At 31.3% G+C, this 115,115-nt stretch overlaps 10 protein-coding genes and 2 long non-coding RNA genes across 16 annotated transcripts; 7 read left to right on the forward strand and 5 right to left on the reverse strand.

Annotated features, from left to right (window-relative positions):
- The first annotated feature begins 1,397 nt into the window (after positions 1-1,397).
- Positions 1,398-2,179, forward strand: LOC110636620 (zinc finger protein ZAT11). The gene has a single exon (XM_021786406.2). It carries the CDS (start codon positions 1,532-1,534, stop codon positions 2,099-2,101), a length of 570 nt encoding a protein of 189 aa, XP_021642098.1. The 5' UTR covers positions 1,398-1,531; the 3' UTR covers positions 2,102-2,179.
- Positions 2,180-6,890: 4,711 nt separating this feature from the next.
- LOC110636613 (uncharacterized) lies at positions 6,891-25,645 on the forward strand. 2 transcript variants are annotated; one of them, XM_058133546.1, is made up of 7 exons: positions 6,891-7,048; positions 7,314-7,547; positions 23,254-24,334; positions 24,443-24,678; positions 24,773-24,841; positions 24,919-25,117; positions 25,220-25,645. In XM_058133546.1, the coding sequence occupies exons 2-7, from the start codon at positions 7,545-7,547 to the stop codon at positions 25,288-25,290; spliced, it is 1,659 nt and encodes a 552-aa protein (XP_057989529.1). In that variant the 5' UTR covers positions 6,891-7,048; positions 7,314-7,544; the 3' UTR covers positions 25,291-25,645. The 2 variants fall into 2 exon arrangements, with proteins under 2 accessions (XP_057989529.1, XP_057989528.1); XM_058133545.1 differs by having other exon boundaries at positions 23,254-24,678.
- A 2,880-nt stretch (positions 25,646-28,525) lies between these two features.
- LOC110636623 (WAT1-related protein At2g39510-like) lies at positions 28,526-30,817 on the reverse strand. Its single transcript, XM_021786412.2, has 7 exons — positions 30,545-30,817; positions 30,383-30,445; positions 30,182-30,298; positions 29,859-30,099; positions 29,605-29,766; positions 29,361-29,512; positions 28,526-28,798 (listed from the first exon to the last, which is right to left on the reverse strand). Exons 1-7 carry the CDS (start codon positions 30,736-30,738, stop codon positions 28,612-28,614), a joined length of 1,116 nt encoding a protein of 371 aa, XP_021642104.2. The 5' UTR covers positions 30,739-30,817; the 3' UTR covers positions 28,526-28,611.
- An 8,010-nt stretch (positions 30,818-38,827) lies between these two features.
- LOC110636616 (uncharacterized) lies at positions 38,828-48,462 on the reverse strand. The gene is made up of 8 exons (XM_021786404.2): positions 46,830-48,462; positions 46,452-46,678; positions 46,037-46,369; positions 40,081-40,327; positions 39,842-39,970; positions 39,533-39,748; positions 39,303-39,426; positions 38,828-39,189 (listed from the first exon to the last, which is right to left on the reverse strand). Exons 1-8 carry the CDS (start codon positions 48,378-48,380, stop codon positions 38,951-38,953), a joined length of 3,066 nt encoding a protein of 1,021 aa, XP_021642096.2. The 5' UTR covers positions 48,381-48,462; the 3' UTR covers positions 38,828-38,950.
- A 1,455-nt stretch (positions 48,463-49,917) lies between these two features.
- On the reverse strand, positions 49,918-55,713 carry LOC110636615 (uncharacterized). Its single transcript, XM_021786403.2, has 9 exons — positions 55,560-55,713; positions 53,343-54,998; positions 52,869-53,095; positions 52,449-52,781; positions 51,937-52,183; positions 51,327-51,455; positions 51,019-51,234; positions 50,780-50,903; positions 49,918-50,450 (listed from the first exon to the last, which is right to left on the reverse strand). Exons 2-9 carry the CDS (start codon positions 54,891-54,893, stop codon positions 50,212-50,214), a joined length of 3,066 nt encoding a protein of 1,021 aa, XP_021642095.2. The 5' UTR covers positions 54,894-54,998; positions 55,560-55,713; the 3' UTR covers positions 49,918-50,211.
- A 4,369-nt stretch (positions 55,714-60,082) lies between these two features.
- LOC110636612 (ras-related protein RABE1c) lies at positions 60,083-65,164 on the forward strand. 3 transcript variants are annotated; one of them, XM_021786394.2, is made up of 9 exons: positions 60,083-60,231; positions 60,299-60,441; positions 62,695-62,767; positions 63,231-63,331; positions 63,822-63,887; positions 64,159-64,256; positions 64,406-64,468; positions 64,554-64,646; positions 64,814-65,164. In XM_021786394.2, exons 2-9 carry the CDS (start codon positions 60,369-60,371, stop codon positions 64,895-64,897), a joined length of 651 nt encoding a protein of 216 aa, XP_021642086.1. In that variant the 5' UTR covers positions 60,083-60,231; positions 60,299-60,368; the 3' UTR covers positions 64,898-65,164. The 3 variants fall into 3 exon arrangements, with proteins under 3 accessions (XP_021642086.1, XP_021642087.1, XP_021642085.1); XM_021786395.2 differs by having other exon boundaries at positions 60,093-60,231; positions 60,324-60,441; XM_021786393.2 differs by having other exon boundaries at positions 60,219-60,441.
- A 2,846-nt stretch (positions 65,165-68,010) lies between these two features.
- Positions 68,011-69,138, forward strand: LOC110636595 (uncharacterized). The gene is made up of 2 exons (XR_002491371.2): positions 68,011-68,420; positions 68,885-69,138. It is a non-coding gene; the product is annotated as an uncharacterized LOC110636595 (long non-coding RNA).
- A 1,563-nt stretch (positions 69,139-70,701) lies between these two features.
- Positions 70,702-73,632, reverse strand: LOC110636589 (40S ribosomal protein S15a-1-like). The gene is made up of 4 exons (XM_058133550.1): positions 73,537-73,632; positions 71,576-71,713; positions 71,313-71,473; positions 70,702-71,001 (listed from the first exon to the last, which is right to left on the reverse strand). The coding sequence occupies exons 2-4, from the start codon at positions 71,706-71,708 to the stop codon at positions 70,903-70,905; spliced, it is 393 nt and encodes a 130-aa protein (XP_057989533.1). The 5' UTR covers positions 71,709-71,713; positions 73,537-73,632; the 3' UTR covers positions 70,702-70,902.
- A 12,704-nt stretch (positions 73,633-86,336) lies between these two features.
- On the reverse strand, positions 86,337-88,000 carry LOC110636609 (pectinesterase inhibitor 7). Its single transcript, XM_021786390.2, has 2 exons — positions 87,654-88,000; positions 86,337-87,523 (listed from the first exon to the last, which is right to left on the reverse strand). Exon 2 carries the CDS (start codon positions 87,017-87,019, stop codon positions 86,411-86,413), a length of 609 nt encoding a protein of 202 aa, XP_021642082.2. The 5' UTR covers positions 87,020-87,523; positions 87,654-88,000; the 3' UTR covers positions 86,337-86,410.
- Positions 88,001-88,316: 316 nt separating this feature from the next.
- LOC110636610 (actin-depolymerizing factor 2) lies at positions 88,317-90,688 on the forward strand. The gene is made up of 3 exons (XM_021786391.2): positions 88,317-88,483; positions 90,004-90,269; positions 90,369-90,688. Exons 1-3 carry the CDS (start codon positions 88,481-88,483, stop codon positions 90,517-90,519), a joined length of 420 nt encoding a protein of 139 aa, XP_021642083.1. The 5' UTR covers positions 88,317-88,480; the 3' UTR covers positions 90,520-90,688.
- Positions 90,689-101,575: 10,887 nt separating this feature from the next.
- On the forward strand, positions 101,576-103,670 carry LOC110636602 (uncharacterized). 2 transcript variants are annotated; one of them, XR_009143508.1, is made up of 3 exons: positions 101,576-103,000; positions 103,086-103,259; positions 103,398-103,670. It is a non-coding gene; the product is annotated as an uncharacterized LOC110636602 (long non-coding RNA). The 2 variants fall into 2 exon arrangements; XR_009143509.1 differs by having other exon boundaries at positions 101,576-102,906.
- A 4,763-nt stretch (positions 103,671-108,433) lies between these two features.
- On the forward strand, positions 108,434-110,055 carry LOC110636634 (B3 domain-containing protein At3g18960). The gene is made up of 4 exons (XM_021786431.2): positions 108,434-108,723; positions 108,908-109,280; positions 109,364-109,515; positions 109,676-110,055. The coding sequence occupies exons 1-4, from the start codon at positions 108,616-108,618 to the stop codon at positions 109,916-109,918; spliced, it is 876 nt and encodes a 291-aa protein (XP_021642123.1). The 5' UTR covers positions 108,434-108,615; the 3' UTR covers positions 109,919-110,055.
- Positions 110,056-115,115: the final 5,060 nt, after the last annotated feature.

Consider the following 115,115-nt stretch of genomic DNA (forward strand, 5'->3'; position numbering starts at 1 on the left):
AAAGGGAATACAACCCTTCAAGTACTTTCAAGATAAATCTAACTTCTTCACTATTAAGTTATATTATAAAACCTTCCTAGATAGGCACCTTTTACTACTTTGCTCCTCAAAATTGAACGAAAGCTCAATTTTGACTCTAAACTTTTGATCTAATTGAGTTTAAATAAATTTATTTTTAATTTTTTGCTCCATTTAACCCATATTATGGTGATTCTCACGTTGAAAAATTATAATAAATTAAAAGATAATATAAGTAAAGGAAATTAAATCTAATTGACTTACACAATTTTAATGAAAGCAATCATGAACTTAACAATCAAACTATACTGACAGTATTTAGCACTCTTTGGATTAAAAGCAAATTTCACATAGTATTAGAGTAAATTACAATTAGAGACAAAAAAAAAAATTGATGGGCAGTGCCGCAACGAGCCATGGATATATAGACTAGTAAAAACAATTAGACCTGTAGAACTATTCCATAAAGAAGAGTCCTTAGTATGGAGCACCTTTAAAAACTTGAGAGGGAGCGTTTTGCCCCCATTACATGAGCCTACCCGACGAGAATATGAATTAGTCGGGCCAATGAGATTTGGATACCGAGTGATTTCTACTAAAAAAAAGAAAAGAGTCAAAACTTAGATAGACCACCGCATGTAATTGTATTTAAGAAAAGAAAAAAACTTAAATTTTGTCTTGTTACATTTGAAGAGGAGTCTTAGAACCCCACATTGCAAAGTTAGAACAAGTTAAAAAATAGTATAAGCAAAGCGAAATCAAACTTAATTGGTTTAAGCTATTTTGATGGAAATAATTCCAAGTTTAACAATTAAACTATGCCAATAGTTTTTGGCAATCTTCGGGTCGAGGAGGAAATTTCACAAAATAATACTAATCAAATAATTAATTAAATGCTACACGAGGAGAAATAAAATTTGTTAAAAGAATGTGATTTTGGTATATTCAAGAATCAAAATCTTTGTGTTGGTCCAAGAAATGCAGTCCACAATTTAAACTAATAATCGCCGAGACAACAAAGAAACTAGCAAGAATCTTCTGGAAAGACTTGGTAAAACACTCACGAGTTACGTAGGACCACTCGGTTCCAGACTCGTTTCCGCGTCGGCTCAGGTCAGCTCATCTGCAAGGTCATGCTGACGTGTTCTCATATCTACAACTACGACTTTCATTTTTCATTTTTCACAACCTCAATTATTTTATTCCCAAAAAAATCCCCATCCATCTTACTTATCCAACAAGAAACAGGGGCAATAACGTCATTCTATGAAGGTCAACTGTAAAAGTCCACACTTTTAGTTGCATGCTCAACAAGCTAATTAACCACAACTATTTATAAATAAGACCAAAACTATATATATATATACCTTAACCCTTACTCCCAAACATAGTCTTTATTCCCTTCATTTTCTCTCTGCAGGAAAAAAAAAATCATCCCTTTTCATATTAGAAAGATTATAGCAAAACCCAGAAATTGAAAAATCTTGTTCACATTTCTTTGATTAATATTACCATGAAGAGAAGTTTTTATGAAGCAGAGGTTGATAGCATAACCATGGCGAATTGCTTGATGCTTCTATCCCAAGGGAGGGAAACTCAATTTCCTTCCTTTGAAGCTTTGAAAAATAGTGATGTTATTAATTCTCCTAGTCGTGTTTTTGAGTGCAAGACATGTAACAGGCAGTTTCCTTCCTTTCAAGCCCTAGGCGGTCACCGTGCCAGCCACAAGAAGCCTAGGTTGATGAGCAGCGGTGGAGATGGAAGCTCAGAGACTCAGTCATCTTCCCCGGCGGCTAAACCTAAGACCCATGAATGCTCTATTTGTGGGCTAGAGTTTGCTATAGGGCAAGCCTTGGGAGGTCACATGAGGAGGCATAGAGCTGCCTTGAATGATCAAAGCTTGCAGCAGGTTCTTGATGATCATCCTACGACGAGTAGTACTGCACAAGTTGCGGTGCCTCCTATTGTGAGCAGAAGGGCTTTGTGCTTGGATTTGAACTTGACTCCTTATGAGAATGATTTGGAGTTGTTTAGGCATGGCAAGGCACCTCCTAATCCTAAGGTTATTGACTGTTTCTTTTAGATTATCATCTCTTAATTACATGTAAATTAATCTCAGAAATACATCTTAATTATAGCTAGCTGGAGGTTTAATTTTCAATTTCCTTTTCATACCCTTTTGATTTAGGATTGAAATCTTGTATTTATGATATTTATTCATTTTATTTACACAATATATGATTTTTTTTTAAAATTTGTAGAATTAATAATTAAAATAATTTCTTTATTGCATACTCATGACACAAGCATGATGTCATTCTATAATTTTCTCAGAGCAGTTACTTAATTGATAAGAATTAAATCATTTTAATCACAAGAGATCAATCAGTATTTAGGGTTTACAATCATTAGACTAATAATCTAGTAGTTGACTGTTATGAATTACTCAAATCTTGATTATCTTATCCTTTAAAAGAATAATTTTTTCCCTATTATTGTTAATAAAAGAGAACCTTAAAATTTTTGCTGTCAAGAAATTAATTAGGTATGATAAGAAAGGTAATGAATGATGTATGGTAATTGCTAATTCTTCGATTTTTTTTTTCAATAATTAATGAGGTATTTCTAATTAATCTCTTATTAGCTCTCCCAAGGACCGGGAATTTTAAGGGGTAATTATGAGTATTTTTATAAAAGTTATTAAATTTTATTTATTTTTATAAAACTCACTTAATTTCAATTTGATTTCATAAAAGTTATTGTAATTAGAAATTAAAATTTTTCAGGTTAATCGGCTATTGACTTATCAATTATTTTCTAAATAAAATTACCTAGTTAATGGTTATTAGTATAGAAGAAATGGACAAAGTGGAGGAGTTTGATAATGAGAGGGATAGCTAGATGCTTTTTATGCATCATATTTCTTTTTTTTTAATAATAAAATAAAATAATTTTATTTGTATAATAGTTAATAGGTCAATAAATTAACTCTTAAACATTTAATTTATAATCACAATAACTGAAATTAAATTAAAATTTAATGAATTTTATAAAAAAAATAAAATTTAATAACTTTTATGAAAATAATCATAAATTTAAGCGATTATAAGTAATATTTAGCCAGAATTTTAGGGATGAATATGAATGGAGTTTAATTATGTTTCAATGTCAATTTTCACTCACCAATCATCCCAATCTCTATCTCCTTGATGTGCATAAAATCATCATAAAACTAAAAAGCACACATTATGGCTCCATTTGAGATAATAATAAAAAATATTTTTTTATAAAAAATAATATAAAAATTATTTAAGAGTTCTTATTATCAAATTTAATTTAATTTTTTTTAATTTGACTCTAATTATAAAAGTTGAATTTAAAAATTTGTAGAGATGACTTAAATATTACTGAGTTAAAATTCATTATATTTTAAATTAATTTTTAATACTTTTTAAATAATATATTTAAGAAATTTCTTTTTTTAATAGTAATACTAAATACACTCTATATAGCCTGGTTTAACTTAATTCAGTTATTAAAAGCATATTACCTACTTGATAAATGCTAAATTTGAATTCTTATTCTCTCAATCCCTTACTAAAAGATCACACCCTATAGATTGTAATTAATCAATTAATTATACAAGTTATTCTTATCCAATAATACACTATTAAAATATATTTTGTGATAATTTTCATATAAAAATTTTCTTCTTATCCAATATTTTCCTTCCATATAAAGTAAATGACTTTTGATATGAACATACATTCAAAATTCAATTATTCAATATTACTGATTTGTTGAAAATTAAATTGAAATAGAAAATATCCCAGAGGATTTCAACTTAAAAAACTAGGTTTAACTTTGTTTCCATTACAAGATTTAATTAATTAATTGAGTCATTAACTACAAAACCTTCCATTTCATCAATTCTAAAAATAATTTATGCTATGAAATTCAAGTTGATAATTTTTAATCTAAAATTATATTATTTTTTTTCCATTAGATATTATATTTCAAAAAAAAAAAAACAATGTATATGATAACCTCAAAATTCTAGTTGGTGGTAGGCAGGAAATCATCAATAATTGTGGCATATTACATAAAATTAAAAATTGAAAAAGGGGAAAAAATTAAATAAAAAGATTGAAAATGTGATATCAATTTGCAAAATGAATAAAATCTATTGGTAAAATTGAATTTATATTTTTATGAGTGGTCAATGAGAAATAAGATCATGGGCTCAGTCCTCATCAGATTTGTTTGAAGTGGGCTCAGATGAAAGCCAGTGGGCCGGGTTTTGACTAAACAACCTTGGTCAGCCCCGAGCCCAATGAACATATCTAGGTAACAGTAATAATTATAATTATTATAATAACACTATTAATTAATTATAATTTATGTAATTAAATGTTTTAATTATACTTTTAGTTTATTTATAATTTTATTATTTTATATATATAATGAAATTATATATAACTATTGACTTATAAACAAATAATTTATGAACCTATAAATAAATTTATAATTACTCGATTTTTAAGTTTAGACAAATTGAATAATAATAAATTTAAAATTCATAATAGTATTTAGTGTCTTTAGGTGTATTTTTATTCTAAGATAATTTAAATTTAAATATACAAATATTTATTTTTTTATTTTTGTTTTATAAATTAACAACATAAATTCAACAAATAAAAATGTTTTTTTAATTAATATTTTCAATAAGATAAAAAAATGATATTCTACTGAGTTTAATTATTGATTTAAATATCAAAGAAATTATCCAAGACAATCCACTCTTGTCTTATTGTTATTTTTGTGGCTGAAATTTTGAATATATTTTTTTATAGATTCGAATTGTGACCCGACTCGAAAGTTTTCGTATTGCGACTCGATTTAGATAAAAAAGTGAGATTAGTGGTAGGCTTCTGGCCTCAGGGGAATTGTAATATTCTACCATTTGTGATAGAGTTGTGAGATATTCAGGAAACACACTGGAGTTAGTATTTGAGAATTCTGATTGATTGTATCTTGCTCTTTCATCATAGTGAAACTTTTCTCTTATCTTGTCCATGGACGTAGACTTTATTGTTGAATCACGTTAAATTCTAGGCTATTCTTCTTCTATTTTCAATACTGTGTGATTGTGCGATTTGTATATATAATTTAAATTTGCGTACTTGTTAAATTTTAAAAACCTAAGAAGCCAAGCTCCCAAGAATAATAACATTTATATATATATATATATATATATATATATATATATATTTTTTTTTTTTTTTTTATGAACACTCTCTTTACTTTTTAAGATAAATAGAAAGAAATTAAATATGCATATCCACTAAATATTTTACAAGGTTATTTATATAATTATATTTGAAACTTTGTTAACTAAGCTTTTTAAGGATAAATACAAGAAGTAATCCTTGTATAGATTTTGTTTTCAATTATCCCAATCCTCAGCTCCTCTCTAGTTGGCAAGTAATTAAATATAATTAACCAGCTTAGTTGCTAAGAGAGAAATTTAATTTTATTTTTACTTGTGCCCACAGATTTTTCTAATAATTATCTCTAAAATTTTAATAAAAAATAATTCTCTAGTTATAACATAATGTATATTTCTGCAATTATTATTATCATTAAATTATTTGACTAATTACATATCTGTATATAAAATAGGAAAGAATTTTGATTATGCTGTCATGTGGTATTTTATTTCGTAGTATTATTACATGGCATTATTTATTATATTGTCACGTGATTTTCTCTATTAATTTTTTTTATTTTTAATTAATTAATTATTTTAAATTGTAACTAAATTATTAATTTTTCAATTGTATATATAATTTATAAATTATTTAATAATTACTCTCTTAATACTATAATAAATAGTCATTATTATAAGATAAGTTATAATATATTAATATATATTAATTATAGGTATTTACATATTTATACTTAATTATATATATATATATATATTATTTATAGATAGATTTTATTTATTTCTATTGTGAATTCTTTATTAAAAAATTTAAAAGATGCAAATAATAAAAATAAAATATATAATAATTAACAAAAATTTAAAATATTATATTATTTTTATATATTAAAATTTTAAAAAATATATAAAATAAAATTATTAATAGTTACGTATATTAGTATAGATAATTCTTAATATGAAAATGAATGAATTTGGTAATTAATTTACATTTGTCTATAATATGTATCTTTTAGATTTTCTAGACTATAAGCACACTAAGCATTAAACCCACCAAAAGTTGCAAGCATAAAAAATATTAAAAAAAATTAAATATTGTTAAAAAATTTGAAAAATATTTTAATATTGAATGTTTTATAAGTAAAATATATTAAATTTAATTTTAAATTAATTTTTAAGATTACTTAATTAATATATTTAATAAAATATTTTTCAAGAATCTAAGTAGAAGACATTAAATATATGTTCAAAATAAATTTTATTATTTTTAATTAATTATAGATTTTTAAAATGACAATTACAACAAAAAGGGAAAAAAAAAACCATAGTGCGTTCTATGGACCTCACCCGCTAGATCACCCCTCTTAATTCAGAAGGCAAAAATGGAAACCAATGAAAAATCACCACGTGGTAATAATTGTTACGCTGTGCTGTACTTGCCTTGTACAGAGAGTGGAAGTGGAAAGACTTTTGTCTCCTTGACATTACCATAAAAAGAACGCTCCAAATTCGGTAACCTCTTTGACGGTCCAAAATTATTCTCAAGAATATCAACGGACAAACAGAGCACCACGTAGCCACGTGAACGCTCTAATGTGAGACACCTTGGAAATCAATAGGCGCGAGTAGCACAGTGTAACTCTCTTCTCAGTTAAAATGCCAAAACCCAGACTCTCCCCATATCTGATAAATTAAATTAAATTACCTTTAAAACAGATGTCATTTTCTGTTAATTTTCAATTTTTTTTAAACACACTCTCACTGTTTCCGTCGCCGGATATTTCTTCGGCGATCTCTCCGGCGTAGGTAGCTCCGCTAAAACCTATCTCCAACGCTTCAATTTCTCTGTTTTCCCTCCATTGCTATTGTATAATTTTTATGCGAATATGTATGTATTTCATTTTTCTAATCTTTGGAAGCTCTCACTTTCGCTCTATAAGTGTATAATCTTTTATCTTCAGATCGTTTGCTGCATGCTGTGTATGATCGAAGCTTGATTTTATCATTCGAAGCTTGATTTTATCATTCGTTTATTTAATTCATTAGGTTTTGGTGTTTGTTTTTTGTGCAGGTAATTTGAGTAGAAGAAAGCTTTGGAGCGTGTGTGGTTTTGCATGGCTGTAGCTCGATCTTTAACAATTGCCTCTGTGAGTAAAACTGCGTTGTAAGGAATACAGTTGGTTCCTGAGGTATAACAGTTCGAGCTTTGGAGTGTGAATAACACTCCTGTGTAGAAGGGAAGCGAGTTAAGTGAGTTGGTGTGGTCGACTCAGTGAGTTTGTGGAATTGGATAGCAACGAAAATGGTAGGCTTGGAACTCTTTATTGAAGCTTTTTGGGTGCAAAAGCTGTTCTAAACTTTGTGGCTAGTCATTAACTATGGTGTTGAGTGTTCTGTTTTTATTTGGATGCTGTTTGGCAATTTAGACGGATATTAATTTGTGGTTATATTTCTCTCATTAAAGTTTGATTCTTAGTTATAATGTGAAATATTTTACTATCTTATCTATTGGTTGGATTATTTGGTGCATTGGAATGATGTTTTGAGTTTTAATTATAGGAATGATGATGATAAGTGGTCCATTAATCCATTATTCCATCATCTAAATTCTTTAGAATAAGTGAATAGCTAGAACTGATGGTTGATATTACAATTTTCTTTATGTTTAATTTCTGTAAATGTTGATGTCCTGTTTGATTTAGTAGTATAAATGAGAGTTGCAACTGCAATCGATTTATGTTGAGCTAAGGCCGGAGCAATTAATGGCTGTCCTGCTGTTATATATGATTTATCTGGGGAAGTCTTTAGAGATTCAGAAATCCTGATCTTTAGAGGACTAAGACGATGCTCTTTATAGTCATCTTCTCTCAGTAATTAATTAGATGTGCATAACGCCGTTACTGTTGAAGGATTCTTAGTGGTTCAGTGAACCAGAAATTTATTCTGGAGTGATTTAAAGAAAAGTAGTAAATTTTTTATTTTAAGGCAGGAAAATCTGATGAAGAGATCTGCTTTTTTCACATTGAATATTTTGAACTTGTCTTTTGACATAAAAGATTCATATCTCCAAAGAGAGTAAAGATGGTCCATAGGTGGAATCATTTTTACCAATTCATGCTTTCATCAATTTTCTTAGTGTGCTAGGTTTAGGCCTGTTTGGATCACAGTTGTAGTTAGTTGTTAGCGGCTGGGGGTTAGATATTGGCAATTGACTGACAGTTTGGTGGACCAAACTGCTAACAGTTAAAAATTTCAACGATTATTTTGTTAAAGTATTGAATCTGGATTTTAAAACATTACTCTAGTTGCTATGCGCTGAGATGAACAGTTGGGCTCTTTAATGTTGTTGGCTCCCAATTACTTATACTTCCACCTCTTAACAAATGCCAATGGCTATGTTTACTTTCTTCCACAAGTTTTAGAATCTCTTCAAGTTTATGTGTGCCAGTAAAGGTGGACATTTCTGTGTTTTGCTATAAAGTCATCAAATTTGATTTTCAACATTTACAAATACGGACAAACATCAGTATTCTTCAAAATGCAAGGATGAACCTTCTGAAGTATCCCTTTGAAGAGCTAAATGTCATACTACAGCTCAACTGATGGAAAAAGTTGAACGGCAATACTAAGCTAAAGTGGAAACTATAAGAAGAGGTCTAACGAGAGCAATTACACATTTCCTGGATGAATTAAATTAGCGCAAACAACACCAACTATATAGTTTATCAACTCTTTATGGTAAGAGCAAATGTTGAAAGGAGCTTGGAGTATGCATTGGTTCAGGCAAGAAGGCTCAACATTGGTAGGATCAAATAGAACAGTAATATAGGCCCAACCTCAGTAGGATTGAATTTATTAAGGAGTTAGCGAACGTTTAGCTACTTAATATCTTCAAAATTAATGTTATGTTGAGGGTGATCATGATACATTTATTCACTCACCTCCTATTTGACCCTTGTAAATTTAATGTACTCTAATGTCTCATTTCTCTTATTGGATTTGATTATTTTCTATTTATATTGAATCCGAGAACATATTTAATAAACATGCTGCTACTAGTGGTGGTAGCTTTTGGCAGCATGCTTCCACTGTCCCACTTGTCAGCAATGTAGGCCTCATGGCTTCATCTTGAACCAGGGAGGCATTGTGGTGGGAAATGCCAACTACTATTAGTGCAAGCATACTTGGCATTAACAAATGATGAAATTCATGTCAATAGACTTTGCCTAGTACATGAGGCATATTAGAGAGCACAAAAAGAGGGAGACAAAAAATTGAACCTACAATAACATCAATTGGTCTTAGAAAAGATCCACGGCATAGTCAAAAGTGGAAAATAAAGGCTTTCTTGTAAACAAAGTAATAAAAACATTCCTATAAAATCCTAGCATAATCTCTACACTCTGATGTCTTTTCCATCTAAATCTCTAACTTCTTTCCATTGCCTTTAATAGTCAATATGCTTCTAATGTATTATGCTTTTCTATTGCCAATTAATATGATGTAATGAGTGTTGAAACCGTAAAGAAAATATGAATTGTATTCCTCGAGCATTCATTCAATAAACAAGGTGATGCAGTGTCTTGTTGTTTCTACACTTATAGCGCCCTCATATACATAACTATTTCATCATGACGATCTCCCTAATGAGAATACTGAAATGGATCGTCATTATTGCAAAGCTAGAAACTTGAGGAGAAACCTAACTTGTCATACATTCTATTGTGGGGCACCCCTATCAAGGGTGTAATGGAAGAATTCTCGTAGCTTTTTTGCTAGTAAGTCTCTGAACAACCTAACTACTAATATATTTTCGTTTAAGTATGAAAAAAGGGCATCAAGAGACTATGCTACCCACTCTTGTTGCTAGGATCTTTACTATTGCGCATCCATGTCATATATTTTGCAAAACTCATTGTTTCAATGGAGTAAAAGTTTGCAGTTGCATCTCTGGCTTGGGTTCCTTTTCACATTTCAAATAGCACTTTCATGTGTTTCCCACCCTATATTCTTATGCATTTAAAAGTGTACAATTGCTTCTATTTTTCTCCATAAACTACAAAATTTCTTCCTACCTATATAACAATGAGTGTTCTACTTGTTTGATGACATGGCATTCCTTTTTTCTCTCTTTCCTCCAACTGTACCTATATCAAATATCAATGCTTCTTGGATCTTCTCGACTAAATATTGTATATTCCTAAAACATACCTAGAACTTTAATGCGTTTAGCATTGAGATTGAAACTTGAAACTTTTTTTTTTTAAAAAAAAATCCTTTTAGATGTTACGAAAAAGTAGTTTGAAAATATTATTTAGTTATTTAGGTTTTTATGACCAATATATCAAATCTATCTTAATAACAATTTTTAGTTTCCTTATAAAAGATAGTGCTATTCTCAACAATAACTACAACGATAAAGGCAACCAAACCCTAAAGCAAAAGTTTTTGGTTTAAAGTTGTTTTGGTATTTCTTAGATGATTTTGAACAATATTAGATACATGCATAGTTATTAAAGGCGCACCTCAAGCTTAAGGCTCACCAGGTTCCAATCCTAGCGCCTTATGCTCCTAGATGTGTGCCTTTGTTTGAGGCACAAGGCTCTGGAAATGCACGTCTTCTTTGTTTTCACCTTTAGCGAGCACTTCCATTGGCAAAAAATAGTACCACTTAAACTTGATAGTTGTCGATCTATTGGAATCTTATATTGACGCATTAGAAAGTTTTCAAAATTAGCATCGCTGATGATAACTAGTAATCAAAATCTCATCAAATCAAAACTTTCAATAGTTTATTTTTATTTTATTTGGATTGCAAAATTATTATTACTTGATTGGTTATTTGTTATTATTGTTTTTTAATTTCATGTTATTTGAAGTTTGATGGAATATTAACATTTATTTGACTTTTGTGGATTTTTTTTAACTTTTGCGCCTCACCTTGCTCAGGCGCACGCCTTCGCCTTGTGCTTGTGCCTAGGCTTTAGGACCCCTTCACGATTTAGTGTCCCTTGAGCCTTTAATAACTATGGATACATGATATATTAAAATATGTGTTTCCCAGTCATACACAATAGATAATAAATCATTCATTTTCATCAAATACATTATATATTAGTTCTATGTTTCGAAGAAAGCATTTTCTATTTAAAATCTCACATCTTTGCAATTGATAATGGATATAATCCTATCTCAAGTTGCTTTCCATGAAAAAATACCTTAGAGCGTGTTGTTAAAGTTGCATGAGGCATAAGCCTTAACACCTTCAACAGCAAAAGGCGGGTGACCTTACCTGAGCGGATGCCTCACACCTAGGCACAATGAGCGCCAAGGCACTCCAAATCCCAAGGACTAGCAATAGATTGTCAGTAGTCCATAAGCAGATTCCTAATAGATTTGTTGGTTTTGGAGAGAGAACAAAATATGTTGATTTGTGCCTCATCTCTTTCTGGCGTGTTCTTGCGCCTTGTGTTTTTGCCCTAGGACCCCTTGGCACCTTAATGTGCTTTGCGCTTTTAATAACAATGTCTTAAATGGACCCTAACTCTTTCAAATTCTTTTTTATGGAAAATTAAGGTTCCCACCAAATTTGGAGCTGTTTAACTTCCAATAAAATGCTTTACACATTAAAATTATTTTTTAACAATTGTTTGGCCAACATTGTGCTTTTTCTTGTGCTCGTTAGAACTTACAAAATATTAGAGATAGAATTAGGCTCCCAAGTCCTATGTTGAAAATAATAGATTTTGTATGTTAGGCAACATTTTTATTTATACGGTTGAACCATGAACTGACAAAAGTATCTTTATCAGTTTATTTTAAGCCAACAAAAGAGGCTTGAGAATTGGGTTGTAATAGAGAATTATTGCATGAATTGTCATATTGAAAGAAAACTGCTTCATTAATCCTTGCCTTAAAAACAGCAAAGGAGAAATAGATTTGCTCACCCTCTGTAAATGTTTATCATTATTTCATTGATTTACTATGATTATTTTATCCAAAGGAGGTTTTCCCAAAGAAGGAAAGAAATTGTTTTCCCAACCCCCTCACACGAATTAGGCTACATGATCACGCCCTTCTTACTTAGTCATATCAAACTCCTCTTTTGTACCATCCTTTTTAATTTGTTCTTTAGATATTGAATCAATGAACTTGGAAGGACAAAAGGGACATACAATAAAGCAAAATGTTAGAGGTTTCCCTTAACAAAAAAAAGTCTCTTCCCCTAAAGAGATAATGCCTCCATCGCATTAACCTTGTCACAAGCTTCTCCTTGATAGTATCCAAAATGGATTTAGCCTTGACATAAACTCTCCAGGGAAGACCTAAATAAGTCAAAGGCAAGAATCCTGCATTAAAATTTAAATAAATTCCCTTCAGAATCTTTATTATTGTAACTTGTTTTTCCCCTAATCACTTCAAGCCCATACAGCTCAAAGTAAAGCAAAACATACCTTAATAAAGAATTTATTAGACAACTCAAACCCCCTTACAACAAAATATGATAATGCCACAGTAAAAATAATTTCAAGACATTTTGATTGCTTTATTCTCCTTATTTGCCTTAAGATTTCTCAATAGCCTTTTTTCTTCACCATCTTCCATTTTTTTTTAGGACCTCATTGCTTGACACCCTCATTTTTTCTTTCTTTCTTTCCTTCGTAATAGATCTCAGAATTCCGACCTTGGTCAATTATAACGTTCTTTCGTAACTTTTTTATTCAATTTACAACTAATTTCCTTTTCTTCATTAATTTTATTTAAAAATTGTAGAGGTCCATTTAAGGTTGGGATTTTTGTTTCATCAGTTGTTCTTGATGGGATAAGATTTGTTGCACTTGAGGAGACATATTAATGCTCTATCACTTGATGTTTATGTTGGGTATTCTGCCAGTAGTTAAACTTACTCTTGTTTGCATTGCTTTCTTTCTTGGCCAATTTGGAATCTATTTTTTGGTTGGTTTAAGGAATAATTTCTCCTCTTAAGCTTGGAAGATATGCTGAAATTGATGTTTAAGTGTTTGGTAAGAAGGGGATGTAGAGGTTAATGTTGTTGTTTTATTTCGGTGTATTGGTGAATTTGGTTGGAAAATAGGATTTTTAGATATCTAGTTTTGCTTGTGTAGTTGTTATGGGAATTTCCTTTCCCTTCTAAATTTGAATATGGGTTTATTCTAAAATAAGGTTAGGAAAAGTAGATTTCCAAATACATATAAATCCAATTGCATCATAGATTTCTAAAAGGCTCATTCTAGACACACAAGGAAATCCTAACATTCAGTTTTATAAGCCTTCTCTAGGGGTGAGCACTGAATGGTTTAAACCGAAAAACTAAACCAACTTGATATAATTTGGGTTTCGGTTTGATTTTTCGGTAAATCAGTTTGGTTTCGGTTATTGATTTTCAAATTTTCAATTATTTGGTTTGGTTTGGTTAATTTAGTATAAAAACCAAATTTGTCTATAGAGAATAAAAACCAAATTTGACACAACCAAATTTGCCCTTCTCCCTCTATGGCTGGCTAGTCACGTGACTGTTCCACAGGCCTCGCCTTCATGTTGCCTTTGCTTTTATGATTGTCTCACCATATGACTTGTGTTTGTATTGTAAATCGTTGATTTGTGATTTGTCAATTGTTTTTGTATCTATAATTTGTTGATTTGTTTCCTAAATTGCCTGGATTTGCAGATATGTTGTATGTTGTAAATATTGTGTTTGTATTTATGATTTTAATAATTTATTGCAGAGTTATTCTTTTAATTTTTATTCTATATATATAATGGTTTTAAATTGTGGATGCGGTTACGGTCGAGTAATGAAAATGAGTCTATGACGGCCGTAATGTAAATGGTAACTACCTATTGCTACATAAATTTTTTTGAAGAATTTGCAAAGTTCATGAATGAATAAATATTAAAAAAAATATAATTAAAACTAACATATATAATTAAATAATAAGCATAAATATATAAAATATAATTAAAACTAATATATAATTAAATAATAAGCATAAATATATAAAATATAATTAAAACTAACATATATAATTAAATAATAAGCATAAATATATTAAGTAAAAATATTAAATCCACCATTCTTATGCATAATTAGTAGTAATCAATTTAAAACCAAAATAACTAAGCAGATAGTAAATAATTAACTTTGTTACCATGCTTAAAATTAAAAAAAAAAAAACACTATTTTATTACCTCCAAAATGAGTGTCTAGGAGGTTCTTGATTATCTTAACTTTGATCCTGTGAGTGGGACTGATATTGGTTGCTTTGAACATTAGCTTAGACTATATGCTTACTTACTATGTAATTAGGTTGTAAACTTAATTAATATGTAATTCATGAAAATTAATTCAAGAGTTAATTTTGTGATTATTTTTTTTTTTTAATTTTATCTTGCCAAAGCTTAAATTTATACTTAGTGCATATTGTTAAAGTCTAAAACTTTCTTTGATATTGATTTCTAATTGTTTATATATTTATCTAAAAATGATTCAAAAAATGGCTAAAAATTAGAGAAAAAAAAAACCTTTGCTGCTTCACTTAAAAACCATCTTGTATATTTGATGATCTATGCTCTTGAACTCAAAATTTTGAAGAGAAATAAAGGATTTTATTTGAGTTGGTTGAGCGGAAAATTGAGAAAAGGTTGAGAGAAAATAGTTTGAGTGCCTAGAGAGCAAATGAAAATGTGCTAAATGAATGAGCCAATTTTTTGCCCAAAGAAAGTTCTCTTTGCTACATTTCATGTGAAAGAGGTTAAAAAAAAGGTTCTTAGCTGGAAAAGTAAACAGTCGTAACGGTCGTTACCTTTAAATAATGACCATAACAGCCTTTACAGCTACAAATTTAAAAATCCATTAAATAATTGTGGTAATGGTAATCGAAAGCCAAAAAACCTTTAAATAACGGTCGTTACTTAATGTAACGGCCGTTATTTAAAACCATGATATTTATAACTATTTTGTGATTGTGTTTGTAGTGGGAATTGAGGATTCTAGGGAAGTTTTGCTATGGATATAAGGGGGATTTTTTTGGCTTTGTAATGGTGAAATGGAGAAGTGTCTTAGAACTGATCGACCGAACCAAATTTTTTTTTTGTTCAATTGGATTCGGTTTTCCTTATAGTTTGGTTTGGTTCGGTTCACAAAAATATGATTTTTAGTTCTTCCGTTTTTTTGGGGACCGATTGCACACCCTTAGCCTTCTCCATATAAAGTTTAGAAATCAACCTTTTTTTCCTATTCCTAAAACTTCTCCAGCAACCAATGCACCACATTCATGCTTTATCTCCTTTCCATAAGAGCACAACCTTTTAAAACTTGCAACTTGTGTAGAATTTATTACCTCCAGGATCTTTTTTTAGTGAATCGTTATTGTCAACACTAAGAGGACTATGAAACTTTATGAGTAACTATTGTGTTCAAATGAAATCAATTGAATAGAGGAGATTGTGATATTGCTCAGGAATTCTCGGTGGAATATGAAAAGTTGTTTTGAGCTATGAATGGAAAATTCTTACACATTTGCATTATACTTTTTAATTAAGAAGAAGATGGGAAAGTCAGTTGCTTGAAATAGTTGGGAAGTGGTTCCTATAGTTTGGATCCAATATTTCATTGCCAGCTTCACATTTATAATTCATGAAAAATTTTTATCCATATGAGAATTAAGCATGGTTTTAAATGATGGTTGTCACATTACGTATCGGCCGTTATTTAAAGGTTTTTTGGGCTTATTGTTATCGTGATCATTACTACTGTTATTTAACAAATTTTTAAATTTGTTACTATAAAGGTCATTATTTAAAGATAACGGCCATTATCGACCGTTAAATAATGGTCGTAATGGCCATTACTTTTCGAACTAAGAATTCTTGGCTTTTTTTTTTTTTTTTTTTAATACCTATTCCATGTGAAATGCAGTAGAGGGAAGCTTTTTTTGGGCAAAAAACTATCTTAGCTCATTCATTTTGGCACCTTTTCATTTTCTCTCTTGGCACCTAAGCCATTTTCTCTCAACTCTCTCAATTTTCTCTGCGACAAACTCAAGTGAAATCAGTCATTCAACTCTCTCAATTTTCTCTGCGACAAACTCAAGTGAATCAGTCATTTCTCTACAATTTTTTTTGCTTAAGAGCATAGATCGTCAAATAAATAAGGTAGTTTTGAAATGGAATAGATTAAAGAGTGAGTTATTGTTGGAATGCTACTAAATTGTAAATCTCTAAATTAAAGGGATTGTAGATTGTAAATCCCTAAATTAAAGGGATTATATTGTATTGTATTTCTTCTTTCTTTCTTGTAGTATCTTCCTATTTTGTATTCAGGACTGTTGTATATAAATTAGAAGAGTGAACAAGGCAAATATACATAGCAATAAAAAACTCTTTTCTCCAAGAATCTTTCTCAACATGGTATTAGAGCACCGCCAACCTTCTTTGGCGCGTTTCCATTACTGACAGTGTTAGGGTTTAGAGTTGGGCAAGCGTCTAGGCAACATTTCAAGGAAGGGTTGACTTACACCGTTGCACAAGAAGAAATTACGGTCGCTGATCGGTCCTTTGCCAAAAAGCGCCACCGTTTGGTGCTGGGCGTGTGCACACGCGCTGATACAATTTTCTGGCCGTTTCCCACGCATCGGCACGTGGAGCTTCCTCAGGTATTTTTTCCGTTCGCTTCTGTTTCCGACGGTCTCCTTGGAGAGTTGCGCCTCCACTCAGCTAGTTCCCACACCTTGGTTTGCACTTCCTTTCTTTGGTTCTGCTTTACTGCTCTACTGTCTACTTTTCCTTTTTTCTTGCATTTTTTGGTTACTAGATTTTGTGCCTTGATTGATCAATATGGTTGGGGAAAAAAAAGGAAATTTCAGAAATCAAGGTGGGTATTATGACTAACAACCCTTCTTTACAAATCAGTCCCGTAAAGCTTGATGTTACTAACTATCTTGCATGGTCAAGATCTTATTTATTGTTCATTCAGGCTAGAGAACTGCAAGGATATGTCTCTGAAGATAAAACAAAATTGGAAGCTGAGAGTACTACTTATAGTCAGTGGGAATCAGAGAATTCTCTTGTGATGTCTTGGCTTATAAATTCGATGCAGCCTCAGAGAGCCCGTGGATATTTGCTGTTGAGCAGTGCAACAACTATTTGGAATGTAGTCTCCCAAACTTATTCTCAGATGGGCAATGATGCACAGATCTACGAGCTTCGAAACAAAGTTCATAATATGAAACAAGGAGAGATGACCATTGCTTAATACTTTGCTGAACTGAGTGGTTTGTGGCAAAAACTAGACTATTACCAAGACTTTCAAGCCACCTGTATTGCTGATGCTGTTAAATTCCAAAAATAATTGAGAAAGAATGGATCTATGACTTCATTGCTGGTTAAATATGGACTATGATCAAATTCGGGTCCAAGTGCTTGGTGGGGATCCCATGCCTTTCCTAAGGCAAACTTAATCATATGTAAAGTTGGAGAAAAGCAGGAGAAGTGTCATGATCCACTCCTTACCTACTGACAAGGCAGGGTTAGTAGCTACATCCTCTCGAGAACAGTCATATGTCCCTCTTAATTGTCCATCAGATAAGGATCGTTTACATTGTGATAATTGTGAAAAATCTCGGCATACAAAAGAATATTGCTGGAAGCTAAATGGTCGCCCATCCAAAGGGCCTGGAGTTAAACGGATGAGCTCAGCAAGACAACAAGCAAATGTTTCTGAGACAATGGATTTTTCTGAAAACAATGCTCCTACTGCCATAACTGGAATCCTCTCAAATGGAGAAGTACAATCCTTGAAGCGTTTACTATCATAGCTGGAATCTCAAACTATTACAGTTGCCTCTTCTAACTTTGTTAAATCAGGTAATGCCTTTTTGCTAATCTTGAAAAATCTCCTTGGGTTATAGATTCTGGAGCAAACAAGCACATGACAAGCTCTTCAAATAAATTTACAACCTATTCCCCATGTTCAAGAAGAGAAAAAATCCACACAGGGGACTATCCTTAGCCAATATCCTTGGAACAGGTTCTGTTGAATGCACTCCTACTATAAATCTTGCTTAAGTTTTGCATGTGCCCAGTTTTCCTATTAATCTCTTATCTGTTAACTCCATAATTAAAGCCCTTAATTTAAAAGTTGAATTTTTTCCTACCCATTGTGTGTTTCAAGAACTGAAAGCAGGGAGAATGATTGGCAGTGATAGATTGAAAGATGGCTTGTATTTGCTAGATGACGGTAATAATTTCTCAAACCCCAAAGCTTTGGTAGGAAATTCAATAAGAGCTGGTCAAGAGATTATTCAATGGCATAGGAGATTTCCTACATCCTTCTTTTTCAACCTTAGAAAGGTTATATTCCATTTTGTTTAGATAATGCAAATCAGTGTTAGTTTGTGATACTTGTGAACTTGCTAAACACTCAAGGAATTTTTATCATTCAATAAATAATAAAGATTTAGTTCCTTTTATGACTATTCATTCTGATGTATGAAGTCTTGCTCAAACAACCTCTTTATCTGGTTAAAGATGGTTTGTCACTTTTATTTACTGTTGCACTAGGTTGACTTAGGTTTATTTGATGAGATCTAAACATGAAGTTTTTTCTTGTTTTCAGCAATTTCATAAAATGATTTGTATCCAGTTTAATGCACAGGTCAAAATTCTAAAAACTAACAATGGGATAGAGTATATGAACAAAGTCTTTCAGTCTTATTTAGAGTCTCATGGAATCCTACATCAAACTAGTTGTGTGAATACAAGTGCACAAAATAGAGTATCTAAAAGGAAAAATAGGCATTTACTTGTAGTGGCTCGATTACTCATGTTACCTTTAGAGAAAATGAGCCTTATTTTCAGCCACCTCTTCAGGGGGGGCATAATAAGGAAGATGTGTCTATTTTATCTTTTTAGGAGAAGATTTTTTTGAACGCAATCATAGCATTGAGGTTAAGGACACTGAGGATAAGGACCAACCATCACCATCAGTTCCCCAACCCCAATCTCAAACCATAGGAAGATTGAATAGATTGGATTTAAGAGCCTAAATTCGTCGGAATAAGACAGATACAACCATTGAGTATAATATGATTGATCAGTCAGTACCTCTAGATTCAGCTCTTGAACATTCTAAGCTTGAAGAATTATGTGGTGAGTCTCCTTCTTTTGATACTCCTTCTAATACTTTTGTTGATGACCTTGATGTACCCTTTGCTCTCAGAAAAGGAGTTAGGACTTGCACTAAACATCCTATATCCAAGTTTGTTTTCTATGATTCTTTATCTCCTTCCTATAGAGCTTTTGTCTTATTTGTTTTTTCTGTTTTAATCCCACAAGATTGGAAGGAAGCATACATTGATCCAATTGGAAGGCAGCTATGGTAGAAGAGATAAAGACTTTGGCAAAAAATGAGACATGGGATCTTGTTACTCTTCCTTTAGGGAAGAAACTGGTTGGATGCAAATGGGTGCTCACTGTAAAGCATAAAGCAGATGGTTCCATTGAAAGATATAAGGCCAAGTTAGTGGCAAAAGGATTTACTTAGACATATGGGGCGGATTATTAATAGGCTTTTGCACCTGTTGCTAAAATGAATACAATCAGGATATTGCTGTCATGTGCTGCAAACCTTGAATGGGACTTATAGCAGTTTGATGTGAAGAATGCTTTTCTGCATGGAGATTTAGAACAAGAAGAAGAAGTATATATGGAGATCCCTCCAGGGTTTGAGGGTGAAAAGATCAAAGGAAAAGCCTGTAGATTGACAAAGACACTATATGGCTTGAAGCAGTCATCAAGAGCATGGTTTGATAGATTTAGGAAGGCCATGATTTCCTTTGGATTCTATCAAAGCAATGCCAATCATAACCTATTCATGAAACATCGTAGAGGTAAATATCATACTGCTCATTGTTTATGTTTACGATTTAGTGGTGTCAGGAGATGACAAGGAAGAGATTGCTCATCTAAAGGAGCGATTGGCTCAAGAATTTGATATTAAGTACTTGGGTAGAGTAAGGTACTTTCTTGAAATAGAAGTTGTCAGATCAAACAAAAGGATTTTTATTTCTCAAAGGAAATACATATTAGACCTTTTAGATGAGTCAGGCATGTTGGGTTGTAAACCTGCAGAATCTCCTATTGAAGCTAATCACAAGTTGCAAACTGGAATTGGGGAGGCAGTTGACATAGGAAGATATCAGAGGTTAGTCGGGAGATTGATTTATGTCTCTCATACTAGATCAAACTAGGCTATGTTGTAAATCTGGTAAGCCAGTATATGCATGATCCTAAAAAAAATCACTTAGAAGTTGCCTTTCATATTTTGAGATATTTAAAATCTACACCTGGAAAGGGATTTCTTTTTTCAAAGCATGGTCATCTCAGATAAAAGTCTTTACAAATGCAGATTGGGCTGGATCTCTCGATAATAGGAGATCGACATTAGGTTATTGCACCTTTGTTGGTGGCAATTTAGTCACTTTGAAAAGTAAGAAGTAGAATGTAACAGCAAGATCTAGTGCAAATATAGAATATAGAGCCATGGCATAGGGTATATGTGAGCTATTGTGGTTGCAAAAATTGATGAAGGAAATGCGATTATTAGAAACAAATAATTTGTCCTTATTCTGCGACAACAAAACTGCTATCAGTATGGTTCATAAACCGGTTCAACATGATCGGACGAAACATATAGAGATTGATCAACACTTTATAAAGGAGAAAATAGTTGAAGGGTCTTTAAGCGTCTCTTATGTGACTCCCAAAGAACAAGTGGCTGATGTATTTACTAAAGGTTGAAACAACAAGATATTTCATACTCTAGTTTACAAGTTGGGCATTGTAACATACATGAACCAACTTGAGAGAGAGTGTTGAAATCTTACTAGATTGTAAATCCCTAAATTAAAGGGATTGTAGATTGTAAATCCCTAAATTAAAGGGATTGTATTGAATTGTATTTCTTTTTTCCTTATTGTAGGTATCTTACTCTTGTATTCAAGATTGTTGTATATGAATAGGAAGAGTGTGCAAGGCAAATATATATAGAAATAAAAAACTCTTTTCTCCAAGAATCCTTCTCAACAGTTATCATTTGTTTTTTCTAATTTTTAGCTAATTTTGAATCATTTTTACGTAAATACATGAATAATTAGTAAACGATATGAAAGAAAGTTTTTAGCTATAATAATATTTGCTAAAAGAATTTGGGTGAAAAATAAATAATCATGAAATTAACTCTTGAAATTGATTTTCATAAATTGTAAATTAAATAGTAACCAAGTTTAACCTAATTACTTTCTACTTAGTAAGTTTACAACCTAAGCTAATGATAAAAGCTCCCAATCTCAGTTCTAGGATCAAACTCAACATAATCAAGAATATTTTAGACACTCATTTTGGGAGTAACAAGATTAGTTATGTACCATCTTCTTAGTTATTTTGGTTTTAAATTGATAAATACTTAGGACTTGTTATCTTGGTTTAAATTGATTAATACTAATAATATATTAGAATGGTGGATCTAATATCTTTATTTGATATATTTCTACTTATTATTTAGTTGTATATCTTAGTATCAATTATATCTTTGAATATTCATTCATTTCATGAACTTTGCAAATTTTTCAAATTGCCTAGCGATAGACTGTTACCGTTATGTATGGTCATTACAGGCTCATTTCCGTTATGACCGCAACCTCAATTTAAAACCTTGGAATTAAGTATATTGTTTTGTTGTTTTCATTGAGTTGATAAGCTTTATAGTTTTGTTTTCTCTTTTGGATGTTGAACCAAATCTAAGTCAAGGGTGTCTCTTTGATTTCTACTAGTTTGACTCTGCTGGTACTGGTAGTGCAATGAGTTAGGGGCAGTAATACATGGAAAGTCATTTCTATTCGAGGAAACAAAGGAAAATCTTTTGTTAGGTGCTAATCAGACAGTTTCAAAATGAATGTAAAGTTTGCACCCAGCAAAAAAAATTATTCGTAAAGAATACCATCCATACACCATAAAACTTTTAAAATGAAGAATCTTAATCATTAGGTAAATCTAATCCTTAATGGATTTAATAATTTAGATATGATGAATAATTATCCTGAATATAGCCTTCAACTTCTTCTCAATAGGATCCCATAAGTGTGGTCATACAGTGGTAGTCATATTAAAAGATATGTTATAAAAGCACAAACATTCTCATGCAATATTTTTATCATGTCCGGAATTTTTGTGGTTGCCACATACAACACACTGTACCAGAGTCAAAACATGAACTTGTGTCTGCTTCTGGTATACATGGTGAAGGTTGAAACTAATGTCTTCGTAATGAATAATTAATAAGCTTTTCACAAACTTGCATATTGATGCTTTTAGGTAAATGTGCATGTATGTGTATTCCATAATAATGATTTTAAATTATTGCACTTTTTATGAAGTTGGACTTTAAAAGTGGAATCTGATTTTAGGTGGATCTACTAGTGTAGTGTTCTTGTTGTGTCAAGTTTTGGCATGCTGCTTACACGCTTAGTTCCTAACTATGAGGAAAATTTTTGTTTTGATGGTTATGTTTATGTGGCAGAGGATGTTTTCCAGTATCTTTATAAACATTATGGTGAGAAACATGATCATATTTGGTATTTTATCTTTTAATAGTGACATGAGAGATTAATAATATTGCTAATAAAAGCATAGAATTGGCAAACTTTATCCTACATAGGTTAGTCACAGAGAAAATTTGTGGATTTAAAATCTGTTGCCTTCTAAAATTGCAAAGAAAAATAGGTGCTTCTAGTTAGTGAATTTCCTTGAGGTGATTATGGTCCATTATTATGTTAACAAATGAAGCATGAATCAGATCGTTTCGTATTTTTCCCATTATATCTCCCCTGTTTGTATTGATCTTTGAAATTTTGATTCTCAGTTTCTGTTTTTAGCCAGTTTTGCTGATTTAAACTTGCCACTTGTGTGACATAATCAAAGACTTGTTTATGTAGTCTTTCCAGCACAAAAGCTTTTGGATGTCAAGAGATGCAGGGTGTCTAACCGATGGAGAGATAGGTTATGATAATTCCTCAAGAATTGAACCAAAGCGTGGACATCAGTGGTTCATGGATACCACTGAACCAGAATTATTCAGCAACAAACGGCAAGCAGTTGAAGCCGATGGTAACAGGCCAGTTTTGGGAGCTTCTCACATGAACATTTCTCCATGGCATAATGCTTCCAGTTTTCAGTCAGTTTCAGGGCAATTCAGTGACCGCCTATTTGGGTCAGAGGCTGTGCGGACCAACAATATGGTCGATAGAAATGTTCCTTCTGCTGGGGGTGGAAATATGAACATAAATATGGGAAGAAAGGAATTCAATGATCAATATGGTAGCAATTCCTCTATGAGTTTGTCTATGTCTCATAACATTGAGGATCCCTCAGGATGTATCAATTTTGGTGGACTCAGAAAAGTTAAAATCAATCAAGTTAGGGGCTCCAGCAATGCCATTTCTGCATCCATGGGGAACTCCACTAGCCGATCAGATAGCAATGCGATTTCAATGGGTACTACCTATAGTAAGAATGAAAGCAATGCCATATCTTTGGGTCCAACTTATAATAATGCGGCAGAGAATACCATCTCAATTGGCCCCAACTTCAGTAAGGCAGATGGCAATTTCATTACAATGGGCCATACCTTCAACAAGGGAGATGAAAATTTCATATCGATGGGACACAATTATAACAAGGGAGATGACGGTATCTTATCAATGGGGCAGCCCTTTGACAAGGCGGATGCCAACTTTATAACAATGGGCCCATCATATGAAAAGGATGACAGCAATGTCATTTCAATGGCTCATTCCTTTAGCGAGGGACATGAAAGTTTTGTTTCAATGGGCCCCACCTATGATAAAGCAAATGAGAATTTCATTTCTATGGGTCCCTCCTATAGCAAGGGAAATGATAGTATCACATCTATTGGTGCCAGCTATGACAAGGCAGATTCCAACATGACTTCCGTCTGTTCTGCCCAAGATAAAGAAGATCCCAATATTCTATCCATGGGTAACAACTATAATAAAGGTGAGAGTAATACCATATCTTTTGGAGGCTTTCATGATGAATTGGATGCAAATTCTTCTGGCACTATTATTAGTGGATATGATGTGTTAATTGGCAATCAAAACTCAGCTCAAACTTCAGGAGTACCTGGCCCAAAAGATTTTGTTCAGTCAAATGCAGATCCAAGTCCAACTGTAAATAATGCCCCAAAAGCTAATACAAAAACTGATGCAGCCCCCAAGAATAAAGATGCCAAGGCATCTAAGAAGGCTCATCCAAACAACTTTCCTTCAAATGTTAAAAGTTTGTTATCAACTGGCATGCTTGATGGGGTTCCAGTGAAATATGTTTCATGGTCAAGGGAGGTGAGAATTGAGATTCATATGTCATGTGTCAAACATTCTTGATTGTTTAGAGGAATAAGTTTCTTTTGAAATGTTTAACCTTCTTGCTTGGCAGAAAAATCTTAAAGGAATTATAAAGGGGACTGGGTATTTATGTGGCTGCCAGGAATGCAACTTCTCTAAGGTAATTAATTCACAATAGTTATAGGTTCCCTAATTAAAACTAAAATATGCTCAAAATATGACACTTCCATCATGCAGGCTCTGAATGCTTATGAATTTGAGCGTCATGCTAACTGCAAGACCAAGCACCCCAACAATCATATTTTCTTTGAGAATGGAAAGACCATTTATGCAGTTGTTCAGGAGCTGAAGAACTCTCCTCAGGACATGCTGTTTGATGCAATCCAAAATGTGACTGGGTCTCCTATTAATCAGAAGAATTTCCGCAGCTGGAAAGGTAATCCATTTATAGGTATTTTGTGAATTGCTCAGCACAAATGTGAAAGAGAAATATGCTGTATTCTCTTACAAAATTTTCTTTCCTCCCCTTCTTTAACAGCATCATATCAAGCAGCCACCCGTGAACTTCAGCGTATCTATGGAAGGGACCAATTTGTCGTGCCATCTTGAGTTGAAGATCCTAGTTCTGGAATATGTGAGGCTGTATGTTCTGTGCATAGCAGCATATATATTTGGTAAATTATCAACTTGCTTTGGGATTTTAAGAATTTTGAGGAGCTTATTTAGATTTTTATCTTTTTCTTAAAAAAATAAATAAAATATAAGTTTTAATTTCAGACAATTAAATCTTTAAAAGAGTTAAATTTTGTATGCATCTATGATCGGCCCTAGAGGTACCTTCTCCACGTTAGTTGAGGGGACAAAGCTGTTCCATTTTCTGGGGACAGAAGGGGCTCGATGGAAATCATGGGACATGTCCATGATTGAATTACACAGTTGATAGAGTGAATGAATTTTGTGGCAATATCTGGGACCTCTCAGTTGCAGGATTGGTCTTGCTGTAGGGCAACCATATGAATGTCATGGTACCTAATAGTGGGAATGCTAGTTCTAGTGTATAGTGTGGTTTGCTAGTTCTTCAGTTTGTTCCAGATTATCCAGTTTGCGTTTCTTTTTAAAAATCTCAAATTGTAGGATGAGGCACAAATATTAACCATAATTCAATTTTTTTTCAAAGAAAAGAAACTAAAACATTCACGGTCGTGCTAGCATGCAAAGAAATTTTTCCGTGGTGTATTACGTAAACGACACGTGAATACAGGATAAGTCTCCTTTGGCACTTTCCCCATTGGTATTTGGCTTAAAGTTCAATTTCGTCCCGTATTTATTAGGGAGGTGTAATTTAGTTATTTTTAATTTTTTGTTTAAATTAGCTCAAAAGATTCAATTTAAAATTAATTTAACTCAAAATAAATAAAAAAACTTGAGTTTTTTAATTTTTGAGTTTAAATTAACAAATTAAAAAATTTAACTTAAAATTAAGAAATTTAAATAAAAAAATTTAGTTCATAAATTTTTAGATTAAATTGAGTTTAAATTAAAAATTTTAAATTAATTTTAAAAAAAATAAAAAATGAATTAAATTGAATTTTCCATTAATTACATGGGTGGAATTGATAGTTTGCTAATGTTATTTGTTTCTTCAAATAAAGCATCCATTGGTTCATTTATCTTGCTTGCAAACTCGGCTTATGTTTAGCTAGTTTGAGCTAAACTCATTAAGCTTAATTAGATGCTCATTAAATTTAATTAGTTAAATTATTTAAAAAAATTAATTTTATTAATTATTACCTAAAATTTAGTGAATGACAGACTCAGTAACTCATAATAACACTATTTATTAAAAAATGGCTCTATTTAATTATTCTTTTAATTTTTTAACTATTCTACAGAATAATATATTTCTAATTATTATTTGACATTATTATATAATTAAATTATTTAAAATATATTTATAAATAAAATTTTTTTGTTTAGGTTATCATAAATTATTCAAATTTTATTAGTGTCCTAAGTTAATGAGCCTATAAATGAATTAGTTCACAAGCTTGTTCAATAAGCTTATTTTTTAGTCTGTTTAATTAGTCAAATCACGAGCTTGTAAATAAGTTAGTTTGTGTGTCTTAATGAGCTCATTTTTTATTTTGTTCAATCACTCAAATCATGAGCTTGTAAATGAATTAGCTTGTGAGCCTTAATGAGTTAAGTACCGATGATATCGAGTTTAGCTCATATTTTAAATGAGTTCAAAAATTAAGTTTGAATTCAAACTGAGTTAAACTTTTACCAAGTCAAACTTCAAGATTTTGGGAGCGAATCGGTTCATTTACACCCTACTCGTGTGACAAATATTTCACTACATGATACTAGAATTCAGCTAAGTAGGGATGTAATTACATCCAAGGTCTCTTTCTTCTATGACGCTACAAAATTTCTTGCTTGTGGCATAGCACTAGAGGGCACCATTTTGTGGTCGTACCCAATACTCAATGCCCACAATATTCAAATTAGCATTTGGAACTGCAATTCTTTAGTTATTGATTTATTTCAATTATATTTAATGGATTTGAGACGTGTCCAAGTGCAATTCGTGATTTAATGTTAGAAATGTACTGTATACATGAATAAATACTATTTATCTGAATTTTGTCTCACTTTAAAATCACTGTATGGATTTCAAAAATCATTTAAATCAAATTGATGGATGAAAATTTTGCAAAATGTCATCGTTTGGTGGCTCTATAGTTTAAGTGAGTATTACTTGATTGAAGTTAATCAAGTTATGCTTGTATGTTCGTTGTTGTAGGCTCCTTGACCCAGGGCCTCTAGGAGATAATGGACTGAGCTTGATTTGTCAAAAATGGCAAAACTTTGGTTTCCATGTATAGCTTTGACTTTGGTTCGTCCATTAATTTGGACTTATCACTTTCAACATGAATCACGAGCTTTTTAGTTTTTTTATTCCTCCCTTCTAATTTTATTTGGGCTTTTTAGTCCACATAGCAACTTCCTTCCTATGGGCTTTTTTTCATTCTTAGGCCTTAGGTCCATCATCTTTGTTCACCTGGGCTTCTTCTCCTTGAACCACACCTTCGCCACCTTCCCGAGCCTTTATTCACCTGGGCTTTCTTTCTCCTTGAGCCTCAGGCCTTAACTGTCGTCCTGGAACTTCCTTCGGGGCTGGCTTAGGCTTCAGGACAACTTGGTATAGATTGAAGTATGCAAGTCCAGTCCACCAGGGATTTAGTTGGACTCAGGATATTCTTAGGCTGTTATGCCATTTGGGCTCTAACACCATTTATTGGCTTCTTCACTGTATGCCTCTGGGAGAGAATGGACTGATTGATTATATTGTCATTGGCGATGTTGTGTCCAGCTAGATTTGTCAAAATATGGCTAAGAAATTTTTATATGGCCTTGACTTGGGTTCTTCCAACAGTTTTATTATCCTAACAGGATAATTGCGTGAAGCTTTATTTTAGAGTAGTACATTTCTTTAGTTTTCTTTTCTTGGTAGAAAACCTGGTGGCTTTGATTATTTAATTTGTATTTTTTTTTGTTTATATCTAATTTATTACAGATATAAGATACAATATATATGATGGAATTATCTATTAAATACATAAGTTTTAGATTCACCTATTAAATGCATTAATCTCATATGTTTGTGTTTTAAATTATAATAAACTTGATTTAGCTAAGAATTTCTTATAGCAAAACCTCAATTACCTCTGTTAATTAACATCTAAATACAGAGTAATTAAGACCGCTAAAGAATGATAGAGACTTGGAAGTAAAACCAACTTGATGATGAAGTTTCTTTTTTAGTTTGCATTATTGGACATAAAAAAAAAAAAAAGAAGAAGACAAAATCATAATTAATTCCATGCAATTATTATTCATTACTTTTGAAACTGAAGTAGAATTCCTTCAAACAGATTCTTGAGTGGGTCTCACTTTGGTGACTTCAATGGCAACGTATTCTTGGTTTGGAGTATCCATTTCAGAAGTAATATCAGCTACCTTATCATTGCTAGAAGTCAATGGAGATTGATCCTTGCGCTTACCCCACAACACTAGATATAGGCCAATGACAATGGCTAGTGCTCCAATGACCCTACAAGAAAACATCAATTACCTAAGTTTTAGTCCATACAAGCAAAATTCTCAAATTCCATGGTCAAAATACTTTGAAGTTTTATGAATAAATCCAACGTATTTTGAAATTTTAAAGAACAAAATATAATTTTGCTATTGGAATAATGCTTAATTTTATTTATGTACTTATTGGAAGTGTTCAATTTCGCACATTTTCAATTTTTTATCCAAATTTGTCTAAAAGTCTCTATTTAACTCAATTAAGCTCAAAAATTAAGAAAATCAAGAAATTAAACTTCTTAATTTTTGGGTTAAATCAAGAAATTTAATCTTAAATTAAGAAATTAAACTTCTTATTTTATAGTCTAAATCAAGAAATTTAGATCATAAATCTTAATTTTTGGGCAAAATTGAATTTAAATTGAAAATATTTGATTAATTTAGAAAAAAAATAAAAAAAAATGCTAAATTGAACATCTAAATAAGTATAGGGATGAAATCGAACATTTAGCCTTTTACTATTAAACTATTAGTAGCTAAGACTTGTAAGCAAGTAGGCAGAGGATGGGAGAGACCCTTACCTTCCTAAGTACACAATCTCTGATAACACAAAGGAGCCCAAAATTGTAACAATAACCATGCTTAAAGGACTGAAAGCAGTCACAAAAACAGGACCTTTGCTCTTCATTACTACACCTTGTATATAATAAGCAACTCCTGAACAAATTACTCCCTGCATTTAATATTATCAAATGGATAAATCTTTAGAAAGAAAAATCACTATAAATTCCAAGCAGCAATGCCTTGCGAGTATTGATTACTTACACTGTAAACAGCAGCCAATAACCTAGAATCAAAGTGTATAGACCAGGCAGAGGGATTTCCCCTTTCCATTATAACAGCAAATACAGAGCCTTCAATTGTGCCCATCAAGCAAATTAAAGCTGTTAGGGAGAGCTCAGCTGGGTATGTTTTTAGTGTTATTGCCTATAAGCCAATCATTAAATAATCAGAAAATATTGACCTTTAAATGTAAGGTGATTAGAAACAGGGATGTATGTAATTAATTTATTAATCACCTGAAGGATTATGAAACCAGACCAGCACAAGCAGCCTACACCAATCATAATAGCTCCCTTAATGGTATCCTCATGTGTGGTTAGTGCACTGGTAGATCCATGAAGATCATATCCTTTTGTCCATGGAAAATTCAGCTTTGGTCCATTAATTAAAGTCATTAACATTGCTCCTCCCACTGTTACTAGAGTCCCCAATATCTTTGCCTGGCTATGCAATTTCCTCAAGTTTACCTTCTCAAGCCTGCATAAAAACCCATGACAAAAATCAAATTCACTATCCAACAAATATGTGTATTTTTGGGTGATAGAGAATTTTTTATTACCTTAAGACCCAAGCCATAAGAAATGCAAAAGCAGGAAGAATGTTGCACATGGTAGAAGCAAAAGTTGCTGTGGTGTACTTCATACCAGTATAATACAAGTTCTGGTCAATAGTTGGCCTACAAAATATTAATTAAGTTTAATACTGACAAACATGAAATAAAAATAATATTTGAAGCACATTAAGGAGTCAAGATTCTTACTCCAACAAGCCTAGCAACAGTATCTTAGCAAAGATGGAGATGGTCATCTTTGGCCTCACCTTCCTGTGAAAGAAAATTAATGTGCTTGATAAGAATATTGCATGAAACCCACAAATAAATACTTTATATGAGAGAGAGAGAGAGAGAGAGAGAGAGAGAGACCTATCAAAAATAATGGCAAAGGGGGCAATGACGATGGTGGCCACAAGATGCCTATAGACCACTAATACATGTTGGCTCATCCCTTTATTTAGAGCAAACTTTGAAATTATGGACATGCCTGCATACCCAAACTGCAGAAAAATCACAGCCAAAAATGGCATAGCCTTTTCATAAAACTTAGCCCAAGAATCCATAATCTTGTTATAGTCTTCCAACTCTAGCTATCTTTCTTCCAACTCTAGCTATCTTTCTCAATCTCTCTTCAGAAGCTTATTCTGTAACTAACTATATATAGGTATGTGCAGGTCAAGAGAGTTTAATTTTCATGCAAAATACAATACCAACACGTCTTGGTTTGGAGTCTAGGGACTCCACTAGCTAAACCAAACTTGAGAGAGAGGATGAGAAAACCAGGAGGAGCACTTACTTTTCACATAATAAAAATATTAAACACCATTATTTTTCTGACTAATGATCGTATAGGCTGATTGCACCAAGCAAAAATGTTGTCTACGAAAGCGGTGGCCTCAGTGTTGAGTGGGCATTTCTTAAACGTAACCTTATATACATTTTTTGTGTATAGGAAGTTATGGGATGGGACTTAATTTGAAGCATTGATGATTATTCTTTTTCTTTCTTTCTTTCTTTCTTGCTTGCTTACCCATTAATGTGAAATTATTTCGCCATCTAAAAAAGGGAGTGCAGGATAATGAAAATTTTTGTCCAGACCAGGTCCATCATAAATATATGAAATTCATATATTTAATTAATAAAAAATTTTTGAATTCACAGTGGATTGAGTACTTGTTTGACATTAAATTGGAGGATAAAAATTGCTTTTCAAGAAAAAAAAAACATAATTTTAAATGCTGATGAAAATTTTGTTTTTGATATTTTATTATTTTTATAATTAAAATTTATAAAATTAATTTTAAATTATTTTTTAATACTCTTTAATTAATATATTTTAAAAAATATTTTTATCAATAATAGCAATTTCAACAACAAAAATATCTATAAAAGATATTACTATTCTTTTTGAGAAAATATTAAGTAAACTTAGTTTCTCACCTTATTTAGAACTTGCATTAATAATATCATGCCATGTTAGGATAGTGATAAATAAACTTGCAGTTATTTACAATTATTATTAATAAATAGTGAATGATATGAAAGAATATCATTGGATTGATTCTACAGCCATAGTCCTTAATTGTTTGTCTTGGCCAGGGGGGAAGCCAGGATTTTAATTAAGGGTAAATTTTTAACTTCTTTTTTTATAAAAATAAAAGGACTTATAGTGTAAAAAAAATTAATAAAATAATTATTTAATATTAAGTATCTTTAATCTCAATAAAATAATTAGTTAATTTTTTTTAAAAAAATAAAATAATACTTTTAATATCTTTTACATTAATATAAAATAAAAAAAATTTACATAATAATTTTATTATCAATTTTATTAAAAATATCTTTATGATTAAACAATTGATTGTCTATTTATTCATAATTTTAATAGCAGAAAATAACTTTTTAATGCATGTAGCTGCAACAGATAAACTAGAGCCAAAGTTATAAATTTATAAACTAACCAATACAAAATATATTTCTTTGTTTTTGTTATTTTCTCAATAAGATTACTAATTCCAATCATATTTGAAAAATCACAATGAGACTTCATATTAATAAAATATATTTCTCATTGATTATAAGAGCAATAAATTAAAAGGAGTGAGGTTCTTTAAATTTTTTTTTTTTAAAGGATAAGGGGACAAATCCTTTAAAAAATAAATTAAAGGAGAAAGGAGGCAAAGATGGAGTTTAAATTGTAAGATCTAAAAAAAATAAAAGAATTTTTTGTAAATAAAAAAGAGAAGGGAAATTGCCCCTCCCCTTCCACCATTGTCTTGGTCTGTTTTCTTACTGAGTACTTCTTTAAATTTTTTTCATTCAGCATGTTTCATTTTAAGTTGAATGTTTTAAGGGAGGTGTGATTATGGGATTTTAGATGAATAATACATGCTAACTATTTCCTAAATATTATCATTAATAAAACTTATTTACTTATAATTTAAAAAAAAAAAAATCTATAAGCATGCATATGGTAGATTAAGTCTACGCAAATATTTCTCATTAAATACTAAAAGAAGGTAGAGGCCAATTAATTACTTGAACTTGAGAAGTTAAGAGGTGCATTTAGTATGAGGATAGAATAGAGTAGGAAGAATTATTTGCCGATTCAGTAATGCTATTTCATACGATAATCTTAATTGCTACTAACTGTTTTGCTCATAAAGCAAAGAAAATATGAAGTATACATAGAAATTCTTGTGCTGTATACGTCTTTAAGATTATCTAAAAATAGGACATAGAAATTTAGTGTTTAATTTAATTTAATTTAGTCTTTGAGTTTACTATAAAGTTTTTAATTCAAAATTTTTGAAGATAGTAAGAAATGTAATTAGCTTAAGTGTCATTTCTTGAAAAATAAATAAATATGCACTAAGATGCTTATTACACCTTATACTTTTATTCAACTATTTGCCTTAAATTATTTTTCCTTTAATGGGGTTTGTAAATATTAATGTAAAAATACATGTAGTTGAGAAAATGAGAAGTCAGTTTGTTGTGATGGGATAAAGAGTTTGAGTTATATATAAGATTTTGTTAAATCTCTTCTCTTTGAGTTGGTTTTTATGATGAAATTAGGCCTATTTCATCTTCTATGCACAACTCACTCATCATTTTCTTGAAATTTCTTTATATATTTACATATTTATATGTATTGGTCCCTCATAAATTTAGTTATTAAACTCTCTTTTTTTTTATAAAATTTAAAATAGGTATAGATAAAAAAAAATGCCATGTATTCAAAAATTTATATATACTTTTAAAATTTTAATGTAACTTTTAAATATATTAAAACAAAATAATATAATTGTATATGTGATAAATTGATAAATGACTTAATTACAGAGAAATATGTATTTGATAGTTTAATAATTTTTTACTGTTTTAAGGATATTAGGTTTTATTGAATCTAATTATAAGACATTAATATTATATTTTTAATTTTATATAATATTTCATTATTTATTTCTTATACATGGACCTCAAAAAAAATTCTAATTCCTCCACTGTATGCAAATGTGCACACAGGGAAATTGATTTATGTGACAATGACTAGAAATCGCAATGGGTCGAAATGGGTTGGGTTTGATAATTTGTAATCGGATTAGGTTTAGGTTTAAAGAATAATATCTACGAAGGGTTTGAGTTTTGCATATTGAATGTCTTTTATCTAAATTTGTTTATATAAATAATTAATTAAATATAAAATAAATATTTTTATAATAATATTTATAAATTTTCATATATTATATTTTAAATAAATGGAGTTTAATATTTTATAGAATTATTAAATTAGTGTGAGCCCACAGTTAGAATTCAATTCCTTAATTTTCATAAATCTATTCACAAATTTGTATTAAAATTTGCCAATAGACAATATTTTCTTAAAAGGATCTCATTCATGGTTTCAAATGTGGATTTTGCGCTGACAAAATTAATTAATTAATTAATTAACTAGTGACTCTAAATCAAAGCAACTTTTAGGGCACTTGCCTTTCTCATGTTGATGACCACACATTAATTAAATAATTAAATAATTAATCCCACTGTCATAATTGCAATCCTTCTCATACTCTAATACCTTTTCATGGGTTTGTCATGATGTGTTTTATGTTTTCTATTCTCCACATCCAAACACTTTTAAAGTCATTATGCATTGTATGGCACTAAAAGTCTGTGTACTCGCCCATTGTTAGGGCATTTAATCAGAAACAATTAGGATTCTTGTCACATAGCATTTGTTAATAGTCTTAATTATAATATTCATCTCATTCTTCTTCATTAGTCTTCAATAGCTAGTCGTCCGTAGGGCTGAGCAGAATTCGGTTTAAATTAAAAAATCGAATTGAACCTAGTCAATTCGATTCAATCCGTTCGGTTTTAAAATTAAATCAGTTTGGTTCGATTTTACATTATAAAAATTTCGATTATTTCGGTTCGGTTCGGTTTTGAAGAGAAAAAAATCGGTTAAACCGAACCGAACCGAATAGTGATTATATAGTCAAATCAAACTAAATCGAACCGAATTGATTTTTGAATTAATTTATTTTTATGGAAAATTTATGAATTATATTTAATTATATATATATATTAATTGTTTAATTTCATTGATTAATGGTTATTAGGTTCAAACCAAAGTTAAAATTAGACCAAATAACTTGAAAATCAAGTCTAAATTAAAAAATCAATAAAAAATCAATAAAAAATCAAATCGATCTGTTTAAACCGAACCGAACCGAAATAGAGAGATTCAGTTCGATTCGGTTTTTCACCCATTTTCGGTTCGGTTCGGTTTCTAAAATTTACGATTCGATTTTTATAATTTAATTCGGTTCAGTTCGATTCGGTTCGGTTTGAACCGAATGTTCATCCCGAGTTGTCGGTGAGTTGTTCAATAATGTATCTCACAAAGTATTATTTAAGTCATTTTTTATGAAATTAAGAATGTTAATTGATAATTCTGAAACTCAAACTTAAGAAGGTTAAACTTAAGAAGGTTATGACCGTCATATTTGGAAAACCTTCATTTTCTATTAGTAAAAAAAAAAATTCTTTTAATAATTACTTTAATTATTAAATTATAATTGAATATTATCCTCTATATTGTAGACTCGAAGCATGCTACACTTGAACTAGAAACTTCTAATAACCAAGGTTTTAATTTAAGCTAATTTTTTAATAAAAAATAGTGTACAAATAAGTTTACCACACATCTGATAGAAAATATTGAGTCTTTCATATTAACAGGCATTTGAAAACACTCTTGCTGCATCTATGTCAAAGCAAAAGCTTAAAATACTTCCATAGATGGGATTGATATACCATCACACCAAGAGGCCAATGACAGAATTCAAACTTGAAATTTCTTAGGCTAAATGAATCTCATTTCTTCTATTGAATTGAGTGTAGCATGGTTTATTGATGTGTTGTATTGCATTATATAGTATGATTTTTTATTATTAACATATTTTTATTCTACAGTACATGATAGTTTAATAAATTTTTTCTTATTTAGTTAAATGGTATGAAATGATAAAATATATATAAAAATTACTAAAATACTATTTATTACTGTTTTAAATATATAAATACCTTAAACATATTTATTTAAATAAAATATTACTTTATAAATATTATAATAATAATTAAAGACACATTTTATTTTTTTTAATTAATCACTAAATATGTCTCATAAATATATAACATTGAAACTATATAATTAAAATTTTATATATTGTGTTAGGATAAATTGAGAAAATAAAACAAAACCATCAATTTAGTGGTTTTGAAAATTATTGGAAAAGGATGTTTAAGAAACCATTATTTTACAACCCCAAACTATTATTTTTAAAAAATAATATTTCTAAACAGGTTGAAAAATCATATCATACAATATAAAATAAGTCATAAATGGCATTTAATTGGTAATTAAATGCTAAAACGAGTCAGTTTTTAGGCTATATTATTTTTTTTTCCTTCTATAATATGATTTTAATTTTAAGATTTAATTAAAAAAATCGTGATCAATAAAATCAAATACTAACAAATTAATTAAGTATTTTCTAAAATATATATTTAAAATGTGTATGATAAAAAATAAAAAAATCAAGAGGTTAAATATTACTCTCGTAACATTTAACTTTAAAGGGGGTAATTATTAATTTAGTCTCTAGGATTAACATTTAATCCTCAAAAAGGCATAATGAGATGAAAAGTTAATTTAATATTTTTAAGTATTCGAATAACATTAATAAAGGTTAAAAGTTATAAAGGTAAAAATTATTCCTTGTTAACCTCAGTACCAAATGCCTCCTTAAAATCATAACTAATGCAATTGAGTATAAACGATTATATATATATATATATATATATACATTTAGATTTCATTTGTTTTATGAAAAATAACTTATATATGAAAAATATTTTTATAAAAAAAATTATAAAAATATTTCTATTATTTGGTTGCAATGTTAAACTAATAGTATGTGTTTATATCATGTCACATTTTAATAAGATTATCAAAGTTTTAAAAGTGAAAAATGATATATTTTTTTTTATATAAATGACTTAGTTTTCCCTTTCATCAAGAAAATATTTTTCATTGATCTATTTTTCTGAATACTCTAAAAATTAAAAAATATAAAAATAAAATATTTTCCATTAAACAAACGAAGACATGGTTGATAAAGAGTTTATTTAGTGAATCCTATTTATGAATTGCACTCAAAAAATTTCTCTAAACATAATTCATTATAAATTTTATTTATCTAAATTTATTATAAATTTAAAATATAAATATATATTATATATACATCTCACATTTTAAATATTAATCTCATTATATGTTTTATATTGTAAATTCACGTTAAATTGAAAGAATTTATGATTTATAAGAGAAAGCCAAGTGCATTGCGTGAAGCATATCTCAGAATTTGTGATAATTGAAAATGATTTTGTATATATAATAATGAGGTGTCAAAAATAAATGTGATATATTTCTTGTACGTATAGGATTGAAGGCTCAATAATTGAATACTATATTAAGCATATCCAAACAATCATACATAACAGATAGCTATGATTCAAATTTTTTTTAGAATGAATTCCCATGGCCATTGTTGTGGGAATTCATTTCTGGTTTTTGAATAATTAAATTAATTTAATTCATTTTCTTGAATGCATGTTAATTATACATTCAACTATTACTTACTAAATGGTCATTATGAAAATCATACCAAAATTTTCACATGCTAATTATAAAAAATGTTTTATATAAATTATCTTATTCTTAAAAAAATATGTCAGGCATAATTCAACCCTAAAAATTAATTTAAAGAGGGAACGTCCAAGTTCATATAAAGGGTATGTTACCTTTATTCTAAACCAATATAAAATATTAACACACTCCAACACGCTTAGAATCAAATTTAAAGACGTGAAACACTTATGGAAAACCCAAACATTGGTTGAGAAGACTCTGATACCATCTTAAGAAAATGGACAGAACCTAGCTCGCAAAAGCTAGTTCAAAGGAAGAGAAGTGCTCAAGACTATCATATAAGGACACATTATTCCTATATCAAAATAATGTGGGACATTAACATATTCCTCTTGCACTCAGTATCAAATACTTAGAGCGTGAAACACTTAAGAGAGGCTTTGATACCATTTTAAGAAAATAAACACAATAATTATTCACATTTATAGTAAAAAAAAAATAACTGTCTCTCGATGTATAACTCATCGATTACACCTACCTATAATACATTCATTGAATTAAAAAAAAAATAATGAATTCTACTCTCTCAAAATTAGAAATATGCCAATTATGAATTAAAAGAAATTAAAATATTCTCGTCAATATTATTAGATTCACGAGAAATGAATTACCTCTGACGAATAAAATGTTTTAAGACCTACAATTTACTCATTTACTTATTTTTAAATTATTTTTGAGATATCCAAATTTTAGAATTTTTATTTGAATGAGCCTCTCAAAATCATGGTACATGTCGAGAACACGAGCTATTCAGAACAATCAATGGGCTTTGAAGAAGAAGCTGTAGGGCTCAAATAAATTGACTCAGGCCTAAAATGGTTAATATTTTTAAAACTTAAATTAATTTTAAATTCTATTAAAATTTATTTTTAAATATTTTAATTTATTTTAATCTTAATTATTATTATTCAAAAAATACTCACAAATATTTAATTTTATATATTTTAATTAATAATTTACATAAAAATATTTTTATTAATAATTTATAGTTTAAATATTTAATGTTTTCATAAAATATTTAAACTCTATTTTATTTAAAATAAATTAAATAAAAATTTATGAATATTATTATTAATATATATATATATTATATTTAATTAAGCATTTATATAAATGGGTTCCGGTAATAGATATTCAACATATAAAATCCAAATCCAATTCGAATCAATCATAGATATTATTTATCAAACTCAAACATGTTCCAAATCTGATTATATATTACTCAAATTTGTCATACTAGAATTCAGTCAAATTGAATATACGCAAAAACTCAACCGATGACTGTCCTAAACTCAACAATAAAAACTATATTCAAGAGAATGATGAATTAAATCTAATTTACTGGGTAATAAGTAAAATAAGTCTTATTAAACTTTAAAACTCCAATCAAAATCATAAATTAATCATAAGTAAACTATGCAAAGAATTCGGGATAATATAAGATCTTGAGTGGGACATTATTTTTTTTTTAAATTTAAGGTCGATTTTAAATGGAATTAATAGGGATATTTGATAGGTTCAGGCTGCATAGCTAGCTGAACAAGCTTAATCTGTTCGTCTTTGTGATTTGAATAAAAGCCAGTGGCCGTGGAAGCAGATGGAGCTCGGCCAACGTATTTGACGTCCTCAAAAGATCCTCTTCCCATGGTTCTCATGGTTGTGTAAAGACGAGGTGCAATGTAACTGTAGGCACCCATATTCATTGGCTCTTCCTGGCACCAAACTATCTCAGCATCTGTAATAATCAAACATGGAGTCAAATGCACATCAGCTCTAAGATCACTGTGCGAGACACTGAACCCATAAAAAAAAATCTATTGCAAGCATGTGTGAACGGTGAAAATATACTTGGATAACGCTTAAGTTCGCGCTGGACGAGGTCATATGGGAAGGGACAGAGCTGTTCCACCCTACAAATTGCAACATCTTTCTCACTTAACCTGTTTCGTTCTTCTTCAAGCTCATAATAAACCTGCAGTCCAGCACAGATATATATAACATAAATGAACAAAATTTCTTTGCATTGTCAGGTAGAAATGCAGGCCCACACAAAAGAATCATAACTTAACAAATACTACCTTTCCAGAGCAAAGAACCAGTCGCCTGATGCCCTCCTCAAGATCAGAGTGATCATTCTGATCCCTTATAAGTCGCTTGAATCTGGTGCCCTGTTTGTCAAAACCAGGGTGGCCTTGGACATCATCAAATTCACAAAGATTTGACTTGCAGGACTTGTGACGAAGCAGGTTCTTTGGAGACATCACTACCAGAGGTTTACGGAAATCCCTGTGTATCTGGAGGAAAGAAGAGTCAAGTATGAGAAGAAAGCTGGAAAAGTTGTCTGAAATTCTGAATGGGATTCAGAACCTGAGTCTTTGTGTCCACACCTGACGCCGCAAAACGTGGAAGTAATTAGCAGGAGTGGTAACATTCACAACCTGCCAATTGCATCCCTGGATTTGCTTTCGGAGTGATGAATCCATCTCAGGCACAACGTAGGGATCACTATCATTCATCTGCCATTAGATATAGAACCATTAACAGTAGTAAAAAAAACAAATGGAATGCTGATTGTTGATTCAAGCTTCTGTATATATTCTAGCTAGGACCCTGTTATTGGCAGTACCTGAAGGAAACGCTCCAATCTTGCGCTTGAATGTTCAGGACCCTGGCCATCATAACCATGAGGAAGCAACACAACTAGTCCACTTTGGCGTAGCCACTTTGACTCCCCACCACTCAGAAATTGATCGAACATCACTTGAGCTCCATTAGAAAAATCACCAAATTGAGCTTCCCACATAACTAAAGCATTTGGATTTTCCATTGAGTATCCCAATTCAAACCCAAGTACACCAAATTCTGAAAGAGAGCTGCATACAAGAGCATGCTTACTCACACATGAGAACATTCAAAGTAATAGTTGTTGTTTACAAATTAAAAAATAAAAAATAAAAATCCCTAACATTCTTCTATAGTATGTAAGAAAGGGTAACTCTGCTATAGATTTCATCAGAGCCCCAGAATATCCAGAAGGTGCAGAAGTGGTATTTTCTGTCTCAGTATAAAATCTATTCAATTACCAATCACATTTCATTTTAGGGAAAAAAAAATTTGCAAATGCTGTTAAGTTAGAATTATAAGAAATCCTTCCGACTTTCAAAATGGCATACACCTTAACAGGAGTTGAACCCGAAGATGTATGGGCTTTTTAAGCTTAATATACCTTTTGATTTCTTATAGAACGCAGCAGGGCAAATTGCAAAAGCAAGTACGATGTTTCAGCCTCTAGAACTTGCACTAATAGACCAGAATACTACATTTTTCTTAGATATCTGCAATTATATATTTTCAATGTCTATATTATTGAAGGAAAACTTTTTTTTTTTCTCATTAATTTCAATTGACAATACATAGGTATTTATATACAAAGAATACTACATTAGATAGGAGATATATACTAGTTAGGAATCTTTATAGACTAGGAAACCTTCTATATACAAAACTCTTTACAAGGTAGACTTCTATAACACTGCCCCTCAAGTTGGAGTATAGATATTAATCATGTCCAACTTGCTGCAAATGTAATCAACCCAAACTCCATCCAGAGCTCTTGTAAACATATCTCCTAATTACTCCCCTGTTTTGACATGTCCTATTGAGATGATTTTTTATTGCATTTTTTTCACGAACAAAGTAACAATCAATCTCAATTGTTTGGTCCGCTAATCAAACACAAGATTAGAGGCAATATGGAGAGTAACTAGATCATCACACCATAACCATACGGGCAAAGAGACCTTAAGGCCCACTTCTTCTAATAATTGAAGTATTCACATTATTTCACACATTGATTGTGCCATAGCTCTGTATTCTAATTCAGTATTAGATAAGAGACTACACTCTGCTTCTTACTTCTCCGTGATACCAAGTTACCTCCCACAAATGCAAATACCCAGTAGTTGACCTTCTATCAACCTTAGAGCCTACCCAGTCTGCATCTAAAAAACATTCGACATTTAAATGCCCATGATTACTATATAACAAGCCTCATCCTGAAGTTTCCTTCAAATAGCACAAAATTTATCCCAAAGCTTCCCAATGAACAACAGTTGGAGAAGTCATAAACTGATTCACCGTCCAAACTGAGTATGCAATATCAAGACGAATTACTGTAAGGCAGTTCAATTTACCCATTCGTCTCTTATACTTTTATGGATCATCAAACAATTCACCATCCTCTGCTACAAGTTGCAAATTTGAAGTCATTGATACATTACAAGGCATAGCAGCCATTTTCCCTATTTCTACCAATAGACTCAAAACATACCTTCTCCGAGGCAAGAAAATACATTTTTTGCTTCTCATAACCTTAATACTCAAGAAATACTTTAATAAACCCAAGTCTTTCATCTGAAATTGAGTTTGAAGGAAGGATTTGAGGGATGAAATACTTGCAGAATCACTTTCCATGATAACAATATCATCCACATAAACTACTAACAAAATTAAACCAGTTTCAGACTGCTTATAGAAAACTAAGTGATCACACTTACACTTCTTTAGACCATACTCTTATACCACTTCACTAAATCTCCCAAACTAAGCCCGAGGACTTTGTTTTAGGCCATAAAAAGATCTTCGAAACCCGTAAACTTTATACTCTCCCTGGGTAGCAAACCCAGTAAATTGCTCCATATACACCTCCTCCTAAAGATCACCATGACAAAGGCAAGTTTAGCTATAGGAGAAAAAGTATCAGAGTAACCAACTCTATATACCTGAGCATATATTTTGGTTACAAGACGAACTTTTAATTTTGCTACAGAACCATTAGGATTTACCTTTACTGTAAACACCCATTTGCAACCAATTGCTTCCTTACCAGTAGGCAAAGTCACCAGTTCCCTTATACTATTAGTATTTAAAGCTTTCATTTTACTCTTTCATTACAGCACGCCAGCCAGGATGAGCTAATGCCTCAAAAACAGTTTTAGGAATAGTAACAGAGTCTAAAGAGCTAACAAAACATCGAGAAAAAGAAGACGGATGATCATAAAAAAACAAAAGAAAAGATAGGGTAAATGCATATACGTTTACCTTTACGAAGAGCAATAGAAAGATCTAAGTTAGATGCATGATCAGTGGTGGGAACCGGATCTTCCGATGAAGAAGTTACTAGAAGATTTGAGTCAGGTACCTTTAGTCTTCTGGAATAAACATGAATAATAGAAGGTCGAACTGTTGGTGGAGCAGGAGCAGGAGCAGGAGCAGTAGACTGGGAAGAGCTAGATATTGGCTGAATAGTATATATTAAAAGATCATCCTCCTCCCCCTAATTTTCATACATAGAAAAAATGTGAAAAGAATGGAGTAGACTAAAAAAATGTAACATCTACAGACACAACAAAATGATTAAGGGTTGGAGAGAAACATCTATAGCCTTTTTGGAGCCAAGAATACCCAAGAAAGACACACTTAAGAGACTTCGAATCTAGTTTGGTAACTTGTGTATGGACATCACGCACAAAACAAGTACATCCAAAAATATGAGTTTCAATAGGAAACAAGATTTAGAGGGAAACAAGACAGTATAAGGAATATCCCTATCAAGAACCAAAGATGGCATACGATTGATAAAAAAACATGTTGTAGTAACTGTATCAGCCAAAAACTGTTTAGGAACATTCATTTGGAAAATAAGGGCTCTAGCTACCTCAAGGAGATGTCGACTTTTTCTTTCGGTAACACCATTTCGGATGGTGCATCAACATAGGAGGATTGATGGAGAAAGTCATTTTGTGTCATATAATACTGAAAACTCTTTGAAAAATATTCTTTGGCATTATCACCTTTCAACATGCGTATAGAAACATTAAATTGAGTTTTAATTTCAACACAGAAAGCACAGAATATAGAAAATAACTCAGAATGATTTTTCATTAAATATAACCAAAGAACACGAGAGTAATAGTCAACAAAAGTAACAAAATATCTAAATTCAGTTTTAGAAGTAATAGAACAAGGACCTCAAATATCAGAATGAACTAACTCAAATGAGGACAAAGTTTGTTTATTGACTCTAGATATAGAAGGGAAACGATGATATTTAGGAAACTGACATGGCTCATATTCTAAGACTAACAAAGACTGAAACTGAGGACATAACTTCTTCAAGGTAGCCAAAGATGGATGGCTCAATTGATAGTGGACTGCAAGAGGAGTTAAGGTACTAGGGCAAACAAGTGTTCGCGATACATGATTATCCTGGATGTAGAGGCCACCAGACTTATGTCCCTTACCAATAATCTGCTTCGTCGAAAGATCCTGAAACAGACAATAACTGGGAAAAAAGGAAACAGAACAATATAAGGTGCGAGTAAGTTTACTAACAGAAAGCAAATTAAAAGAAAATTTAGGTACACATAAAACAGATGATTAAGAAATAGATGAAATTGGGTTTGCGTTGCCTAAATCCAAGAGAAAAGAGTTAGAACCATCAACTAAAGTAACAGTAGAGGGGGTGGAATGTGACCGTAAAGCAGATAAATGACTAGAATTTCCTGTCATATGATCTATAGCACCATAATCTATGACCCATTTGGATGAAGAAGATACTAGGTATGTGGTGGATTTACGTAACTCAACGATGGCAGTGACAGTGGTACTGAAAGACTTTAAAGATGCCTGATACTGGGAAAACTATGCATACTCCTCTACAGCTATCGAGACAGTTTTTTCAAGGGATGAAAAATTATCACCTATTGCCATATTTGCCATTTGAGATTGCTGATTATTTCTTTAAAGCTTTAAACAATTATATTTTGTATGACCAGGCTCATGGTAGTAATAACAAATTATTCCCTTTGATTCTTGATTAGAATTCACCTCCTCATTACGCTGATTATTTCTATTGCCTACACCCCCTCTTCTAGTTCCTCCCCTATTACCCTGTTGTCCATTTGTATTGCGGCTAATAAGAGCACCATTGGCAGGTTGTTGTGAAAACTGAGTACTTTCTGTACGAAAGATGGTGAATGTATCATGTATGGAGGAAATCTCAGAACTGGATAGAATCTGAGATTCAGCAGTTTCATACTTTGAAGGAAGGCCTATAAGAAAACTCATAATAGCCATTTACTCTCGTTATGCCTGCTAAACTTTTACATTAGAGCTAAAAGGTGATAAAATATTAAACTCTTCATATGCCTGCTTAAAATCCATAAAATAGGTCATGAGAGACTTATCTTGCTTCTCAGCATGATAGAATACCTTACACACATCATAAATACGAGAAATATTTCATTTACCATAATACAAAAAATTTAAGTAATCCATCAATTCTTTAATAAATTGTAGTGATTAATTAGACTGATTATCTCACTGTGAATCGAATTTCGAAATTGCAAAAACAATCGAGCATTCTTTCTGGGCCAAGCTTGTAATGTATTATCAGTGGGTGGATACTTAGTAAGGCAATCATCCTTATCAATGCTTTGGAAATAAACCCTGACAGTCTTACTCTATTCCAAATAATTTAAATATTTAAGTTTGTGTTTCATAATCTTAGTTATCACCGGAATCACATCAGACACAATAGTCTTATTGTCTGCCATTAGATAAAATAATAAAACTCTATCCCAATTTTCAACAAAGTAGACTTAATAAGTATTAACAAAACAAGTACCAACACTACCCAATCAAGAAATAAACACACTAAAACTTGGTAACAAAGGGATTCCATGAAACAGAACCTAAAGTTGTTCAAAAAATAGAACTGCTTGAAAGATCTCGAACCTTAGAGATCCAAAAAATACCCCAAACTAAACAATCACCCATGGGAATGGAATCATCAAGTCTAGGCGATGCTAGGAAACAAAGCGTGGCTACCGAACGTTGCCGGAGGACAGCATACACGCAGTGACATGCTGGCGTATGGAATGGGGGCCAGAAAGCAAAAGTGGTGGGTGAAGGCCACTCGCTCCAAGTTCGGTCACTGAACTTTCAAGGATAGCCAATCGGCACTTGGGTCTCCTTCTGAAGCTAGCGGAAAGACACTGTAGTAACCCTAGTGGGTTCTCTTAGGGTACAGTAGTTTCGGAGAAAAACAGGGGAAGAAAAAAAAAACATTTAGGAGCAATTGTTTAAGCTGCGGGACTGCTCTAATACCATGAAGGAAAAGGTTTTTTTTTTTTCTCATTAATTTCAATTGACAGTACATAGGTATTTACATACAAAGAATACTACATTAGATAGGAGATATATACTAGTTAGGAATCCTTACAGACGGGGAAACTATATAAAACTCCTTATAAGGTAGGCTTCTATAACAATTATATTGACCGGGATTAATACTTAGTTGGCTCGAAAGTTTTGTATAGATTGACACTTTCATATCTAAACTTGAAATCTATTCCAATGTATAGCTGCAGAATTACAGTGGCAGCATTTAAAACCTCACATAAGTTTTTTGCCATTTTTTTTGTCAACTGGAATGTAATATTCACCAAATAGGAGGATTTTTAAATTAATAAATAATGGTAAAACACAAGCAAGTGCACAAAGAAGTTAACAAATATTACCTATTGCTCACAGTAAACATTTCCTCATCCTGGCCCATCATAACATGATCCAGAGGGCAATACTGCTTCCATGACTCCTGATCATGAACCATAGCATGCCGATGACTGAACGTACCTCTTTCAACATCCTGGCCACTGAGTCTTACATGGTTACCTTCCAATAGCAATGTTGCAAAAGCTAGTCCTTCAGCAAGTGCCCAGTCAATGCCTTCCCCAGTTTCAATCATCTGTGCCCTGTCATCATATATCTTTTTCACTTGTTTGTGAGGCTTGAAATCATCTGGAAGTACCGTGATCGCTTTACCAACTTTTTTCAACACATCTAGGTTTACCCTGTGTTACATCAGGAAATTATAGCCCATAAATCAAACTATTTAGAGATGAACTAGAAAAGTTGAGTAAGACACTAGCATACCCAGTGTTTCGGATACGAGAAAGTTGTTCAGGTGACTTGAAGCCGGACCAATGAGATGAGAGCCAATCACTTCTTTTAGGAACATAATCTTTACTATTCGAATATTCTTCATTAAGTATTGTATTGACCTTTCTGTGTATTCTATCAATGTCTTCTTGTGTGATATCTCTAGATTCCAACAGTTTATTTTGATATATTTCAAGAGAAGAGGGATGCTTCTGAATGACCTGTTACCACAAACTCCAATTTAGAAACATAGCACTAAAGTTCGCATTAATGAGAATAAGAAGGAGAAACAGTTGGAAGAAAAATACTCAAGAAATTCGAGAAATGCCTCAAATCTGACTAATAATAATCACCCCTAGACAATAAACTAACCTTGTACATCTTTGGCTGTGTGAAAAATGGCTCATCAACCTCATTATGCCCAAATCGACGATAGCATATTATATCAACCACAACATCAGAATGGAAAGTCTGGCGCCACTCTGCTGCAAGCTCACACACATAAGCAACTGCCTCTATATCATCTCCATTTACATGGAAAATTGGGGCATTCAAGGCCTTAGCAGCATCAGTACAATATTGTGAAGATCTCCCTGACCTTGGATCAGTAGTGAAGGCTACTTGGTTGTTCACTACAATGTGTATAGTCCCACCAGTAGTGTAGTTAGGAAGTGCACTAAGATGTAGAGTTTCATAAACTACACCTTGCCCGGCAAAGCTACCATCCCCATGGATCAAAACAGCCATATTCCTACTCCTGTCCGCATCATTAGTATAATATTGCTTTGCTCTAGTTTTACCAAGAACTACTGGGTCTACTGCTTCCAAATGGCTGGGATTTGCGACCAGAGACAAATGAATTCTCCTCCCAGCTCTAGTTGGTCTATCATAAGAAGTTCCCAAATGATACTTGACATCACCAGTACCTGTATAAAGCCCAACCTCATCCAGAGATTTTGCATTCTTGTCAAACTCACTAAATATCTGTGCAAGTGGTTTTCGAAAAACATTGCCTAAAACATTCAATCTTCCTCTATGAGGCATTCCAACAACTATATTCTCAACTCCAAGATCAGAGGCTCTATCAAACATCTCCTTCATCCCAGGGATCAGAGTTTCCCCACCTTCAAGCCCAAACCTCTTTGCTGCTTTCATCTTAGTAGCCAAGAAGTTCTCAAAGTATGTACTCCATGTTAATCTATTAAGAAAAACCTCACGCCTTTCCTTATTGTATGTCATTGGTGTCGGGGTTTCAATCTTGTCCCTTAGCCAGTTACATTTCGCACTATCATCTATATGCATATACTCATATCCAACATGTCCAGAGTAGGCCTGTTGAAGTCTTGTCAATATGGATTGAAGTGTCATTACCGGTCGATTGTCTGACAAAAACCCAGACATATTCCACACTCCTATAAAGAATTCCCTATCAAGATCAGCTTCTGTAAAGCCATGGAAAGCAGGGTCCAAATCATCAGGAATTTCTCTTTCTTCCAGGTCCAGTGGGTCTAAACTTGCTTTCATGTGGCCATTAACCTGGTAAGCTTTAACCAGCAACAATAAACGCATACTTTCTTGTATTGTTTGCCCTGAAATCCCTGCAGATGTCACTGACTGACCAGCAAAATTCTTGAAGAAATTGTCCCAAGACTCGTCTACATTATTGGGATCAGATTCCCAGGCTTTCTGAAGCTCTTCTAAGTACACACTGCTTGTGGCATCTAGAAAGTTATCAGTTAGCTTAGAGAGAGGCATAGACTGAGGGGTAGCAGAAGCTTGTGCCTTTGATCGAAAGATTGTACGATGGAAACTCCTATTGTGTGAGGCAAGGCCCTGTATTCTTGTCATATATGATCCACTATGACAGAGAGTTTTCCTGATGGCAATTCTTGCCGCACTATAACCAGCTCTAAACCACGCCATAGTCTATCAATCCGAAGTATCAAAGTATTGCACCTTCCAGGCTCAAGCCTCACTCGAACATAATCATATGTTTCTTATCCGTGGGAATTCAATTCCTGCATGACGACCACAACAGAGACAAATATTAGACAATCCTCGAGCAATATGGCTTGAAATCACTAAATTATGAATAGGATCCCATAGACCTTTCATGTGGTTTATGATATGATTGAAATGAGAAGGTGCTGGTGGATGGAAAAAATCAAACTTGATATGGAAGAAATAAAGAAATGAAAATGCAAAAATCAGATGCATAAAAATTTGCAATGGCATTCACATAGACCAATAGATAAAACCAGTCAGGAAAATGAAAATTAGATGAATTGGGGACAAATCTGAGGAGAAAAAGAAAAGAAACCCAAGAATACGAAGACCTGTATTTGATTTGATTCAAGAAAAGCTTTATATTTGCCTAGAAACCTCAAGATGTATCTTACAACAGATTCACTGTGAAATCATGAGTAGATTTAGCAGATGGAACATATAAAAGTATCACGAAGAATCCAAATTCTTGTTGAATAGAATCCATACATTAATGCATAATATAGCAATGAAATCCCCATGCAGATATGCATATATACATTTACAGCAAATAACATAATACATACATTGGCAGTACGAGGAAAAATTAGGAGGATTCGAGATGAGGAGTTTGTGTGCAAGGGGTAACTAACTTGGAGAGAGAGAGACAATGGAAAGCTAAAAATATGAAAAAATAGAAAATGCTAAACAGTGAGTGTTTTGTGCCAAGTGTCACAACAGATCTTTGAAAGTACCAGCATCTTTTATTTTTTATTTTTCATTTTCGTTGAAAGGCTTATGCGGTTATGCCGTTACGCAGGATGAAGAGAACCGGAAGCATTTCCGTCTCATAAACTGTAGGAAATTCTACTGCAATAGTGGACATGGATTTTCAAGCTAAGCCGGAAGTTATTTTACCATCAAATACCAAGACTTTTTCAAATTTCTCAGTTCAATGAATCAATTTGTTAGAAACTCTTGAGCTGCTTAAATTCCCCAGCACATTTTAACATCTTTGTTTTCTGCTAACCTCGTTCAATCCGTCAGCAAAATCACCAGCCAAAATGGAAAACCATTCAAGACCAAATGAAATCAGGCTTCCAGGCGTTTTTTTTTTTTTTTTTTTTCAGGTTCTCTACTGTGATTTTAGTGACCATTTCTGGGAAAGTGCCATCATCAACCACTATTTACTTCAAGTACTGTCATATCAACAATCGCATGCTGCTTCAAAAACATGTCAGTGTGGTGTATTTTCCACTTACAATAGCTTGTTCCTCAAAGGGTTTAACACATACATTCCATCAATCAAGCTAAACTTGGAAAGGCACAGGGCAATTCTATGTTAGCAGGATTTAGGAACAGAACCATCTCCCCATTCCACTAATACAAAAGAGAAGGGGACACAGAAGGGAAAGAAATAAAAATCCCCAGCAAAGCTTTAAATCACAGTATCTTTGCGTGTTGTAAAAGGAAACACTAGCAGCAAAATGCTTTAGAAATATGACACAATTGATACATGCATAATGGAGATATGTCAGCAACTCTTCTACATATAATCCCTTTTTTGACAACAAAAGACAAAATACTTGAGAAATGCGTCACATCATATCTTGAAGTCTCGTACACTCGTATAGAAGTACCAATTATGCCTTGGCAAAAAAAAAATGGCGACAGGATATGCAAACAATATCCAGCCTCCACAAAGGGAAATTTATCAATGGATGTCCCACTATTGCTCTTTAAAATATGTATTTAACAGATTGCAAAGGCTTCAGAAGGGATACTTTATTGGTTCCGGTTGCATGGCTTTTTGGATAAGTTCAGTCTGCTCCTTCACATGCACCTGGTAGAAACCAGTGGCTGTTGCAGCTGAGGGAGCACGCCCAACATACTTGATGTCCTCTATAGATCCTCTTCCTAGTGCTTTCATAGCAGTGCAAAGGCGAGGTGAAATGTAATTGTATGCACCCATGTTCATTGGCTCTTCCTGGCACCAAACAATCTCGGCATCTACAAGCAACAAGGGGAAAAAAAGGGTCAAAGGCATAACTTCTATGTAAAGTCAACTGCGAGAAAGCTGCAAATGGCAAAAATAAATTCATGCATAATTATCACCCCATCATATAATCCACCCAATGAATCTCTCTCAAACAGCCCAGAGCCACCATGTTAACCAATAACCAAACTCAAGACTAAGCAAACAAGCATTACGTTTAATTTTGAATAGCAGCGCACTAATAAACTATTTCAATTTATTGCAGAAAATATATGCCCATAAAAGGAAGGAATTGTCCTCATGCATCATCACTTTTTTATCAGATTAATTTTGGAAAACATACTTGGATATCGCTTGAGCTCACGCTGGATGAGATCATATGGGAATGGACACAGCTGCTCCACCCTACAAATTGCAATGTCCTGAGCACCATTCTTTTTGCGCTCTTCATCAAGCTCATAATAAACCTGCAAGCATGAGTTTCAAATGTTTAAGATTAATGCCTTTCTCATCTCCAACACGAAACCAAGATTCAAATGTAGTATAAGAGAAAAGCAGGCAATAGCTGAGGGCATTATGCACCTTTCCAGAGCAAAGAACCAGTCGTCTGATACCCTCTTCAAGATCAGAGCGGTCATTCTGATCCTTTATGAGACGCTTAAATCTGGTTCCTTGTTTGTCAAAGCCAGGGTGGCCTTTGACATCATCAAACTCAGACAGATTTGATTTGCAGTCCTTGTGACGAAGTAGGTTTTTTGGAGCCATCACAATGAGGGGCTTACGGAATTCCCTGTGTAGCTGCAACAAGAAACTAGAGAACTTAAGAAAACAAAGACATCCATCTTCAAGCTGGAGGCTATTTCATCAAGCAATTAATTAATTGCACCCACCTGACGCCGCAAGACATGGAAGTAATTAGCAGGAGTTGTAACATTTACAACCTGCCAGTTACATTCCTGGATTTGCTTCCGAAGAGTTGGGTCCATTTCAGGAATGACATAAGGATTGTCATCGCTCATCTGCAACAATATATACAAACATGTTTATTGTGCTCTTTTAGAATCCTGATCAGTATAGATGCAGATCATAGAATAAAACAATATATACAGTTGAAAAGTTCATGAGTCCAACAAATTATAATAATCCATGACCGAACTACAGAATCAGGGTAGAAAAATGAGAATTTGATTAAACAGAATGTATTGATTTGGTCTTTTCTTTAAATATCAATTAGGTCAATCTCTTATAGGACTGGCGTGTAAGACTACAAGATATTAAACTGAAATTCTTTCAACGTTTCCCTGGACAACCATTAACAAAGTCCAACCCTGGAGTACCCGATCAATGCTTAAAAAGAAGCAAAGAAATGCAAGACCAGCTAGACATGCAGATATATTAGACTGCCATAAAATAACAGTAACCATGCAATCCATGGGAAGCTGGACAGGATGGTACAAATGTGTATCTAAGGCGCAATACAAATCCTTTGCAGCAGAATACCTGAAGGAAGCGTTCCAACCGTGCACTTGAATGTTCAGGACCCTGACCATCATATCCATGAGGAAGAAGCAAAACAAGCCCAATTTGACGCAACCACTTTGATTCACCGCTACTCAGGAACTGATCAAATATCACTTGAGCCCCATTAGCAAAGTCACCAAATTGAGCTTCCCAGATTACCAATGAATTCGGACTTTCCATTGAGTAACCCAGTTCAAATCCAAGAACGCCAAACTCTGAAAGAGAACTGTAGAAACGAATATTTTGCTCTCATTACTAACAAAACTTCACTATATAGCACCAAATCAACAAAAAAATTTTCCACATCTTTATAATCCTATCGTACAGCTACAATTGACCTCAAGGAGACACTGATAAATAATCTTTGCCGCCACAACACAATCATGTTAAAGAAACTAACAACTGAAATCCAAAGGATGCTCAAGCTAAGTTCAATTACATTCTTCCAAAGAGAAGTTATGCAATGAAAACAAAGAAATATAGTATAGTACCTGTTGCTGACAGTAAACAATTCCTCATTTTGGTTCATGACAACATGGTCCAGAGGGCAATACTTCTCCCCGGTTTCTTGATCATGAACTACTGAATGCCGGTGACTAAATGTACCTCGTTCAACATCCTGGCCACTCAATCTAACATGATTACCTTCTACAACCAAAGTTGCAAAAGCAAGAGCTTCTGCAAGTGCCCAGTCAATTCCTTCCCCAGTTTCAATCATTTGTGCACGTTGTTCATAAACCTTCTTTACAGCTCTGTGAGGCTTAAAATTTTCAGGAAAAGTTGTAATTGCCTTGCCAACATTCTTCAAGATCTCAGGTTTCACCCTGCATAATATCATAGTAGTTTCAATTAAAAAAATGCTTAAGTTAGAAGCAACAAAACATTCAAATCTGGTAAGCATGCTGGCATACCCAGTGTTTCGGATGCGTGAAAGCTGTTCAGGTGACTTAAACCCAGCCCAATGAGACGAAAGCCAATCTCTTCTTTTAGGAACATAATCTTTGCTAGCCAAGAATTCTTCATTGAGGATGGAATTGACCTTCTCTTGTATCTTTTGAATATCTTCTTCAACCACCTGCCCAGATTCTAAAAGTTTCTTTCGGTAAATCTCAAGAGATGAGGGATGATTTCGAATGACCTGTTCACCAAATCAAATAAGAACTGTGAGAAGTTATCTTGACACATCTTAAGACAGCAGTTGAATAGATGTTACTAGTAGAAAAATCAGGATACAAAGCCATGACAACAAGATAAAGAACACACCAAAGGTTGTGGTCAAACCTAACAAGAAAAAAGATTCTAGCGAACTGGGGCATAAGAGAGGTCAAATGAATGGAGGAAGGTAAAAGGAATATTAGTTCATAAGAAAAAAAAGGGGGGTTAACCTGATACATTTTTGGTTGTGTGAAAGATGGCTCATCGATCTCATTATGTCCAAATCGACGATAACACACCAAATCAACCACAACATCAGAATGGAAAGTCTGGCGCCACTCAGCTGCAAGCTCACAGGCATGAACAACTGCCTCCACATCATCTCCATTAACGTGGAAAATAGGTGCATTCAAAGCCTTGGCAACATCAGTACAATACTGTGAAGATCTGCCTGCCCTTGGATCAGTAGTGAAAGCAACTTGGTTATTCACCACAATGTGTATAGTTCCACCAGTACTGTAGTTTGGCAGTGCACTAAGATGTAGAGTTTCATACACTACACCTTGACCAGCAAAGCTACCATCACCATGAATCAAAATTCCCATGTTTTTAGTCCTCTGCTCATCATTGGAGTAAAATTGCTTAGCTCTAGTCTTTCCAACAACAACAGGGTCCACAGCTTCCAAGTGACTAGGATTTGCAACCAATGACAAATGGATTCTCTTCCCACCTCTGGTTGGACGATCATAAGAAGTTCCTAAATGATATTTCACATCACCAGTTCCTGTGTAAAGACCAACTTCATCGACAGGCTTTGTACCACCACTAAACTCACTAAATATTTGTCGGAGTGGCTTTCGAACAACATTACCAAGAACATTCAATCTTCCTCTATGAGGCATTCCAATAACTATGCTCTCAACACCTAGATCTGCTGACCTATCAAACATCTCCTTCATACCAGGAATAAGAGTTTCCCCACCTTCAAGGCCAAACCTCTTAGCTGTTGTCCACTTGGTGGCCAAGAAGTTTTCAAATTGCGTACTCCATATTAGCCTATCGAGAATAACTTCACGGCGCTGGCGATTGTACTGCATAGGAGTTGGGGTTTCAATCTTGTCTCTTAACCAGTTACATTTCTCACGATCTGCAATGTGCATATACTCATAGCCAATGCTCCCACAGTAAGCCTGCTCGAGACGGGTCAATATGGACCTAAGGGTCTGCACTGGACGGTTTTCAGACAAAAACCCAGCCATTCTCCACACTCCTAAAAAGAATTCTCTATCAAGGTCAGCTTCTGTGAACCCATAAAGTGCTGGGTCTAAATCCTCTGGAATTTCTCTTTCTTCCAACCCCAATGGGTCCAACTTGGCTTTCATATGGCCATTAACTTGGTAGGCCCTCACAAACAACAGTAAGCGCATACTCTCCTGAATCGTCTGGCCCGAAATACCAGGGGATGTGGCAGCCTGACCCACAAAATTCCTAAAGAAATTGTCCCATGACTCATCCACACTACTTGGGTCAGCTTCCCAAGCTCGTTGTAGCTCCTCCAAATAAACACTACTGGTTCCATCTAGGAAGCTATCAGTTAGCCTGGAAAGAGGCACCGGACGAGGGACAGGTGCAGCTTGTGCCTTGGACTTAAAGACAGTAGTATGGAAATATCGACTCTGAGAAGGAATGACCCGTGTTCTAGTTGTGTATGATCCACTCTGAGATAAAGTCCTCCGAATGGCAAGCCTTGCCACACTAGTGCCAGCTCTAAACCACGCCATAGAGAACAATGCAAACTACTAAATACCACAGATTTCTCAAAGATTGTACCACCCCGGATCAAACATCAAGTACGAACATATGTATTTTCTCTTATAGAACAAGTCCTGTTAAACAAAATTTAAAATAAATAAATAGTTAAAAGAGGAAATACCCAACAATAGTGCTTATTCACCTATCAGCTCCAAGGACATGGAGACTCTCCAAACATTTTCCAAGTGTGAGCACATACCCAGATTCAACTAAAATAAACACATGATTCAACATATAGTATATAAACCCAAATTAATCGGGATTTGGAAGCCAGTCATAAAGTTTCAGATTTAAGAACACGATGAAAAATCCAGCACATCACGGATATAATGAAAGTAACAAAAATCGCCTTAACAATTCACTAAATAAATTACAAATCTGAAAACTTCCAGAACCAAATATACTCAATAAGAATAATTCAACTAGAGAATAAATAGAGGAACCAGAAACAACATTTTCCACTCCTGTTTCTCGTTAATTTCACCTCAAATGTTCCCATCCCAGCAACCAAATACATTAGATCACGTAAAAGCAAATAATTAACAAATCAAGATACGAAAAGAAGATCAAAGTAGACTTGAAAGGAAACAAGAGATTGAAATGCAATGTTTCGAAAGAAGGAAAGAAAACATTACCTGCCAGAGAGAGAGAGAGAGAATGGTAAAAAGAAAAACCTAATCGCTTCTCAGCGATGACTGTCTTAAAGCCAGGTGTGGGTGCCACTTCGCATTTTATTCCTTCCTTCCTTCCTTCCTTTTCCCATTTTCTGGAAGCTAGAAAATTTGAGCTTTCTTTTGAATATTATTATTATTTAAAATTTTATTATTATTTTATATAAGGTGTTTAATTTTGACTTTTGGATGGGAAATATTCCTGTTTTATGAATAAAAAAATTTTAAATGAAATTCACTAAGAAAAAAAAAAAAGGATAATGTCATTATTATTAATATTATTATGGATTTGGAAAATTCTTAACTCTATCAACAAAGTTTTTTTTTTCTACCTTTTATCGAATTAAATCATTTTATTACAATTGTAAATTATTAGAAAATATTTATTTTAATTTATAAATTAATTTATAAAATTTAAAAATAAATTAATCTATTTATTTATAATAATTTTTAAGTTTATAAATTAAATTTATAAATTAAAAAAATAAAATGAGAAATTGAAAAAGTTTATGTCATGCATTTATAAGTTAATTTAAGTAAATATTTTATTATATTATATTTATTTAATTTTAAAATTTTATCATAAATCTCATTTAATATTTTTTTTAATAATTTTAATAATAAATATATTTATAAGTTATTTTTTTAAATATATTAATTACTTCACTTATAAATATTTTTACTAAATACATAATTATTTAAAATTTTAAATATTTATAAATTTAAATTTACTTATAAAAATCGATTTTCACAGGTTAAACAGAGTATCTTCTTAGTTATCAAATGCGGCCATGGATATATTTGAATATTAGTAAATCTATGGCATCGTATGTTTTTTTTGGTGGATTTTGATTAATTTTTTTATGTTATGTAGTTAGATAGTAAACATTTTTTTATTTATTTGATTTTAATTAAAACTTAAATTTAAAATTTTATAATTTAAAAAATAATTTTAATAATTAAGATATATTAACAAATTGTAAATATTTTCTCCTTCTATAAAATTGGAAAATTTTACAGCACACAAGAGCATATAAATTTAGTATTTCATTACTCACATTCACTAACAGATCTTTAAAAAAAAAATTAGGATCAATATATAAATAAACTATATAATATATTTAGTACACTAAATATAGTACACTTAATACTCATATACAAATAATTAAATTTTAAATTTAAGAAAATAAAATTCATATTTTTTTATAAAAATACACATATATATATATAATACAAATATACAATAATTCGCTCTATATATAGACGGTTGATTTATTATTAATAAAAATATGTTCTCCATTAAAAAATAAAATCAACACATGAATTTATGATAGTTAATTTATATATAAATAAATATATAAATATATAAAAATAACTTCATAAAAAAGAAAAGGTGAATTGAAGTGGGATGCTCACATTTATCTCTTTACTTCTATTTAATTTTTCTTTGTCATTTCTCTTAAATTTCTAATATAAATACTCATAGTAATAATTTTTTATTTAATATCATTATTGTAAATATAATAGTTTAATTATAATTATTAATTATTATAGAATTAATTGATTTTGGATTAAAATATTGAGATTTCTTCTCATTTTCTGTTGTGTCATCTTCTTATTATTCTTGTCCATAAAGATGGAAGCCAAAAGGACGGTCGAGAAGCATGGGAGGTTATGCTACGCTATAGTTGCTTTTAGCTTTTTAATTGATGCTGTTCAAAAAGCACTTGTTCTTGTGGCCTTTTGTACCAGCAAATCATTAGCATGGTAAGAGAAATTAATGGTAATTACTATAGTTATTAAATTTAAATTAAATTAATTAGATTAAATTAATTAAAAATTAAAATTTAATCTGATTTAATTTAAATATAAGGCGTATACGTACAGGAAATTAATGTAATAAGCAAATTAAATATTCGGCAAGAGCTTCCAAGTCAATTAAAAAAGGAAATTTGGTAAGTATTATTATTAATTTTATAATATTTATTTAATAATATTAATTAATCTTGGAGCATCTCTTAATTGGACTATTAATTAATACTATTTTCTATTTAATTTAATTTATTTTTTTTTTCAATTTTATTTAATAATATTAATTAATATTGAAACATATCATATAGTACCATATTTTTAGTTTTTATAAATAGAAAACACATATAGGATAGAACAACACATACTCTAAATAAAACTATGAACTTATATTTTACTAAAAAGCCATCATGATTATATTATCTTAAAAAAAATAAAAAATAAAAGATGTTAAAAATTGACTGAGAGTTAAGGGGAATCTGGTGCACTGACTGGGCAGAATATTCTTTTCAGCTCAAGTGGTATCAGAGCCTCGTAACGTTTCGGGGGTCTCGGATTCGAGTCTCGCCCCTGCGTAAAAAATAGCTCCGCGCTAAGAGTGGGCCTGGCGAACCTGGCGAACCCAGAGTCTGCGCAAGTGGAGTTGTGGTGGGCTTGGGCCTGATTGACTGAGAGTTAAGGGGAATATGGTAAAATTAAGTTTTGGGTCAAATAATAATAATTTGACTTTCTAATTAAAGCAAAATGGACTTAATTTTTTACAAAAAAATAAAAAATTATTTTCTCTTATTTTTTAATAATAAATATTAAAAATAATCTTTTAATGTTAAATAATTTTTGTTTATCATATTCTTCAATTTATTTTTTAATTTTTGTTTAATTAAAATAATAAATAATTTTTATTATTTATAATTATTTTAATACTTATTTGGCCTTAGAAAGCCTCGTCAATTCAGCGTAAAACTTAATTTTGACCTTATTTGACTATTCAACTTACATTTATTTAATATGTTTAAAAAAAATACACTCATTATCATTATTATAAAGTAAATATAGTTTTATTTATTTTTATTATATATTTATTTGGTTTTATAAATTGATAAAAATTGTGACTATAAAAATTAAAAAAGTATTATAAAATATATATTTATTAAGAATATTTATATTTAATATATGATATTTTATATAATTCAGATGGATGAATTAATTATTATTTTTTAAAGAAAAAATCATATACACTGAATTGTTTGAAATTAATTGATTTAATTAACCTTTTAAATTCAATTTTTATGATTTTTTAATTAGCGAATTTATTTTTGATTTATCCTACTTACTCCTACTAAATTGAATGTGCAAATTAAAATTCCTCTTTTAGGTTTAAAGTTTATAGCATGTATTGTGAGCTCAATTAATTTATGTATTAATTTATTATTCATTACTTATAGATAATGCATTTATTATTGGACAAATTATTAAAATTCTTTAATAATTATATTTTAGTATGATATTAATATGAAATAATTTTTACTTTAATAATTTTTAATTAGATATTTAAAGTGATTATATTAATTTTTTACTTTATTAATAATTAGCTTTTTTTGGATAAATGTTAGTATTGGAAAATTATATTAATAATTATTTTTTAAAAAAATTAAAACATATAAAGATAACATTTAATATTTGATTTTTTAACTTTCTACAAACACATTTAAATTAACAGGTATAATAAAATTAAAAATTAGAAATTAATTTTTTTAATAAAAATATGAAGATATAAATATATAATTTTTCGAATGTTATATATATATATATATATATAATTTACTCTTTCAAAAACACATTGCTTATTTTGTTGACTTAAGATTTATAAATTAAAAAAATAGAATTAGATAAATATAATGCTATTATTTATGTTAGTATTTTTTATAATTTTAAAATTTTAATAATTATATTATTCAGATCATTTAAAGCAAAAACCTTTTCTTTTTAAATAGCAAAAACTTAATTTTAAAGTATAAAAATTAAGATGTATATTATAACGAGTTTAATGGTCATTAAATAAAAAATATTTATGTCAAAATTTATATAAAATTAATTAAAATATATATAATAAATATATAATCTATATTTAAATATTTAATTTATTATTAAATTTATTTTTATATGAATTTAAACTTTTTATAATTATATTATAAGAAATAATTTAAAAATATTTTTAATCATAAATATTAAAAATTTTATTTAATTCTCGATCATTAATAGCAGTAAAGGAGAGTAGATTACATTAAGGGAATATTTATTGTTGGTTTAAGGTTTAATTACACTTATGTAATTATTGCAAAGTTAATTTAATTTATTTTTATTTTTTTATTTAATTTAATGTAAAAATTTAAATTTAAATTTAATTTAACTTAAAAATAAAAAAAAATTAAACTTATTAATTTTTGAGTTTAAATTAAGAAATTTAGTTTTAAAATTAAGAAATTAAATTGAGTTTAAATTAAAATTTTTAATTTAAATTAAATAAAAAAATTAAAAATAAATTAAATTAAACTTAGAAGTTAAATTTGCATTTTATCGTTTCCGTTAAGGGAATAACTTCTGCCAATCATTTACAAATTTAGGTACATAAAAAAATCTGAAATCTAATCATTTACAAAGAGAGCGTATCAGGTGTACCCAAGTTTAAGTTACGAAAAATCAAGAATCACTCCAATTGGCGGATACGAATGCAAACGGAGCCACGTAATACACGCGCGGAGAGACAAGAGTGTCGCAAACTCGTTGGACACAGTCTCTGCATCTCTCTCTCTTGCTAACCTAAAGGGTACTCTCTCTCTCTTCTTCCTTCTCTAATTTTGATCTTATATAGGTCTCTCTTTCTCTGTGTGTAGAAATCTGTAGTTTTTGTTTGTGCAGAGAGGGAATTTGATTTCTGGGTCGAATTGATTTGGGAGAGAAACGATGGCCGCACCACCAGCAAGGGCTCGTGCTGATTATGATTACTTGATTAAGCTTCTCTTGATTGGGGATAGCGGTTAGTGAGCTGCTCATTGCTCATCTCTCCCTCTTTTTGGTTTTGATTTATTTCTGAGGATAGGCCATTTGGGTTATTGATTTGGAATGTGATGTAGTTATTTTAGGGGTTTTTTTATGGTTTCAGCAAATGGGTACTTGTCAATTTTTGTTTTTTTGGCTTCTTAGATGCCACATTTTCGAGTTTGTCGCATATGGGCCGTTGTTTAGTTTGTGTGTGGGTATTAATGTTGTTTGAAATTGTCTTTTATTTAAAGATTTGTGCTTTGTGTTGCTTAATCCGGGCGGCTGTGCTTGGAAAATTCTTTTCTTTTTATTTTTTGTTGGATGCTATTTAAATGGAAAGAAATTTTTGTTTCCTTGTGAGTTGTACAGAGATATGGATTATCAGTTTCATTGCATAACTAAATTGATAAAAGATTTGTTTGTGCTTCTGTAAGTTACATCTATAAAATTTTTGCGGCAATGCGCAATGCACTGGTCCATTTCTAATGTCTTAATTTGATTCTGCAGCATCAGAGAAACTTTATGAAGGCTCCATTATTTATTTGCATGTCAATGATGTTTTTCACTTTTCATGTACATTTGTCTAAGTGATGGTATTATCTGGAGGCTTTTTAATATGTAGCCCTTTCCAATTTTCCTGTCATGCAACAGCTTATCGATGTATGAATAACAATGTCCTTTATTATTTGTTTCAATGTTGTTTTTCACTTTTCACTATGGCATAATCTGGTGTTACACCTTTCCAATTTTCTGTCACGCAACAGCTTCTCGATCTATGTAAAAAATCTGATCATCTTGTGCTTGAGTTTCTTCAGTATTTTCTTTTTTAATAGGCCGTGTATTTTGAACAGAGTAATGCTTTTTTGTATGATATGAATCAGGTTGACTGACCAATCATTTGGCCAAGCGTTATTTATTTGTTATTTTTCTTACTTGTGTTCTTAATACAGGCATGCTTCCTGACATTGCCTAATATATTCACACCACAAAACTGAAGCTCATCTTTTTTTAGTTTAGGGAAGTGATATTCTATTCTGTGTATTGCTGTTCAATCGGGATAAGATGCTTGCATTAATTTGAAACAAGCAATGCCTGTGTGCTCCCTTATTAATCAGGCCATTGGGTTTCTGCAATTTCTACCTTGGAAATTTTCTTGCCCTATAAGATCAGAGATGAACATGAACTGTTAATGATTTATTGCTAGGTTGAATATCAGGGTGCTTGAGCTTTCTTGGCAAATTGCATTTTTTTCATGCAGTCTGGTCTCAGCAAATTTATATTCAGCCTTATGATTTGGCACAGTCAATTGGGTTAGAGTGTGAGTTTTTGATGCAGAACAAAATGTCCAAGCTGGATTGTGTACTTTATTATGCTGAGCTGAGCAAACTAGAATATTTTGATTTTCACTCAGCCTACTATGTCAGGCAAAAGAAGAAGAACTGTGCTGGATAAGTTAGTGGGATGATTGAGTGTGGCCTGGGAAATTGCATTTTATTCAGTCTTGGCATTGTTAATTTAGTAGGGTTTGACGATTAACGAAATAGAAAATGATCCAAGATGAATGGCTTTTTAGGTGGTTGAGCTGAGCTTGGCAAGTAGAATTGTGTTTTATCTTGGCGCAGCCAATTATGTTGGTTTTTGGGTGAAGAACAGAAGAAGAAAGACTGTTCTCTGGTTTAAGTTTGGCTTATAAAGGAAGCAAAGAAGCAACTAGCTTGCTAGCTATGCTGAGTTTTGAGGCATCTGCTGTTGCTGGGTTCACTGATGTCAGATTTTAGTTGCATCTAGGGAAAATTAGTGGATATAGGTTTAGAAGATTGAAAACATGTTGGACAGCGGAGTTACAAAGTCTCCATGCTGTAGTTTAAGACGAAAATAGAAGAAAATTGGTTTCCATCTTTGTACTTGTTTTGGAGGACTTCAAAAGCTTTGGATAGATGGCAGGGTAATCCATTTGTTCTTTTGTTTGGATTGTAAAGTCATGCCATGTGAGCATACTAGATACCCCATGTGTTTTTCTCTCTCTAAATCACATAAACAAAATTTTGTAATCATCTTTATGTTGCCCATGGTCTCATCTCTAGCTAATCTGATTGCCCATCCATCTCTTTTCTTTGAAGTTTAGATGAATGTGTGAAGCCAGAATGCTGATCAAATTTGGTACTCCCATCATTGTGGGCTGATTTGCTTGCTAGCTCTTGGTTATTCCTGTGCAACTATTGACATTCTTGTTCTTTTAACTTTGCAGGTGTCGGGAAGAGTTGTCTGCTACTGCGCTTCTCTGACGGTTCCTTCACAACCAGTTTCATTACCACAATTGGGTTTATATCTTTGAGAACTCTGTTATCTTTGTTTTGCGAGACTATTTTCATCATTTTCTTACTTGAATATTGAGAAGTAGGCTAATGATATACCAGGACATGAACATTGAGAAGTAAGGTAATGATATTTAGCAGGACTTGAATAATGAGAAGTAGGCTAATGATATTTAGCAGTAGGTTCTGCTCATGTGATTTATAGGTCAAAATTTATGTGGTGGTTGAATTGGAATTTGCCATTTAGTTTCATTGCCTGTGACCTTTTAGGTGCTGTTGAAAGTTTTTGTGCAATGCAAACGAAGTTAAATTCTGATAGTAGAAAATCTTTCAACTATGCCTACTATTCTACATAATCTCTTCTGAGGAGGGCCTGGAATATGGCTTTTCACATATGTTTTATAAGCTTCATTTAAATTATTCTTTATTATTATTTTTTAAATCCTACTTCTGATACTTCTTTGAACAGTATTGACTTTAAAATTAGAACAATCGAGCTTGATGGTAAACGTATTAAATTGCAAATCTGGGATACAGCAGGTCAGGAGCGTTTTCGAACTATCACAACAGGTTTGTGTTTGGGCGTTACCTGTTTGGTTTTTGTTTTCAAAATTTGTGGGTCGTTCTCTAGATAATGCCCTTCTTATTTGCATTTTAAAGTCTTTCATATCATTCATCACCATTTTATATGTTTGAGCCTGGAGACTGCAGTGTAACCTCACCTAACTTTTGAGCCTACTAAATGTGAATAAGAATGAAATATGATATCTTTGAAACCCTGAAGGCAAAAAAACTTAAAGGGAAAAGAGAGAAAAATAAAAGCTCTTGAGTGAAAATGTGAGGAATCTCATATATTTTGGATGATTTCATCATGTTGATAAGATGGTTACTTTCTAGATATTTGTGTGAACTACCATATATAATGAGGAATAGGTTTAAAGTTAATATGCTTATTTTTGTTTGTTTAACTGCTTTTAATGCTGTTTGTATAGCAAATTGTGTTTTTCATTATTTTTAGATAGTACTGGAATTTGCTCATGTACTTTATGTTCTTCTACAGCGTATTACCGTGGAGCCATGGGGATTTTGCTGGTGTATGATGTCACTGATGAATCATCTTTTAACAGTAAATTCACCTTTTGTGTTTTGCACAATAAGAGTTTTGTTGAATATGCTACTATTAATGTTTCTATTTCATCACATCTAGTGATTTGCATTTTTCCTTTATTTTGTTTAGTAATCACTAAAAATTCTTATTCTCTGTTATGTTGGGATGATTGATGAATGATAAAAAATCTTTGATAAATTGGAGATTCTTCACATCATGTAACTTTTTCTTTTATATTTGTGCATTCATCTCTTGAATGCTTATGGATCTCATTTCCCTTCATGGTCAGATATCAGGAACTGGATTCGCAATATTGAGCAACATGCTTCTGACAATGTCAACAAAATACTGGTGGGAAACAAGGCAGACATGGATGAAAGTAAAAGGGTAGGTAACCTAGTGGATATACTTGTTTCCTCACCTGGTAGATTAGACCATGAATTTATCAATTCCTCTCTCTCCATATGTGTGCGTGTGTGTGCGCGTTATGTTGTGCCATCCACTGATCAGGAAGGTAGTCTCTGTTGTTTCCTTAGGCTGTGCCTACATCCAAGGGTCAAGCACTTGCTGATGAGTATGGTATCAAATTCTTCGAAACTGTAAGTATTAATTATATGCTGCCACAATTGAACTTTCAGAACTTCTTCTGTGTTTCTGTTTATATAAGAAATTCATGTTTTGCAGAGTGCAAAAACAAATTTGAATGTGGAGGAGGTTTTCTTTTCAATTGCAAGGGATATCAAGAAAAGGCTTGCAGAAACTGATTCCAAGGCTGAGGTACTTCTTTTGTATTCTTATTTTGCAGAATGCTACTGCGACCTTTTACTAAAATATCCCATGTTCTTTCTTTCCTTCTTGTTTTTTTTTTTTTTACACTGCCTTTTCTTGAATTATGTTTATTTCTTTTCAAATGATGATTTCTCCATTTTTCTTGGTGGTACCAGCCTCAAACAATCAAGATTAACCAACCAGACCAAGCAGCCAGTGGAGGCCAAGCAGCTCAAAAGTCTGCTTGTTGTGGTTCATAAAGTGGAATCCAAGCAACAGACTGAGGGGGAAGGTTATGCCAGTGACATCCATTGGAGTCAAATTAATTCTGATGAAATTGTGCTACTTGTGCCCTTGTTATTTTTCCCATTTACCAAGCTTAGTGTGTTTAAGGCAGTATTTTATTTGCTTAATATTTGGAATTTACTATAACACCCTTTTCCCTTCCTTTTCCTTTCGGGGCTTAAACTCATTGCCTAGTCTTTGATGTAGATAGATAATTGTTATTTAGCTCATTTCTTCTGATATATGATGTCTACTGTTGTTTTTGCTCTCTCTCTCTCTCTCTCTCTCTCTCTCTCTCTCATTTCTTCTGATATATGACACTTCACAAAAAAAAAAAAAAAAAAAAAAAAATATATATATATATATATATATATATATATATATAATAATGTAATAATATATTATTTTTAAATTAATAACAATGAGTTAAATTATAATAATAATAAATAAATAATAAAATTCATTATTATTAATTTAAAATAATATTTTAATTAATTATTTTTAAAGACATCATTTAATATTTTCTAAAATAATTATTTAAGAAAAAATAAAATATATAAAGTTTGTAAATTCTTTTGTGAAAGAAAGTAGCTTTCACATTAAAAGAGAAATGGAAGATTGAATGCAAAGCCCATTTCGAAAGAAGTTGAGATTGGAGAGTTGTGGGCTTTCTTCGTTTAAAGCCCATAATGAGCTCGACCAACTCCTCCAATCAACTTCTGCGCTTAAAAAAGAAAAAGTTCTTCTAATGATTGTACTTATAATACTGATTATTAATTAAGGAGTAATTAAATTATTTTATTAGTCTTTTCAATCAAATTTTATGTTTTCTAATTGATTTTTTTAATAATTTTCATATTTAAGAATTTAATAGTTGAAAAAAATTTAATTCTTTTAATTTAAAAAATTATTTTAAAATAAATAAAAATAAGCTAAAAGTAATATGATATGTGAATTCTTGTAATTGATATTTTTCTTTTTTTTTTTTAGAATTTAGAATTTTATAAAAGTGAAATTTAATTGATTCTTTTTTGTTAATTTTTATATTTAAAATGAAAGAATTTATTTTTTAAAATTTTAAAAATAGAAACTAAATTTTTATAAGAATTCGATTCAATTAATTTTTTTTATTGATTCTCACCATTAGAAACTTAATAGTTGAAAAAATTTAATTTTTTTAATTTAAAAAAATTAATTTTAAAAATAAAAATATGCTAAAAATAATATGATTATGTGAGAATTCAACTAATTTTTCTAAATTTTTGTTTATAATTTAGAATTTTACAAGACATAATTCAATTATTTTTTTTATCCGTTCTCATATTTGGAAAGAAAAAAAAATTTTAACTTAAAAAGAATTATTTTAAAAAATAGAAACTAAATTTTTGCAAGAATTCAATTTAATTGAATATTTTTTTTTGTCAATTCTCATGTTTGGAAAGCTAACAGTCGAAAGAATTCACTTCTTTTAATTTAAAAAAATATAGTCTAAAACAAATAAAAATATGCTAAAGGTAATATAATTATGTGAGAATCCATTTGAATTCTTTTCTTGTAACTGATTTTTTCTAATTTCTTGTCTAGAATTTAAAATTTTACAAGAATATAATTCAATTGATTTCTTTTATTTTTTTTTTATAAATTTTCATATTTGAAATGAAAGAATCCAATTTTTTTATTTAAATTTTTTTAACTTAAAAAAAATATTTTAAAAAATAAAAATTAAATTTTTACGAGAATTCAATTCAATTAATTTTTTTTGTCAATTCTCATGTTTAGAACTTATGATATAGTTCTGATAGATGAGACGCGAAATGGAGTTAATAGAAAGCTAGAGTTTTGGAGAAAAACTCTAGAGTCAAAGAGTTTTAAGTTAAGTAGAACGAAGACAGAATACATGTATTACAAGTTCAGTGAAGGCCGAACTGGTGATAGGAAGGGAGTTAGTTTGGATGGAGTGGTATTGCCCCAAAATAATCACTTTAAATATATCGGCTCAATCCTTCAAGTAGATGGGGGATGTGAGGAGGATGTTAGTTATAGGATTAAAGTCGGATGATTGAAGTGGAGAAGTGACATAGGAGTTTTATATGATCGCAAGATTCCCAATAAATTGAAAGGAAAATTTAACCGTACAGCCATACGACCGGCCATGTTATATGGTAGTGAGTGTTGGGCACTGAAGGAGTCGTATGTGTATAAGATAAGAGTTACGAAGATGAGAATGTTAAGGTGGATGAGTGTTCATACTAGATTAGATAAAGTCTGTAATGAGAATATTAGAGAAAAGGTAGGAGTGGTGTCAATTGAGGATAAGTTGAAAGAAGGGAGATTAAGATGGTTTAGTCATGTGAAGCGTAGACATACGTAGGCTCCAGTTAGATAAATAAAGCACATTAGGTTAGGGGATAAAAAGAAAAAAAGGGGTAGACCTAAACTGACTTGGAGGAAAGTAATACAATATGACCTAGAAGCATTACACATTTCTGAGAATTTAACCCAAAATCGTTTAGAATGGAGAAAGAGAATTCATATAGCCGACCCCAAATTCTTGGGATAAAAGCTTAGTTGAGTTGAGTAGAGTCTCATGTTTAGAACTTAATAGTAGAAAGAATTCAATTTTTTTAACTTAAAAAAAATTCATTTTAAAATAAATAAAAATATACTAATAATATAATTATGCAAGAATTAATTTAAATTCTTTTCTTATAACTAATTTTTTATAATTTCACGTTTAGAATTTAAAATTTTACAAGAATATAATTTAATTGGTTTTTTTTTATTGATTCTCATACTTAAAATGAAAAATTTTATTTTTTTTTAATTTAAAAAGTAAAAATTAAACATGATTATATGAGAATTCAATTGAATTTTATTTTTCTTACAAATGATTTATTCTCTCCACAAACAAAAATATGAGTTGGGAATCAAATAAATGAAAACCAAGTGTATATGTCAATTGTGAAGCATGAAACTGAGTAGGGCCAATCACATGATAGCTAAAAAAGCATCAGACGAACATAAAGGCAAAAAGCAATTATTCACAAGCTACGCAGGACGAGTATATCCAATTCGTGATGCTGAGGAACACAAAGAAATGAGCAGAGAACACGAAGCACTACTACACATAGCTAGAATATCTTAGGTAGATTCCATCTATATTGCCTTTAATGTCGTTTTGAATAATTATTAACAAGAAAAGCAAAAAGTGAAAGCAAATAACAAATGCAAAATAAAAGTTGTGCTTCTTCAAAGCATATGCTTAGAAGATCCTCTCCTCGACATCATTATTCCTCCTCCGAAAAACCCACATAAAACGCCATGTTTTCACCCTTCAAGCCCTTGGAGGGATATGGGGTTGGAATATATATATATATAGGTATATCCTCTCTGTAACATAGTTTTCTATCCCCCCCATTTGGTCTGATCGGTCCGACGTTGTTCCCCGGCCACCGGCAAAGGCGGGGAGGATGAGGAAAATGAAGAGAAGGGTTAGTTGTATGTGGAAGTAAGGTCATGATGGTTTTAAAACCATTAGGGCAACTATGATCCTTTGGCAGTGTATCAGTATGAATTATATTGCTTTACACAGTTCATGTTACCATGATAATGGGGAATATATGTTTTATATGTGATCTTTAAATTTGACTTTGTTATGCTACTGGTATTAGCTCTTTTCTTGTTTGTTTGTTGATGAAGAACACGACAGATGATTTTCTTGGCTTCATTATCATGGATCTTGATTTTGTTTCCTATTCAATGTCTTTTGCTTAACTATGTTATGAATGTGAATCTCCTATCATTTCTTGAGAGTATTTTCTAGTATTTCTTGGGAATTACTATAAGATTAGGGGATCTAGCCAGTGAAATCTCAGCTCGTGTTCAATAGGTATATTTCTTTTTTAATTCTTCGCTTAAACTAATAAGATAAAATAATAGAGAATGTTTTCTATCTCTTATAGTTTTCTATCCCTCCCATTTGGTCTGATCGGTCCGACGTTGTTCCCTGGCCACCGGCAAAGGAGGGAGGATGAGGAAAATGAAGAGAAGGGTTAGTTGTATGTGGAAGTAAGGTCATGATGGTTTTAAAACCATTAGGGCAACTATGATCCTTTGGCAATGTATCAGTATGAATAATATTGCTTTATGCAGTTCATGTTACCATGATAATGGGGAATATATGTTTTATATGTGATCTTTAAATTTGATTTTGTTATACTACTGGTATCAGCTCTTTTCTTGTTTGTTTGTTGATGAAGAACACGACAGATGATTTTCTTGGCTTCATCATCATGGATCTTGATTTTGTTTCTTATTCAATGTCGTTTCCTTAACTATTTTATGAATGTGAATCTCCTATCATTTCTTGAGAGCATTTTCTCGTATTTCTTGGGAATTACTATAAGATTAGGGAATCTGGCTAGTGAAATCTCAGCTCACGTTCAATGGGTATATTTCTTTTTTTATTCTTTGCTTAAAACTAATAAGATAAAATAATGGAGAATGTTTTCTATCTCTCAACTCTAAGCTACCAATACAATATCTCTAAGGCTTGCGTCATTCTTGTAATGCCCATTTTGGGCCATAAAAGATGCAAAATTTCGACTGATCTGATTGGTGCTTTAACAAAGTGCAAACTTATTAGGACAACATAGAATGAATTGATCGCTTGGCATAAAAAATATATTTTTGTGCACTGAAACCGTATTTCATTGACAGTGAATTGCCTCTTGGTTTGAATTGTAATTCGTCTGTTGATTTCACTTCTGAATTTTCTTCGAGGCTGCAAAATGGAACCAGGTGCTAACAGATGCACCTGAAAAGTATGTTATGATGAAATTCCTCTTATATATATATATATATATATATATATATATATATATATATATATATATATATATATATATATATATATTTATATATATTTTTTTTTTTTTTTCAAATTCTGCATGAATGCTGTATCATCCAAGGGAGCTTCTAATTGCAGCATGGAAGAGAGAATGGTGTATAAATTACCCCTCTGCAGCTTCCAAAGATAAATTTGCTTGTTCTCAGTTCTGACCAACCGCAGAAGTTGCATATTCCAATTAAAAGATGGTAATCCAAAAAGTTGTTTTTTCCATGCGCAAGAATCTCCTGCAATCTTTGAGAAGGAATCACAAAATAGTCCGCTACAAATTAAAAGTTCCACAATCCTAAAATGAGGCTTCTTAGCTCTTGTTTACACAGCATAGTTCCCATTCATGCACGTCATCTTGTTTTTGTTTCTATCCAACAAGGTGGCTCAACACATGATATGATACACATAACAACAGTGACTTTGCACAAAAAGTAAAGAACATACTATTATCAGCAGTCATAAAAATTGACTTGGAAAGCATTTTTGCTTCTACTCAAGGAAACAGTACTTCCATCGGACTGATAATTGAACCAAGCAAGATGGTAATTGAACTGAAAATCTGTAGTGTGCTTACTTACATTAGACTGGTTGCCAACAAATGATAAATTGGTCAACTTGTAATCTCAAATTGAAAACACATTATGTGTCTGCACTGATTGTTATTGGAGAAAAGGCATAGCCATTCTATTGATTAATCCATGAAATGCAATATTCATCTCCAAAATCTGAAATTGGAATTTGAACATACTCTTCTATCACCAGTAAAAAAAAAATAAAACCAAAAACCTGTTTCCCATTAAGGAAAACGACACACAATATCATAGAATGGAGAAATGGCTGACAGCAATACCACATCAAGCCCAGTAAACACCACTTCAATAACCAAGTAATCAATGCTGCTGCTTTTAAATAAAATGTGAGCTACAAAAAAAATCAATCTTTAACTCATGCAATCAAGCACATACACTAGCCCTTTGGAAAGGGTAAATCTAATCCTATAGTAAAGAAGTTCAAAGGCACAACCAAAATCACCTCATATGCGGAATAAGTCATTCAAAAAAGAAAAGGAAAAAGCTCAGCCTAGTAAAAGAATCCAAGCACTTTGCCACCAACATTCTTTCTTCTAGCCTCTTCGTGGTCCATAATGCCAGCAGAAGTCGTCAACACAATATAACCAAACTGCAAGTTTAAAATCATTTAAGATGTCAAGAACAGAAGCCATAGATATTTAATCAAGTACTTGACATAACTAATGCATATGAACTTGTGTGCAAAAAAGATTTTGCATATCATGATATGATTGAAGTTGGTATGAAAATTATTTAAGCAGGAATGACTTTACTTGCTTGTGTACACAGTAACTAACTTGTTCTAGAGATTCTATTTGTGAGCGCACCATAGCTTGACATTCATTGCAAAGGAAAATTATATCATATATATATAACTGCATGCATGTATGTAACCCCTAATTTTGAGGATTTTGTGCTGACCTGTCTTGAAGGGAGCAACCTTGCAGTCCATCCCTCAATCTCCTTGACACCAATATCAAATCGAGGGCTGATAACTCCACACTTGTTCAACCTTCCATTCAATTCAACCACAATTTTACCAGCCCTGTGATCGTCAACATATTCAAACTCACCAATGTAACCTATGTACCAGAACCAAAGAGAAAATGATTATAAATCAGAGTAGGTTTAAGAATTTTCAAGGAAAAGTGATGAGAAAGAATACAAGTGAAATGAAATGATACCGTGCTTCTGCATCACCAGTAGAAATTTGATGATCACTTTTGAGGAAGGCCTTATCATGACCTGGCGCTTCCCGCGCTTTTCAGCATTGTACATGCTCTTCAAAGCATCATTCAAAACACTAACCCTCACCATTGTTGCTGAAACACAATTTTTTGAGAATTAAGACAAAGATATATGGTTAATTATCTTCAAAAAGAAAGTTAGCTAGAGAGACCAGGAAAATTATACATCCCCCCAAAAAAAGTAATTTACACATATTGCAATTTTATATTTTATTCATGATGACAAAGATAAACTTTGAAGCATTTATGAAAGAAATTAAGGCAATCTGGAACCTCAGCAACCATTAATTCCATCTCCAACACCATAATTATTGTTTGAAAGTATCTTGCACTAGAATAAAATCAAGCAAGGTTAATTTTGTGTAAGATCAGAAGGATAAAGAAAAAAAAAAAGCAAGGATAGTAATGAACGAAGAATAATGTGTTGGTTGGACAGTCAAAATCATCAGCTACACAGCTAGGAAATGTCAATAATGACATAATATCTTAGCCCTCTTGTATATAACATCAACTACTGATATTGAGCTCTCTCAAAAATAAAAAAAGGAATATGGAACAGAATCACACAGAGAGAGAGAGCAAGAAGGGTTAAAAAAAAAAAAAAAAAAACTAATATCAGGTTGAAAGAAGGCTAAAAAAATATGATGTCACAAAGTAACAAAGTTTAACTTTTTCATGAAAATGAAGATCATGTTAGAAGCTAAACCAAAAGGCCAAAAGGAAGTGCTCATGGATCAGGTATGTTCTATGTATCATCCCTAGGTAACTTTCTTGCAATACTAGAGAAAGAAAACATTCTGATCTAAGAGCACTTTCAAAAAAATAAAGCTCCACATTTAATTTAATATGTTTGAATACAAGAGATCATAATGGGACAAGTACCAATTGCAAGACTGCGAAATTGTCACTAGTAGAGATTGTAAGAATGGGAAACTTTCACTAACACAGATTGCAAGAATGTGGAATTTCCCAGTGGATTTGACATCAATATCATGCAGAAGGTTCACCAGACAGGTAATGATTTGATAAATTTATGTACTTCACCCCTGTTTGGATCATGGTTTGCCATGGTTTCATAATACATGGTATGGTTTCTCTAATTGTTTGGGAAATTGTTCTTTAAAAAGGGTGATTTTGGGTTGTAAAATGATGGTTTTACATGAGATGATTTAAAGATTTCGTAAACCTTCTGTATCCCCTCATCTTTGCTAAAGAGCATTTTAGTAATTTTTATATTTATTCTACCATACTATACCATCTAACCAAAGATCATCATCACTAAAAGGTATTTTAATAATCTTAATATTTATTTTATCATTCCATACTATCTAACCAAACAAGAAAAAGTTATTAATCCATTCTATACCGTACCAAACCAGTAAAAACCATATTTTCATACATTAATGAACCATACCATACAATACAATACCATTCAATATATTAATAAAGTACATTAATAAATCACGCTGCACTTAATCGAAACAAATGTTAGAAATTTGGTTCTGGACTTTGACTACTCTAAGTTACTTATCATTATAGCAAGTGCTGTGGCAGGAGATGTTTCACTAAGATTCATTTTTCCATTTTAAATTAAATTTAGATATTTGTCTTGGAAACTGCTCTTAGATCAGTGTGTTCTAATATTCCAAACTATATCAACAAAGAAACAAATTTGTCAATGCCCTTTTGCCATGTAATATCTAGTTGATCACAATCACAAATACCTAAGAGACTAAAAGAAATATACCATACAGTTCTATTCAGTTATCATAAATCATATCAGATAATAACCCAAGAGAATTTTCAAGTCAAGCCCTAAGGGCACCAACAAAATTTGCGAAACTTTCCTTTTGTTTTCTTTTCGTAGAAATCAAACAGAAAATATGGAAGATACATACCACAGGAAAAGCAGAAAAGGATCCTCAGAGGGGCCTCAAAGCAAGTAAAAACAGAGAGCTAGGGTTTTGAGAGGAACTCAAGGACCGGAAACCCTAGTATATATACGGTTAGGAGCAAGCTGGATTTACTAAATTACCCTTATCCTAGGGTTTGTTTGAAGCCATGGGCTTGGGCTTAATATCAGCCCGGGATAATCTCTATGTCTTCTGAAGCCCAGTTTATTTATTTACTTATTTATTAATTTCCATAATGAAAAAATTTTAAAATTAAATTTCAGTCTATAAACACATACAATAGAAAAAAAACCCACAAGTATTTTGAGATAAAATTTGGTATTTTTCACAATTGGCTATATTATTTACATTAGAATTATTGATTTTTCATATATAATAATAAATATGTAATAATAAATAACATCAAACTAATTTAAAATTTCATCAATTTAAAGACATTTTATATTATGTTTGATAAATCAAAATGTAATATAATTAAATCTTTTATTGAATTTAATAAAAAAGTTAATTAAATTATATTTCAGTGTATCAAACATAATAATTAATTTTATTCAATTTGAAAATTTTATTTTCTTGTTCATATTTCCATCACCAAATTTTTACGATTTAGTGTATAAATCTTGATTTTTAATCCACTTCTAATAATTTGAATTAACATCATCATCAACAAAAAAGGTTTGGTAAATGAGAAAAATAGTCATTTGATTTTTTTTTTATATATTTAAATCCAGCATATATCATCTTGACTCAATATTTTTATAAATAAGTGTTCATTATTTATTAAATATATGGGTTTCACGTGATTATGTTTTGAGTCCATGATGAACTCAATCTAGGCAAAAAATTTTCTAAATTCAAATTAACTTATAAGCACCATGAATTGATTTTTATGATTTAAGCCAAACATCTTCTAATCATAATCGCCCTCATTTATTATTTAAACATTTTAGCACAAGACATGTCGCTTATTCACACTTTAAGTCTAATAATATTTGTGTATGAGAGTGTGTAGGAATGGCGATGGGGCGGGTCGGGGGCAAGGATTGGTCGTCCCGTCCCCGTCCCATAGGAGTTTGGGGTCGGGGTGGGGCAGATCGGGTTCCTGTGGGAAATTTTTTGTTTTCAATTTAATTTATTAATATATAATATAAATTTATTTATTAAAAAATAAAAATATAATATATAAATATATAAAAATAAATTATTTTTTATAAAAAAATAATAATATATTACTGTACATGGCTGATTATGGGGTTTCGGAGATGGGAGAAGATCTTTCCGTTACTGCTCCACACAAATCAAAGTAGGTAAAAATTAATCGGGTATGGAGTTGTCGGATCGGGTTTCGAAAACTTTTAACATCCCTGAGAGTGTGTTAGAGATATAAAATTATTTTTGAAGTTCTTACCTACAAACATGATGTTTAACCTTTTCTTTTTTAAGTTAAATGGTGGATCGATTGTTTAATCCTTGATTTCTTTCCTAAGACAAACATTTTTTTTTTTGTTAAAAATTTGATATTAAATATATATTAATTATGTTTGATAAGGAGGACACATCACTGGGGTAGGACACTGTAACTTCTTCAGCAACAGGCTATACAACTTCGCAGGAAAAGGTGATGCTGACCCTTCTCTGAACTCAACCTATGCTTCTTTCTTGAAAACAAAATGCAGAAGCCCAGCAGATAACACAACAATAGTTCCAATGGAACCCTCGACCCCCCTTATCTTTCGACAATAATTACTACAAAATCCTCAAAGATGAAACAAGATCTTTTCCAATCTGATGCTGCACTTCTCGCTAATAAGGGCTCTAGCAATATCGTCGATGAATTGTTAGACTCAGGCAAGTTCTTCACTGAATTTTCTCAATCCATGAAGAAGATGGGATCCATCGAAGTGCTTTCCGGAAGTGCTGGAGAGATCAGGAAGAACTGTAGGGTGGTGAATTCTTGAGGGCTGTGGCCTTTATGTACGTATGAAGGAAGCATCTTCAAATTCAGTATAGATCGCTTCTGTTTTATATGAGTTTATATACATGTAAGATATATCTTATATGAATAAAAATTATATTTATTTCATATATCAAATGTTTTCAAATTCTGGTATTTTTTAATATATACAAATATATATAAATTATATGTGTTAATATAATATTGCATAAATATTATATATAAAAAAAAAATCAGACAGAATACGAGTGCTTCATAATTTTTAACACTTGAATATGCACGTATCATATGCAAACTTATAAATTTTATTTTTTTTAGAAAAATAAATTATGTATTTATAATTGACATTAATAACCAAAAATATAAATATATAATTAAATAATTGATAACATTAAAAAGATGAGTTATCTATCTGATATATATGTTTAAAAGCTAAAAATTCAAAAGTGTTAGCATTCACCCTTAATTGATATTTGATATAATTAAAAAATAATAATTTTATTAAAAATTTCATTTTAATTAATTCTTTTATAATTATAAATTTATTATTAATATTAGATAATTTTTAACTTAATAATTTTATTTTAATTAAATTTGAATTTTCATTTTAATTTATTTTTAATTATAAATTTAAATTTATCAAGTCCGTTATTACAATTAAGAATTAAAAGTTGACATACTTTATTTTCATATTACTATTAAAAGTAATTTATCAAATATGTTAATAAATTATATTTTTAATTTTAGAGATATTCAATTTTTATTCATACTTCATGTATTTATATTATTCCGTACTAACAAACATGTTAAATTTTTTTTTATTAATTATCTTTTGAATTAACAATTTTTTACTAATTATCTTTTAAAAATCTTGATTTACATAATTTCTCTTCTCTTTATTTTAATTTAAACTAAATACTATTAAATCGTTATATATTGATATATAAATTAATATAATAACCAAATTTTTGTCAATACATAAAAAAATAATTTAATCAATTAAAATTCACTTATTTTATATTAAATAAAATAAAAAATTTAAATTATTACTGCTCAACATGAGCATTAACTATTTCTAATTGTCTTTTAATATTTAAAAAATTTAGAGATAAGCAGTAAGAGATGATGGATATATTTTAATTGGGGGCTAAATCAAACTAATATCATTTTTAAAAAATAAATATATGTAAAAATAAAATATTTATTAATAAATAAAATTACCATAATTACATTATTACAATAATTTTCTTTTTTTTTTTCATCTTTTGAAATTGTTGCTTAATATAATTTTTTTTATTAATATTTGTAAATAAAATTTTAAAAATAACAACACATTAAATTAAAAATTTCAAGCATAATTTAAAAAAGCCATAATTTCTTAAATTTTCATGTCTTTTTTTTAATTCTTTTTAAATCCATCCCTATGGATAAGTTTTACTACGTAAATATCTCTGGAAAATTTGTATAAATTAACTTTGGTTGCTAATCATATTATTAAAATTTGGGTTAATTTCATTTAGTACCTTAATTAATTGTGTTAGTAATGTCCATCAACTTTAATTTATATCATTAAAATTCATATGATATGCTATTACAGGTTTAGAAGTTAATATATAGCTAAATTTCACTTATCGTTTATTAATTTCTATAAATATACCGTAAACATCTCTCAACTTTAATTTATGTCATAAAAATTTTTAAATTTTAATTTAATAAATAAATAATTTTAATGCAAGATGTATTGAATACTAATTAAGATTTGATCTATTATTTTGCTAATTTAAGAAATAAAAACAAAAATTATATACAATATTAACTTATTTAAAAATAAAATAAAATCATTCATGTTAAATATTTTGAAAATAAAGTAATAATTATATGTTATTAATTTTTTTTTCTTGCAATAAAATAACACTAAAGAAATTAAGATAAATTGGACATAAATCTTTTAGATATTAACCTAAAATGGAATTAAAGCATAATGTATGTAAAAGTAGTATTTATATATATATATATATGATAAATTAAATAATTAATTAATTGTAAATATTTATAAAAATATTAGACTATTTTTAAAAATCTGATTTTATTTTAAACAATAAATGAAATTTTAAAATTTTAAATTGACTATAAAATTAAGGAAAAATTGTGATAAACCTATTTAAATTAAGGGACGATGAGTAATACTTAGCAATAAGTTAACTTGAAAACTTGTAATAGTAGGCTACAAGATTTTTTTTATTATTATTATTGTAGAAATCACCCAATATTCAAAATTCGCTGATCCAATTAATATAAATTTACGTTGAACAGACCCCCAAAGAGGGCCGAACTCGAACTCAAGATTGATTAAGGGAGAAGAAACTCTTACCATTTCATCTCATCCCTTGACAGTGTAAATTACAAGAATTTTAGTGATACTTAAATCGTAGTTTGGAGATTTATATTATATAAATTGAAGTTGAAAAATGATGTTGATACAATCATTTAAGTTGAGAGATTACAAGTGAGATTTAAATTATTAAAATTTATAAAATTACTTTTCAAGTAGTCACTTCAGATGGTAAGGAAAATTCTTTTAATTTAGAGATCTCAAATTCAAATTTTGACATTCTCTTGGTGTACGATATATCTATGTCAAATTATTTTTTTTTTTAAGATAAAGAGACCATTATACCCTAAAAAATTTTAAATTCCAGGAGGCCAATGAGGGTGGATCTGTCACTGTATGCATTATTGACCATCTATATACTAATAAACATGCAATCAAGACAAGGTCATTAACCATAAAATTAATCCCAAGGATGATGTGAATTGACTGACTATATATAGTCAATAATGGCCTAATGGCCTGCACATCTGTTATTGTTTTATTTAACATTAATAAAATTAAATTCCTCATTATTATTCTAATTAATTACATTTGGGATTTTTTTTAATAGAATGATTAATTAGGTTTTTGACTTTGCAGATTCACAGGCTAATTAATATATAATATATTTGCATGGGAATGTCTTATATAATTAAGCTTAAAATATGATTTATATTTCTTGCATGTGAGAAGTCAAGAGAGAACAAGAAAACTACAAACCCTAATTCACAAACTCTACCCATTGACTTCTGTGTACTATGCATTTCAGCCATGCTAGCTGCTTATACTCATTTTAGATTCTTTCTCAACAAGGCAACAGTTTAATTAACTTATCAGATTCTTCTTTTTATTTCTGATTCTTTAATTTCCTTTTGGCATACATCCAAAATTTAAAATTACTTGAAAAATTGAGAGTCAATCAAACAATCTGATAATTCGATTCAAATTTAATTTATTTTAGTTGATTTGATTAACATGAATTTTGACAGTAATGTTAAATTAATAAAATTAATTTTTTTTATAAAAATTAATATTTTAAATTGATTCGAAATGATCAATAAATGGATATAGTCATGAAGCTTATCCAAGAGATGTCTTTTATTGTATTTACGCCTGTTGGAAAGAGCCACTAAATTAAGTGCTTGTTTAGGTGAAGGAAGTATGACTGTTTTACCAATAGTTGAGACCCAATCAGGAGACGATTCGACTTATATTACTACTAACCCAAACCCGATTTGTTAAGCTCTTTTATAAAATTAAAAAAGGAATAGTTTTTTTTTCTCATGTAAAATTTGAAATTAAATTAAGCTCTCTATGTCCCATGAAATGCAGAAATTAATTAATTAATCAGACTAGTTAATTTTTTATAATTAATTAAAAATATACAAATGATAAAATTAGAGAATCTCTTAAATTTAGTGAACAAAATGGAAATGAAAAAAAAAAATATATTAGGAAGCTAACCTCAGTAGATTCGCTACTGTATGGATTCCACATGTCATCACAGCAGGCATTTAGGATTAATTTAATTAGGTGTCTAGAAATTGGGAAATTAAGGCTGACTTTGCTGATTAAATATTCAAGTAAATGGAAGGGATTAAGAAACATTTAAATAGGAAGGCAATTGGCAAGTTGGGGGTGAGGACTGCTTTCTTGTTTTTACCTTACAGGAGTTTGAGGCTGGGACAAGAATTTTTTTTTTTGTTGAGGAACAAGATGAGTGGGTTTTTTCCGATAATTTTGTTTATTTTTTATTTTAAATTATTAATATATAATATAAATTTAATTATTAAAAATAAAATTAGAAATATAGGTTTTAAATAAATTTTTAATAATATATTTAAATTTTTTATTAAATTAAAATATTAAAATATATAAAATAAAATTATTTTTTAATAAATAATAATATATTACTATATTGATAAATCAAAAAGATTTCTGGCAATATTAAAATCAGAATAAAATCATAAAAAAATTCAGATTCGACCGGGTCGAATAGGGTTTAGAAACTTTTGCATCTCTACATTTAAACAAGATTTTAAGATAACAACATTCTTGTAGGGATGAGCGGAATTCGGTTTAAACCGAAAAATCGAACTTAATCGAGTCAATTCGGTTCAATTGGTTTGATTTTAAAATTTAATCGGCTCGATTCGGTTTTACATTATAAAAATTTCAGTTATTTCGATTCGGTTCGGTTTTGAAGAGAAAAAAATCGGTTAAACAAAATAGAACATAATAGTAATTTATATAGTTAAATCAAACTAAATCGAACCGAATCAATTTTTGAATTGATTTATTTTTATAGAAAATTTATGAATTATATTTAATTTTATATATATTAATTGTTTAATTTCATTGATTAATGGTTATTAGGTTCAAACCAAAATTAAAATTATATCAAATAACTTGAAAATCAAGTCTAAATTAAAAAATCAATAAAAAATCAAATCGATCGATTTAAACCGAACTGAAATAGAACGGTTTGATTCGATTCAGTTTTTTACCCATTTCGATTTAGTTCGATTTCTAAAATTTACAGTTCGATTTTTATAATTTAAATCGGTTCGGTTTGAACCAAATGATCACCCCTACATTTTTGTGCTTGGATAGGTATATATCAACATCATTAATGAAATGAACATACATATACAAGACAATTAGAAAAGCTTGCATTTTGACTTTTAAATCCTACATTTGTCAACCCATTTTTATATTTCAAATTATTGATATTGATAGGTACTAAATTTTTTAATTAATTTTTTTAATTGACATTCTCTTATTAACATTTTTAATATTTAATCTTTTAATTAGTTATCAATTGCAACTTACCAATTTGGTACTAAATGGTTAGTCCTACATGACCCACCAAAATGTCAACCTAAAAATTACTTCATTTTCACCAAAACCAAAGTTTGAGGAATTCTAGCATGGGACGGAGCATCATGCAACTTAATGCATCAACAAAGTTTCATCCAATTGAAGGAACAATTATTAATTTAATGGATAAGTGATTAAATTATATTAGTTAAATATTATAATTTAGATTTCGTTTATTTCATAGAAGATAATTGTTTATGAAAAATATTTATTTTAAAAATACTCTTTGAAGAAAATATATTATTTTTTTTATTAATACAATGTTAAAAATTAATTAGAAAATAATTAAATTTATTGCTAAAAATTAAGTGAAAGGTAAAAAAGCAACTGAAGACATTAAAGGTCTGTTTACTTATGGAAAAAAATATATTTTTTAAAATTTTTTTATGTTCTTATTTTTAAGAAAACTAACCGTTTTCAATTTTTATGAAAAACAATAATAAATATAAAAAAAGTATTCACTTGCAAATAATAGAAAATGATTTTTTAATTTTAAAAAATAAAAATTATTCATAGCTTTTATAATTAAAAAAATAAATTACTGTAAAAAATATATTTAAATTTTTTTTAAAAAAATTTAATATGTATTATTTGTTTATTTTATAATAATATATGATTGAGATTAATGTGTATATATTGATTGTAATCATGATTATCATATAAATATGATTGCATGCATGCATGCAAGGATAAAATTGATATCGTAATTAAAAAGAGGGGGAAGGTGTCAACGTTCCCTCTCTAAACGACCAGGATTAGCTGAGCCGTCGAGCATGCTGACAAGCGGGAAGAACCATGCAAAGAAGACAAAATGAAGACTTGCCTGTGATCTAGATTCTCCATTTTTATTATTTGTTCATTTGAGTTTAATTTCAGCTCAAACCCTCTCGCATAGTTAAAGCCTTTTGGCCGTCTTTTACTATTCTTAGCCTGTTTGGAGTAGCGGTTAAAATTTAATTTTTTAAAAAGTATAATTATTTTTAATACGGTTAAAATAATGTTAAATATAAAGAATCTTATTAGATGAGGACATGATTAATTAAATTGATATTATTTATTTATTTAATTATTTAAAATTTTTGACAATATGATTACGTAGTCAACATAATAATTAATCGAAATCACTTAAATTCAACTAAATAAAAATAATAAATGAAAGCGAAATGAAACAGATAAGTTGCCAGTCAGAGAAAGCCGACCCCCCAACCTATTAATATCTTAAAAAGCCATTTTCTGTCTTGTGTTTGAGTCATTTGGACGTTTCATTTTCTTTAATATTTCATGCAGTTAATATATATATATAAGTGATGGGTTAGCTATGACCACAGAGCAGTTCTTACAATCAAATTAAACCTTACAGATTCTCTTCTCAAAAGGGTCTTTTTCTAAGGTTCTTCATTGTCTACCCAGCAAAAGCTCAAGGCTCTTCTAGCTCTCTGCGATCAGTATACATATAGAAGGTGAGATTTTTTTTTTTTATTTTTTTTTTCAGTAGATTGAAAGAGTGAAGACTAAGTCTTGATGCTTTAGTCGCTGAACTAAGTCATACGGGGCAGAAAGTTTCTTCTTCTTGTTTAACCATGATGAGTCTTTCAGTTTTTGTTGTTTTCGACTAATTAGGTTCTAATTTCTTATATCTGTTCAATGGCCAGAAATTTGAATACCTATTGAGAATCTAATTCTTTGGTCCAAATGAGGAATGCTGTTCTTCCCTCTGTACCTTCACAGATTTACAACTTTGGTAATTACTGTTCTTTGATCTTTATGAAATTATATATGTATAGTTTAAATTATAAGTAGCCCTAAGTAGCCCATTTTTTGGTATTAGGACAGGGTAGTATACTTGAAAATTATATTAATAAATATATTAGAGAAATTGTTTTATTTCATGATATAATATAATATAGCATTTTGACAATTTGTTTTAGGGAACAATGAAGTTCAGATTACAAATTTAGACGTCTCAATGGACACTAGGTATGCAATTATATCCCTTCTACCTCCTTGTTATATATATTTTTTTATATTAATTAAGAAGAATCTTATCAAGAGATGTTTTAACATTTCTTGTAATATTTGTAGTATATGTAAAAATGTGTGCATCTTTTCTTTTTTGTCCTTTTCCATATACAAAAGAATTGTTTAATTTGTTCAACAAGATGAAATTGAAAGACTTTGATGGCTCATATAATTAAGGTATTGTTTGTGTCCACTTGCATTTCCTTAATATTATTAATTAATTAAAATCTCTTTCCAAGAGTGTATTGCTTTGTTATACCAATTATTTACTTATTATTATTGATAATGCTGTGTTTGAGTAGGAATGTCTATGGTTCAAGCTTTTGTTTGGATTTTAGAGTTGATGGCAACCAACTAAGTGGTGAAAGCTTTGCTATTCCTCATCAACAATATCAATCAGGTTCAATAAATTTCTATCTGCTACATACTAACTCTAGAAAAGTTGAAAATAGATTGCTGCACATAATATAATTTGTGAGTTTCCCATATCAGTATGGTATATTTAAGATCAAATAATTTTGAAAAATATTTCAATGAAGTCAAATTTTGATTGATAAGAAAGAGGATTTCTATATTAATTATTAACTAGACTAATCCTCATGGATTATGAGTTATTGTTTTTGATACCATATGAAAATTTAAAAATTGTGCTTTAATTTTTATTAGAAAAAAGGATAATTTACTATTTAATCTCAATATTTCAATGAAATTAATTATTTGGTTCTTATATTTTGAAAAATATAATATTTAGTCTCTATATTTTGTTTTTATTAAACTATTTTATCCGTCAAATTTTTCATTATTCATAATAGCCAAATTACTATTTAGTCCCTCTATTTTAAAAAAATTAATTAGTTGAACCCAACATTTTGTAAAACACTACTATTTTATCTCTATATTTTAGTAAAACTAATTAGTTGGTTCCTATATTTTAAAAAGAAAAATATTGGAAACTAAATCTGAATTTACTCTTTTTTTTGTCAATTTCCAATTTATTAGACATTATTTTTGTTTTCTCTACTGGAAAATAATTTTCCTTTTAACTTTTTTATATAGATGACTCGCAACATTTTTATCAAACGATGTAAGCAAAGAAAGAATAGGGGGAGAAGGGCTTGAATGTAGATGAGAAAAAAAAAATGGAGAGATAAATAAGGGAGAATAAGAGGAAATAATTATAATAGTTTAAGTATAAAAAATAATTATAGGATTAAATAGTTAACAGAGTCAACTTATAAGTACTAATGTGTTTTTCTAAAATATTAGGACTAACTAATTAGTTTTGTTAAAATAAAAGGATTAAATAGTAGTTTAATTAGTATTGATTAATAAAAAAATTAACGGAAGTACTAAATAGATTAACAGAAGTAAAATATAAGGATTAAATAATTTATTTTTTAAAATATAAAAATTAAATAATTAATTTTATTAAAATATATAGACTAGATAGTAATTTACTCTTAAAAAATATGTTGTTATAAGGATATTTAATTTATGTGGTATTGATAAAACAAAGAGATAAGAACAATAGCAAATAATTTTTAATAGATAAAATATAATTATTATCCTAAAAAATATATAGTTTAGCATTCGAATGCTTGTTTTGTAGCGTAAGAGATATGAGATATGAACCAATTGCGATTTTCTTATAAAAATTTCCAATTTTTGCCTTTTTATTGTCAGATTGTCAGTTTACATCCTCTAGCTGGGAGTACAATACACAACAATCTCTGCTACTAAGCAAGAAGGCTATTGTTTCCCAAGATTTGGTATGAACTATACCCTTAATAACACCATTAGTTGATTAATCCAATTTCTGATTTTAATTTGGTCACAACTCACAACCCCTTAATTTGTTGTAGCAAATATTAACTATCTATGTTTGTCTTCATGTTTATATAGAATTCTAGCAATAATATATATATTTTTTAATTTTTTAAAGGTGGCCCAATGATACATTTTTTTTTTCAATTTTTTTGTTATTTAATAGAAATGTTCAATAGTTAAAGACATATTATTTATTAGCACGTGTTAGGTAAATTATTATTCTTGGGAGCTCATTTTCTTGTGATAACTTTTGGGGGTAAATTAAGTCCAACAATTTTTTTAACATGGTATCAAAGTCTATCCGATCAATGTTTGGGCCTCTAATATATTTCATGCTGAAAGTGTTTATCTGAGCATAAGGAGGTGTGTTAATATCCCATGCTGGTTTGAGATAAAGGCAATGTGCCCATTATAAGATATTGGATACTCCTTCAGGGTAATGTGTGCCTTATAAAACCTTAGACACTCATTCCTAATTGAATAAACTTTTAGCGGTGAGTGAAATCAGTCCATTTTTTTAAGTATGCCTTCTAGGGTAGGAGGTAATTCTTTTTTGAGGTAAGCGCACTATGCTTGACTAATAACTAGAGAATTGATTGCCTAATAATTTTTTTTTTCTTTAGGATTTTCGGTACACAACAACAAGGAAAAGATCAACTGAGATTGTTACCTCAGGTTTAACAGATTTAATTGAAAACAGAACAGCTTTTGGCGAATGGAAGAAAAACAAGAGAAGGAAGGCTTCTTCCTCTGAGGAACAATGGCTTGACCACCAAGTGAAGGGATCAGCTATTATAAAAGAGCACAAGGTAAGAAATGCATAACATATTATCAACAAGATCAAGAGAAACCAAAAATGGCCTTAAGAGTTTCAATATTTAAGGCTTTTTTTTTTTCTTTTTTTTTTTAATTTGATTTTTGCAGTTGCAGGTGCCTGTGAGGAGAAGCCAAAAGCTAAGTGACAAAATTACAGCTCTCCAAAAATTAGTTTCTCCATATGGCAAGGTCATATTTGTTGATTTTCTATTCTGGAACTAATTTCTCCTATATGAAAGCTAACAAATTAGGGTATTGAATTTTGTTATTGCAGACAGATACTGCCTCTGTTCTTCAAGAGGCTTCTCTTTATATCAAAATTCTTCAAGAACAAATTCAGGTATAATTCTTCTCTAATCAATTGGGAAACAAGAAAACAGAATATACACAAGAACAAAAAAAAAATACATTAAATGAAATATATATGTTGGATATTCAAATCCCAGTAACCTCATTAGGCTTAAAAACTTCCAAAGAACCAATAAAAAGATTTTTTTTGTCATTATTTGGACAGAATTTGCTTCAGATGCTGCGTAGCTCATCTTCCTGTGAGGTATGCATGTACTAAAATTCTATATTTTAATAGGTGAAAGTAATGCATAGTTTTGCTTACTACAATATCCACTAGTCACCTTATTGATATTAGAGATTTGGCATTGTGATCTGTGACAGGAAATTGATGGCAGACTGTTAGACCTACAAAGCAGAGGACTGTGCTTATTTCCCATATCATTAATAAAGAAATTGTCTCAAGAACATAGTTTTGATACTCGCAATGCATATTCAATCAAACCCATTTTGAACTATATTTAGCTTACCTTAACAGAAGAATAGCCATATCTCTAAACCATCTTGAACAATCCTATTTGAAGAAATTGAACAGATCTGTTAGATAATTTTCATGGCTCTTTTAATATATATGCAGAGGATACCAATTCCTGCAAATTTATTAACATTTTCACAGTGAAAAATCACATTAGAACATGCAGGCTTCATTGACACTTTGCAGCAAATGTGCAAAACAAGGCTAAAGCATTTCCAATAGCATCTACCACGTTACGAAACCTGGTCCTAAACAAAGTCAACAAATTGCTTTTATTCCTGCTCAGCCACTCATCCAATTCATCCACACAAGTGGAAGAATCAGTCTCAGCGGCGCTCAACCACGTTGCAATATTACTTATGTGGCAATCGTCGTCGCATTGATGATCATCGCTGCCCTTCTTTGCATGTCCTCCCAAGTAATGTAGCTCTGTAATTGAGTCGTTAAGTTCTTGCACCGCAGAACTTATTTGATCCAAACAATCATCTACAATTGGATGCTTCACGAGTTTTCTCCTTTTGATTACTGTCAAGGTGTATGATTTTGCGTACTGGGCTCTGTATAGGCTTGCTAATAATGCAGCGTTAGCCATCTTCATTGGGTTTTGTATCGTTGAGTTTGGAAACATGGAGAGGTATTGGACGCATAGCGGTGGACTTGGGGTTTCCTTGCACAGGGCTTTGATATATTCTCGTTTAGAAGAAGCTGGCTTTGCCATTCCTGAGATGAAAAACATGCAAAGGAGCAGAAACAGCAAGAAGACTGCAACTTTGGCCATTTTTCCAAGAGAGGAGAGAAAGTTTTGAGAAAAGATGGCAAATGATAATCTTCCACTAAATTGGTCTTTAAAGATAACCGTTAGATTAAAATTTCAAAATTAGATTAAAATTTAAAAAATTTTAGAGATAAATGAAATCTGTTATGATTTCATTCAAACTGTTTTCTATCCAATTCAAAAATTTTCCAAGAAAAGTTGCGAAAGGGTAAATATAGAAAAATTTTCAAATGCTAATCTTCCACTACATTGGTCTTTAAAGATAACCCTTCAATTAAAATTTCAAAAAATTTTGAGATCAATGAAATCTTGTTATGATTTATTCAACTTGTTCTGCCTCCAATTCAAAATTTTTTCAAGAAAATATATTTTCCAAGAAAATACATAATAAATATATTCATTTAAGAATCTTAACCCCTTCTTTTTGTTTCTTCCTCTTCTTTATTTAAGAATCTAACTCCTTCTTCTTGTTCTTCTTCCTCTTCTTCCTCTCCTTTATTTAAGAATCTAAGCCCACAAAACACATATCAACAATGAATTCTACATAGATTGAAAACCAAATTAAACCTCACAAAACACATAACAACAATGAATTCTACATAGATTGAAAACCAAAATTAAACCCCACAAAACCCACATCAACAGTGAACATGGTAGTGCTGTGTCGATGGTAGCATGGAGGAGTTGTCGACGGCGCAGACAGTAATGGTTGGGCGGCGTTGTTTGATTTATATGGGTTTATAAGTTGTGCGGCATTGTTTGATTTCTGGATTTCTGGGTTTTGATTTCTGAGTTCGTTGCATTTTGGGTTTGTTGTTGATTTGTTCTTAAGCTTGGTGCCTTAGCTCATCCTGGGTTTGATTCTAAGGTTAAGTGTTTGATTTGTTGTGTTCTGGAATTTTTGTTGATTGAATTTTCTACTGGGTTTGTAGATTTCTGAAATTCTGGATTTCGTTTCTTGGATTTTTGTTCGTAATTTTCTTTTATTTTTTCATTTTGTATTTTAATAAAAATAATTAATAATTTTTAATATTTAAAAATGTAAAATTAATATTTATTAATAAAATATTACAAGAAAATTCCAAAAATGGGCTGATTACGTGAAGCTAAACGACATCGGACCACTACAATTATCTCCACTACGAAGCACGCTCATTACGTGACACGCATGCCAATCTCTAAGGCCAAGACGTGGCATACTTTTCCACCATATGCAACACGTGTCAACTCTTTAGTGGATTAAAAGCCTTTACCTTGCCATTTATCATTGACCGTGACCGTGATTGTGACTGTGATGCAAGCTAGGTAGCGCGACCACACATACCAAACGTGAGAGAAAGGAAAGGGTTTCGCATTTTCAAGCAAAAGAAAGTTTATCTTTATCATCACCACCACTTCTCTCTCTGTCTCTCCAAGCCCTAGATTTTCTCGCTCTTTGTTGTCGGTTATAATTTTCTTGAGAAAATGGTAAGCGACTCCTATAAAACTGTATTAATTCTCTGAGCTTTAATTTCAATTTTAAATCGCTTTCTTCGCTTCTTTTGTTTCAACGGTTTTTGACGATGATGATGATGATGTTGTGTGTGTTTGATGGATAAAGTTTGATATGAAATTTTTATGTGATTTGTGAAAAATTTTGCTGGATCGTAAGTTTTGATTAGGTTTTTGGTGGTTCAACGATCTAAGTTGTACCTTTTTACAATCGAGTAATGCATCAATTGGACTTTGCTTCGCTTGCTTGATTTGATGATCTTTGTAATTTGAATCGATTGTTTTCGGTGTGATGATGATAATAACCATGTCTATTTGTCTCATTATTAATATGTAGACAGTGTAGTGTGTGGGTTGCCGTTTAGTTTTGGAGTATGCTGTTTTTCTTTGAAATTGATACTCTTAATTACCATTTTGCGCCTGCAATATGTGGTACTTGAGGCAATGGTTAATTTTAGGCTTTGTTGTGTGCTTTCCAGCGGGGTTTTCTTTTTTTTCTAAAAAAAAAAAATTCAATTATATAATTGGTTTCCTCAATTTTAAAGGAATTTTGTAGTGTTGCTTGTTAATTTATCTTCCTCTTATTTTATTTTAGCTGTCTCCTTCACTTGTTTGATTGCTATATTTATTTATTTATTCTCTTAGTTTAATTTTTAATGGCATGCTGGATGATAGCGATGATGGTGATATTGTTGTTTGACATAAGGATGGCAGTGACAATTTCTAAGAGAGGGTATAACTTTCATTTGCTCAAGTTCTTTTACCATGTTGGGCAAATTTTAAAAAGCGAACAATTTGGAGATTTTATTTTTTATTTTTTATCCTGTCCTTTTTTTTTAAATTATGGGAGAAGGTGAAAATTCTTTATAATTTGGAAATGAATGATCTTGAGTCAAGGATCTTACTAATTGTGAACTGTAAAATATATGCTAGATTTTTTAGGAGTAACCTGAGACTGAAAGGTAATTTATTCTACTGTTAAAAAGTGCTATGAGTTTGTAATATTTGTTGACGGCGTTTACTGGACAGAAATTTTAAAGTTGTATAATGCTGGTGCACTAGAGTCACACCCAATAATTTGTTCTTGAAAATAACGGTGTTTTATCTGAGTATTCTATTGAGGGAAAAATGGCTCCTTTAGTCGACCAATTTTACAAGCTGAATTGCACGAGTAAAAGATTATGTGTACTCCTAATTCTTGTATCAGTATGCAAAAGCAAGCTGGACCATTGATTATATGGATGGTGCTAAGTAGGGTGCAAGAAAAGGTTACAAATCAATTATCCACCCTGTAAAGCAGCACTAAGCAAATAATGGGGCCTAAACTGAGCAACTTTGGAAATTGTCATTGCTGCTGTTCTTATTCTAGTTCTTGACTAATAGATGTTTTTATCAGGTGTAAAGAATGTGGATTTCCAAATTCCAACCATTTGTAGAACTAGTGTTTCTGTTTTTCCCAGTCAATTTTTGATACTAGTATTTGTTTCCATTTTCAGGCAAATGCAGCATCTGGGATCGCTGTGCATGATGACTGCAAGCTGAAGTTTTTAGAATTGAAGGCAAAGAGGACCTATCGCTTCATTGTTTTCAAGATTGAGGAGAAGCAGAAGCAGGTGATTGTGGAGAAACTTGGTGAGCCAACAAATAGCTATGAGGACTTCACTGCAAGCCTTCCAGCTGATGAGTGCCGATATGCTGTCTATGATTTTGATTATGTAACGGATGAGAACTGCCAGAAGAGTAGGATTGTATTTATTGCTTGGTAAATGGATAGCTTTTATTTTCTCCAAATTATTATTATTCAATTGTGCTTTTATGATATTTTGTTTTATTTACTCATTTTTATTTGGTGCGTGTAAAGGTCTCCTGATACATCGAAAGTGAGAAGCAAGATGATTTATGCTAGTTCCAAGGACAGGTTCAAGAGGGAATTGGACGGTATCCAGGTAGAGTTGCAAGCTACTGATCCTACAGAAATGGGCCTCGATGTTATTAGAAGCCGATCAAATTGAATGTAGGATATACCTTCAATGTGATGGACAAGCGTAATGTTTATATAATTTGAACCTAGAATTTGCTTCTTTAAGCGTGTCTTTATAATATTTATGGATCCACGGGGTGAGTATCCCCTTTCAGTGTGATATTAACGAACAAATTATATGATGGTTTGTGGGGGGTCTAGTTCTCGGCTTGATTTGGTTGGTTGCTAAAGATTTTCGTTGCTATTTGATTGCCTTATACCCCCACCCAAAAAAATTAAAAAGGATGAAAGTTCTTATACAAGAAATTCATGTTACTGGTTCTCTGACGACTGTAAGTAGATCTGGTCTATCATGGTTATTCATTAAATCAAAATTGGAGGCAGTGTTGGGAGGGCAAGCTAAATGGCAGTGGAAAAGCTCGATTGGGTCTGGGATGTGATCTCGTTGCACAGTGTTGAAATTTTTTTTTAAGTCTGGCTTGAAAATATATTTTTTTGCTCGACATTTTAATATTTAAATGAGAAATGTATTGGTATGTTAATTTTTTGAATATATTTTTTAATATTTTTATTATATTATTTTAAAATTAATTTATAATTATTTTTTATACCTTACAAATTTGAATGTTATTTCAAATCTATTCTATTCTTTTAGTTTTATCCATTTTAATTTAAACTATTGAAAAAAAAAATCGCATCTTGTATATAATTTTTTTGTGAAATTATTTTTTATAAAAATATTTTTTATTATGTAATTGTAATATTAAATTAATAATATCTAATTATATGATACGCGTGTTTTTACGTTTTTATTAAGATTGTGAAAGTTTAAAAAATTAATTAAAAATAATTTAATTTTTTATTAGGAAAAATATTTTTTTATTAATTTTTTTAATTAATTAAAATATAAAAATATAAAAAATATTTTTTAAGAAAATATTTTTTACAAATAAATAAAGCCTTAATATGATAATTAATAATATACACATGTAACTATGTAAATTGATAAAGTAGCATAAAATACATTTTTTACTCATTTTAGCAATAATTGTATTATTTTTTCTTATAGTTACTTAACTAAGAAGAAAATTTTTTTTCATATCAATATTGGCAAGCAATTGAAATAATTTTTTTTTATATATTTATTAAAGTAATTTTGTACGTTTTACAATTTTTTTTTTAATTTTAGTAAATGAAACAGAATAAAATCATTATTAATATTATAATTTAAGTTTTTTTAAAGTAAATATTATAATTTAAGCTTAAATTAGTAAAACTAAAAAATATAACATGAATCGGAAGTTTAATAGCATATCTAACCTCAATCCCGCCTCAACAGAGTAATTTCAATGGCAGAAGTACTGTTCTTCTTCACTTGAATTATCTTCAATCTGTAATGGGTAAACAAGCATCCCTACTGCGTAGATTATTCCATGCACTAACAGCAAACGATAAATTTTCAGTTGTTTCTTTCAATTCAATTGGGAATGATCCCAACTACCTTCGCTTACTCTTCTCATGTAATGAACTGAACTCTCTCTCCTTCAAGTTCATGCTCGTTTGATAAAACTCTGGTAACCAAAAACACCATTGACGAACACCCTGTTAGGAAGCATTAATTCTCAATTAAACAAGATCAACTTTAACTAAGTATGAAATGGTGATAATTAAAATAAAATTATTTATTAAATTACCTCAAACAACTTGTGAAATTTTCTAACCACCGGACCGGGTTGTAGCAAACCACCAGCCGTCTATATGTCCGGCTTCTGATGTTCGGGTTGTAGCAAACCACCAGCCGTCCATATGTCCGGGTTGTAGCAAACCACCAACTTGTGTGGACCGGGTTGTATCCACACAGACTGGTTGCGAGGAAATTCTCCAAGACACTCTAAAAGAATATATTGGGAGTTTTTATGAGTGCTAGCTCTTTTCTAACTTATGTAGAATGGAAGACAAGTTTCCCTATTTATAGGGAATAACCTCTTTTAATTATAAATTTAACCCTTTAAATTTCTTAATTATAAATTGACCCCTTATAGGAATTATAATTCACATAATTAATTTCTATAATTTTAGAAACTTTAAATTAAGTCTATACTTAATTATTAGGACATTAAGCAGTATAAATAAAATTTATACTTCAGTCCTTAAGTCTCTAGAATTATTTTTATCAAGTCCAACTTGATAATCCAATTTAATTCATCACTTACAGTATTTATGTGTGTGACCCATTAGGTTCCTAATATGTTGGCAATAAATATAATTAAATAAAATTAATACTTTAATTTTATCATCAATTCACAATTGATTAATTATATTTGTAAATCATTATTGACATCTAGCAATGTGTAACGACCACCCAAATATTAGAACTTCTCAAAGTAGTTTGACTAACCTTTCTATGATCAGTCTGTCAGTGTAATTAATATCCCTTCAACATAATATTTCGATTTATACATTGATGCATGGAATGTGTCTGCTATATATAAATCATTTCTGTCCTCCCAGTATGATTGATTAATTAAATAAGATCTCAATCTTATTTTACCTTGCGCAAGGATTTAATAATCCATACTAGCCAAGAACAATTGAAATATTTTCCTTAATTACCTAAGGTGATGAATTCTATCTTGACAATTAAATATCTCCACATAGTTCATACTATATCCAACAGCTGCCACATTCGTTATCTTTATATAAAATGACATGTGAGCAGTATCAAAACACAATAATTCCTACATAAGATAATTTAATGTCTCAAGTCTAAGGATCATTTACACGACTGTCACATGAGTCTTTCCATAGACACAGGTAAACTTCCATATGGAATCCTCATGCGGGTCAGTTCAGTAAACTTGTCACCTTCTAGGTATCTCATATACCTCAGCTTAATGAGAACTGCTGCTTCCTTTCATAAAAGAAAGAATGCAACGTGTATTGGTCTCAACAGTTATATCAATGTCCAATCTTGATATAACATTGACCAAGAATATTTTTTTGGAACAATGCTATAATGCAGTCAGAATCTCATAATTATGACAATATTATAATTTCCACTGTTATGCATATAAGTCCCATGGACTTTATCTTTATTAATTAATATTCATTAAAATTAAATGATATAATTAAAGATAAAGCAGCCTTTTATTAAGAATAAAGTATATATATATACATGAATTAAGTGATCACACTTGCAATTAACACATTGGTTGCAGTGCACATACACTAACAATCTCCCACTTGAACTAAAGCCAATCACCCATGTATCTAATGCCATAACCCTGCAGGTGGTGATCGTGTCTTTGTTGGGACAATGCATTAGTAAGAGGATCTGCAAGATTTTCTTCAGTGTGGACCTTTTCTATCATTGCATTCTTTCGCTCAATGATCTCTCTGATCAAATGGAATCTCCTAAGCATATGTTTGGATCGCTGATGAGACCTTGGTTCCTTAGCTTGTGCTATGGCTCCATTGTTATCACAGTATAGAGTTACTGGATCAACAATGCTAGGAACCACACCAAGTTCAGTGATGAACTTTTTGATCCAAACAGCCTCTTTTGCTGCCTCAGATTCAGAGATGTACTCAGCTTCAGTTGTAGAATCTGCTGTAGTTTCCTGTTTGGAACTTTTCCAACTCACAGCACCACCATTAAGTATGAAAATATAACCAGACTAGGATTTGCTATCATCTTAATCAGATTGAAAGCTGGCATCGGAATACCCTTGAACTACCAGTTCACCATCTCCATAGACCAGAAACATATCTTTAGTCCTTCTCAAGTACTTAAGAATGTTCTTTACTGCTGTCCAGTGACGTTCACCTGGATTAGCTTGGTATCTACTAGTTATGCTTAAAGCATAAGGTACATCTGGTCTTGTACATAGCATGCGATATAGGCAAGAATCCTCGTTTTGATTCTTCCATGTTAAACAGTTTTAACACTTTGTCTATGTACACAGATTGTGACAGACCAAGGAGCCTTCTGGATCTAGCTCTATAGATTTTAATTCCCAAAATATAGGCTGCCTCTCCCAAATCCTTCATGGAGAATTTCTTGGATAACCATATCTTTACAGATTGGAGTAATGGCACATCATTTCCAATTAATAATATGTCATCTACATATTAAATAAGGAAAATGATTCCACTCCCACTAACCTTCTTGTAAACACAAGGTTCATCCACATTTTTAATGAAGTCAAACTCTTTGACTGTTTCATCAAAATGGATGTTCCAACTTCGTGAAGCTTGCTCTAGTCCATAAATGGACTTTTGAAGCTTGCATACTTTGTTAGGAAATTCTTTGGATTCAAACCCCTCAGGTTGTGTCATGTACACATCCTCTTGCAAATTCCCATTTAGGAATGCGGTTTTGACATCCATTTGCCAAATTTCATAATCATGGTATGCAGCTATAGCAAGCAAAATCCTTATAGATTTTAGCATGGCTACTGGCGAGAAGGTTTTATCAAAGTCCATGCCTTGCCTTTGCCTGTAACCTTTAGCAACCAGCCTGGCTTTATATGTTTGTACATTACCATCCATGTCAGTCTTTCTCTTAAAGACCCACTTACACCTAATGGGTTTTATCCCTTCAACTGGTTCAACCAATGTCCATACTTGGTTGATGTACATGGAATCCATCTCAGATTTCACGGCTTCAAGCCATTTCACGGAGTCAATGTCACACATTGCTTCCTGAAAGTTAGCAGGTTCTTCTGGTAAGAATGACATGTCATTATCAGCTTCTATTAAAAGATCCAATCTTGTAGGAGCATGACGTATTCTACTAGACTTTCGAAGTTCCTGTGTTACTTGAGTTTCAGGCTGTGCATCTGATGCTACAGTCTCACTCATCGGTTCCATTTGGATGGTAATTTGTGGTTCTTGAATTTCTTCAAGATCTATTTTACTCCCACTGCTACCTTTGAGAATAAATTCCCTTTCAAGAAAGGTAGCATGCCTTGAGACAAACACTTTTTGCTCAGTTGAATGGTAGAAATAATATCCAATTGTTTGTTTTGGATATCCCATAAATTTGCATTTATCTGATTTAGAACCTAGCTTATCAGAAATTTGACGCTTCACATAAGCATCACATCCCCAAATCTTTATATGTGATAGTGAAGGTCTCTTGCCCATCCATATCTCATATGGTGTCTTTTCAATAGATTTGGATGGAACTCTATTCAGAAGGTATGCAGCAGTTTGTAGGGCATAGCCCCAAAAAGAAACTGGAAGGTCAACATTACTCATCATGGATCGCACCATATCTAATAGGGTTCGGTTCCTTCTTTCAGAAACACCATTATGTTGTGGCGTTCCAGGAGGTGTCAACTGGTGAAAAATCCCATTCTCCTTTAAATAATCTTGAAACTCCTAGCTTAAGTATTCTCCACCTCAATCAGATCGAAGTATTTTGATACTCTTTCCAATTTGTTTCTCCACTTCATTTCTGAATTCTTTGAACTTTTCAAAAGATGCAGATTTATATTTCATTAGATATACATGCCCATATCTTGAATGGTTATCAGTAAATGTAATGAAATATGTGTATCCTCCTATAGCATGAATAGTCATTGGCCCACATACATCTGAATGTATTATGCCCAACAATTCAGTAGATCTTTCACTCTTTCCAGTGAAGGGTGATTTGGTCATTTTTCCCATTAAGCAAGCTTCACATGTTTCATATGATTCATAATCAAAAGGATCAAAATATCCTTCCTTATGTAACTTTGTGATTCTTGTTTCATTTATATGACCTAATCTACAATGCCATAGATAGGATGGATTTTGATTATTTGATTTTAATTTCTTGCTATTTATGCTAAGAACAGGCCTTTCAAGATCAAGTATAAACAAACCATTTGCATAAACACCAGATCCATAGAAAATATCATTATTATAAAAGGAACAACATTTGCCTTCAATAATAAATTTAAAACCATTCAGTGCTAGGCAAGATACAGATATGATATTTCTAGTTAGTACTGGAACAAAATAACAGTTATCAAGTTCAAGCAAAAGGCCCGTAGGCAGAGACAAAATACATGTTCCTACGGCTAAAGCAGCAACCCTTGCTCCATTTCCAACCCGTAGGTCCATTTCACCTTTCTGTAAAGGTCCAGGTCTTCTTAGTTCCTGCATATTATTACAAAAATGAGATCCACATCCGGTATCTAATACCTAAGAACATAAATTTGACATAGATAAATTTATCTCAATCATAAACATACCTGAAGTAGAAGCTTCATTAAGCTTCTTCTCCTTCAGTGCAGCAAGATAATCAGCACAGTTCCTCCTCCAGTGACCTTCTTTGCCACAGTGATGGCAAGTACCTTTATCCTTTTTAATGCCCCCAGTAGGCTTGAGTGCTTAGGGAAAGTCCCTTTCTTCTTATTGTTCTTTTTCTTGGACCTTTTGGATTTGGTCTTAGAAGATTGAACCATAAGAACAAGGGACTTGTTCTTCTTAAGTTCCCCTTCAGCAGTAGTTAGCATCCCCAACAGTCCAGGCAATGTAGTTTCCAACTGATTCATGTTGAAGTTCATTATGAACTGTGACAAGCTAGGAGGTAGAGATTGTAAGACTAAGTCAATACTTAACTCGTGATCCATGACAAAACCCAATTGGCCTAATTTTTCAATATAGCCAATCATCTTTAGAACATGAACATTCACTGAAGATCCTTCTGTCATCTTACAGCGAAACAATTCCCTTGATACCTCATACCTTTCATTCCTGCATTTTGAATCAAACAACTCCTTGAGATGCAAAATGATTGTTCGAGAATCCATATTCTCATGCTGCCTTTGAAGTTCAGGAGACATGCTAGCCAACATCACACATGTGGCTTGCTCATCATCATCTGTATGACGAATGAACTCACTTAGTACCTTTTCAGGAGCATCAACAGGAGGAATACTGGGTTTGGCATGTTCAAGGACATATAGCCTCTTTTCTTGCTTGAGAACAATTCTCAAGTTTCTATACCAGTCCAAGAAATTTGGTCCAGTCAACTTATTAGCATCCAGTATGCTACGTAGGGAATGGTTGTTACTCATGGTGATATTAGTGATCTACAGATACAAATATAAAAATTGTATTAATTTCATGTATATGATTTTCATTAACCAAATTATATAAGGTCTTTAATATCCATTTGGTCTCCCACTATTTTACTCAAATTAATAGCCCTCACCATTAATTCGGGAAATTTAACGCATTAATTTCCTTAGTGGGCTAGGATCCCATTTAATTTTATTTGACCTTGAGTGTGCTCAACAAATCAAAATAAAATTAAATTAGGTAGATAACTATTTATCAATCACATCTCTATGTGACTCCTAGATCAGCTAGGTGACAACTATTTGTCTAAACATAATTTTATGTTTCTCCAAACTATGCCTCTGATTCTACATGATCATGAGTGTGCTCATCCAAATCATGTAAATCAGTTAAATAAAACCCATTGTTCACAAATATCCAATATTTCATAGCCATAAACATGTTCGAGAGAAAAGCAACCTTGAGTGTGCTCAACAAGTTAACTTTAATATAGAACTCAGGTTTATACTATAACAATGGAAGGCATCATGTTCATAACATGTACTTAATATTTGAATGAGGGATTTTGGGTCTATGCCAATTTTTAGGTCTCATTAATTAACATGCTAGCAATATCATACATCACATATATATAACATACACCCTTAGCATGCATTTCTAATTGGATGATTATGGACTTTATTAAATAATTTTCTCGAGCCATTTGAGAAAATTATAGGGTCAAAAACCTAGGTAGTAGCATTGTAGGACTTCACAAGTCTTCTTAGCAGCTCCTTGAAGTATATTCATCAGCTCCTCTTTCTGCTTACATTCATAAATAATTTTCTTATCTACTCTTTCTAAAAACTACATAACGTTTATATATTTCAGAAATTGAAACCTCGAGTTTCATTCGAGGGGAGTAAGATAAGAAAAGAATTTACAATACAGAATATAAGAGAAGGCGGGGAACACAGTCCCTATTTATGAATATACAGACATTCAACCATATAAAGAGTAATCGCATTGGTCTTTAGTCCATAACCATCCATCATGCATTATAATCAAATTAAAATGCATAAATAAATTTAATCATCCTTATTGTTGTTGTTGGTTTCATGTGTAATTAAAATAATATTTCTAACAATTAGAAATATTAAATAAAAATATATATATATAATGTTCCTCCCACTAAATAATTCTATTTAATTGTCTTGGAAACAATTTCCTTTAATTAATAAGTAATTTAATCACAATTAAATACCTATTAATTTAACAAAACAATTAAATCAAATTTTATACTACCCAATGCAATATATAATTTAGAAACAATTTTCTAATATTATATATATATGAGTTAAACAATTTAATTCAATATCTAATCTAATTAGATAATTAAAATCTAAAATAATTTTAGACGCTACATAATTTGCCATCAATTTTAGAAAACACATTTTCAAAATTGATATTGAATTAAACAATTTAATTCAATAAATTCCTTTATTTCAAATGCCCTAAATTAATTTTAGAAACTAATTTCCAAAATTAATATTAAATTAAACAATTTTAATTTATCTTCCAATTGAACTAAAATAAAATCATAGTTTTATTTATTTAAAAAAAATAGAATTAATTTTAATAAAATAATATTATGTAATTATTAATTTTAGTCAATAGGAAATTCAAGGGCAAAACTGGAATAAGGAAATCTTAATGGCATAATTGCAAATTCTGCCAAAACAAGAACCTATTTATAGCCACATGACCGGTGGCAATTTTGTAAATAATAGCAGTGGCAGTTTTGCAATTACAAGCAAAAGTAATGGCAGTATTATACAGTGGCAAAACTGTAAATATCATGAAACAGAGTGGCAGCAAACTGCTCCTTTCTCCTTCCTCGTCCAGTCTGGTTTTCCAAAAACCAGCAGCCCACACTTGAAACCACCAAGTGCAGCAGGTTCAGCAGCCATCTCCATGGCTGTTTCTGGCCGCAGGAGCGTTGTTGACACTGCCAGAACCAGCCAGCAGCAGCATCAAGCTGCCATTCTCCTGTCGCACTACCAGTAGCTTCGCATGGCTTTGACGGCCATAAATCTGCTGCATTTGGGGCGGCTGGACGACGCATTGCCACCATGAAGACCACCGAACGTCCAACATGCATTCCGAATGGTCCTTTGGCGGAGCCAATCTCTAGCAAACGAGCTTCCTTGCTCGATCTGGAAAACCCTCAAATGGGTTTCAAAAACAGAAAAAAAAATCCCAGATTTTTCCTTCTTTTTTTTTTTATTATAGATTAAAATCTATAAGAAACAAAACCCAAATCTTCAAAAATTTCAGATCCAAATTTGAGCAGAGAAAAAAAAAATTTTGGGAGAAACAATATATAATCACATGAATTTAATACTCAAACTAACACCAACAACAACAAAACATTCCATAATTAATTAAAATGGCTCTGATACCACTGTTAGGAAGCATTAATTCTCAATTAAACAAGATCAACTTTAACTAAGTATGGAATGGTGATAATTAAAATAAAATTATTTATTAAATTGCCTCAAACAGCTTGTGGAATTTTCTAACCACCGGACCGGGTTGTAGCAAACCACCAGCCGTCCAGATGTCCGGCCTCTGATGGTATCCACACAGACCGGTTGTGAGGAAATTCTCCAAGACACTCTTAGAGAATATATTGGGAGTTTTTATGAGTGCTAGCTCTTTCCTAACTTATGTAGAATGGAAGACAAACTTCCCTATTTATAGGGAACAACCTCTTTTAATTATAAATTTAACCCTTTAAATTTGTTAATTATAAATTGACCCCTTATATGAATTATAATTCACATAATTAATTCCTATAATTTTAGAAACTTTAAATTAAGTCTATACTTAATTATTAGGACATTAAGCAGTATAAATTAAATTTATACTTCAGTCCTTAAGTCTCTAGAATTATTTTTATCAAGTCCAACTTGATAATCCAATTTAATTCATCACTTACAGGTGTGTGACCCATTAGGTTCCTAATATGTTGGCAACAAATATAATTAAATAAAATTAATACTTTAATTTTATCATCAATTCACAATTGATTAATTATATTTGTAGATCATTATTGACATCTAGCAATGTGTAACGACCACCCAAATATTAAAACTTCTCAAAGTAGTTTGACTAACCTTTCTATGATCAGTCTGTCAGTGTAATTAATATCCCTTCAACATAATATTTCGATTTATACATTGATGCATGGAATGTGTCTGCTATATATAAATCATTTCTGTCCTCCCAGTATGATTGATTAATTAAATAAGATCTCAATCTTATTTTACCTTGGGCAAGGATTTAATAATCCATACTGGCCAAGAACAATTGAAATATTTTCCTTAATTATCTAAGGTGATGAATTCTATCTTGACAATTAAATATCTCCACATAGTTCATACTATATCCAACAGCTGCCACATCCGTTATCTTTATATAAAATGACATGTGAGCAGTATCAAAACACGGTAATTCCTATATAAGATAACTTAATGTCTCAAGTCTAAGGATCATTTACACGACTGTCACATGAGTCTTTCCATAGACACAGATAAACTTCCATATGGAATCCTCATGCGGGTCAGTTCAGTAAACTTGTCACCACAAGTACTTACACGTTGGTTCTAGGTATCTCACGTACCTCAGCTTAATGAGAACTGCTGCTTCCTTTCATAAAAGAAAGAATGCAACGTGTATTGGTCTCAACAGTTATATCAATGTCCAATCTTGATATAACATTGACCAAGAACATTTTTTTGAAACAATGCTATAATGCAGTCAGAATCTCATAATTATAACAATATTATAATTTTCACTGCTATACATATAAATCCCATGGACTTTATCTTTATTAATTAATATTCATTAAAATTAAATGATATAATTAAAGATAAACAGCATTTTATTAAGAATAAAGTATATATATATATATGAATTAAGTGATCACACTTGCAATTAACACATTGGCTGCAGTGCACATTCACTAACACACCCATCTTGTAAAATCTTACCTTCTGTTTCAAAAGTGTGACTTTGCTCGATTTGCGTTTGATTCTATGCCAAACGCAAGCTTTAGATTGTAAAATTCTATGCTATGGGCTTATGCACGCGTGAAAAATCACCAAGAAGCTTTTAAATTGTACCATTGCTTGTTAAATGAAACTTAGAGCCGGATAAGTTAAATGAAACTTAGAGCCAGATAAGTATACTTCTACGTTTGTTTTGAAAGCTTGCACTGGTGCATTAGAATTTAAGGAGGTTGTTCTGCTTCAATATGATATGCTCTTTCGAGAACTAGAGTGATATTTTTATTGGGACTGATCCTGTTGACGGGCTTTGTAAAATGGGCGATTTGTAGATTTAGCAAGAGACGTATTTGATAAAATGTCTGGGAAAGATGTTATAATGTGAAAAGCAATGCTTTTGGGTTTGTCGCAGAGTGTTTTATCCTAGGGAGGCATTTGGGTTTATTAGGAATAAGCAATCGGTTGATGTGGCTATACCATTTATGCAAAATTTGGATAACTAGATGCAATTAAATCTTTGCTTCAAGGGCTGAAAGGAAGGGATTTGGTTGCTTGATCAGCATTTATGGATGCCCTTGTTCAATCAGGGTATCCTGAAGATGCTCTGTCACTACTTCCTGATTGTGCAGAAATATTGTCCCTGAGATTAGATAAAAGCGTGCACTGTTATATTGTTAAAACCCATATTAATTTGGGTATATCAGTCGGAACAGCCTTTGTTTCCTTGTCTGCTAAAAGTGGATTCTTTGCTTCCGCATTGACTATATTCAATAAAATGGCATGCAAAATTATTGTGACGTGGAATGCTTTGATAAATGGGTACACACAGCATGGTGGCATATATCTGAAATATGCCCAGACTCGGGAACTATGGTGGATTTGCTTTCAGTTCAGCATTTTTCCTTTTATATGACCAAGACCAAGGATCTTGCATCCATAGAATCATTACAGAGTATGGCTTTGAATCTCTATGTCATGTAAAAAAAGCTTTCAATTGACATGTATGACCAATGTGGAAGCCTTTCCACCGCTGAATTCTTGTTCAAGGGAACCGAGTCTGAAAAGGATGAGATATCTTGAAATGTATTGATTGCAGGATGTGCACAGGGGACATGCTAAAGAAGCTATTCCAACATGTTGCAGGATGAAAGTAGAATTTTCATCCTAATTTAGTTACAAATTGGGAGCGTCCTTCCTGCACTGCCATATCTGTCAGCCTCAAAGAAACGCCTGGCTTTTCATGCCTGTATTTGAGCCTCCAAATTGTCTTATCGATATGTACACTAAACGTGGTGAGCTTCATTACTTAAGAACATATTTCTTAAGACGAGGAAAGATAGTTTCATTGAATGTGATGCTAGCAGGGAATGCAGTTCATGGGCAACGGTATCATGCTATTGAATTTTTCTCACTTGCGCAAAAGAGTCAAATCAGGGTTGATTCTTTATCCTTGTGTGTTGTATGGTTGCAGACATGCAGGTTCAGTAGATGGAGGAAAATATTTGATTCCATGCACAAAAAGCACCAGCTTGAACCAGGTTTGGAACACTATGCTTGAATGGTGGATCTGTTACGTCGTGCTGGATTATTTGATGAAATTTTGCACTTAATCAAGGAAATTTCACGGGATCCTGCAGATGCCAAGGTATGGGGGCCTTACTAGGCGCATGTATAATGCATTCTAATGTCCTGTTAGACGAATTTGCACTGCATCTTCTTGTTAAACTTGAGTCTAAGAATCCGATTCATCATGTGGTTTTATGAAATATCTGTGCAAATCCAGGAGGCGGGGAGATGCCTGATGTACAACATCAAAGATGATCAAGACAAAGCTGAAGAAAAGTCCAGGATGGAGTTGGGTGTGGGGAAGTAGACAAATATAAGGTATATTTGCATTTGGAGGGGTGACAAGGGCTATTCACAAGGAAAAGAATATTATTCGTAATAGACCTACAACCAGTTGACCATGCGCGTTTAGGTAAAAAAAATCTTTTCTAATAAAACTTCCTATATAATGGCAAGAATATGTTGGTTGGGGGTCTATCAAGGGTAAATTACCTCGACAGTATCTAACGTAGGATATATATATATATATATATATATATATATATATATATATATATAGCGGTATTTAAACTTTAATTTATAACTCTAAACTCTCTAATTTTTAATTTAAGTAATATAAAACTCTAATTTATTTTGAGGTTATTTTTACTGATATGATACCTATCAGATTAAAAATTATATTCTCTTTGTTAATTTGATATTTATCGTAAAAAAAATAATCTTGTTCCCTGTCTACTCATAGCCCTTACTATTTAAATTAAATAGATTGACACTTTAATAACCTAGAACTTTTTTATCTAAAATTATGAATCCATGAAAAAATAATTTTTAATCTGACAAAAGCCACAGAGGAAAAAAATAACCTAGAAAGTAGAAACTGGTTATTGAATATCATAAAGGGTTTTACGTTATTTAAATTAAATATTATGGGGATTTTGTGTTATAAATTGAGTTTAGGTATCTTATTATTTTATACTCCTAAGTTGAGATATGTGTATAACACACTCAGTCTATTAATAAAAGTGATATTGTTTAGACTTGTTTCAAATCAAATCGAACCAAATTCAAAAAACTGAAAATTGAATTTAATGTTTTTAAAATCAAACCAAACTAATTGCATTAAAGGAGTCTAACTGAGACAAATCAGAACATTCAATTTCGGTTCAGTTATCAATTTGGTTTTGCAATTTAACAAGTACTCATTTAATTGCAAATTACATAGCAAATTAGAATCGATTAAAAATATATATATATATGCCAAAGATGAATCGATTTATTAGCACAGATTCAACACAAAAGAAGCACATTTGCATCAAATTAGAATAGAAGCAAAGTCATGCATTTGCATATTTGCAAAGACAACAACTAAAATTAAATTCATAAGTCACAACTAAAATCATAAACTGCAAACTTGCTTGTCAGCTGAGGAAGATGGAGTTGAGAGGGACGAGGGGACTATCGTTGTTAGGAGATATGTCTTTTCTGTTTCGACAGACCCAAGAGAGGCTGTGGAGGAGCTACTTCGTAAGAGAGGGATTGAAGGGAGAGGAAGCCTATTTCTCAAAGGGGAAAGGACCTATGGGGCCTATGTTGTTTACCAAAGGTAAGTCTTTCTGTTTCTCAAAGGGGATAACAATATGGGTCTAGTGGGAAAACAAAGCACGCCAATGCGTCGTTGTGGGTCTACGCTGCTATGTGTTTGGTGGACGTTGCTGGACATCGATGTGGGTCTCGTGGGTTTATGTTGAGTATGGATGACAGTAGAGGGGATGTAGGATGCGAGGTTGATGATGGAGACGATGGGAAAGGGTTGGTTGGGTATGTGATATGAGAATATGCTGTTAATAACATGGTGAGTACTAGAAGTGAAACGATGTGTACTGGTGAAAGGGGAGTCGTTAGAAGGGTCTAGAGCTGCAGCATAGAATATGGGAAGAAGCAGAGCATTCATCGTTCTTCTTTAGCTACTCTTCTATGGCTACCAGTTGTATAAATAATGAAAGAATGTTTATATGATGTATCTTGGATAATAGATCAGTGAAGAACTGTCTCTCTTTCTCTCTCTAAATTCTATTGATTCTCTCTATATTCTTTGTTCTTCCTGTTCTTGTGTTCCTGTGGCTGGAAAATCACGTAACAGGATGTACGCTTACAGCTTGTGTGAATTGGCTAGATGGTGGTGGAGCACTGGAGCTGCGCAGAGAAAGAAATTTCGGGAAAAGAAACGGGGATGGGAAGAACTGAGGAAGCAAGGCTGCAAGGGTTTATGGAGGGATAGCAGGAGGGTAAGAGTTCTTCCAAACGCAGTTGTTTCATCTTATTTCGTTTCGGCTTCGTTGAACAGAAAATTTTCTTTAAATCCGTCGCTAATAGCCCAGATTTCTTTCCTCTCATTTCCAGTTTCAGTTCAGGCATGCTATTTTATTGTCATGGATAATTGCAGCACAATCCATTAAACAATTATAACAGTGCTAATTCTGCTTCAATTGTTGAAAAACCCTGGAGTTTTTATTCAGACATTATTGATTATATGTTATTGAAATTCACATTCCAAGCTAATTTTCGATGAACCCACCTGAAGCAGCAGGTGATTTTGCAACTGAAACACAACTTGCATGAACTTTTTCACTCTTCACCATATAATGTAACAATCGGGCCCTGAAATCTGGACCATGAGCAATGTAGTTCACAAATTTGTAATGGCAATTCTTTCCCATCAGAAGAAGTAGATAGCAGCATTCATCAGTAACAATCCCACTCCCAAAAACTGCATCGAATATCTCTTTTCCGCACGCTGGAGTAATATGCTTTGCACATTCATCCAAGAACTTGAACAATCCTGGCCTTGAAACTGGCTCCTGCAATGGTGTAGAAACACCAAAATCAATAGCAACTGTGAGTATTGGAGAGATTAGAAATACTCCACTAGCAAAGATCAGTGCTAAGATGATGGAAAAGTTGTTGAGTCCTTCCATGTTTATTCACACCAAGAAAACTTCTTGAAGATAAATGAAATTGATTAAGGATTTAAGAGTGATTTATAGGGCTTAAGAGGTTGTGTATGTTTGAATAGATGATCATAACGTTTCTTGGATTTTTATTATACAAATTAAATATACTTTAATTGATGTTTTATAGGTTTAAATATACTTTAATTAATGTTTAATTAACGTTTACTTTCTTCTAATAACATTTGTACATGGCAATTATGCTTCACTTGAATTTTTTTTTCTAATTTCCAATATAATTTCACTTCATTTTATTCAGGTTTGAACCCAAAGTTAAAATGAGATTTTTTTTTGTTCATGCAACGGAAGCCAGAATGGTAGGGTATGAGTTTTGATGTCAATCTCTCCTGTTAATAATTTACTTGATGAAGGGTGAATTAACTTTTTTTTTAATCCATTGCAATTATGTATGATATTATCTTACTTAATTTTAAATCGATTAATATTCTCAAAACCCCCCAAATTTATTTTAAACTTGATTAATTAAAATTTATTCTCAATTATCCAAATCTATTTCAAACCTAATTATTATTATTAAAAATATTTGACTCCATTTAATTTTTTTATATTTTAATTAATAATCTACATAAAATTATTTTTTATTAATAATTTATATATTAAAATTTAATAATTCTATAAAATATTTAAATTCTATTTTATTTAAAATAAAAATATAAAAATTTATAAATATTATTATAAAAAAATATTTTTAATACTGAATATGTTTCAAATGCGATTATATATCACAAATTCGTCCTATTAGTATTCGATCGAATCAAGTATCTATAAAAATCCAACCCTCGAACTCCCTAAGGTTCCTAGATACAAATTAGACTCATTTGACCTAATGAACTAGCCATCGAACAATATAGGCATTGGATTCAAAGTTTGAACATTTTCATTCAAGACTTCAATGATGGTTGGTGCGCTGGTATCTTTAATAACAGTAACAGGAACTGATTCGCCCTGCCTCTGTTTTGGATTAGCAACTAAGGTATGTGCAATCTCTGTTGGGTTGAGAATTTAAACCTCTTCTCCCTCGAGAATGGGTCCATTGTCAAATTGTTCCATTATTTGAGGAACTTGGACATTGAGTCTCTCGAAATCTTGAGACACGACAGTATCTTTGTCTAGCAAGCTTCTTGTTTTTAGAGGCATTAGAAATCCTATAATAAACAAATACCGAAGGAAAAGTGAGATTCATGCCAAAACAAACAATCTTGGTTGAGAACATTGGAAAATTGTTTTGATACTGTAGGAGATGGTTCCACTGGGCGTGCTAAAAATTGTTTGCAATTTTTGGTGAAGAACAATAGTGTAAAATGTAGAATGTTGATGTGAGAATCTGTAAAATTTGTTCCATTAGTCGTGCCAAAATTTTGATTATCTCACAACTTATGGTTTTGTAAGTATGTCAAATACTAAATATATTGACTATATGACTGTGCTTTCTAATTTCTAAATTAAACAATTGTGAGAACTGGTTACACTGAACACAGTTTAACCTTTAAATGTAATGTGAATATGAAAGATAACTGGAATTGAAAAGTAAGATTGTATTGATTGTTGAAGGAAATTATAAGACTTTTAAAAAGTAAAATGTAACAACTTGAAAATTAAAAATTACTTGGAATTGAAATTAATAAAAAATGTAAATGACAAATTAATTGCTGAAGTCATAGATTGAATGCAATGCAGGAGTCATTGGATTGCTGATTTGTGTTGTTAAATTGAGTTGTTTAGCTGAGTTGTTGGAGCTGTACATATGATATTTATAGCTCTCATTGCAAGTACATGAAGTACCTAGAAGTATCTAGAAGCTACTTTGTAACTTCACAACTTCTTAATATTTATCTCCTAATCATTCATAATTATTTATTAATTTATCTTTAAGTCTTTAATTAATTAAATCAATAAAATAAAATTAATTAAATTAATTTTATAAAAAATTTAATTATTTTAGTGCAAACAATAAAATACTTAAAATTTAATAGGTAATACAAAATCTCCTAATTATTAATTTAAGTAATACAAATTTTCCAATAAATTTTATAGGTTATTTTTATAGATGTACGCTTGTTAAATTAAAAAAAAAATATTTTTTTTGTTAATTTTTTATAAAATATTATAAAATAATGTTTTTGTAATTAATTTGAATTTATTTATTCATTCAAACTTATTAATTCATGAAAAATATATATTTTTTAATTTAATAATTGTGACGGCATCTATAATTCGGGCTGGTTTTATGTTACTTCAATTATTGAGAAGTGCTTTATGTTAGTTGAGGCGTCGTCTTTAATTTACCCTTGTTTGTTTCTGGAATAATTAGGGAATACCGCTTGTTAAAGAAGATTGGGAATAAGCTGTGCTACATGAACACAGAATCTTCTCTACCAACAAATATTGAGGCTGCTCTATTCTACGATGACTTCTCTTGGAGGCAGATCCCAGGAGGAGACCTTCACTGTTAGAAGAAAACCAACCCGTTTTTTCAAGATAATTCTTGAATATACTATCCACCAGGGAAAACTTGTAAGCATCTTTCATCTTCTTTGTCACTTCCATTGTATTTTTGCTTTTCTTAGGTTTCTGAATATAATATTTAATTAGAGGTATTACTTTGATTTCTCTTCAATCCCTTTTGGTCCTGAACTAGACAAAAATACCCAATTTCTGATTCTCTTATCTATTAGTATTTTGGGTGTTTATTTGACAGGGGATTCCCATAAAATTTGTGGAAGATTACGGATATTGTTTAACTAGTCCAGTAACCCTTCAAGATCCCACAGGCACCTCATGGAAAGTAGAGTTACTGAAAAATGGGAATGAGGTTTGGCTAGAAAAGGGTTGGCCAGAATTTTCTGAGAATCACACTCTGAAATATGGGCACTTGTTAGTTTTTGAATATAAGGGAGATAGCCTTTTCCATGTGTTCATATTTGATAAGACCGCTGTAGAGATTGAGTATTCAGTTAAGCTAAATTTTGATGGAGAATCACCACAGCCCAAGAAGCAAGAAATTGATGATCACGATAGCATTTCATGTCACAATTTGGATGATCCAATCAGGAATGGCAACCAATCCAGAGGTAAAAAGCTTGAGGTTTCCTGCAAATTATTAATCCAGGAAAACAAGGACCCATTTATGTACCTGGTATTTTCTTTAATGTAGGAAAGCGGAAACAATTCATGGATGAGACGGGTAGGAGTAGGCAGGCTGGAAGGCCTAAACGTTCAAAAATTTGTGGAGCTCTTGAAGCTGTCAACAACTTCATCTCTAGCTATCCATTCTTCAAGGTTTTATTAAGGCGAAGTCTCAATGTGGTATGGCATTTATAATTAATATTAAACCATAGTACTAATGTTTGGTTTGATCTTGATTGTGAAAAAAAAGATAAATGCATAAGGATTACCATGAAGAAGAACATCATAATTATTATGTATCATGAATTCATGACACTATTTTAATTATCAATTTTCGCAGGCCATTCCCTTTCATTTAATCAGGAGGTATATGGCTTGTGAATCACGGACTGTGATGCTTAAGGTTGCTGACAAATCATGGCCTGTAAAGTTGAATGTGTATTCACATAGGCGTACAGCTAAGTTATGTGCTGGTTGGCTTGCATTTGCAAGGGAAAATTCTCTGGAAGTTGGAGATGTTTGCATCTTTGAATTGATTGAGAGGAATATGCTGAATGCATACATATTCAGATGTGCTAGTTAAATGGCTGATTTTGAGTCTAATTTTCTGCAACACTCTCCCCTTAAGTGCAACTACACTATTGTTGCTTGATAACTAATTTGTATTTTCTCTAATACCATGTTAAATTTGAAGAAAGTATTGATCAAATTACAATTTAATTTGGGCTTTGATAAGTAATTAGATTACTTTACACATCAAAATGATTAGTCAAGTCAATGTTGCAATCTAATCATTTATATTTATTTTTTTTATATTTATACTTGCAGTAGAAAACCTTCAACTTTTGCCACTGCCATGTCCCCATTGGATGATGAAATAAAATACAAGCAGAATGGGTTAACAATTAAAACAGATTGTTCTTGTGCTACTCTTGGATCTATTTTTTTAACAGATACTCTAGATCTATTTGATGATTGAGAACTTTGTTCCTTGCATGATTCGCTCATACATATTAGATTCATTTTCCTTTTCATGGATCTAATAAATGTAAGTTTGAGTTGTAAATTGATTGGTGCAATGGCCCATCATTGCCCTCCATCATGAGTTATTAGTACTTGGATAAGTTTCTTAGTTTTCTACTGTCTATGTATTGATGTTTTGCAATTCAAAAAGGAAACTAAAACTTATAGTAAATCAGGAAATTTAGAAAATTAATTTCTAATTTTACACTTAAAAAATTTTAATAACTGAACATCAAATTCCATTTTTAAATTTTCTTGGATACAGTTTTTTTTTTTTTTTTTAATTTTGTCAATCAAGAGTAATTTGATTGGTTTTTTGTTTTAATCTTTAATAAATTTTCTAGATGAAGGAGTTTTGAGGGTAAGGTAAAATAAAGTTCTAGAAGATTTTTAAGTTGTTTGGGATGAGAATATATAAGAGGATGAGTTTTTGGTAATTATTTGGGGGGTTGAAAACCTCCACATCCTTTTTTTTTTTCAACTCACCAATTTGGTGGATTTGAGGGGTTAAAATTTTTATATTCCTATATTATCCTTTAATTTTTTAAAATCCAAAATTACCCCTTCTTTATTTTTATGTTTTTAATTGTTTTGTAAAAAGAGTATATTTGTAATATTTATATTTAACCTTATTTTCCAATACATTTTCTCCAAACAAAACTCAACTCAACTCAACTCAACTAAGCTTTTATTCCAAAAATTTGGGGTCGGCTATATGGATTCGTTTTCTCCACTCTAAACGATTTTGGGTTAAATCCTCAGAAATGTGTAATGCTTCTAGGTCATGTTGTACTATTATCCTCCAAGTCAATTTAGATCTACCTCTTTTTTTCTTTCTATCCTCTAATCTAATATGCTTTCTCCAAACAAAATAATGTTATTAAACCTTCATTTAATTTATTTTACCTTACTCTCAAATATAAAATAAACTATTACCTTATCTTACTATACTTTACTTTGCCATATCTTACTTTATTAAACCTTACTTCACTCCATCCAAATAAAGTGTAAGGTGTAGAAAATAGAGAGATCTTGAGTTCAAGTCTCCTAATTGTCTATTATAAGATAATTTAAGGAGATAACTCTTCCCTCTTGTATAACCTATCAATTGCTATTCGGTCCATAAGGCCTATATTGAATTTAAAATATTTTATAAAATTAAATAAATATTATTTTCTGCAACAAATCAAGTCATAACTAATTATCTTCATCGGTAACTTAATTGAAAAGAAAATAAAGTTTTAAACAAAAAATCAGTGATAGGTATAAATGAGCCGGCTAGCCAAAGATGCATAATTTTTTTTTAATTTTTAAAAAGATTGAAAAGGTTTTAAAAATTGAAAAAGGTTCAACCTTACATCATTTATAATAGGGAAATATATCCCGATATAATTAAATAATAATTTAATTATATAATCTATAAAAATATTTCAACTTTACATTGTTTTATTTGGTAAAACGTAATGTAATTATTTATATATTGTAATTAAAACTATAATATAATGTAATTATTATTACAATCTTATTTTAATTGTAAAACATAAATATAAATAATATAATATAATAATAATTTTAATTTTAATATTTAATTTTTTTATAGTGTTAATAATAAGTCATAATAATTGCAGTGATTGGTAGTTGAGTAGTGGTGGTAATGACAACAGTGGTGGTGGTGACAAAGTGAAGTAGTGATGGTCATAGTGGCCAAGTGATAGTGGCGATAAAGGTTATTCGATGGTAGTGGTGGCAATGTGAGATAATAGTGGTGGTGGTAATGACAACAGTGGTGGTGGTGACAAAGTGAAGTAGTGATGGTCATAGTGGCCAAGTGATAGTGGCGATAAAGGTTATTCGATGGTAGTGGTGGCAATGTGAGATAATAGTGCTGGTAGTAAAGGTAATTATAGCTAAGTGGTGCTAGCAGTGTCATGACTCAACCTATGGGCCGGACCGACACTAGGACCTGGACCAGCATAAAGCCCCTAAGGCCCATAGTAAGTCTAACTATTCCTTAACCTAATCCTAAGGCACATGTTGAGCCCAATTTCAAGAAATCAACCGGACAGAGTCTGACCATAACATGGACCACCCGACGGGAGTTTTTGATTCACCGGACCTGTAAGCACAATATATATTAATTTGGGGAGTTCAGCTCACCCTCTACATACTCATTATGTCATAAAATCAAATGGGAGTTCAGCTTCCTCATCCCATCCAATCATACATGCATTTAATAGATTTACAGATCCAACATGTGATTATATTGCAGACTCAAATTAAATAAAATACTTTTAACACATGCGGAGTTTTAGAATTTAGTAAAGTTATACAAAACATAACAGATATTACTAAATGACCTACGAAGGAGAGAGGCAGGTTAAAACTCAACCAGAAATCTCCTGTATCCTGGAAAAATAAGGTAAACAGGAGTGAGCGTTCGACTCAGAGAATAAAATATTAATTTTAAGTACAATTTCTATAGTTATCTAAGGTTAGTGCACCCTAAGGGATGGAATTCAACACCTTCAAAGATTTCATACAAGTCACATCACAGACAACAAGAAGGTAATTTGGAGCACTCACACACCCATATAATGTTCAAACAATATATATATATATATATATATATATATATGAGAATTGATTCTCTAAACAGCTCTCTTAAATCCAATTTTTGCCAGCGAATACATCTTAAGCCAGACTTTCTCTTAATAGTTCAAATGCAAAGGCCAGCGAGATCAAATTGAGCCATGTCCACCCTGTCTTAACCACAATAGGATCGGGTCCCAGTAAGTCAAACTCCAGTCGCGTCTACCCATCCTGCCCATATCCAATATCACCACACACACACTACACACGCACACAACTTCAGATTACCATAAAACAACATCCATATTCATTTTATCAATTAAAAATGCAATATAAAGCGTGCCTAGTAGGCTCACCTGACAATTACTATACAATTATTTAATATAATTGACTCAATACAAGCTTAAAAAGAATCAAAGACATTCTAAGTTGTGTCGAAAATCTGGCAGAATTCTCCCTATACCTAAAATCTACCTAACCTGCAACAGGGCTTAAAAATACACTTTTATATCCATAAGTCACACAATCATATCTCAATCATATGACATGACCTCTCCTGGACTCATCCAAACAGTCAACAATCATAATTTTGAAAAATTATAATTTAGTCTTTATAATTAACCGTTTTTACAAAAATTACCTAAATAAACTCTAAAAATTCTGAAATTTTGCCTCGCGATCCTTAACAATATTACTAAGTTAATACAAATTATAATTTTTTAACTACTTACGAATATTCTATGGATTTTTAATATAAATCTGAAACTAAATAATTAAGAAAACTTAGGGTTCAGGCTTACCTACAGCAATTCTGATACTGGAAACGTATGTCTGAAAACAGTAGGGTAGCCTATAATCTTGACCTGGTTCTGAAGTAGCCTTGTTCGCCTGTTTGTCCGGCCCGAAAATATAGACCCGATCGACAATTGAATTTTCGCGAATCGAATGTACTTACGTGAAGCCTATAACACGGGGGTTAGTATATAATTTTTACGGAATTTATTAAACTCATTTAATGCCAGAAAAAAGCACTGCGAAGTTCCGTGGGATTTACCAAAAAAGGGTGTTGAAAAATTTTGGAGTGGACATTGCCGCGAAAGGTAATGGTAGGAGTAGGCAGGCTGGAAGGCCTAAATGTTCAAAAACTTGGGGAGCTCTTCAAGCTGCCAACAACTTCATCTCTAGCTGTCCATTCTTCAAGGTTTTATAAGGAAGCATCGCTTTGTGGTATGGCATTTATAAATATTTAACCTATGGTAGTTTAATGTTTGATTTGATATTGATTGTGAAAAAGAGAAATGCATCAGGTTTATACTGTAGAAGAACATCATAAACTCTTTTATTATTTATCATGATACTATTTTAATAATCAATTTGCGCAGTGCGTTCCCCTCGGTTTCATCAGGAGGCATATGGAGTGTGAATCACAGACTCTGTTGCTTGAGGTTGCTGACAAATCGTGGCCTGTAAAGTTGAATGTGAATTTACATAAGGGGACAGCTCTTTTATCTAGTGGTTGGCGTGCATTTGCAAGGGAAAATTCTCTGGAAGTTGGAGATGTTTGCATCTTTGAGTTGACTGAGAGGAATATGCTGCATGTATGCATATCCAGACGTGCTAGTTAAATGGCTGGTTTTGCGTCTAATTTTCTATTATCAATCCATTGCAGGGAAGAACTCTGCTTTTGCATGTATATTGAGACTGCTGTCAGAATTAGCTTTCATTTCATTTCATCCTTTATGGATCAGAAAGTGATAAATTTTAGTCGTAAAACAAATGAAGATTAAGTTGCAGACAAGTTAAACGTTGGAAAGTTAGACCTTTTCATTAGCCTAAACCTTCCCTATCTGTGAAAAAGCTGAATTGGGCAAGAGGTCTTTTCCATAGTCCTAACCCTGCTCAGAAAAAAAATAAAATAAAATAAAATACACTGAATCAATGATACCAAGTCCTCCCTAATTTTATTTACTATGAATATAGCAAGGATGATGCGTAAAGAATAATTGTACAACAACAACAAAAATACCCTCTGAAGGATTTAATCACACAACAAAATTAGCACTAGTTCCATTATGCTTCTTGAACTTGCTAGCCACCCCTTCATAGAGTTTACCCCTCCCAGCTTGACCAAGAACCGTAACCTGACCCTAGTCACCTGAAGTTCTTTC

This window comes from Hevea brasiliensis, chromosome 14 (assembly GCF_030052815.1).
Source record: "Hevea brasiliensis isolate MT/VB/25A 57/8 chromosome 14, ASM3005281v1, whole genome shotgun sequence".
Taxonomy (NCBI): Eukaryota; Viridiplantae; Streptophyta; class Magnoliopsida; order Malpighiales; family Euphorbiaceae; genus Hevea; species Hevea brasiliensis.

What these genes read in the sequence shown, in the direction of transcription:
- LOC110636620 (XM_021786406.2), top strand. Translation starts at nt 1,532, where the DNA reads ATGAAGAGAAGTTTTTATGAAGCAGAGGTTGATAGCATAACCATGGCG.
- LOC110636613 (XM_058133545.1), top strand. An exon ending in ATGTTTCATGGTCAAGGGAG is followed by an intron (nt 24,679 to 24,772) that starts GTGAGAATTGAG and finishes CTTGCTTGGCAG; the next exon opens with AAAAATCTTAAAGGAATTAT. An exon ending in AGGAATGCAACTTCTCTAAG is followed by an intron (nt 24,842 to 24,918) that starts GTAATTAATTCA and finishes TCCATCATGCAG; the next exon opens with GCTCTGAATGCTTATGAATT.
- LOC110636623 (XM_021786412.2), bottom strand. Translation starts at nt 30,738, where the DNA reads ATGGATTCTTGGGCTAAGTTTTATGAAAAGGCTATGCCATTTTTGGCT. An exon ending in CTGTTGCTAGGCTTGTTGGA is followed by an intron (nt 30,299 to 30,382) that starts GTAAGAATCTTG and finishes AATATTTTGTAG; the next exon opens with GCCAACTATTGACCAGAACT. An exon ending in CTTATGGCTTGGGTCTTAAG is followed by an intron (nt 30,100 to 30,181) that starts GTAATAAAAAAT and finishes GTTTTTATGCAG; the next exon opens with GCTTGAGAAGGTAAACTTGA.
- LOC110636616 (XM_021786404.2), bottom strand. Translation starts at nt 48,380, where the DNA reads ATGGCGTGGTTTAGAGCTGGTTATAGTGCGGCAAGAATTGCCATCAGG. An exon ending in CACAGCCAAAGATGTACAAG is followed by an intron (nt 46,679 to 46,829) that starts GTTAGTTTATTG and finishes TTGTGGTAACAG; the next exon opens with GTCATTCAGAAGCATCCCTC. An exon ending in ATGTTTACTGTGAGCAATAG is followed by an intron (nt 40,328 to 46,036) that starts GTAATATTTGTT and finishes TCTTGTATGCAG; the next exon opens with CTCTCTTTCAGAATTTGGTG.
- LOC110636615 (XM_021786403.2), bottom strand. Translation starts at nt 54,893, where the DNA reads ATGGCGTGGTTTAGAGCTGGCACTAGTGTGGCAAGGCTTGCCATTCGG. An exon ending in CACAACCAAAAATGTATCAG is followed by an intron (nt 53,096 to 53,342) that starts GTTAACCCCCCT and finishes TTTGGTGAACAG; the next exon opens with GTCATTCGAAATCATCCCTC. An exon ending in TCCATGTCTTGCGGCGTCAG is followed by an intron (nt 51,235 to 51,326) that starts GTGGGTGCAATT and finishes TTCTTGTTGCAG; the next exon opens with CTACACAGGGAATTCCGTAA.
- LOC110636612 (XM_021786394.2), top strand. Translation starts at nt 60,369, where the DNA reads ATGGCCGCACCACCAGCAAGGGCTCGTGCTGATTATGATTACTTGATT. An exon ending in ACATGGATGAAAGTAAAAGG is followed by an intron (nt 64,257 to 64,405) that starts GTAGGTAACCTA and finishes TTGTTTCCTTAG; the next exon opens with GCTGTGCCTACATCCAAGGG. An exon ending in AAACTGATTCCAAGGCTGAG is followed by an intron (nt 64,647 to 64,813) that starts GTACTTCTTTTG and finishes TGGTGGTACCAG; the next exon opens with CCTCAAACAATCAAGATTAA.
- LOC110636589 (XM_058133550.1), bottom strand. Translation starts at nt 71,708, where the DNA reads ATGGTGAGGGTTAGTGTTTTGAATGATGCTTTGAAGAGCATGTACAAT. An exon ending in ACTGGTGATGCAGAAGCACG is followed by an intron (nt 71,474 to 71,575) that starts GTATCATTTCAT and finishes TCTGGTACATAG; the next exon opens with GTTACATTGGTGAGTTTGAA. An exon ending in GGTTGCTCCCTTCAAGACAG is followed by an intron (nt 71,002 to 71,312) that starts GTCAGCACAAAA and finishes TTAAACTTGCAG; the next exon opens with TTTGGTTATATTGTGTTGAC.
- LOC110636609 (XM_021786390.2), bottom strand. Translation starts at nt 87,019, where the DNA reads ATGGCCAAAGTTGCAGTCTTCTTGCTGTTTCTGCTCCTTTGCATGTTT.
- LOC110636610 (XM_021786391.2), top strand. An exon ending in AGGATTGTATTTATTGCTTG is followed by an intron (nt 90,270 to 90,368) that starts GTAAATGGATAG and finishes GTGCGTGTAAAG; the next exon opens with GTCTCCTGATACATCGAAAG.
- LOC110636634 (XM_021786431.2), top strand. Translation starts at nt 108,616, where the DNA reads ATGACTTCTCTTGGAGGCAGATCCCAGGAGGAGACCTTCACTGTTAGA. An exon ending in CTATCCACCAGGGAAAACTT is followed by an intron (nt 108,724 to 108,907) that starts GTAAGCATCTTT and finishes TTTATTTGACAG; the next exon opens with GGGATTCCCATAAAATTTGT. An exon ending in TAAGGCGAAGTCTCAATGTG is followed by an intron (nt 109,516 to 109,675) that starts GTATGGCATTTA and finishes CAATTTTCGCAG; the next exon opens with GCCATTCCCTTTCATTTAAT.